This window comes from Theropithecus gelada, chromosome 2, assembly GCF_003255815.1.
Source record: "Theropithecus gelada isolate Dixy chromosome 2, Tgel_1.0, whole genome shotgun sequence".
Classification (NCBI taxonomy): Eukaryota; Metazoa; Chordata; class Mammalia; order Primates; family Cercopithecidae; genus Theropithecus; species Theropithecus gelada.
The window spans coordinates 43,027,020-43,128,231 of NC_037669.1; the positions used below are offsets into that span (position 1 = coordinate 43,027,020).

Consider the following 101,212-nt stretch of genomic DNA (forward strand, 5'->3'; position numbering starts at 1 on the left):
TTTCTAGTTTTAGCTCTTAAATTTAGGTCTTTGATCAATTTTTAACAAATTGGGAGTCCAAGTTCATTCTTTGGCATGTAGATGTCTAGTTGTCCCAGCACCATTTGTTGAAAAGATGATTCTTCCACTTTTTAAATTGTTTTGACACTCTTGTTGAAAATCAATTGACTGTAAATATGAAGATTTCTGGATTCTCAGTTCTATTGCATTGATCTATATGTCTATTTTAATGCTAGTACCTCACATCTTGATTACTATAGATTCATAGGTTTTGAAATCACAAGTTTGAGTCCTACAACTTTGTTCTTTTTCAATTTTGTTTTAGCTGTTCTAGGTCCCTTGAGTTTCCAAGTGAATATTAGAACTATCTTGCCCATTTCTGCAAAGAAGTTCAGCTGGTAGGGGCAAGAGTACATTGACATAGATTGTGTTAAATCTATAGATCAATTTGGTGAGTATTGCCATCTTAACAATGTTTAGTCTTTTGATCCATGAACATGAAATATTTGTCCATTTATTTAAATCTTCTGGCCAGGCACAATGGTTCACACCTGTAATCCCAGCACTTTGGGAGGCCAAAGCAGGTGGATCACCTGAGGTCAGGAGTTCAAGACTAGTCTAGCCAACATGGTGAAAACCCATCTTTACTGAAAAAAAATACAAAAATTAGTCAGGCGTGGTGGTGCAGGCCTGTAATCTCAGTTACTCAGGAGGCTGAGGCAGGAGAATTGCTTGAACCCAGGAGGTGGAGTTTGCAGTGAGCCAAGGTTGCACCACTGCACTGCAGCCTGGGTGACAGGGTGACTCCATCTAAAAAAAAAAAAAAAACTTGTAACATTTTTCAACAGTATTTTGTAGTTTACAGAGTATAAATTTTGCATTGCTTTTATTTTATTAGATTTACTCCTAAATATTTTATTCTTTTTGATTATATTGTAAATTGAATTTTAAAAATTTTATTTTTGGATTGTTCTTAGCTACTATATGGAAATATTATTGATTTCTGTATATTGTGCTTATATCCTGCAACCTTGCTGAACTTGGTTATTTGTTCTAGTAGTTTTTTTTAGTGGATTTCTTAGGATTTTCTATACATAAGATCATGTCATTTGCAAATAGAGATAGTTTTTCTTTTTCCATTCCAATATGGATGCCTTTTATTTCATTTTCTCACACCCTAAGTTTAAAAAAGTAACTCCTAAGTTCATTTTCGGTTTGCTTAAAACAAAGTTCAATATCAATTATATCTCAATAAAGCTGTTAGGGAAACATTTTAACTTTCCTTAAAACCATCACATATGGTATGGGGGGCGGGGAGAGCTGTTGGCCTACTTTCTTCTATGATTCTTCCAGGTGTATCTGGATGCTTAGATATAAAAATAATTAGACTCATGCTTTATAGATATTTTCCAATCCTGGCTGGGCATAGTGGATTGCCCTTGTAATCCCAACAATTTGGGAAGCTGAGGCAGGAGGATCACTTGAGACCAGAAGTTCAAGACCAGCTCAGTCAACATAGCAAGACCCTGTCTCTACAAAAAAAAAAAAAAAAAATTGAATAAACAATACATTAGCCAGGCATGGTGGTGTGTGCCTGTAGTCCCAGCTACTTTGGAGGGCAAGGCAGGAAGATCACTTGCACCAAGGAGTTCGAGGTTGCAGTGAACTAGGATCGTGCCACTGCCCTCCAGCCTGGGTGACAGGCCAGACCCTGTCACTAAAAGAATAAAAATAAAAATAGATATTTTGCAATCTTGTTCTCAGGAGCTCAATGCACAGTCAAACCCTTCTCAGGATTAAGAGGCTTTATGAACATTAAAAAAAAAAATCATATCCCTATTGGATGAGGGTGTCCTGAAACAGGAACTGGTGGAGGGTCTGTAGGTCCAGCTGCACAGAGGGGACTGCTCCTACTGTGGCGGGGGGGTGCCTTTTGGCCACAGGGATAGCGCAGCATCCAAGTCCCTGCATCCCTCCCTTGGGGTAAAAATGAGGACCGCACAGGCTGTATGGATTTATTGTGCTCTAAATGTCCAAATACCCCCAAATCTAGTTTTCCTACTACTCTTCAATCCATAGATGAGGGTCTAGGGACTGTGTTTCCAGGATGACCTTGGGACTAGGGGCTATGAGGAGATGGGAAGGCTTAGCCCCTGCACAAGGTCTGGCTGGCAAATACCCTCATGATCTCCTCTGCTACTGCAATCACCCAGCATTTTGTGAGGACCCAGGCTCTTGCGCTGCGTGGTTCAAAGGTGATCTCTTGTGGCTCAGGAGGTCTGAAAAGCAAACCAATCAGCTATGGTATGGAAAATAGTTCTTATTACCAGCGTCCTTTTATTTTCAGTAGGTTCTTATGTGACTTGTTTGTCCTTCTGCTCAGCTCTAATCAGTTCACGTTCTGTGCAAAGACACCCCCTAAATATTATTTGACTGGAAGTGACATTAACATTTTCCTGTGTCAATAAGAATGCTTCAAAAGCAGGATTTTCCATGGGTGCAAAATACTACATTGTCTGATTATATCATAATTAACCAGTTCCTCCAGAAAGAGGTTGGGATCACTTTGGGGGAATGCAAGCACTAAGTTCTTAGTGTATCTCTTTGGATAAGGCTGTGTGTCACCAGCATTGGTGACCAGCACTGCAGTTGCATCCATCTTTCTAACAAGGACAATCCACAGACAAGCCCTATCACTTAAGCATGTGGCCAGGACTGCCCAGGACATGGCCCTCAGTTCTCGTCCTTCTGTAAAATCTACAACCTTCACACTGTTTGGCCACAGAAAAAGAGAACATTTTCCTGATGGGATATGTTAGGAGAACACCATTCTAAGGAGAACAATTTACTTTTTATATCAATCCTGAAATAAATCAGTGACAAAATTCAGTCAGACTCTGGCTGTTTGTGTTTCTAGGAACCTAAGGAATTGCCAGGTGACTCCACGTGAAGCTACCCAGGTACCAGGGTCTGAATGTGTTAACACTGGACACTTAAAGTAGACAGAAGGGCAGACAGACCTGGAAAGTTCTCTGCATGTCCAGCAAATTCCCTGTGGCCTCATGGTGTTGCTTGTAAGTCTGGATAGACCCTCCGTGGTTTCTGCCCATCATTTTTGCCTGGCTCCCACCTCCGTGGACCACCTCTCCAGAGAGCTGCTCTCATAATCCTTCCAACCTGGGGACATGATTAGCACTGCCAGGGCAGGTAAGCCCCTCTCTTGGCTTTTTTTTTTTTTTTTAATTTACAGATTCCCTTTTGTCCCCATGTACATCTCCCTTACCAGTGTGTGAGATGTGTCCGTAAGTATACGAATATCCTTATGAATACGTGATGTTATTGTGTGTACTGATGCATTTCAAGTAATATGAGTAGCATTGGGCTTAAAAATGATATAAAGCAAGAGAGGGGATTTAATGGACTGATCATGATAATTTGCTATGAATTCAGGAACTCTTGAAATGATGATGATGAACTCTCCGCACTTAAGGTTAAAAAACAAAAACCTGGATCCCTTGACCTTAAGGTTAAGGTTCTCTTCTTCTTACAGCAAAGGGACATGATGAGTGCCCCATCCTGCAGCCATCAAGAAGGCTTTAAGGGCCAGATTTGTTCCAGCAGTAATAAACAATGTTATCGGTTATGAGAATCTAACATCATGTACCCTCTTCATGTAGGATGCATTGAAAATGACCAAACATAATATTCTTGCCAAAAATGCATAAGCTTAATCTAATCATAAGAAAACACCAGAGAAACCCGAATGAGGGACATTTTACAAAATAAGTTAGCAGTGCTTTTCAGAAGTATCAGAGTCATGAAAAACAAGAAAAGAGCAAAGAAATCTCACAGATTGGAAGAATCTAAGGAGACATATAACTAAATGCAACCCAAGATACTGGATTGAATACCAAAACAGAAAGAGGACATTCATGGGCAAACTAGCAAAATTATGTAAGTTTTTAGTCTTTTTGTTATAGTACCAATGTTAATTTCCAGGTTTTGATGACTGTACTGTAGTTGTGTAAGCTGTTAACAGTAGGGGAAGCCGGGTGAAGATTACACAGGAACTCTCAATGCTATTTTTGCAACTTTTCTCTAAGATTATTTCAAAATAAAAAGTTTTTTTTTTAAATCTAGGCCTGGTGCCTTTTTGGGGAGTCAATTTTTGATGACTGATTCAATGTTTAAATAGTCATTGGTCTACCTAAATTTTCTATCCCTTCTCTGAAAGTTTTAGTAATGTATATTTTTTCTCAAAAGTTTTCCATTTCAACTATGTTTTCAGAATTTGGCGTGATATTCATTTATATAATCCCCCAATAGGTTTTGAATTCTCTGCTAGGTTTATAGTTATATCATCAACCTTTTTATAACTAACTAGCTTTATTTATTTGTGGATCTCTTACTCTGTTTTCTCCTTTGGTTGGGAGCTAAAAGAGCTTTGTCCTTTTACCTTTCAAATAATCTGTTTTGGTTTTGGTAATCATCCCATTATTTACTTTCTACTTTCAGTAATTTCTGGTTTCATCTTCATTTTTTCTTCCATTATTATTAATTTATGTATTTATGTATTTATTTATTTATTTTTGAGGCGGAGTTTTGCTCTTGTTGCCCAGGCTGGAGTGCAATGGCACAATCTCGGCTCACTGCAACCTCTGCCTCCCAGGTTCAAGTGATTCTCCTGCCTCAGCTGGAGAAGCTGGGATTACAGGCATGTGCCACTGTGCACAGCTAATTTTGTATTTTTAGTAGAGACGGGTTTCTCCATGTTGGTCAGGCTGGTCTCGAACTCCTGACCTCAGGTGATCCACCCGCTTCAGCCTCCCAAAGCATTGGGATTACAGGCTTGAGCCACTGCACCCGGCCCCTTCTATTATTTTTAATTCATTCTATTACTCTTTTTCTAACTTCTTGAATTGAATGCTTTCCTCATTAATTTGCTATCTTGTGTCTAATATAGACAGTCATAAGAATGTAGCTATTTTTTCTACTTCTATTTGCATCACTTAAGTTTTAGTATGCAGTGCTTTCACTGTATAATTTTAAGGGTTCTATTTCTTCAAATCACAGATTATTTGTTAGTATGCCTTTTCCTTCCTTCCTTCCCTTTTTCTTTCCGTCCTTTCCTTTTCTTTCTCTTTCGGTCTTTCTCTCTCTCTCTGTCTCTCTCTCTCTGTCTCTCTCTCTTTCCTTCCTTCCTTCCTTCCTTCCTTCCTTCCTTCCTTCCTTCCTTCCTTCCTTCCTTCCTTTCAAGATAGGGTCTCACTATGTTGCTCAGGCTGGTCTAGAACTCCTGGGCATAAGCAACTCTCCCACCTTGGCCTCCCAAAGTGCTGTGATTACACTCATGAGCCACCGTGACTGGCCCCTTTTCATTTCTAAATGTATGGAACTTGTATTTTTTAATTATTATTCCTAATTTTATTTTATTAAAATATGAGTATTTGTCTAAACAGTATCCTTGTCATTGGCACAAGGTTCAAAATGCAACTTTAGTAAATACTGTCCATTTGCTCTTCCCCTTCCCTCCAAAAGAATTATTGGTTGCCTGAAATGAGAAAAGTGTTCCAAAATAGAATATGCATAATTGACTGAATAATCTGAGATTTCATCCTTGACTCACCCTCCCTACATCTTTCCAACAACTCTGTATACTAATGAAGAATATTAAAGCACAACTTCAGCTTGATTTGTGATTCAGTTCACCACCTTCAAACAAATTACAGCCAATAAAAGTTTTCAAATTAGCATCTCCTCCCTGGCACTTGCAGGTATCAATGACACTTGTGTGCGGATGGAGGTTATGGAGATTTGTGATTGTGCTGAAGAATGTAGGCCCAGAATCAGTACTTATTATTGCTGGTGTTAAAGTATGATGAATAATACCCTGGTTAATTTATATATTCCCACTACTTGAAACACTGAGCTAAGCTGGAATCTGAAGACAAGGTCAAGAAAGTTACTCTAAAATGCAATCTAATGAAATTTAATATGCTGGGCCGGGTGGCTCATGCCTGTAATCCCAGCACTTGGGAGGCTGAGGTGAGACCAGCCTGGTTGACATGGCAAAACCCTGTTTCTACTGAAAATACAAAAATTCAGCTGGGTGCGGTGGGTCATGCCTGTAATTCCAACACTTTGGGAGGCCAAGGTGGGTGGATCACCAGATCAGGAGATCAAGACCATCCTGGCCACCATGGTGAAACGCCATCTCTACTAAAATACAAAACAATTAGTTGGGGGTGGTGGCGCACACCTATGGTCCCAGCTACTTGAGAGGCTGAAGCCTGAGAATTGCTTGAACCTGGGAGGTGGAAGTTACAGTGACCCGAGATCCCACCACTGCACCCAAACTGGCGACAGAGCGAGATTCTGTCTCAAAAAAAAAAAAAAAAAATTACCTGGGCATGGCAGTGCATGCCTGTAATTCCAGCTACTTGGGAGGCTGAGGCAGGAGAGTTGCTTGAACCCAGGAGGCAGAGGTTGCTGTGAACCAAGATCACTCCACTGCACTCCAGCCTGGGTGACAAGGGCGAAACTCCATCTCAAAAAATAAATAAATTAATTAATTAATTTAATAGACAAGGGAGGGGAGTTTTTGCAACAGATGTATTCTATTTTGTGGTTCTGAATGTTCTTTTCTATAAGCCCGAGGTGTCAGAAGTAATGGCCCTAACTTATACAGACTTTTAAAAAAAAGTGCCAGTAGTAGTTATTCATCACTGCCTGTATTAGTCAGGGTTCACCCCACAAACGGAACCAATAGCCTGTGTGTATTTATAGAGAGATTTACTTTAAGGAATGGGCTCATGAGGTTATAGAGGCTGGTCAATCCAAAATCTGCAGCATGGGCTAGTACAGCAGTCCCCAACCTTTTTGGCACCAGGAACTGGTTTCATGGAACACAATTTTTCCGTGGATGGGGTGGCGGGGATGATTCTCATAAGGACTGTGCGACCTAGATCCCTTACATGCGCAGTTCACATGCGCGGTTCACATGCGCGCCTATGAGAATCTGATGCCACCACTGACCTAATAGGAGGCAGAGCTCAGGCAGGAATGCTCTTGCTCACCTCCTGCTGTGTGGCCCAGTTTCTGACAGGCCACGGACTGGTACCGGTCCATGGCCAGGAGGTTGGGGACCCCTGGCTAGGAAACCAGGAGAGTGGAGAGCATGGGTGCTGCAGCTCCAGTCTGAAGGCCATCTGCCAGCAGAATTCCTTTTTGCATGGGGAAGGCCAGACTTTGCTCTATTCCAGCTTTCAACTGATTGGATGAGGCCCACCCACATTATGGAGGGCAGTCTGCTTGACTCCAAGCAGATGACTAATGTTAAATGTTAATGTCACCCAAAACACCCTCACAAAACATCCCGTATAATGTTTAACCAAATATCTGGGCACCGTAGTCCAGCCATGTTTTTGTTTTATTTTGTTTTGCTTATTTATTTTATTTTCAATTTTTGTGGGTACATAGTAGGTATATATATTTTTGGGGTACATAAGATATTTTGATACAGGCGTGCAATGTGAAATAAGCACATCATGAAGAATGGGATACCCATCCCCTCAAGCATTTATCTTTTGAGTTACAAACAATTCAATTACACTCTTTATTGTAAAATATACAACTAAGTTATTACTAACCCGTTGTGCTATCAAATAGTAGGTCTTATTCATTCTTTCTATTTTTTGTACCCATTAATCATCTCCACGTTCCCCTCAGCCCCCTACTACTCTTCCCAGCCTCTGGTAACCATCCTTCGACGCTCTATATCCATGAGTTCAATCGTTTTGATTTTGAGATCCCACTGTTTTGCTTTTTTAGAGACCAGTTCTGGCTTTGTCACCCAGGGTGGAGTACAGTCGTGCAATCAGCTCACTGCAGCCTTGAACTCCTGGGCCCAAGTGATCCTCCTGCCTCTCAGCCTCCCAAGTAGCTAGATGACTATTTTTTTTTTAAGTTTTTTTGTAGAGACAGGGGTCTCCTTATGTTGCCCAGGCTGGTCTCTTCCTGGACTCCAGTGATCCTCCCATCTCAGCCTCTCAAAGTGCTGGGATTATAGGCGTAAGCCACTGTGCCCAGTGGCCCATCCACACTGATACAAAAATTGACCATCACTACTCAATGGGATAAAGGCTGTGGTGAGTTGCTGTTAGCATTTAGTCCCTAGGAGACAGAGTACCTGAGAGTAAGAGGAAGACTTTGATTCCCAGCTGTGAGGCTTCCTAGTTTTGTGACCTTGGGCAGTTTTGTTAACTTCTTGTAGCCTCAGATTCTTCTACAATAAAATAATAGGATTTTTTAATTATTATTATATTTTTAGAGACAGGGTCTCACTCTATTGCTGAGGTTGGAGTGCAGTGGCATGATCATAGCTCACTGCAGTCTTGACTTACTGGCCTCAGGTGATCCTCCCACCTCGGCCTCCTGGGTAATGGAACACAGGCACATACTACCATGCCTGGCTAATTTTTTGTGTTTTGTATTTTTTTGTAGAGATGGAGTCTCACCATCTTGCTTAAGCTGGTTTCAAACTCTTGGGCTGCCCGCCTCGGCCTCCAAGAGTCCTGGGATTACAGGAGTGAGCCACCATGCCTGAAGAGTTGTGAGATGTAAATGATATAACCCATATGCAACATCTAAGGGTCTCTCTGTAGATATTCAGTAATTGTTCCTTTCTCTCTGCTTCCTCAGGAAACAGGATTCTCCAGTTGCTGCCTCAGTCTGAACCAAACTTATGAGATGATCCAACATCCTGGGTTCTGACAACTCTGCTCACAAAGTGACATTCGGATTACTCATTACATTTTCCATGTGTGTGGGCAAAATTCTCCTTGGAAAGTAGCATCCCATTGTTCATGAATACAATGGCATTCTTATTCATAAATCAGAAATTTATGAACTTCTGGATCAGAAATCGTTGGTAAGAAAAGCAATCCACTCTTAGAAACTCAAATAAAAAGAGGGTTTGTTATCAACACTGGGGGGAATTTCGCAGAGAATTAATTATAGGAAATAGCCTGTCTTCATTGAAAACCATAAAATGAGATTTCTCTCTCTCTCTCTCTTTTTCTCTCTCTCTCTCTCCCCAGAGATATATAATTTTATTCATTTCTCTTTGGCTTCCTTTGCTGTGTTCTAAATGTCCACTCCCCTGTAATTTGGGCCACAAATGGCACTTCACCGGCTCTCCAGCCAGCTCTCCACATGACCTTGCAGCTCCATGCCCATACCATCTGACTCACTCATTCTCTGTTTCTTAGGTAAAACCCAGGAGAGAATCTAATTGGTTGCTGGCTGACTCCTTTGGTCACATGTTCCAATCCACTGTGGCTAAATGGGAATGAGTTGGCACATAATTAATAGACTGAGCCTTTCAGGAATGTGAACCAAAAACTTAAACCCAAAAGGTTCATTGGTTGTGGTGGCGAAGTAACCTGCAGCTTCGTTTCTAGTAGGGTTGCTTGGCTGGGTCAATCAATGCATATCCAGCAGCTGTGCCTGCCCTGTGCTCCTGCATCTCCAGCCCAAGGTCTGCCCTGATCTCCCAGCGAGCCTCCAGACACACACAGGTTGGTCTTGCACAGTGAGAGGAGGCAAGGCTCCCAGAGGCCTTTCTGCTGCTTTAGTTCCTCAGGATTCCTGGTTGCCATTTGGCTGGCTTCTGGGGAACCCTGACCACTCCATGATGTGGCTTCCAGCCTACTGCTGTGATGGCTGGAATGGACCAGACATCTGCTGTGGCGTGCTCTTTGTATTTCCCATCTCCCCACCTCTGTGGCTTCCCTGGCCCCTGACTCCTCACCCCTCCACAGTCCTGGGGATTTTGTCTGTACCCACATTTTCCATGCCCCCAGCCCAGTGCTTTACCCCATTTCTGGATGGACCAGCTCAGAACATTGGCTTTCTGAACTTGCAAAGCCAAGAGACAGACTTGACCTGGGCTGGATCTCTAAGACATATGAGGTGCCCCAAGGGCACCTCCCTCTGCCTTCACCATCCCGGAACTCCCAAATGGACGTGGCAGCAAAGCATCTTGGGGAACAGAGCTGCATGTGAGTGGGTAGGTCTTGATGGGAATCTTGGCTCTTACTTTTACTCGGTGTGGGAAATTGCCCAAGTTTTTTGGGGCTTAGTCCTGTAAAGTAAATAAAATAAAAGATACTGAAAACATAAGGCTGCTAGGAGAACTCAATGAGTACAAAGTAATTAGCACACAATAAACAAACAGGAGCAGTTATTTTAAAATGATTTTTGTCAGTATTAATAACAACACCTCGTAGTCCCCGGAAAATAGTGAAAGAGAAGGTATTACTGTACCACACAGCCAACTCCTCATTTCTGAGAAATAGGCTTTTCTCTCCACTCCATCTGTCCTACAAGGTCACTGCCATATGGAGGCGGTGAAGAAGTGACTGATATATTTATAGCAGTTAGGGAAACCATATTTTGGATCGGGAGAACATCCCCCACTTAAAACCCTCTCCCACAATAAAAGTTTAAAGTCCTTTCCTTGCAGCTTACCTTATTTTTTTTTCTTAAACTACAGCCAGAATGTCACATTGAGGTTTCTCTCTCTGTGCAAACACCACTGTACTAAAACATATTTCTTACTAAATTTTGGTTGCAGGAAAATTATTCCTAAGTCATTTTTCCTATGGCCAAGAAGTATACAGTAATTAAAACCTCGTTTGTAAACATGAACAAGAAATAATTTATAGCCTAGGTGCAATCATTTCACTTTTTCATGAACTTACATATTTATGTGTTTGAATAAAACCTATGAATACTAACTGGCTCTTTATTCCAGTAAATGAGACTGTGGTGAGGAGTGAATTGGAGGAAAGTGTGGGGCACATAATTGAAAAATAAGATGGAGCAATGGATTTTGGATGCATGTCTGCTAGTGAATCATTCTGTGACTCTAAGTACAATACTTCGTGCTCTGATTCCCCATCTGGAAAATTATGATAATATAACTATCTGCAAAGTATGACACGAGATTCTATTTTTTAAAAAGAGGAGAACATCAACCAGGTTTTTGGACTTTGGGATCCAAATAAGCAAACATTCAAAACAAGAGTCTAAGAAATGATAATCTTTGTTTCAGGTGAAGCCTGAAACATTTTGTCCTTAGTTAATAGAATTTGTAATATTTTAGGAAGCCACTTTAAATCGAAGGTTGTATCAAATTAATAATAGCATTCATATATTGTTTAGGCAAAGGGACAGATTAATAGGTAATTTACAAAAGATTCCACACATTTGGTCAAGAAACAATTAAAAATATCAATCTCATTAGTAACATAAAAATTGCAAGCAAGGCCGGGCATGGTGGTTCATGCTTGTAATCTCAGCACTTTGGAGGCCGAGGTGGGTGGATCACTTAAGGTCAGGAGTTTGAGACCAGCTTGGCCAATATGGTGAAACCTCGTCTCTATTAAAAATGCAAAAATTAGCCAGGCGTGAGGCGGGCACCTGTAATCCCAGCTACTTGGGAGACTGAGACAGGAGAATAGCTTGAACCTGGGAGGTGGAAGTTGCAGTGAGCCGAGATTGCGCCATTGCACTCCAGCCCAGGCAACAGAGCGAGACTCCATCTCAAAAGAAAAAAAAAAAAAGATTAAAAATAGTCCGATGATACAAGTCTAGTTTTGGTGTGAGTGTGAGGAAACAAGCACATTATTGGTGAGAGTACAAGTTAATATAGTACAGGAATTTGAGGAGAAAAAGTTTAAACCTGCATGCCCTTTGACAGAGAAATCCCACTCCAAAGAATCTGTTCTACCTAAACACACTATGTAAAGATGCACATATGACAGTGTTGGTGACAGTGCTGTTTGTAATGTCATGAAAAGGATACCTAAACATCTGCTAATAGAAAATGATTCAATAACTTGTGGTACATCCTCATTACCGTCTCCCATTATTAAAAAGAATGAAGTAAACCCACATATTCTGATGGATAGAAAGGGGGGATGCTCCGTAAAATTTTGTTACGTCATTAAAAACAAGTTATAGAACAATATGTAGAATATGATCTCATTTTTTGAAAAAGTTGTGTATGAAAAACTATTCACTAACTGAGTAAGAGAAAGACTGAAGAAAAGTTGAGGGGTGACTTTTCATTTTTTACTTTATATGCTTCCACATTATAATTTTTATGGCAAGTGTAAGTGATTTTTGTTGTTAAAATCATTTAAGGCTGGGCGCGGTGGCTCACACCTGTAATCCCAGCACTTTGGGAGGCCGAGGTGGGCGGATCATGAGGTCAGGAGTTCGAGACCAGCCTGACCAACATGGTGAAACCCCGTCTCTACTAAAAATATAAAAATTAGCCGGGCGTGGTGGCTCATGCCTATAATCCCAGCTAGTCAGGAGGCTGAAGCAGGAGAATCACTTAAACCTGGGAGGCGGAGGTTGCAGTGAGCTGAGATCACACCACTGCACTCCATCCTGGGCAACAGAGGGAGACTCGGTCTCAAAAAATAAAAAAAGAAAAAAATTGTTTAAGACAGCATGTAATTTTACATAAACAGGCTTTTGCAACTCTCATTCTCAGCCCATGTCCCACACTGCATCAGGAGAACCTGATGCAACCTTCTGGGTTTCTCTTCTTGTTTTGGGAGGTGTTTTCCTATGAACATTTCCTTCTAATTATGAAATAATTTTTTTTTTAAGACATAGTCTTACTCTATTGCCCAGACTGGAGTGCTCTCGGCTCACTGCAACCTCCGCCTCCCAGGTTCAAGTAATTCTCCCTGCCTCATCCTCCCGAATAGCTGGGATTACAGGTGCCCACCACCACACCTGGCTAATTGTGTTTTTAGTAGAGATGGAGTTTTGCCATGTTGGCCAGGCTGCTCTCGAACTCCTGACCTCAGGTAATCTGCCTGCCTTTGCCTCCCAAAGTGCTGGGATTACAGGCATGAGGCACTGAGCCTGGCCAAGAATATCTATTTATTATTGAAAGTGTGTAAAATACAGAAAAGTGAAAACAAAAACAAAAACAAAAAAACACTTATCTCACTCGGAGATAAACTGTACATATATTTTGCTGTATTGTCTTCCAGTCTTTTTTCCATATATTTGAAAAGATTAAAGATCTATAGCATTATATACTGATTTTCCACTTAGCATTTTATTATGTGCATTTTCCTATTATTACCAGTTTTTGGCAATTTTCATACTTATGAAATATACCATATTATGATGTCCTATCAGTTATTTAATATTGAACATTTTGGTGGTTTCTAACTTTTCGCTATTATAAACTATGTATGTATGTATATATGTACATAGATATTTCATTGTATCTCTGATTATTTCATCCAAATACATTTACAGAAAAAAAGGGCAGGAGTTCAAGACCAGCTTGGGCAACATGGTGAAACCCCATGTCTACTAAAAATACAAAAAGTTAGCCAAGCATGGTGGCACACGCCTGTAATGCAAGCTACTTGGGAGGCTGAGGCATGAGAATCACTTCAACTCAGGAGGTGGAGATTGCAGTGAGCAAAGATCACACCACTGCACTCTAGCCTGGGCAACAGAGCAACAGTCTGTCTAAAAAAAAAAGAAAAGAAAGAAAAGAAAAGAAGGAGAAGTGTACTATTGCCGTGAATATATACATATATATATTCTTTTGGAGACAGGGTCTCACCCTGTCACCCAGGCTGGAATGCAGTGGTGCAATAATAGCTCATTGCAGCCTTGAACTCCTGGGCTCAAGCAGTCCTCCTGCTTTGGCCTCCCACATTGCTGAGATTACAGGTGTGAGCCACTGTGCTAGCCTGACATGAGTATTTTAAAGACTCTCAATATACATTGTTAAATTAGCTACTAGAATGGCTGAATTAATTTGTACTTGTACCAGAAAAGGATTAGACAGAATGAAGCTTTGGCCATCCTACTCTGACTAATGGTTTTTTTTTATTTTTTTATTTTTATTTTTATTTTTTTTTTGAGACGGAGTCTCGCTCTGTCGCCCAGGCTGGAGTGCAGTGGTGCGATCTCGGCTCACTGCAAGCTCCACCTCTTGGGTTCCCGCCATTCTCCTGGCTCAGCCTCCCGAGTAGCTGGGACTACAGGCGCCCTCAACCGCGCCCAGCTAATTTTTTGTTTTTGTTTTTGTATTTTTAGAGACGGGATTTCACCGTGGTCTCGATCTCCTGACCTTGTGATCCGCCTGCCTCGGCCTCCCAAAGTGCTGGGATTACAGGCGTGAGCCACTGCGCCCGGCTGGTTTTATTTTTAATTTGATAAATAATGAAAGGAAACTTTGGCCTATTTCATAGGTAAAAATGAAAAGTTTTTAAACATATTTATTTGATTGTTAGTGTAGTCAAAAAATTTTAAATGTATTTTATTCATTTGTAGTTTAAAAAATAACATTTACTTCCATAGTCAAAAAGCATTGTCATAGTTAACAAAAATAATACCAATTTCTTAATATTACCTAATATCTATTTCACAGTTAAATTGCATCAGTTGTCTCAAAATGTCTTTTCTGGTTTGTTCAAAACAAAAGCCAACCCAAGACCGTGCATTGCACCTGGTTGTTATGTCTCTTGAGATTCTTTTAATTCATGGTTTCTTTCTGTTTTGTTTTGTTTTGTTTTCTCCATACACTGACTTATTGAAGTTGCCTGCAGAATATTTTATTTTTCAGGACTTTTCTAGTTGCTTGCTTGTAGTACTGTTCAACTTTGTCCTCTATTCCCTCTAATGTTTGTAAACAGGGAGCTAGCTGTGAAAATGTGACAGATTAAAGTTAAACATTTTTGGGAAAAATACATCATAGGTGATGTGGTATACCTGTTACTGGGTCACATCAGGAGACTGACCCATGACATCTTGTTGGTCAGCGATGAGGGCCACTAAGATTGACTCCTGAATTATGGTAGTGGCAACCTGCTTCCTTCATGCAGGTGGGTTTTCTCCTTTGAATTGGAGAGTAATCTCTGTGATATACTTTGGCACTATAAGAACGTCGTCCATCCATCTACTATTCACCTAATGACTTTACCACCAATACTTAATTTCTGTCTAAATCACTATTTTCATTTGGGGTCGAAAATGATTATTTTCTAATTCTGTCACTCCTTCTCTTGTATTTATTTCCCATTAGTCTTTTAGGTAGAGCTTTCCTTTCTCAACTGGAACTACTTGCTTACTCCAAAATGAAATACAACTTCCATTAATACTAGAAAGGCAGGATATTTCATTTTTCTCCTTTAATTATAATTTAAATGTTTGTTTTGCAAGTTGTTTTCTTAGGCTTATTGCCTATTTGCAATGGGAGTGTTCCTCATTTTCTTATTATATGTGGGCATTCTTTGTCTCATATAGCATATATTTCTCTCAATTTTTGGTTGGAATATTAATTTCACTCATTTTTTTATGTACAGATGTTTTATACTTGTCAATCTGGTCTATTATCTTTTTATTTGTGGTTTCTTCATTGCTTTCATGCTTACAAACTCTTCTTTCTCCCAAAGCCAAATCCATCTTTATTTTCTTATAGCTATCTTATAACTGTTTTATGGTTAATTTTTTAATGATTATAGAATTGCTTATTTTAGAAATACCAATCCAGTCTTCTTATTCCTCTGCTGAAAATCCATTGGTGTCTTCCCATTGCGTGCAGGAGAAAGTCAAACTTGGCAATTTGGCATATCAGCTCTTTGGAGCCTGGCCTTTCTTTTGGCTTCATTTCCTATCTACACTTCTAGCAATAGCAGACCACTTGCAGTTCCCTAAATAGTTAGTGCTTGTGCTTTACAACTATGGATTCTCTTCTCCATGACTTGCCACAGTCTACCTGATAAGTGATTATTCTTCCTGTAATTCTCAAATATCACCTCTTTTTGTAAAAAGTGTTCCATGTTTCTCTCTAGCTCTGTCCCTTTGGAATCCTCCCAGACCCATTTGGTCAGGTTTTATTGGCATCTGTCTCGTTTGGCTGCTGTCTTAGTCTATTTGTGCAGCTATTGCAAAATATCTGAGACTGGGTAATTTATAACAACAGAAACTTAGTTCTCACAGTTCTGGAAACTGGGAAGTCTGAGATCAAGGCACCAGCAGGTTTGGTATCTGGGAAGGGCCTGATCTCTGCTTCCAAGATGGCACCGTGTTGCTGCATCCTCTAGAGGGGACAAATGCTGTGTCTCACGTGGTGGAAGAGTGGAGGAGCACAAACCCACTCCCTCAATCCCTTTTATGAGGGCCTTCATGATTTGATTACCTCCTACAGGCCCCACCTCTTAATGCTATTACATTGGCAATTGAGTTTCAACATATGAATTTTGGAGGACACATTCAGACCATAGCCGTTGTCATTGTCTTTATACATGTTTCTCTCCCCATCCTGTGAGTGCCTTAAAGGAGGGACCATATCATATTTACCATTGTCACTGCCCAGCACAGAGAGGATGCACAATGTTTGTTGAGTATGTGAAGCATTAATTAAAACACAACGTTGACTAATAAACCGTTTATTCCATGATGGAAATGTTATTTCAGAATTTCCAAGATACAGATAAGAAACTTTTCTTTCTGTTTTTTTTTTTTTTTGTTTTAGAAATATTGCTGTCAAAGATGGTGCCAACCTGAAAGAAAAATAACATAATATAAATACGTTATTTATATTATATTTATAACCTATGTGTTATAAATTTTTAAAATCATATTTATAACCTATGTGTTAAGGACAGCGCCAGACATGCAGTGTTAGAGACAAGGAAACAATGCCACATTGGCAAAATTATTGATGCAAATGCAACGTTGAGAAATCCCTGCTTCCATCCCAGCCCCAGTCTCTCCAGCCCCTCCTGCTGGCAACTCTTTTCACCTGGTTCTGTAGCGCTCTGTCCCAAGACTCAGACATAATTCTACCCAAATACACATCTGCACCTCCCTCCCCTGGCAACTCCACCTAGAGCCTGGCAGTATAAGGGGCTCCCTCAGACTGGCTGCACAAAGGTGACTTCATAGTCTTAACCGTTTATCTCACGTTACAGTTTAAAAGCCCAGGCCTTCCGCAGAACTGGCTCACATACCAATAGAGAAATCTCAAAGTGCAAAAAAAAAAAGAAAAAAAAAAAAAAAACCATGGGATGGGGGAGTGCTAGAAATAATCGTGATTATATATTATGAAAAAGTAACGGTATAAAACAGTGCTGTGCAATAAAAGTAGAATGTGAGCTACATATGTGATTTTTTTCTGGTAGCCACCTTAAAAAAGTAAAAGGAAACAGATAGCATTGACCATAATATATTTTAAACCACATATCAAGATATTAGCATTTCAACACATACAATCAATATTTTTAAAGTTCTACATTGCTTCATTTTTAAAACTTAATTTTAACTAAAATAAAATTAAAATGATCAAAATTAATAAATTTAGTATTGATACAGTACTACTATCTAATTTACTGTCCATATTCAAATGTCATCAGTTGTCCAAATAATGTTCTTTATGGCCATTTCTTCCTCTAGTCCAGGATCTCATTCAGGATCCTACATCGCATTTAGTTGTTGTGTCTCTTTAGTCTCCTTTAATCTGGAAAATATCCTCAGCCTTTCTTTATCTTTTTAACATTGACATTTTTGAAGGGTATGGGGCAATTTGTCACAAAAAAATGTCTTTCAATTTGGGTTACTTTAATGTTTCCATGTGATTATTTTCCGGTTTTGCATTTCTGGTGGGAATCCTACAGAAACAATGTATGTCTGTGGTAGACACGGAAATTCCCTGTCTGGGTCCTCCTTCAAGGGAGGACCTGTCACCCAGCTGCAGGGAGAGTCAGGAGGTAGCCTCCAGCTGATAGCTTTCTGTATGTGCTTCACCTTTGGAGAGCTACCTTGTTTGATATCATGCCCATCTTGGGGGAATCCATATCTGGTGACTTTATGAAGCAAGGATATAAAAGCCTGACCATTCTGATCCGACATGGGACCAAAGGTATCAGACATTTATGATATATGGAGAAAAGAGTAGGTAGAAGATAATGTAGAGATGGCTATTTTTTTTTTCTTTGAGACAGAGTCTCACTCTGTTGCCCACGCTGGAGTACAGTGGCACCATCTAGGCTCACTTCAGCCTCCACCTCCCGGGTTCAATCGATTCTCCTGCCTCAGCCTCCCAAGTAGCTGGGATTACAGGCGTCCACCATGCCCAGCTAATTTTTTTTGTATTTTTATAGAGACGGGGTTTCACTATGTTGGCCAGGATGGTCTCAAACTCCTGAGCTCAGGTGATCCACCCGCCTCAGCCTCCCAAAGTGCTGGAATCACAGGTGTGAGCCACTGCACTGGCCCTAATATGTATCTTTAACTTATTATGTTCTACCTTCAAATACAGTTACACCACTTCATGTATGGTGCCAAAAACTTTGTAACAGTATATATTCATTCCCCTTTCCCTTACAATATCATTAACATATGTTTTACTTCTTAATTTGTTACAAACATTTTTATTTAACAACAATTTGTTATTTTGCTTTAAGTGGTTAATTATATACATTTTCAAAAGAGGAAAATGTTTATATTAATTCATATATTCATATTTTCTAGTGCTTTTTGTTCTTTTTGTGTGAATTTGAGGGTTTTTTTTTCTTTTCTTTTTCTTTTCTTTTCTTTTTTTTTTTTTTTTTTTGAGACAGAGTCTCATTCTGTCGCCCAGGCTGGAGTGCAGTGGTGGAAGCTCTGCTTCCTGGGTTCACGCCATTCTCCTGACTCAGCCTCCCGAGTACCTGGGGCTACAGGTGCCTGCCACCAGGCCTGGCTAATTTTTTGTATTTTTAGTAGAGACAGGGTTTCACCGTGTTAGCCAGGATGATCTCAATCTCCTGACCTCGTGACCGGCCGGCCTCAGCCTCCCAAAGTGAATTTGGGTTTCTATCTGGACTCATTTTCATTCAATCTGAAGAACTTTCTTCAACATTTGTCATAATTCAGGTATGCTAGCAACAAATTCTCTCATCTTTTGTTTACCTGAAAATATCTTAATTTCACTTCTTTTCTTTTCTTTTTTTTTTTTCCTTCTCACACAGAGTTTGCTCTGTCACCCAGGCTGGCATGTAGTGGCACAATCCTGGCACACTTCAGACTCAACCTCCCAGTCTCAAGCAATCTTTCCACCTCAGCCTCCTGAGTAGCTGGGACTACAAGCATGTGCCATAATGCTTGGCTGATTTTTTTTTTTTTTAACTTTTTGTAGAGACGAAGTTCCGCTATGTTCCCTATGCTGGTCTTGAACTCCTGGACTCAAGCAATCCTCCCATCTTGGCCTCCCAAAGTTCTGAGATTATAGGCATGAGCCACCAAGCCTGGCCGCACTTTTGTTTTTTGAAAGAATTTTTCCTAGATATGGAATTCAGAGTTGACAGAGTTTTTACGTACAGGACTTTAAACTTTTTATTTCATTATATTTTGGCTTTCTTTCTTTCTGATGTGAAGTGTGAAGTCAGTAGTACCTCTTACCTTTGTTCTATATATGCAAGGTGGCTTCAGTGTCTCTCTGGTTGTTTCTAATATTTTCTTTTGATCATTGGTTTTCAGTAGTTTGAGTGTAACAGGCCTTGGTGTAGCTTTTTTTGGTGTTTATCCTGTTTGCGGTTAGTTTCTTTCTTTCTTTCTTTGACAGCGTCTTGCTCTGTCACCCAGGCTGTAGTGCAGTGGTGTGATCTCGGCTCACTGCAACCTCCGCTTCTTGGGTTTAGGTGATTCTCCTGCCTCAGCCTCCTGAGTAGCTGGGATTACGGGCATGCGCCATTATGCCTGGCTAATTTTCGTGTATATACCCTTTTTTTTAAAGACGAAATCTCGCCCTGTCACCCAGGCTGGAGTGCAATGGCGTGATCTCGGCTCACTGCAATCTTGCCTCCCAGGTTCAAGAGATTCTTCTCTCTCAGCCTCCCGAGTAGCTGGGATTACAGGCATGCACCACCATGCCCAGCTAATTTTTAACTTTTTGGTAGAGATGAAGTTTCACCATGTTGCCCAAGCTGGTCTTGAACTCCCGGCCTCAGGTGACCCACCCACCTTGGTCTTCCAAAGTGCTGGGAATACAGGTGTGAGCCACTGTACCTGGCCTAGTTTATTTTCTTGAATCTATGGGTTTATATTTTTTTTAATCAAATTTTGGCCATTAATACTTCAAATATTTTGCATCACCTCTCCTTTCTTTCTGAGTCTCTGATTATACATGTTAGATAACTTTGTATTAACCCATAGGTCACCAAGGCTCTGTTCATTTTATTTTGAACTTTTTTTCTCTCTGCACTTTAATGTAGATAATTATTTTTCACTGTTACTTTGTTTACTGATCTTTTCTTCAGCAATGTATAATCTGCTGTTAAGCCCATGGAGCAAAATTATCATTCAGATATTGTAGCTTTCTGCTCTAGAAGTTTGATTTGGTTCTTTTTACAGTTTTCATGTCTCACATTATTTATGTTTCTTTAAGTTCTTGGCCATATTTATAATAGCTTCTTTAAAGTTCTTATCTTACCTGCCTGTAACCCCAGTGTGCTGATGCCCTCTAAAACTTAAAAAAAAAAAAAAAAAAAAAATTAAAGAAGAAAAGTCAAGTTCTTATCTGCTTTAAAAACTAATTTCAGCCAGGCACGGTGGCTCATGCCTGTAATCCCAGCACTTTGGGAGGCTGAGATGGGTGGATCACAAGGTCAGGAGATCGAGACCATCCTGGCTAACAGGTGAAACCCCGTCTCTACTAAAAATACAAAAAATTAGCTGGGCGTGTTGGCAGGTGCCTGTAGTGCCAGCTACTCCGGAGGCTGAGGCAGGAGAATGGCGTGAATCCAGGAGGCGGAGCTTGCAGTAAGCCGAGATTGTGCCACTGCACTCCAGCCTGGGTGACAGAGTGAGACTCCATCTCAAAAAACCAAACCAAACCAAACCAAACAAACAAACAAAAACTAATTTCATCATCCTGGTCATTTCTGGGTCTGTTTCTATTGATCGATTCTTCTCCCATTTATGGCTCATGTTTTAATGCTTCTTCACATGTGTAGTAATTTTTTTATTGGATCCTAGGCATTGCATATATTACATAGGTAAGTACCTGGATTTTGTTGTCTGTCTTGAAAGACTGTTAAGTTTCGTTCAAGAAAGCATTTAATTTACTTGCAGAACAGTTTTTTCAGCTTTATTCAAGTGGGTCTAGAATAGTCTTTACTATTGGGCTAATTTAGCTTTAAAGTGTGGCCTTTTTAGGGTCTCTTTACCAAATGCTGCAGGTTTTTAATAAGATTTCCCATTCTAATCAGTCAGAGCCTGAATGTTTCCAAACTCTATACAAGTTCTTGTAGCTGTTCAGCTTAAATTTCCCCAGTAATTTTATTTATCATATGGTCTACCCTTAAAGTTATACCAAAGATTCACAGGAATCCTTATGTGTATTTCTAGAGCTCTTTCTCTGGCACTCTGCCCCACAAATACCGTTTGTCTCAATCTCTATTAATTCCAATATCTGTGTCCTCAACAAACCCTGCTTGGCTTTCTTCTATCCTGTGCTTAGGTAAATACTTCCAGAAAGAAATCTGTGGATATTCTGGGGGCTCATCTGTTTTGTTTTCCTTTCTTCCAAGATCACAATTTTACTATGCCAATTGTCCAATGCCTGAAAACACTTGTTTCATAGATTTGGTCCAGTTTTCTATTACTGTAGTGGGAGATCTAGTCTAGTATCACTTATTCATTCATGGCTGGATTGCCCTTAACCTTTGGAAAAACATAAACTTTCTATTCAATAGTAAAACACATACTGAAAAATTGGATAAGTATAGTGTACAGCTTGATGAATTTTCTTTTCTTTTTTTTTTGAGACAGGGTCTCACTTCGTTGCCCAGGTGGAGTGCAGTGGCACAAACATGGCTCACTGCAATTTCAACCTCCAGGACTCAAGCAATCCACCCACCTCAGCCCCCCAAGCAGCTGGGACTACAGGTGTGCACCACCACGCCTGGCTAATTTTTGTATTTTTTTTTTTCAGAGAGGGTTTGGCCATGTTGCCCAGGCTGGTCTTGAACTCCTGAGCTCAAGCAATCTGCCTGCCTCGGCCTCCTCAGCCTCCCAAAGTGCTGTGCTGGGATTACAGGTGTGAGCCACCATATCTAGTCCAGTGAATTTTCATTAATTGAAAACAACATGTAATCAACACCTGGATCAATAAGAACATTACTAGAACTCCAGTAATCCCTTATTGCTCCTTTCTAATTATTAACACTTATAATTGTAACTAATTGGTTACCTAAGGGTAACCAATATTTTACTTCTATTACCTTATATGAGTTCTTATTTTGAACATTATGTAAATGGAGTAATATAGTAATCATTTTTTGTGTCTGACTTATTTCACTCAATTTTTGTGATTGTAAAATTCATGCATGCTTTGCATATAGTTGTAGATTATTGTCCTTCCTGTATAGTATTCTATTATGTGAATATTCTTTTTTTTTTTTTTTTTTTTGAGACGGAGTCTCGCTCTGTTGCCTAGGCTGGAGTTCAGTGGTGTGATCTTGGCTCACTGCAACCTCTGCCTCCCAGTTTAAGCAATTCTCCTACCTCAGCCTCCCAAGTAGGTGGGTTTACAGATGCCCACCACCATGCCTGGCTAATTGTTTTGTATTTTAGTTGAGACAGGGATTCACCATGTTGACTAGGCTGGTCTCGAACTCCCGACCTCAAGTGATCTGCCCCCCTCGACCTCCCACAGTGCTGGGATTACAGGCATGAGCCATCGCGCCGGATGAGAATATTCTAAAATTTATTCATTTCATGAACATTCTTATACATATGTTTTCTGGTGAATATATGAATACATTTATGTTGAGTATATATCTAGGACCTAGTCTATGTTAGTTTAGGCCTTTCTTCTGAACTTTAGACCTACATATCCAAATCTACTTGACATCTCTATTTATAGACATTTCAAATTTAACATATTCCAAGCCATTTGCTCCTCCTCCTGTGTTCTGTGAATCAGTAAATGGCTTCTTAATCCATCTAGTTACTTAAGGAGTCATCCTTAATATTCCTCTTTCTTGACCCTTCCTGGCAAACCAATCTGTTATTAAGTCCCTTGGATACCATCTCTAATTTATACATATCTTGAAATTATCTACCTCTTTCTGTCTCTAACTCCCATTATACTAGTTCAAGCCATCATTTCTGGCTTTGCCTGATGCAACTGCCTCCAAATGGCCTTCCAGCAGCCTTTCTTGCCCTCTTCCGAACTATTCTCCACAAACAGCCTGAGTGATTCTTAAATATGCTAATAGGATCCTACTTAATAGTCTTTATTAGTTGCCCATTGACCTTGGGCTGAGATGAGACAAGGGCCAGACCATGCTGGCTCTTATTGGCCACATTACAGATTTCAGGCTGTATTTTGGAAGTTTCTCCTTGCTCCCTACACTCCATCCACACTGACTTCCTTTTACTTCCTAGAGCACACGAAGTTCTTTCATGCCCCAACAACCTCACACATAATAGTTCCTTGACGGGGAACATTCTCTAAGGTTCTTTAATATGCCTGCAGCTTAAAAGGCACTTATTCAGAAGTCTCTTTCCTGACAGTGCAAAATTAATTCATCATTGCACCCACTAATTTTCCCTCCCAGTACTGATCACAATTTATAATTCTGTAACTATTTATGCTTTCATATCTTTTGCTCCAATTACGTCTTAAATTCCATCAAGTGTTATGTCCACTCCTGTAACCCCGCGTTTAACACGGTGCTTGGCACATGGTAAACAGTCAGTAAATGCCTGTTTAATAACGCATGACCGATGCGAAGTCTGGAAGGGGTCGCGGTGTCGGCATCTGGCACTTCTCTGTCATAGTTTGTTTCCTTCTTGTGTGTGGGTATAGACGGGGCCAGGTCCTCTCCTTGCTCACCCAGAGGGGGCTTTTCTCCCTGTCCCCTTTATAAGTGTCTGCTGTAGAGGCCGCGTGTGAAAGACAAAAATGCCTGCAGATACAGGGCGGCGAGCGGAGGGGATTGGCCCTATTTCTAAAGTCAACGTAGTTCTGTCATCAGAGGACTGTACTTTTCTGGCGCAGGTGCGAGAGACGCTGCCAATCTCTCCTGGAGCGGGTGGGACTAAGGCGGGTCCTGGGATCGGGCGGGTTGTTGTGTCCTTCCCGCAGAATCCGATTGGCCTGGGCTAGCCGAGGGAACGGGGGCGTGGTTTGATTCCGCGGGCGCGAGCCACGTTGGACGCGCCGCAGCCCCGCCGAAAGGCCCCTCCCAGGCCCCACAATGCACTGCGGGGTGCGTCACTCGGAGCGGCGGGTCCCGTCTCGACAGGTAGTGCCCGGCCCCTCCCAGTCCTCTTCTTCCCTTCTTAGGGGTCGTTCGAACCCCTGCCGGCCTCTCCGCTCCCTCTCCCTGCCTCCCGCGACAGCCTCGGCCTTCGCCCTCGGGACTGAAGACCTACCCGACGGGCAGGAGCCAAGTCCGTGCCTTTGGGGTGGGAGCCGGGGCCGCGGAGCTCTGGAGGGACGGGCAAGCGGGGACCCCGTCCCCTTCGACTTGAGGGTTCTCTGGGGCCACGCGGGCGGCCGTTGCGCCTCGTCTGAGCCGCCTCGGGTATTGGGCAGCCAGGGAAGGAGTGTCTAAAGGGGAGGGACAGTCGCACTTGGCTGTCAGCAGGTTGGTAGGGATTCCCTGGCGCCCAGTTGTCAGAAACACGGTGATCTGTGTAGGTGGCCCGCGGGAGCTTGAGGTGGTATTTCCTATTTCTCTTAGGCAGAATGGGACTTGAACCAGTGTCTTACTTTACGTCTTGTGGGGATGGAGTGAGCACTGAACCCAGATATTTGCCCGTGTTGGCTCACGGAAACCTCTTGAGACCCTGCCTCAAGAGTCACTTTGGGAACGATGTGGCAGAAGGGAGACCTGAGCAATTGGCTCAACAAGTGGAGGAGGCTTCCGAAAGAAAAGGACAAGCCCCAGCTGTCTTGAATCTCTCTGCCAGTGAAGACAGCTTAAGATAATTTTTCTCCTGCTGCTTAGTTTCCTGGGTCATCCACCTGGGGCAGGGGGCTAGCTTGAAAACCAGTCCCTCCTGGGCCTATTCAGCCAAGGCAAAGCCTAGCCCAGAGCAAAAATGTCAGCCACCAGACTGGAGATGTTGGGAACTTCAGTCAGGGGAACAGCCACTTTTCAAACTCTGAATCACTTTCCATGTTATTGATATTTGCTTACATGCTAAGATCGGAAGGAATCAGGCAGTGCCTTAAACGGTACCTACAATTTCTGGTATATTAAGGTTCCTTCAGTATTTGATTCTGACACCTGTGACCGTATCCTAAAGTAATGGGACATTCGGGTATTTCCTATGTTGAAAACCATCACATCTGTTTAGTGCCTTTTTGTGTGAGTGCGTGCGTGCAACTGGTTAAAATCGAAGTATATCTTATGTTGGTCTATGAAAGAGGCCCAGGTATCACAGGGGTGCCTGTGACCTTCCTTGAGTGTCTCACAGAGTTGTTAGAGTTGGGTCTGAGTTTAAATCCCTACTTTGTCACCTACTAGTTTAGGGATTAAAAAAATTCCTTAAGCTTTCTGGGCTTGAATTTCCTCAAAGGTAAAATGGAACTAATAATACCTACTTCACAGGTTTTTGGAAGGCTTAAATGAGGTAATGTGTATAAAGTGCGTGGTCCATGGAGAGTAATCAATAAATAATATAGCAAATATTTAATATAGTGCTTTTAGTATGTTACAAGGCAGTGTTTCAGGCGCTTTACATGAGCCAATGAGATAGATACTTTTGTCATCTTTAAAATAAGCCTATGAGATAGATACTGTTAGTAGCCATAATGTATAGATGTAGAAATTGAGATGTAGAAAGGCAAAGCTTGCCCAAATTTACATGTCTGCTACATGGTGGAGCCAGGATTAGAACCCAGGCAGCAAGTGAATAGCTAGTTTCTATATCCCTGGTTTCTTATCTCTTGTTGGTTTTGGTAGACTGATGAAGCATAGTAGTGTGTAGATACTAGAAACTTAGACTGAAGTACCAGCTCTGCTATATACTAGCAGTGTGACATTGAGAAAGTAAGCCTCAGTTTCCTCATCTGTAAATTGGCAGTTCTACCTACCCAACTGTGAACTATGTGGCACTATACAAGTGTTGGAATTGACACATTTGAGCATGTATTGGGGGCCCTGTCCTAGATGTGGGTAAAATCTGTTGTGAAGCCTGAAGTCTTATACATACTGTGCAGTGTAAGCACCCATAATAGGAATGTCACACACTGCTAGTGAGGTAGAGGGCATAGGCAAAATGACAGAAATTCCATCCTCTTTATCACCCAATCTATCCCCCACCCTCCCTGTGTATCACAAGTAGTATAGCTTTCTGTCCAAATTAACTACCACCCTTTCCCATTCCCACAGATCTCAGCTAGCACTTGTAATAAAATAATGTGTACCATATTGGTACTGTCACATATGCAAGATAATTTGATAAGCAAATGAATATTAAAGTTCTCCCAAAATTTTCACACACATACATATTTGAATGAAACAAGTTCTTTTAATTTAAATTAGGAGAAAAACTTAATATCTCAAAACTGATTTCACAGATATTATTACTAAAAAATAAAGGACAAGAAAAGTAAGTCAATTCAAAGACCAATATTAGGTAAATAGTACAGATGGATGAAGATAATTCTGAAAGTGGTACTTGGATGACTGAAGACTGGGAAATTATGAACTAAAACAAATATGAGTGCTTTTGCCCCCAGTATAAAATGTTTTTATCTTAAAAGTGGCATTTGTGAAAGCATTTGGTTAGAACGTATATACAAAATCCACTTATATGTTGGGCTTTATTTATTACCTTTTGAGAGATACCCTCCTGAGACATTGAGCCCATAGTCATTACCCACACAAGGTTCTGAAGAAGAGGGGTGTCTTGTTATCTTGGGTCTGAGAACTTGCTAACCATTACCATAGTAGTTTGGCATTGTGGGAATTTATTTTCCTCAGACTTTACGTAAAAGTTTACCCAGATTTACCTAGATTCTAACTTGTGCTTTTTCCTCCAACAGTTGCTGATGGGGAGAGGAAAAAATAGCCACTGTTCCGGTTCCCTATGAGTTAACTGCTGCTGTCCAAAGGCAGGTGTAATATTTTCTGTGTATTAAAGGTGAGGAGAAATGGCCCAGTGCCCTAAACATTTATCTATGACCCTGATAAGCTAAAAACTCCTAAATCTTCCCATGCAATTGTTGTAACCTCTTGCTTTCCACAGTTCCACTGATTCTTCCTTGGGATTTTCCCAACCACAACCCTCCTTAGACCTTAAAGATACTTTAACCTAGTTTAGGCCTGACATGGACAGATTTCCTTTTCTGCTAGTGCAGTCTAGATAAGATTAGTTTAAAAAACAACAAACTGTATTATGAATCCAGGGTAAAAAAAAAAAAGTAGGGGTATGTTTATTGAATTGATGGAGCGACAGCTTAGCCTAAGGTGATTGGAGTCTGTCTGAAAATTAGTTAAGCCTGACGTTGATCATTGGACATTCATCCCAGTTTGTCAGGCTTAAATTCAAGTGGTTTGGATGCTGAATCAAATTACTCTGGTAGAAAGAGGTTTAATTTTTTCCCTAAGAAAAATCTTATCTATAGATATGTAGAAACAATTCTCTGACAACCTTGTAATAATTTTGACAGGGAATGTAACTGCTGTGTTCTGCTTTTGGTTAAAGGCTAAAGTATGTATTAGGAAAATTTGAGGCTGGGTGCAGTGGCTGACACCTGTAATCCCAGCACTTTGGGAGGCCGAGGCGGGCAGATCACTTGAGGTCAGAAGTTTGAGACCAGCCTGGCCAACACAGTTAAATCCCATCTCTACTAAAAATACAAAAATTAGCCAGGCTTGGTGGGGGGCACCTGTAGTCCCAGCTACTTGGGAGGATGAGGCAGGGGAATTGCTTGAACCCAGGAGGCAGAGGTTGCAGTGAGCCATTGTACTCCAGCCTGGGTGACAGAGTGAGACCCTGTCTCAAAAAAAAAAAAAAAAAAAATGTAAGTTTGTCCAACTTTAGTTTTCCAGTTAGTGAAGTGGTGGGCAACACACCTATGTTGTTTGCTCTTTTCATCTGAATTTCTCTAATTTGGGGGTGTTTCTTGATGGTAGGACTCTTCGTTCCTACTATCTGGCAAAATTCATGGCACACAGTAGATACTCAGTGAATGTTTGTTAAACGAATGGAACTCAAAAATTGTATTCTTTTTACAGTACGTGTTTTAGAAAGTATGGATCATATATTTATTGATCTGTCCTCCAAGTCATTAAAGAATAACTTTGAAGACTACATGAAATTTGGCAACCTATTAATAAAGACTATTCCTAATATTTCTATTAGGATCCTAGAGAGGCCAGACATAAAGTAATGCAGTCTACTTTTATTTTACTTTTTGAGACAGGATCTCGCTCATCACCCAGGTTGGAGTGCAGTGACACAATCATAGCTCACCGTTGCCTCGAACTCCTGGTCTCAGGCGACCCACCTGCTTCAGCCTCCCCAAAGCAAGGACTATAGGCGTGTGCCACCATGCCCAGCTGATTTTTAAAATTTTTTTGTAGAGACAGAGTCTCACCATGTTGTCTAGGTTGGTCTTGAACTCCTGGCCTCAAGCAGTGTTGGGATTGTAGGTATAAGCCATGGCACCCAAACCAATCTACTTTTAAATACTAAAATATGGGTATTTAGAACTGTAAGTTACAACTTGCCCTCAAATTAATTCCCAGAATGGTTATTGTGTTGCAGTGTACTTCTGGAAAGACAACAGTTTTATAGTTAAATAATAAATGCTTAAGGGTATAAAGTAAGACATTTTCTTACTTTCTTACACTTAGGCTAAATGTTACAGTTTTGATTTAATAATTAAATAAAACATGGTAAAAAAAATTTAAAGAGGAGTTTATAGTATAGGTATCTTTTCAGGGATCCCAGCTTTTTCATGCTACTGCTTTTAGAAGAGAAAAAAACTGGATGAATGGAAAAAAACACCGATTGGGATATGTCACACTGGGACTTTAGTTTGGAGATTCCACTGTAATAAAAAGACTAATTTGCTTCTGGATATTTTTCTCTTTAAATGAATGGAGGGGCTGGGTGTGGTGGCTCACGCCTGTAATCCCAGTACTGTGGGAGACTGAGGTGGACAGATCACTTCAGGCCAGGAGTTTGAGACCAGCCTGGCCAACATGGCAAAACTCTGTCTCTACTAAAAATACAAAAATTAGCTGGGCGTTGTGGCGTGTGCCTGTAATCCTAGGGAGGCTGAGGCATGAGAATTGCTCAAATCTGGGAGGTGGAGGTTGCAGTGAGCTGAGATCGCACCACTGTACCCACCTGGGTGACATAGAGAGACCCTGTCTCTAAATAAAGGAGAAAAATATTAAAGGGTAATGACACAGTAACACCTAGAGATTTCTCCTTCTTCCTCATGAAAAGAGGAAAAAGGGATAGTGAACTTAATGCATTAGCTTTATTAGTTGGGTTAATTTTTATTGTCAGATCAGTGATCACCATGAATGGGAAGTCGGATTTTGACTTCACACAGCAGTGAAAATTATCAGCTCCTGATTTACAAGCTTTGTAACAGTTGGTTTTCTATGGGTTTTTTTTTTTTTAAATATGTATTACTAACTCATTTTTTCCTTTTTGGAATGAGATAATATTGACCTAGATGAAGTGGTCAGGTAAGGATTAATTTAGTCTCTAAGATACAATATTTTTAGAAAAATGCCTATGAGATTTTAATCAAATTTTTGAATTTTCACCGGTTGCCTCACCACTAGTGAGGAAGCCCTTAGTGACATTGTGCCTGACAGAGAAGAGTTATCACTTAATCTTAGATAGTGAACGTGTTTTAATTTAATGTTTTAAAAAGTATGAGCCTTAGACAATGAGCAGATTGTCAAGCCCTATCTCACAGTCAGTGGTTCAGAATTTTGAGGGCAGAGCCCAGAAATCTGCATTTTTAACTATCAACTTCTTATGCAAGCTGAAGTTTGAGAGCCACTGTATATTTTATGAAAGGTTGAGTGACTGTTGACCTGAGCTCCTTCAGACTCAGGCCTGTGAAGTCCTTTCATCTGTTTTTGTAAAGCAAGAAGAGAATCCAATAAAATAGGCCATTAAGATTTACTTCCTGGTAAAACAATTGAGAACAACATTAAAACCAATATCCTTTAGCTTTAGGATTTACTTTAAATAATTTTTTTTCGATTATAAAAGTAGTATATGTCTACTGTGAATATTGAGAACATTTAGGAAATTACAAAATAATAATTACCCATAATACCATTTCGTAGAGGTGGCCATATTCTTAATTTGGCATCTTTTTCTGCATCTATTTTTCAATCCCTTTTTCCTTCTCTTTATCTTTGCCTCTTTATCCTTATGTTTGTGTAAAACAACATTTGCAATTGTTATCCTGCTTTTTTCTCTTTAACATATAAGCATTTTACCACATTATTAAACTTTTTCCACAAACATAACTTTTAGTTGCTGTGTTATATTCTGTTATATGAATATACTATAATTTACTTAACCATCACCATGTTATAGGATATTTAGATTGCTTTCAGTTATTTGAGTGGAAGAATGTCTGTTTAAAATTTTGTCTGGATTTCTGATTATTTTTCTCAAGACAGGTATATATTTAAATTTATTGAGGTCAAAAGATATGCCTTTAAACTCCTGTTGAAATTGCCAAATCATTTTGAGAACTGTTTGTACCAGTTTTTACTTCCATCTGTACTTACAAGAATGCCAGATAGAAGTATTATTTTTTAAAAAGCTAATGTGGCTGGGTGCGGTGGCTCACGCCTGTAATCCCGGCACTGTGGCGGGCGCCGGTGGTCCCAGACACATCCTATCCTGTGGCATGGGATCCCAGGCTGAGGCAGGAGAATTGCTTGAACCCTGGATGGGGGATGTTGTAGTCAGCCAAGATGGCGCCATTGCACTCCTGCCTGAGTGACAGAGCAACATGCTGTCTCAAAAAAAGAAAAGCTAATATGTTAAGTGAAGCATAATATGTTATTTTAATTTGTTTTGTTTTGTTTTTTTCCTGAGACAGAGTCTCACTCTGTTGCCCAGGCTGAAGCTCAGTGACACGACCTCAGCTCACTGCAGCTTCTGCCTCCGAGGTTCAAGCAATTCTCCTGCCTCAGCCTCCTGAGTAGCTGGGATTACAGGTGTGCACCACCATGCCCGGCTAATTTTTGTAGTTTTAGTAGAGAAGGAGTTTCATCTTGTTGGCCAGGTTGGTCTCAAACTCCTGATCTTGTGCTCTGCCCGCCTTAGCCACCCAAAGTGCTGGGATTACAGGTGTGAGCCACTGTGCCTGGCCATTTTAATTAGTATTCTTATATTACTTGTAAGTTGAACATTTTTACATATGCTAATCAAGTTTGGCTTTAATTTTTATCTAACCCAAATTGTTCATTTTGTTTTAGGTCTTCTCTGTTGGTTGAAATGTCTATGATTTTATCTGCCTCAGTCATTCGTGTCAGAGATGGACTGCCACTTTCTGCTTCTACTGATTATGAACAAAGCACAGGAATGCAGGAGTGCAGAAAGTATTTTAAAATGCTCTCGAGGAAACTTGCTCAACTTCCTGATAGATGTACACTGAAAACTGGACATTATAACATTAAGTAAGACTTCAGTTTGCTTCATTTGACTCGCTTGCCCAGTAGTTGTCATTTTAATGAAGTTTAAGTGGTTGCAATAGAAAGGAGTGATTAGGAAAGCCTGTTCAAGTCAAGAATCATATTCTGAACTTATACTAAATAGTCATCATGTCAGCCGCAGCCTTTTTGTAGTTTCTTTGTGTTTATATCTGGCTCTAGGAAATTTTATAGTTGCACAGATCATAGATAGTCCTCTTATAAGTTCATCACTAAGTATTTATTTGCATTCTTACTTACCTAGGGGTGTAGTAGGCAAACTATAATTGGAAATAAAATTTTTTACCTAATATCTGCCCTCAAAGAACTGAAGCAGCTTACATCTAGTGGGAGGGGGTAGCACTTATCACTGTATCATATATAAATCAAGTAAAACTGGGCAAATGGGTTAGAGAGTGACTATTTATGGTGGTCAAGGGACTCTCTGAGAGGGTGACATTTGAGCAGAGACCTAAAAGATGAGAGAGGAGGTAGTTATATGAAGGATGCTGTGTATGAAGAGCAAGGCAAAGGTAGCAGCCAGTGGAGAAGCCCGTTTTTACATACCAAGAGACAGAAAGAAAACCAGTGATCTTGAAGCATTATGGACAATTAATAGAGTTGCAGAAAGTGAGGCCAGAAAGGTAGGAATGGGGCAGGTTATGTAGTAAGTTTGGAGTCTATTAGTCTGTTTAGTTTAATGCAGTAGGAAGATACTGGGTAGTTTTAAGCTGGAGAGTTACATGATTTCATTTGGCTTAGAGTAGGTCATTCTGGCTGCACTGTAAAGAATAAAGGAGAAAGTGGAAGCAGAGAGGTCAGATGGAAGACTCTTAGAGAAGTTCAGGTGGAGGTGCTGATTGTAACGAGCTAGGGTTGTAATGAATAGAAATAGATTGGGGCTATATTTTGGGATTAATACCAGCAAATCTTCCTACTGGATTGAAATGGGATGTGAGGGAAAAAGAAGAATAATCACCTGTAGTTTTTTGACCTGAGGAACTGGATGAATAATGAAGCTCAAATGAGCAAGAAAGGAGAGGATAAGTGTGTCTGATTGGTAAAAAGTAAGAGTTCTGTTTGGACATGTTAAATCTGAGATGCCCATTAGACATCCAGGGGGCACTGCTAGGTAAGCAGCTGGAGATATGAGTCTGAAGCTTAGTGAAGAGGACAAGTATAGACATTTAGATTTGGAAGTCAGCCTACAGTTTGTGATTAAAACCATGGGAATGGATGAGACCACCTTGGAAATCTTAGACGTGAAACAATTATGGAACGATTAACGTCTGAGCAGCTTGATATTGATTACACATACAGAAGGAAATAAGGTAAAAACACAGTCCATATAGGATATAGTAAACAGAGGACTTCATTGTTGAGATGAGACATGAGCCATGTCCTGAAGAATTAATAAGAGTTGGCTAAGGTAGGGAGGAGGACATTCCAGGTGTACGGAGGAGAGGCAGAATAAGCAAAGAACATGACTTAGCATGGTAGGTGTATTAACATGCTTATCCTGGGTCAGTGGATGGTGATTTAGGGATAGTTGTGAGACACGTATGATAATCACTATGGGGCCAGATCTTGGATTGCCCTGAAAGTTCAGATTGAAGGGTGTCACTTTGAGGTAATATGTTATAGGAAGCTCTGCTGCAAATTCAAGGGAAGTGACTTGATAAAAAACAGTCCTGAGACAGTGGAACTTAGGGTGAGATGGACAGTCCAAGAGGAGAGAGATAAGGCGGAGAGGCCAACTTATTATTAGGGCCTGAAATAAGAAAATAAATGTGCAAATGAAAATTAGAATGCCAAAAGAACTAGAATGATAATGAAGAGAAATAGTTTGATTGGGGATCACTTTGAAGTTAGATCACTTCAAAAGAAGTGACCAAGCTGGATAGGATGGAATACCAGAGATGAAAAGAAGGAAGAGGCAAAGATGACTGAAGCCTTGGAATTGGACAGAATGATGGTGTCATTGCCAGAAATGAGATCTTTGGAACAGACTGTTTATGAGGTGTGAGGCAGAAGAGAAAGATAATGAAGCTCCATTTTGATCATTTTTTTTAAGACACTGGGGCTTGCTCTGTTACCTAGGCTGGAGTGCAGTGGCATGATGACAGCTCACTGAGCCTCAACCTCTTGGGCTCCAGCGATCCTCCCACTTCAGCCTCTCAAGTAGCTGGGACGACAGGGGCACACCACCACACCCAGCTAATTTTATTTTTAGTGGATGAGGTCTCACCGTGTTGCCCAGGTTGACCTCAAACTCCTGGGCTCAAGTGATCCTCCTGCTTGGCTTCCCAAAGTACTGGGATTACAGACATGAGCCACTGCACCTGGCCCACTTTAATTATTTAAGTTGAGGTTTTAGGCCAGGCACAGTGGCTCACACCTGTAATCTCAGCACTTTGAGAGGCTGAGGCAGGCAGATCACTTGAGCCCAGGAGTTTGAGATCAGCATGGGCAACATGGGGAGACCCCGTCTCTACAAAAAATTTAAAAATTAGCCAAGCATAACATACTCCCAGCTACTCTGGGGACATAGGTGGTAGGATCGCTTGAGCCTAGGAGGTTGAGGCTGCAGTGAGCCGTGATCTCACCCCTATATTCCAGGGTGACAGAGCAAGACCCTGTCTCAAAAAATGTATATATAAATAAAATAAATAAATTGAGGTTTTGACAAGGTAGTTCAGTGGAGATGGGATAGAGATTTTGGAAACATTCACGTAGATGTGGTTGATATTGTGAGGGGAAAAATGCCTACTGGGTTTAGAGAGAGGCCCAGGATAGAACCTTAGAGAATGTCCACAATTTCTTGGATCACCTGGGTAATGGTAAGATAATGGTAAGATGTTATATTTAATTGGGGTTTCTGAGGGCTTAATTAGAAAATATTGTGATTATGGTGATTAAAATATATGTAAAATGATGTCTCAACCTACTTCTATTTTTTTAGAGGAAAAACTTGAAATATTTCAGTATTTTATTTAATAGGCTCTGTTAGTGCCCTGGGTCATTATTCTGAGTTTTATTTGTGAATGTATAGTGGTATAAACAAATATCAAAGTTATAGGAGATTGGCTTGAATGTATATTAATTCTGGTAGGTGTGCTGGACTTAAACACTTTTGCAATTTTTTTCTTTTGACTCTCTTTTTTTAAAATTAAAAAAATTTATTTTGACTGTTCTTAAAAGTAAAATGTAACATTTTAACATCCCTTCATTCTATTTAACTGAAAATTCTAGATTTTGTATTATGTAGTTTTATTTAGTTGTACTCCAGCTTATTCCACACAAAGGATTTGAGGCAATTTAGGAAAAAAAAAAAATTGAAGGGGCCAAGTAAGGGAGTCAGAAGAAGGAAAATAGATACAGGAGAATAATAAACTGCGGTAACATTTCCTTCTGGAGATGCAAACTAGATAGTCCATCCATTTGTTAGAGAAAGGTTGCACATATTACCGTTGAGTTTCCTTGTGGCCAAAGCAAAGGGGGATAATCCATAGGTTTTAGTGTCCATTGGATAAAAACATTGTTTTTCCTGTTACTGAGACCTGAAGTACATAAAGAGGACAGCATTTGGATAACATTCTTCTAGCAACCATAATTATGAGAGTTCAGGAGTGGGATAAATCAGCAGAAGTCTAATCTGGTCTAGTTCAAGAATACAATTCAGATAAGTCAAAAGGAAAAGATTACCTGGCTTTCAGAGCCATGCATAGAAAAATGTCTATGCGTGTTTTTTTGTACCAAACCTTCAATAAGGATTGGAAAACAGAAGTTCTAGTTCAAGTTCCTGACAAGGACCTGGATTTCATATATTTTCTATCGCTAATAAGAGATCTTGTGGTTTACTTTATGTTTATTGAGGTTTTTACCTTATATGACATTGAGCTTAGACTGAAATGCATAAAATTGAGAATTTGTGTGTTACCTGACTTAAAATTCTCACATCACAACTCTTTGTCTAACCACTATGAGTTTGCGAGATAAAACTCACAGGTCTGCCATAGCAACATCGTAGCACAGCCTGAAATTGCCACCATGCTGTCCCTCTTTTCTCCTAGCCATATTAAATGCTTCTTTCCTTCAAACCCTACTTGTTTTGAATCACCTTCTTTCTCATTACTGTTTCATGTCTCTAATGATCTCACTGCTTTCACAGATCTCCTGTAGAACTTGGTTGACTGCCTTTTTCATCACTTACTAAAGTTTCTTATTTTTAATTTTATTTCTCTATCCTCTCTATAACAGGGTTGTAATTCATTGAGGGAATTGATCTGCCATGGCTTATACTATTTTTGATTCCTCAACTCTTGGCATTGTGGTTTTCAGATTTGTATAGAAATTGAGGTACTCTTTCTTCACAGAATCTCAAAATCACTAAGTGTATAATTATGTGCCAAATGAGTTGATACCTCACATTAAATTCTGGTTGAATAGGCAAGGGAAGACCAGAGTTTGAAAGAAAAAAAAAATAGGGGAGTAACATTTAAAATTGAGATAATTAGGCCGGGTCTGGTGGCTCACACCTGTAATCCCAGCACTTTGGGAGGCCAAGGCTGGCAGATCACCTAAGGTCAGGAGTTTGAGACCGTCCTGGACAACATGGTGAAACCCTGTCTCTGCTAAAAATACAAAAAAAAAAAAGGTCGGGTGTGGTGACGGACCTCTGTGATCCAAGCTACTCAGGAGGCTGAGACAAGAGAATCACTTGAACCCAGGAGGCAGAGGCTGTGATCCGAGCTACTCAGGAGGCTGAGGCAAGAGAATTACTTGAACCCAGCTGAGATCGTGCCACTGCACTCCAGCCTGGCGACAGAGTGAGACTCTGCCTCAAAATAAATAAATAAATAAAATTTAAAAATAAAATTGAGAAGATTCCTTTAGTTTTCTCCTCCTCTGTATTGGGAAAATGATGAATTTCAAATGAGTGTAGTGGCTGGATACTTCTGCTTCGCCAGTGAAGGACGTTCTGTGGAGCGTGGCTTGTGCTTGCACAGTTCCTTGTGCGTGTCATAGTAGCTACTAAATGAGGAATGGTTGTTTTGGGAGTATGACAGCATTCAGAGTGACAGAGAAACCTTGTTGATTGGGCAGGATGGTGTGTAGTGTGGGGTATTCAGTTTTATGATTTCTTCTCACATTCTGTAGTGATATTCCAATTCTCTCTATATAAAATTTTAAGGAATTCATCTGTTTTATAAGTCGAAGGTTTTTTTCCTTAGACTGTAATGAATTTTTATTTATTTATTTATTTTTTTGAGACAGAGTCTCGCTCTGTCGCCCAGGCTGGAGTGCAGTGGCCAGATCTCAGCTCACTGCAAGCTCCACCTCCCAGGTTCACGCCATTCTCGTGCCTCAGCCTCCTGAGTAGCTGGGACTACAGGCGTCCGCCACCTCGCCTGGCTAGTTTTTTGTATTTTTTTTAGTGGAGACGGGGTTTCACTCTGCTAGCCAGGATGGTCTCGATCTCCTGACCTGGTGATCCACCCGTCTCGGCCTCCCAAAGTGCTGGGATTACAGGCTTGAGCCACCTCGCCCGGCCACTGTAATGAATTTTTAATGAATAAACTTATGTTACCACTTAAGAGGAAAAATGGCTAAAGTAAGTATGAACCATATGAAAATTAGGTTGAGTCATCTGAGATCTTTAAAACTTTGCAATTGGCTTTAGAGATTTAAAAATCATAGTTGTACATTTTGAAATCTCTTTATTTAAACAGTAAGATGCTGAAAAGACAAATACCTTTTGGGAAGCCAGTCATATCCTATTGTGAATTTTAGTGCAAGAAGTAAAATTTTTTAGTTCTTTCACTGTGAATTCATTTGAAGCCAGATAATGGCTGTGAGCCTCCTAATGTTCTTTCCTTGCCTTAGGGTTCACTTTCTCCCTATGTTGCTACCTCCAGCCAGGAATACTATTTTAGGCTTACCTGCGTTTTGGCTTTAGTGTCTAGCAGTCTTTCCCTTTCACTCTTTCGGGATATTTTCTGATTACTAGAGTAACAACTTAAGCTATAACCCAATTATTGAGTACTTGCAATTGCCAGGTACTTTACTGACATTATCATTAAGCTTTCTAACAGCTCCGTGAAGGGCTATTAAATAGCATTCTTTTCCATTGCTGGGGCAGACACACAACTCACATTAGCTTAAGGAAAAATGGGTATTTTGAAGGGTAGTGGTGGAGCTGGCCTCACAGATGTTGTCAGGAATCTTTCTCATTTCTACATTCTCTTACCTTTTGCAGATAGATACTGTCTACAGACTTGAAAACACTACACAGACAGCTCTAGGCTTACTTCAGTCCAACTGAGCAACTCCTCTCCATGTCTCAAGAACAAGACATTGTCTTTGCTTGTGTAATTGACCATTTCTAGACTAATTAAACATTGTTGTCAGAGGAGATGAGGTACTCTTATTTGGCCAAGACTGCATCACGTGTCCTTACCCCTTTGAGCTTTACCACAGGCAGACAGAATGGAGCTGAAGGTAATTCCCCAAAGGGAAAGAGGGAAGGGATGCTGGGTAGTGCTATCACTACCCTATTTTACAGATAAGGTAATTGAGACTTAGGAATGTAAAGCAGATCCTTCAACATCACAAAAATAGTAAACGATATATCTGAACCACAATCTTGGATTCAGGAATTGCATTATTATCTGGTAAAAAATGACTGCTGCTCTTTACCCTTAACCCCTTTCTTGGCAGCATGTGTTCCTAATTCTCCTAATTATTTTCACTTTTTATGGAGAGAGAAATGAACCAGGGAAGAGAATGAAGAGAAATACCACACCTCTCTTTTTTTGGTTGACAATGATGAGGGACAGAGTATATGTGAATCCTAGAATTGATGGGACAGCATTGTCTCATTGGAGGCTAGGTGTTTGAAAGGGAGAGGGTGTGGCAGGGAAATGCAGCCAACCTGTAGCTACTAAACCAGTTGGGGGAAGGAGATAACCTGGGTATTCGATTTTCCTATTTTGTCTCATTACTGGCATCACATTCCTTTTCTCCTGCTTATTATGGCAAAATGTACAGCTTTTCAGCAGCATATATGTTAAATAGGCTCTTGTGAACTGGCCTAGGAACCTAATTACTGTTATTGTACAGTTTCTGTGGGAAAATGAGATCTGGGTGCAATAAGCTTTGGGAAATATACCCAATACATAAGTTATGGATTATCTGATCAGTTATCTAAAAAAGTCGGGATCTTCATCCTCTAGAGTGTGGCTGTGTTAGGGAAGTGAGAAAGGGTGAATTGGGAGATTAACTCTGAAGAAAAGGGAATAAAGATGTCAAAGGCAATCTTTGCTTGCTCTGTGTTTTATCCAAGTCGCTCATGGTGTAGTTACCATTGGCTTCTTAAAATGATCTCAGATTCTTCTTTAGGTTACTGTTGTGAGTTACCGTCATTTGGCATATTTCATATTAATAAATATTTTCCTTTTTAATGATGTTAAAATTTGTGGCTAAAATGGGTCTTTTATTCATAGGATGATTTATTCATGATTTGGCGCTTCACCATTGGAGGGTAATTGAAAGTTAGCCATGTGAGAAAGGAGTAAGTGAGAAAATAGGAAGTTCCTGGTAAAATGCTACATGTGGTGGACACTCAGTGTTACTGAGCCTTCATTCTTATCTCCTTACTCTCCCACTAGTGGCAAAGTCTTTTGTTTTCATCTTGTTTTCTATGAGACATATTTGGTGATAATACAATTCATAAGATATACTCACTTTGTTAATGTTGAGCCTCTCTATTTAATATTTTTTTTTCATTTTTAGAGATGGGGTTTTGCTCTGTTGCCCAGGCAGGAGTGCAGTGGCACAATCAGCTCATAGCATCCTTGAACTCCTGGGCCCACGCGATCCTCCTGCCTCAGCCTCCTGAATAGCTGTGACTATGGGTGTGTGTCACCACACCTGGCTAATTTAAAACAATTTTTTGTAGAGATGGCATCTCACTTTGTTGTCTAGGCTGGTCTCGAACTCCTGGGCTCAAGTAGTCCTCCTGCCTCAGCCTCCCAAAACATTGGGATTATGGTGTGAGCCACTGCGCCTGGCCCTATTTAATATTTTAAAGTTTCAACACTTTATTTTAGAGAATAGAATTCAATGTGGAAGGCTCTATTCCAAAACATTTTTTTTTGTTTTTTTTTTGTTTTGAGATGGGGTCTTGGTCTGTCACTCAGGCTGGAGTACAGTGGCAAGATCTTGGCTCACTGCAAGCTCCACCTCCTAGGTTCAGGCCATTCTCCTGCCTCAGCCTCCTGAGTAGCTGGGACTACAGGCGCCCGCCACCACGCCCGGCTAATTTTTTGTGTGTGTGTTTTTTTTTTTTTTAGTAGAGACGGTGTTTCACCTTGTTAGCCAGGATGGTCTCGATCTGCTGACCTCATTATCACCTGCCTCGGCCTCCCAAAGTGCTGGGATTACAGGCGTGAGCCACCACAGCCAGCCCAAAACATTTTTTTATATTTGGCAAATTTAACAGGAGATTAGAGATGGTATGTCCTATTAAATAACTTTTCTGCACCCAAGAAAGCTGTTCACTGGGCAAACATGACTACAAAGGATAAGCAGAGTTTCCATGTATAGTGGTACAATTATAGCATGAAAATTACATGTTATATGTAATACAAATAATATATCAGTTCATAAATCAGTTTGCAATATTAAATCCTTTGCTATATATGTACCTTGTCATTTAGCATGCTACATTTTATGTATATATCTTGGTTTGTAAATCACTGTGATAAGCACATCCCCAGTAATTATATGGTAAGCTCCTGGCAGGCAGGGACTTTATCTTTGACATCAGAGCCTGTGAAGTAGAATGCTGGGCATGTGCTAGGTGTTCTCTCTGCTGAGAGGAAGATCTTTGCTATTACTAGTTATTTAGTTTGATGCAACAGGCCAGAATTGTCCTAATAATATCAGTGTTTAATTGGTGATATGTAAAATTTCTTTGACAGTTTGTAAATAAAATTAGATACCAGAAAAAAAGTTTAACATGTAAAACCATTTATTCATTTTGTTGGATGTAGGAATCACTTGTGGAATGGCTTGGACACATTATAGAATTAGCTTTATAGCAAAGAGATTAGAAGGGGTAAATTTCCTGTATCTGGTATTTGGACTTCTGCCAGTCTTACCTGTTAAGTTATACTTGACCCTAAAGAAGTTCCTAGTGGGTGTGCCAGGGAGGAAAACCAAACATGTAATGAAATTGGGTAAATTCCTCAGGTAAAAGAAAAGCAGTAGCAATAAAGACCAAACCCCATTGGCACCAAAGCCCGGAAATGGAATGGAGCTAGACAATATAAAGGAAATTAGAGCGAAGTAGGAAAAACCTTCGCGATTTAAAAATTGTGCCCAAGGTAGAGAAAAGAGGAGAGAATGTGTGTTTGTATGTGTGTTTGTCTGTGTGTGAGTAATGACAGTGATAAAGGGAGAGCAGACAAGTCTTTGAGACCTGCATAGCCATTCTTGAGGTACTCACTGTGAAGGTGAGTAATTCTACATGGCTCTTGAGAACATCCCTCTCTTAAGGACATGTCAAAGATTTACTGACCTGAACCCTAAATAAAGCCTTCTGGAGAACAGTAACTAGAAGACAAGTGAAGTTCTACTGTTTTCTGTCGTTTAGTTAAGTATTTATTGAGCTGCTGCTTCGTGTAGATACCACTAAGCTGTGCAATTACTGGTGCATGATATACTTAACAAATTAGTGTATAAATTAGTAAAAGAATGATGCCACCTTTGCAGTCATTTATTCACTGAGCACTTCTTGTTTACTAGACACAAAATATTCTAAGTGCTAAGAATATAATGGTGAGCTATACAGAAATCATCCCTGCTCTCATGGAGTGTGTATATTAGTGAGAGAGACATTGCAACAAAAATATATTAATATACAATTACAAATTGGGTTAGTTTGTGAAGAAAACCAACAGCTGCTATGATATACTATGTAGGAGTGGGATCAGTTTAGATTGTGTGTTCTGGGAAGGACTTTCAGTCTAAGAACTGAAGGATATGTAGGAATTAGCCAGGTCAGAATTGGAGCACTGGGGAAGACAAAATCATGAAGTTTCTCAGTTTGGGAGTGGGAGGGCTGGAAGTGGGTTGGTATTCTTGGGGATCTGAAATAAGACCAGTGGGTGGCTAGAATGTAGAGAGGGAGGAGTAGAGTTGTACACAATGAAGTGGAGTGTTTGGGAGGGCTTGCAGAAGATAACTGTAATACAGGTTCCAAAACTCTCAAGTTTCATTACTCTTAATTTAGGGAATAAAATAGAGATTGATTTGTGGCTTGGAAAAAGTGAAAAAACATTGGTGAATTTGGAATAATTGGTTAATCTATACTACCTGGAAGTTGCTATTGTATTGTGGAAAAAATGTGGGCCTTGGAATCAACTAACTTCATCCCATCTTTGCTTCTTTTTTTTTTTTTTTGAGACGGAGTCTTGCTCTGTCGCCCAGGCTGGAGTGCAGTGGCCGGATCTCAGCTCACTGCAAGCTCCGCCTCCCGGGTTCACGCCATTCTCCCGCCTCAGCCTCCCGAGTAGCTGGGACTACAGGCGCCGCCACTTCGCCCGGCTAGTTTTTTGTATTTTTTTAGTGGAGACGGGGTTTCACCGTGTTAGCCAGGATGGTCTCGATCTCCTGGCCTCGTGATCCACCCGTCTCGGCCTCCCAAAGTGCTGGGATTACAGGCTTGAGCCACCGCGCCCGGCCCCTTCTTTGCTTCTTAATGGTGTGTGACCTTGGATACTAAGCCTCTCTGAGTTTCTTTTCTTTCATTTGTGAAGTGGAGATAATAGTGCCCCTTTATTGTGAGAATGAAACTAAATATGTAAAATACTTAGCAAAGGGCCTAGCTTATACTAAGTGGTCAGTAAACTACGTGGTGCTATTACTCTTACTACTATTTCTCTTCTTTCTCCTCAAGGCAGATAGACATCTGCCAGACTATCTATAAAATATTCACTAGGTGAACCTGATGAACACAGCAAAAGCATGCACAAACTGGCATGCCTATAATGACTTTAGACTATTTTATGGGTAGTCCTCAGTGAAGTGGTGGGAGTATTTCAATCTGTCCCATGATTGTTGAAAAAGCAGAATTTTTTCCATCACAAACATAAATGGAACTGTATGTACTTTGGGAAAACTAGCTTTGCATTTCAAATAAAGCATTACAAAGCTAAATTTACTATGAAAAGCCATAATGTTATAGAACACACTATAGCCTTTTCAGAGAGAATCTTGCAACTGTAGTAAAATAAAGACTTCCTGAAAATGCTCACATGCCATGTTAAAGACATAGGGTTTCCTTTATTTTACATACAATTGTCTAGTTACATTTAGCACAAGTAAGATAAACCATTTGGGATAAACTGTCATGTAGGTGTCTGTGGCTGACTCTGTTATTAATATGGAAATACAGTAAGACTCTGACACAATACAAAAAATGGATTCTAAAACCTTCAGTCGTATTAATGAAGGATAATCAAATAACTCCTAGCTAGCCAGTTGGGAGTTCCTAGGGTGTGGAAGCCAATTACCAATTGTCTTCAGGTTATTGAGGTTATTATGGGGTATATTTGAATGCTAATGACATGTCAAATAATTTTGATAATGACAGTGAAGATTTTTTTTGGAAAGAGAAAATCATTTGAGAAAGCATATTTTGGCCTTTGATTTAGATATTAATTTGTAGAAAAAGGCAATATGCTATGGCTAAATTAATTTGACTATGATCCTTAAGAAGAGATACATTTTACTTTGTAAGCACTATATATACACATATAGAAAACTAAAACAAAAGTTTTATGAAACAATATGTATTCCAATACTTTCTGTTATATTTTACTTCAATTTCTGGAAAATGCTGTAGTTCACTAAACTAGTTTCATGACATAGTGGTTTACAACTTGCACTTTGAAAAACGTTGCCCTAAATGAGTGTGTATTAAGTGATGCTTCAGAAAGGAACAACCAGGCTACTCTAGAACCATAAGATCAGAACTATTTCACCACTAGTATATCCCATACCACTAGTAATAGATGACTAGTAGGTGCCAAGCCCATTTGGCAACCTGGGATGGTCTTTTAAAAGGGATTCGTGTGTGTGTGTGTGTGTGTGTGTGTGTGTGTGTGTGTATATATATATATGTCACATGTATATATTCACACACATATTTACTTGCTTACACACAAGCTCTCACAGGAAGGATACATAAGAAATTATTACTAACATGGATTGCCCAAGGGAAGGAGAACTAGGTATCTGGGCAAGAGTGATAAGACACTTTAAGTGCCGTATACCCTTTTATTTTTCATTCTTGTTAAATTTGAATCCTGTGAACTTATTTATTCTAAACATTAATAAATTCTGCTTCTATGTTATTCGAGAAAGAAAACAGTAAGGTGACCAGTATGGATCAGAGTTTTACAGTAAAGATTACTGTGTTGGCTGGGCGTGGTGACTTATACCTGTAATCCCACCACTTTGGGAGGCCAAGGCAGGCAGATCACTTGAGGTCAGGAGTTTGAGACCACCCTGGCCAAAATGGTGAAACCCCGTCTCTACTAAAAATACAAAAATTAGCCAGGTGTGGTTGTGTGTGCCTGTAATCCCTGCTACTCAGGAGGCTGAGACAAGAGAATCACTTGAACCCAGGAGGCAGAGGTTGCAGTGAGCTGAGATTGTGCCACTGCACTCGAGCCTGGGCAACAGAGCAAGATTCCGTCTCAAAAAAAAAAAAAATTTACTGTGTAGATTAGCAGAGTCCAGCATAGGAGTGGGGAATTACATCCTGCATGCTGTTTACTGCCCTTGATGTAGACCAGCTATATTGACAGTGCTATGCAATGATGTTTAGGCGACTCATTAAAAAGGGTTACTTTGTGTTTTGTGCTCTGCTTATTTATTATAGTGGGGTATATACTAGATTCTGGAAAGCTTTTTTTCCAATAGAATATGGTTAATTTTAATGTTTCAATGCTTTTTTTTTATTTTTAATTTCTAAATTTGTTATTTAGAAGTAATTTCAAACTTACAGAAAAGTTGTATGAGTAAGAAAAGTTCAAATAACACCTGTTCCCATAGTCACCTTTGGTCAACATTTTACCACATTTGTCTTCTCATTTTATCTACCTACCTACTTAACTATCTGATTTATTTTTTTTCCTGAACCCTTTCTTCATAACTGCTTCAAAGAGTATTTTCTAAAATTAGGGATATTATCTTACTTAGCCACAGTACACATGTCAGCCTCAATTTCTTGTTCATACCATACTTTATCTACTGTACTGCTAACTTTCCTTTTTTGTCAGTTGACCCAGGAATATGCTTTATATCATTTTTTTTATTGCTTTTTGGCACAGGATTTGGACTAGCATTAGGAATTGCATTTAGTTGTCATATCTCTTTAGCTGCTTTTTTTTGGGGGGGAGACAGAGTCTCTCTCTTGTCACCCAGGCTGGAGTGCAGTGGCGCAATCTCGGCTCTCTTCAACCTCCATCTCCTGGCTTCAAACGATTCTCCTGCCTCAGCCTCCTGAATAGCTGGGATTACAGGCATGCACCACCATACCCAGTTAATTTTTATATTTTTAGTAGAGACGGGGTTTCACCATGTTGACCAGGCTGGTCTCAAGCTCCTGACCTCAGGTGATCCGCCCACCTCGGCCTCCCAAAGTGCTGGGATTACAGGCCCCCACCGCGCCCAGCCTCTTTAGCTTCTTTTGATTGGCAATATTTCCACTTCCTTTATTTCTTTTTTACAACCCTGGAATTTTTTAAAAAATAGAATGTTGATCATTTTGGTGTTTTCTTATGATGAAATTCAAATTATGCATTCTCAGAATATTATATAGCTGATGTGTCTTTCTCAGGATATAACATCTGGAGACACAGTATCCATCTAACATTAATGATGTTAGAGAGTACTTGGTGAAGGAGTTGTCTAGCTTCTACTGTATAATATTTTCCCCTTGCAACTAAGAAACAATCCATGGAAAGACATTTTAAAACCATGCAAATATACTAATCCATAAAAATTTCCCCCTAGATTTAACATCCATGATTGTCCTTGCCTGATCCAATCTTTACCATGTTGGTTGCAAATGCTGATTTTTCCATTGCTAGCACTACCTCTGCATTTACCAGTCAACACTCAGCATTCTGTTTTAAGCCATAGCCCTCAGTTCTACTTTTGCGTTTTTATATAAACTCATAAATTCCCACCTCCCATGGTTCATAATCAATTAGTGTGTAAAGCAGAGGATTTGATTCTGGGGCATGTCATTGATGACTTCAAGAGGTCAGTGATCACCTTGAAATTGTGTGCAGTCTTCTGTGTTCTGACATCTTTCTAGGGAGAGTGTTCCTTTCATCAGAATCTTGAAAGGGTTCTGGACTCAAAAGTGGGGAACATGTTGAAGGGTTAGACTTTAAGCTGTCTGTAATACTTATAATACATTTGTATATCCATTCCCCTGCTTTTTACCCCTAGTGATAACTGAAATGTTAGAACCATATTGTATGTCCCTCTGTAGTACATTCTATTTTTTGTCATCTGTTTTTAAACCACAACTTAAAGTAGTACTGTATTTTGGTTCCTTTAAATTTTTTCCTAGAATATATAATAAATGTTAAGATCTTCATTGCCACCGTAGTAGCAATTTATGGTGTATGGAACCAGTCTTGTGAAGCAGTGAATTACCTTGATTTAATTTGAAATTTTAAAACCAATGTTTTTTACACTATAGTTTTATTAGCTCTCTGGGAGTGAGCTACATGATGTTGTGCACTGACAATTACCCAAATGTTCTCGCCTTCTCTTTCCTGGATGAGCTTCAGAAGGAGTTCATTACTACTTATAACATGATGAAGACAAATACTGCTGTCAGACCATACTGTTTCATTGAATTTGGTAAGGGCCTGATTTTTTTTTCCTTTTTATTCATCTCCATCCAATCATAAGTAATTTTAAATCTAATGTTGGGTGGAGGGGGGACTTCAGCTATCTTGCTTTTGATAGAGTAATTTGGTAAATGATCTATAAATTATGGTAACTTTTTACTTAGATGCTTATTAGAAAAAAAATTGTGTTTGAACTGTGAAGGGGATTTTGAGTATTGGTCCAAAGAATTAATGCCAGAGGATAACTTCTCAATGAGAAATTTGTAAGCCAGAGATTCAGACTTTTGTGTTTCTGTAATAATCTTTTTTAGTCTGCTTCATGTAGAATAGGGGATGGCAAACATTCGCTGGAAAGGACCAGATAGTACATATTTTAGGCTTTAAGGATCATATAGTCCCTGTCACAACTATTCAGCCCTGCCGTTGTAGCTCAAAAGCAGCCATAGGCAGTACGTAAATGAGTGCAGTTATATTCTAATAAAACTTTACAGAATAGTCAGCAGGCTAGATTTGGCCTGTGGTCAGTAGTTTGCTCAACTTCTGATGTAGAAGGAAAAAGTTGTAAATAGTAAAAATAAAATTCCACTTGGAAAATATTTAGGAAATGTCTTATATTAGTTTTATTCAATTTATTCTTTAAAACCTACATTCTAATGGTGTAAGCAATAACAAGAAAACATTTATAAAAACATGCAACTTCTAGTGTGTGTTCTTATGTAATTGCAGCTGGTAAATCTGACAGATTTAATATTTCATGAGATAGGAATCTCTATAAAAATCAAGACTTTGGGTGAGGTGTGGTAGCTCATGCCTTTTATCCCAGCACTTTGGGAGGCCGAGGCAGTAGGATCACTTAAGGCCAGGAGTTCGAGACCACCCTGGGCAACAGAGAGAGACTCTGTCTGTACAAAAAAAATAAATAAGCTGGGCATGGTGGCAGCCCCAGCTGCTTGGGAGACTGAGGCAGGAGAATCACTTGAGCACAGAAATTCAAGGTTACAGTGAGCTATGATTGGACCACTGCATCCCAGCCTAGGTGACAGAGCAAGACCCTATCTCAAAAAAAAAAAAAAAAAAAAAATCAAGACTTTGGTTTAAAGTTAAAGCTCTTTTTTGTTTTTGCAATTTCTTGAAGTGGATGTAATACACTTAGGTAGTGTTAAATCCTTAGTTTATTTAAAATTACTGATTTCTAGAGGGTAAAACTGATGACTCCATGATATATTAATCATTAAACACAAGTAATATTGGAATACTTCATGACAAATTGAACAATTTTGAATAATAAACTACCTGTAATATTTACTATCCATAAGCATCATATTCTGAAACGATTAATTGACAAGTGACTGCAAGGAAATTTATGTTTTATTTTACATAGATAACTTCATTCAGAGGACCAAGCAACGATATAATAATCCCAGGTCTCTTTCAACCAAGATAAATCTTTCTGACATGCAGACGGAAATCAAGCTGAGACCTCCTTATCAAATTTCCATGTGCGAACTGGGGTCAGCCAATGGAGTCACATCAGCATTTTCTGTTGACTGTAAAGGTGCTGGTAAGATTTCTTCTGGTGAGTTCTGGATCTCAGTTATTTTATTTTTTAAAAATCCTTGGGAAGAACTGAGAAGCTCTTAAAAATGAATTACTTCATTCTAATATTTTAAATCAAGTACATGAGAGAATATAGAAGTTCAAAGCAATCCTTTTTCAGTGATTTATAAAGTAAGCTACCAGATATGTGACTAGTCAGGAAAATACTTTCAAATAGCAACCTCAGAGGATCTCTTTGCTAGAAAAACATTTTTTTAAATTTAAAATTTTTAAAAGTTAATTTTCATGGGTACATATTTGGTGTGTAATATATTTATGGGGTACATGAGATATTTTGATACAGGCATGCAATGCGTAATAATCACATTAGGGTAAATGGGGTATTCATCACCTCAAGCATTTATTATTTCTTTGTGTTATAAACATGTCAGTTGTACTCTGTTATTTTAAAATGTACAATAAATTATAAGTTATTATTGACTGTAGTCACCCTATTGTAGTATCAAGTACTAAATCTTATTCATCTTAGCTAACTGTATTATGTACCCATTAATCATCCCCCTTTCTCCCACCCCCACTACCCTTCCCATCCTCCGGTAACCAAAATTCTACTCTCTATCTCCATGAGTTCAGTTGTTTTAAACTTTAGCTCCCACAAATGAATGAGAATATGTAAACTTTTCCTTTCTGTGCCTAGTTTATTTAACTTAATAAAATGTCCTCCAGTTCATCCATGCTGTTGCAAATGACAGGATCTCATTCTTTTTTTGTGGCTGAATAATACTCTGTTGTGTATGTGTGCCACATTTTATGCATTTGTCTAGTGATGGGCACTAAGGTTGCTTCCAAGTCTTACCTGTTGTGAATAGACTGCAGTAAACATGAGAATGCAGATGTCTCTTCGATATGCTGATTTCCTTCCTTTTGGGTACGTACCTAGTAGAGGGATTGCTGGATTATATGATAGTTCTCTTTTTAGTTTTTGAGGAACTTCAAAACTACTACTGTTTTCCATAGTGGTTGTACTGATTTACATCCCCACCAACAGTGTTCCCTTTTTTCCACATCCTCACCAGCATTCATTATTGCCTGTCTTTTGGATAAAAGCCATTTTAACTGGGGTGAAATGATGTCTCGTTGTAGTTTTGTTTTGCATTTCTCTGATGATTGGTGATGTTGAGCACCTTTTCATATACCTGTTTACCATTTGTATCTCTCATTTTAGAAATGTCTGTTCAGCTCTTTTGCCCATTTTTTAATAGGCTTATTAGATTTTTTCATATAGAGTTGTTTGAGCCCATCATATATTCTGGTTATTAATCGCTTGTCAGATGGATATAGGGATTCACATTCCCTTGTCAGTTTGCAAATATTTTCTATCATTCTGTGGGTTGTCTCTTCACTTTGTTGTTTCTTTTGCTGTGCAGAAGCTTTTTAACTCAATATAATGCAATTTGTCCACTTTTGCCTTGGAGGCCTGTGCTTGTGGAGTATTACTTAAGAGATGTCCTGGAGCGTTTCCCCAATGTTATCTTTAGTAGCTTCATAGTTTGAGGTCTGAGATTTAAGTCTAATACATTTGATTTGATCTTCATATATGACTAGGAAAACATTTAAGGTTTCTTTGTAAACATTTTTCTAGAAATGAAAAATAGGTTATTTGTACTGCCTATTTATAGGCATGTAAAGTGCTTTACATTTTGTCAAAATGGCTACATTTAAGGCCAGAGTGCTTGACTGTCACAGGTGTAAATACTTTAGTGATCATCTGCTCAAACCTTCCATCCCAAAGAAGGAATACTATCTTCAACAACTGTGAAAGGATATAAACTTTTGCTTAAAATGAACACCTCATTGTTTTATAAGGTGGCATATGACATTGTCAGACTGTATGTTTAAAAAAATTATTCCAACCTAAGCCTTTAGGGGAAAAAGAAAATCTTCCTTACGTAATTGAGCTAAAGTCGGCTTCCCTATGTCTACCAGTTTGTTTTGTGATCTCTTTCTCCCTTCCTTCAGCAGAACCAGAAAAACAGTTAAGTCAGCAACTGTGTGTCCTTTCCATCCTCTTAGTCTAGTCTACTTCATATAAATATCTCCAGTTCACCAGTGAGAACACATGAACACAGGGAGGGGAACATCACACACAGGGGCCTCTCAAGGGGTCAGGAGCAAGGGGAGGGATAGCATTAGGAGAAAAACCTAATGTAGATGATGGGTTGATGGGTGCAGCAAACCACCATGGCACATGTATACCTATGTAACAAACCTGCATGTTCTGCACATGTATTCCAGAACTTAAAGTATAATAAAAAAAGAAATAAAAATGCAAGACAATATCAACTATAGAATACGAGACAAACACATTTATCATTGTGTATTGACAAAGGGCGAAATTTTCAATTAAACTGTAACAAACATGCACCTTTTTGAATCATGAGGTCAGGAGTTCAAGACTAGCCTGGTCAAGATGGTGAAACCCTGTCTACTAAAAATACAAAAATTAGCTGGGCATGGTGGCAGGTGCCTGTAATCCCAGTTACTTGGGAGACTGAGGCAGAGAATTGCTTGAATCCAGGAGGTGGAGGTTGCAGTGAGCTGAGATCGCACCACTGTACTCCAGCCTGGGTGACAGAGCGAGACTCCATCTCAAAAAAAAAGAAAAAAAAAAAACAAACCTCCAGTTAACTTAGCCTTTTCATTTATGGCATTTCAAGTTCTCCCTATCCTAAAAGCTTCCTCTAGACATGCTTTAGTTTGTTAATATTCTTTAAATTTGGACTGAATACAACACTTCACATACAAATGTGGGAGAAGAGGGTAACAAATTTTATAAAAATAATCCAGTCAGTTAGTAAACAAGCAGATAACAATAACAAGCCCAGTTGGTCAGGGGTGGTAGGGGGAGGGTGGGCCAGTACCCAGATTGTTACAATATGTTACCTAAAATGTCCAATTTCCAATAAGTTATAAGACATGCAAAGAAACAGGAAAATGTGGCCAAGCATGGTGGCTCACACCTATAATCCCAGCAGTTTGGGAGGCCGAGGTGGGTGGATCACCTGGGGTTGAAAGTTCAAGACCAGCCTGACCAACGTGGAGAAACACGTCTCTACTGAAAAAAAAAAAAAAATTAGCCAGGGATGGTGGCACATGTCTGTAATCCCAGCTACAGGAGAGGCTGAAGCAGGAGAATTGCTTCAACCCAGGAGGCGGAGGTTGCAGTAAGCCGAGATTACACCATTGCACTCTAGCCTGGGCAATGAGAGTGAAACTCCGTCTCAAAAAAAAAAAAAAAAAAAGGAAACAGGAAAATATGACCCATACACTGTGAGCCGGGGACGGGGACAGAATGTAGGTAACAGAAACTGCCTCTGAGAGCAGTCAGGTGTCAGATTTAACAAAGACTTCAAAGTAGCCATTATAATTGTATTCAAAAACTAAAGGAAACTATTAAAGGAGTAAAGGGGGAGGTATGATAATGTTGCATCAAATAGACAATACCAATAAAGAGAAATTATTTTTTAAAAAGTGGAAATTCTGGAATTAAGTAAAATTACTAAAATGAAAAATTCATTAGAAGGGCTTAACAACAGATTTGAACTGGCAGAAGAGTTAGCAATTTGAAGATAGATAGAGATTATTTAATCCGAAAAACAGAAAAAAGAATGAAGAAAAATGAACAGAACCTCAGAAAAATAGGGGGCATGCCACCATAGGTGTGACAGGATACTGAAGAAGAAGGGAGAGAAAAAGCAGAAAAAATATTTGAGGAAATAATGGCTGAAAAGTTCCCAGATTTACTGAAGAACATTAATCTGCTCTTCCAGGAAGCTCAGTGAACTCCAAATGGGATACACACAGGAGATCCACAAATAGATGAATCATAGTAAAATGCTGAAATCCAAAGACAAGAAGAAAATCTTGAAATCAGCAAGAGAAGAAAAACTTGTCACTTAATGAGTTTACCTGTATAACAAACCCGCACACATCTATCCCTGAACCTAAAATATAAGTTAAAAGAAAACCAAAACTCATCACCTACAGTGAACCTCAATAAGATTAACAGCTGACTTCTTAGCAGAACCAATAGAGACTAGTAGGCAATGGAATGACATACAAAGTGCTGAAAGAAAAAAATAAAAACTACTAGTAACCAAGAATCTTATATCCAGCAAAGTTATCTTTTAAAATGAAGGCAAAAGAAAGGCATTTACAGATAAATGAAAGATAAGATAATTTGTTCCTAGCAGAATCACCTTATAAGAAGTAATAGAGGAAATTCTTGGCTGGGCATGGTGGCTTATGCCTGTAATCCCAGCACTTTGGGAGGCTGAGGCCGGCAGATCACAAGGTCAGGAGTTTGAGACCAGCCCTGCCAACATGGTGAAACCCCCATCTATACTAAAAATACAAAAATTAACTGGGCGTGGTGCCATACACCTGTAATCCCAGCTACTCAGGAGGCTGAGGCAGGAGAATTGCTTGAACCTGGGAGGTGGAAGTTGCAGTGAGCTGAGATTGCACCACTGTGCTCCAGTCTGGGCAACAGAGCAAGACTTCATCTCAAAAACATAAAATAAAATAATAATAATAATAATGGAAATTCTTTAGGATGAAAACAAGTGACCCTAGAAAATTATTTGAATCCATTTGAAAAAAAGCAAAGAATAAGGGTAAGGGTAATTAAGTAATTTGAAAAGACAGTAAAGGCCAGGTGTGCTGGCTCATGCCTGTAATCCTAGTACTTTGGGAGGCCAAAGTGGGGATCCCATGAGCCCAGGAGTTTGAGATTGCAGTGAGCTAGGCTGCCCTCCAGCCTGGGCAATAGAGCAAGACTCTGATGCGTAAAAATACATTAATACATTTTTCTTCTACTCTCTACTCTTAACTGATTTAAAAAGTGATCATATAAAACAGTGCATATATAATATCATTTAGGCCTATAACATATAGAAATGTAATATATTTTCCAATACAGCAAAAAGGACATGGGCGGTAGTTAAGTTGTATTGGGCTAAAGAGATTACTCCAGATGGTAATTCATATCAACAGGAACTAATGAAGAAAGCCAGAAAGATAAGATAAACATTAACAAGAGCTATAAATATATAATTACTATCCTTTGTTAGCATTTTTAGAAGACATAAAATTCTATAAAGTTATAATTTATAACAATGTATTTTGGAGTTTGTGATGTTTATTGATATGTATAACAGCAATACCACAAAAAGGAGATAAAGGGAATACAGCTATATAGGAGTAATGTTTCTGTGGCTCATTAGAATTTAGTATAATTTCTTACAGTTAAGATGTACATGGTAAGCTTAGAGCAACCACAAAGCAAATAAAAAGTAGTAAAAAATTATTGAAGTAAAATACCGTACTACTAAATATTCACTTAATGCAAATTAGAAAAAAAAAAACAGTGAAGGAAGGATAGAGCCAAAAAAAGCATCAGATGGATAAGACAAAAGGAAAAAAATGGCAGATGTAAATCTGTATCAATAATATTATATGTGACTGGATTTTAAAAGTGTTAATATATTAAATAATCCAGTCAAAAGATGGAGATTGTAAGATTGGAGTAAAAATTAAAAAGCAAGATGCAACTATATGCTGTCTTCCTTAGATTCAAATATATAAGTAGATTGAAAGTCAAAGGATAAAAAAAATACATAAAGAGCAAAAGAGAGCTGGAGTAGCAATAATAATATTAGACAAAATGGACTTTATGACATTGTTATGAGAGGTAAAGCATGACATTTTATAATGATAAAAGGATGAATCAATTAAGATAGAGCTATAAATGTATATGCATTTAACAACAGAGCCCCAAAGTACATTAAGTAAAACCTGCCAGAAGTGAATACAGAAACAGACAATTGAACAATAATAGTTGAAAACTTAAATACACAACTTTCAATAATGGATAGAACAATTAGGCAGAAAATAAGAAAATACAAAACTTGAACACCTGCACCAGCATACGCCAATGAGACATAACAGACATCTATTAGGATACTCCATTTAACAACAGAATTTATATTCTTAAGTGCATGTGAACTATTCTCCAGGATAGACCTTATGCTAATCTAAACAAAACAAAAAGAAAAACAAAACCTTCATGAATTTAAAAGGATAGAAATAGTACGAAGTATGTTCTCCAGCCACATTAGAATGAAATTAGAAGTGAAAACAGAAATTTGGGAAACTCACAAATACGTGGAAATTAGAAAGTACATTCCTAAATAGTGAACAGGTCAGAGAATAAATCAGAAGGGAAATGTGTACTTTGAGATGAATGAAAATGAAGACTCAGCATACCAAAATTTACAGGATGTAGCAAAAGCTATATTTAGAGGAAAATTTATAGCTGTAAATGCGTATGTTTAAAAAAATAGATTTGAAGACAACTCTCCACTTAAAGATAATGGACAAAGAAAAGCAAATTAAACCTAAAGCAAACAGAAGGAAGGAAATAACGATTAGAACAGAAACAAATGAAATAGAGGATAGGAAAACAGTAGAGAAAAATCAACAAAACCAAAAGTTGGTTCTTTGAAAAAACTTACAAACCCTTAGCTAGATTGACCCAGAAAATAATTACTCAAATTAGAAATGAAGGGGCCAGGCACAGTGGCTCACGCCTGCAACCCCAACGCTTTGGAAGGCTGAGGTGGATGCATCACTTGAGGCCAGGAGTTCAAGACCAGTCTGGCCAACATAGCAAAACCCCATTTCTCCTAAAAATACAAAAAATTAGCTGGGCATGGTGGCACATGCCCATAATCCCAGCTGCTCAGGAGGCTGAGGCATGAGAATTGCTTAAAACCTGGGAGGTGGAGGTTGCAGTGAGCTGAGATCACACCACTGCACTCCACCCTGGGCAATAGAGTGAGACTCTGTCTAAAAGAAAAAAGAAATGAAAAGGAGGGCATTTCTCCTGACCTTCTAGAAATAAAAAGGATTGTAAAGAAATACTGTAAACAAGTGTATCCCATTAAATTCAATAACTTTGATGAAATGGACAAATTCCTAGAAAAACACAAACTACTGGTAATGATGCAAGAAGATAATCTGAATAGATTTATAAAAGCAAAAAGATTCAATTAGTAATAAAAACTACCCACAAAGAAGACTCCAGACCCAGATACATTTACTGGTAATTTTTACCAAACAGTTAATGAAAAGTTAATAAACAATTATTTACAAATAGTTCCAAAAAAATAGTAAAGGGCCAGGTGCTGTGGCTCACACCTGTAATCCCGCCACTTTGGGAGGCCAAGGCAGGCAGATGGCTTGAGCTCAGGAGTTCAAGACCAGCCTGCGCAATGTGGTGCAACACTGTCTGTACAAAAAATACTTCCGTATTCTGTGACGCCAGTATCATCCTAATACCAAAACCAGGCAAAGTCATCACAAAGAAAGTAAAATGCAGACCAACATATCTTACGAATAGAAACACAAAAGTCCTCAACAAAATACAAGCAAACCCCATCCAGCAATGTATTTTAAAAATTAGAACAGGCACTGTGGTTCATGCCTATAATCCCAGCACTTTGGGAGACTGAGGCAGGAGGATCACTTGTGCCCAGGAGTTTGAGACTAGCCTGGATAACATAGGCAGACCCCATCTCTACAAAAAAGTTTTAAAAATTAGCCTGATGGTATGCATGTGTAGTCCCAGCAACTCAGGAGGCTGAGGTGAGAGAATCACTTGAGCCCAGGAGTTTGAGGCTACAGTGAGTGATGATGACACCACTGCACTCCAGCCTGGGTGACAGAGCAAGACCCTGTCTCTAAAAGAAAAAATTATAGTTATGTGCTACATAACAACATTTTGTTAATGATAGACTGAATATATGGTGGTGATTTCAAAAAATTATAATAGCATATTTTTACTGCACCTTTTCTATGTTGAGATACACAAATACCATTGTATTACAGTAGTCTACAGTAGTCACTACAATAACATGCTGCACAGGTTTGTAACCCAGGAGCAGTAGGCTCTACCATATAGCCTCGGTATGTATTAGGGTGTACTATCTAGGTTTGTGTAAGTACATTCTATGATGTTTGCACAGCAATATCACATAATGACACATTGTTCTGAATGTATCCCCATTGTTTAAGGATGCATGACTGTACACCCTGACCAAGTGGGATTTATCCCAGGTGTGCAAGTTTGCTTTAACATCTAAAAATCAGTTAATGTAGTATATTGATAAGAAATTAAAAAAACACGTGATTATCTCAATACATGCAGAGAAAGCATTTGACAAAATTCAACAGCCTTTCATGGCAAAAAAAAAAAAGAATAGAAGGGAACTTCCTCAACTTGATAAAGGTCACTTAGGGAAAACCCACAACTAACATTATACTTGATGGTGAAAGACAGGATGCTTTTTCCTAAGATCCAGGGAGAAGACAAAGATGTCTGCTTACACTACGTCTACTCAACATTATACTGGAAGTTCAAGCCACAGCTGGCCATTGGACAAGGACAATAAATGAAAAGGCATGTAGATTGCAAAGGAAGAAATAAAATAACTCTATTCACATATGACATAATCATTCATATAGAACATTCTAAGGAATCCACTGAAAAACTATGAGAACTAATAAATGAGTTCAGTGAGGTTGTGGGATACAAGATTAATATAAAAAACAATGGTATTCTATATACTAGCAATGAACAATCTGAAAATGAAATTAAGAAAATCCTATATACTGAAAACTATAAAACATCATTGAAAGAAATTAAACAAGACCTAAATTAATGACAAGTAGTCTCATGTTCATGGATTGAAAAACAGTATTGTTTAAACGGTTGTACTTCCCAAATTGATAGAGAGATTCAGCACATTGTCTATAAAAATCCCAGCTTTTTTTTGTAGAAATTGACAAGATGATCCTAGAATTCATATGGAAATGCAGAGGATGGAGCATAGCCAAAATAATCTTGGAAAATCTTGGAAAAGTACAAAGTTGGAGGACTCACACTTTCAAACATACTACCAACCTGCAATTGTCATGACTGTGTGGTTCTAGTTTAAGGATAGATACATAGATCAATGGAGTAGAATTGAGAGTACAGAAGTAAACACATTATGGTTATTTAATTTTCAACAGTGATGCCAAGACAATGGTGAAATAATAGTCTTTTAGACAAATGGTGCTAGGACAACTAGGTAGCCACATGCAAAAGAATGAAGTTGGACCCCTACCTCAAAAAAAATATAGATTAATTAAAATGTATCCTTAAAATTAACAACAAAACTATACAACTCTTAGGAGAAAACATACATATAAATCTTTGTATAGTCTTGTATTAGGTTTTTAAGACTTGACATCAAAATCACAATAAAAAAAAAATACACCAGGCACAGTGGCTCGCACTTGTAATCCCAGCACTTTGGGAGGCCAACGCGGGCAGATCACTTGGGCCCATGAGTTCAAGACCAGCATGGGCAACATGTTGAAACTTCGTCTCTACAAAAAATACAAAAATTATCCAGGCATAGTGGTGCTGCACGCCTGTAGTCCCAGCTACTTAGGAGGCTGAGGTCGGAGGACGGCTTGAGACTAGGAGGTGGAAGTTGCAGTGAGCTGAGATCACACCAATGCAGTCCAGCCTGGGCAACAGCCAGACCTTGTCTCAAAAAACAAAATTAAAAAATGGGCAAGGTGGACATCATCAAAACTAAAAACTTTTTTGGAGATAAGTTCTTACAATGTTGCCCAGGCTGGTCTCATGCTTGTGGGCTCAAAAGAGTCCTCCCACCTCAGCCTCTAGAGTAGTCTGGATTACAGGTGTGTACTACTTCACCCAATTCAAAATTGAAAACGTTGTTCTTCAAATAACACTATTAAGAAAGTGAAAAGGCAACCCACAGAATGGGAGAAAATACTTGTAAATCATGTGTCTGATGAGGAACTAGTATCTAAAATATGTAAGTACCTCTTACAACTAAACAATAAAAAGACATAGTCCAGTTTAAAAATGGAGAAAGGGGCCGGGCACGGTGGCTCAAGCCTGTAATCCCAGCACTTTGGGAGGCCGAGATGGGCGGATCACAAGGTCAGGAGATCGAGACCATCCTGGCTAACATAGTGAAATCCCGTCTCTACTAAAAATACAAAAAATTAGCCGGGCATGGTGGCGGGCGCCTGTAGTCCCAGCTACTCGGGAGGCTGAGGCAGGAGAATGGCATAAACCCAGGAGGTGGAGCTTGCAGTGAGCTGAGATCTGGCCACTGCACTCCAGCCTGGGCGACAGAGCGAGACTCCGTCTCAAAAAAAAAAAAAAAAAAAAATGGAGAAAGGATTGAACTAGGCATTTTTGTAAAGAATTTGTACAACTGGACAATTAACACATGAAATTGTTACGTCATAGTCATTAGGGAAATACAAAGCAAAGTTACAAGGAGATGCCACTTCATACCTATTAGGATTGCTAAAATTAAAAAGACAGTAACAAGCGTGGATGAGGATATAGAGAAATTGGAACCCCTATACTTTGCCAGTGGGGTTGTAAAATTATGCAATCACTTTGGAAAACAGTTTGGAAGTTCCTCAAAAAGTTAAAAAGAGTTACCGTATAGTCCAGCAATTCTACTCTTAGTTATACCCCAGAGAAATACATACATATGTCCTCACAAAAATGTGTGTATGAATATAGCATTATGCAAAATAATTCATGAATAGCAGCATTATTCAAAGCCAAAAAGTGTGGACACCCAACTCTCCATCAACTGATGAGTGGATAAATAAAATGTTATATATCCATATAGTGTATTATTATTCAGCCATAAAAGGGAATAAAGTACTGATATATATAAAACAACATCTATGAATCTTAAAAACATTATGCTAAATGAAAGAAGTCAATCATACAAAGGTCACATATTAATCATTCTCTTTATATGAAATGTCCAGAATAGGCAAATCCGGAGAGACAGGAAGTAGATTAATGATTGACAGGAGCTAGAGGAATGGAGGGAAATAGGCAGTGACTACTACTAATAGGTACAAGGCTTCTTTTGGGGGTGATGAAAATATGGAATTAGGTATTTACGATTGTTGTACAACTCTGTGAGTATACGAAAAACTCCTGAATTGTGTATTTTAAAAGTATGAATTTTACTGAATATGGATTATATTTCAATTTTTAAAATCACTAATAAATTCAATTATTACTTTGAAGACTTCCAGTTCTAGTAGTGATGGAGTAGGTAATTCAGATCACCAGTCCCACTGAGTACATGTAGAAAAGCTCAATGAAATGTATATATTCTATAGAATATATGTGTCTCATCTAATATAGAATTTAATCCTATATAATCTTCCTGATATCTCTGGAGATCCAACAAGATTTCTAAGAATTAGTGGGATACAGAGGAGGATGGAGGCCCAGGGAGATGAGCTCAGTGTTCAGAGCTACTTTTTCCTTTGGTGCTTTTACCCATTTTGGAGAGAGCAGTTGACAGATTACAGAACAGGGTCTGCCAAGATGGTGAACCTTATGAGCATCTCTCCAGCTTTGGTTTATGACCTCAGATTTTTTGCACCCTAGGAATATGGGTGAGCTTAGTTTTGAATCATACTGTTCTCTAAAATTGGAGTGAGGTGATTCCACTGTGCTAATTCTCCAAAGGTCCTGGCAGAAGCAATCAAATATCTTCCTTGGAAGAAGATAGTGTCATAAGCTTCAAATTATGTCTACAACAAGGTTTTGAAAATAAAATGTTTAGCAAACAATCATAGATAATTAAGCACCTTAAGAGACTACACTACATGAGCAAAGATCATCAGAAACGCCAGCGCACGCACATGCACACACACACACACACACACACACACACACACACGCACACATCTGATAGAAACAATGGAAGCCAGAAGACAGCTTAATGATAACTTTGAAAGGATGAAAGAAAATAACTGCAAATGTAGAATTCTGTGCTTTACAAAAATATCCTCAAAGAATGCAGTGGCAAGAATAGATATCCGTGTATTTTTCCTGATCCTGATATTAGCAGCGAAAACATTCAGTCTCTAGGTTTTGCTGGTCATATGGCCTCTGCTGGTATAACACATGAAAGTAGCCATAGGTGTTACATAAAAGAATGAGTGAGGCTGTGAGGCAATAAAACTTTATTTACAAAAATAGATGGTGAGCTAAATTTAGTCTGTGGGTCATAGTTTGCCAACCTGTGCTGTCTGCTAATCTCTGGCACAGAGTTGACATAACCTTGTGACAGTATGGTAAATATACTGATATCTTTATCAGATAAAAGTACAATGCTTCTGATTTTTCTCTGTTTATCTCAGGATAGAGAAAAATGTGTTACCAAATGAGTACCTACAGATCAGAAAATGAATTGTTTTGTTCTATAAGAAGACTGCATTTGGAAAAGCACATGCAGTTGAAACCTACAATAGTCTACTGTCATCCTCCAAGACACATCCATTTGGGAGACATACTGGAGAGTTAAATGGGAATATAATAGGAATTGCTACCTATATGTCTTTTAAGCCTTGGATGGTGGCACTGATCGCTGTAATTACCTTGATGATATTTGGGTTGGGGGAGCTCCAAAACTTCATTGGCTCTTCCTTCTCTAATTCCATGGGTCTGGGAGTCAGTATTGCAAAAGATATCTGTTCATTAATATACACTAAGGATTCAGGAATATAACCTAAATTAGGGGTGGGGGTCCAACCTGACTCACCAGGATGTGGACTCTATTAGAAACTCCATGTATCACCTGACTTCCGTAAGTCCCCACCCTGACCCGCAGTAACATCCTGGATCACCAAACGTTAGACACTTGGAAAATGGGGAGAGTCTGGTATTTGTTACTGTTTTAAGGAAGAGGGGCCAGGTGCAGCGGTTCATGCCTGTAATCCCAGCACTTGAGGAGGTCAGGGTGGGAGGATGGCTTGAGCTTAAGAGTTTGAGACCAGCCTGGATAACAAAGCAAGACCCTGTTTCTACAAAAAATTAAAAGATTAGCTAGGCGTGGTGGCACGTGACTGTAGTCCCAGCTACTAGAAAGGCTGAGGCAGGAGGATTGCTTGAGCCTGAGAGGTTGAGGCTGCAGTGAGCCTTGATCAAGCCACTATACTCCAGCCTGGGTGACAGAGTGAGACCTTGTCTCAAAAAAAAAAGTTTTGAAAGAAACTCACAAGTAGAACTTAACTTTAGTTTTATTTTTGAGATGGAGTCTTGCTCTGTCGCCCAGCAGGCTTGAGTGCAGTGGCGCAATCTCGGCCCGCTGCAACCTCCACCTCCCAGGTTCAAGCAATTCTTCTGCCTCAGCCTCCTGAGTAGCTGGGATTACAGGAGCATGCCACCATGCCTGGCTAATTTTTGTATTTTCAGTAGAGACAGGGTTTCACCATGTTGGCCACATCTGGTCTCTAACTCCTGACCTCATGATCTGCCAACCTTGGCCTCCCAAAGTGCTAGGATTGCAGGCGTTCACCACCGCGCCCAGCCTAGAACTTTTTTTAATATAACTTTAAATTTACTTTTAATTCAGACCAAGCCTACATAATATTTTTTATAGTCCCCAAGTTAAAATATATGTTTATGTTTTGGAACTTCTAAATAAAACTATTCAGTTTATTTTAGAATCTGGTTAATAGTTACTTGATAAACATTTTTCAGGCTTTTCCTCCCTCTGTTACAGTACCTTACTCTCAATATCTTTTTTGTATTTCTTAACTTTTTTCTCTTTCCGGTCTTTTGATCCTCTCCCCACAGTCTGGCATGAGTGTTTTTATCTTGCCATACTTATCATGTTCTGAAGTCTACAGATGTTGTTCATGGTTTTAAAATGTGAAATGAAGGGTACTGTGTTCTGCTTTTACTTCTTTTAAAACTGCTTATTATGGAAAATTTCAAAGTAAACAGAATAGTATAAATAAACAGAATGGTATGATTAACTCTCATGTACCCAACTATACCAACTATATCAACATTTTGCCATTCTTTTTTCATCTGTACTTCTACTTACTCCCCACTCATCCACTCAGTAATTTATTTCTACATTTTTTTCTTAAGGGAGATTTACATATATTAAAATGCACAAATCTTTGCTGTGTCCACCCCGTTTTAAAGTATATGTTTCATTATTACTCAGGTATGGTGAGGAAGAGATGGCTATCATAAAAAAGATAGTTTGTTATACTCACTGATCCCTAGAGAAGGGAGCACACAAGGATGTACCGATGTGGGTCAGGAGGAAAATGTGGGCAAGAACTTTTATTGTGGCTTTGGTGGTAAGGAATGGGTGAGGCAGGGTAAGGAGGTTTTAAGATTGGCTAGTTTGAATAATTTCAATGGGGCATAGGTTCTATCTCTAATTGTCTGATACCTGGCCCTGGGATGATTGGGATAGGGAAATGGCCCTAGGTATGATGAGAGCCTTGTAGAAGAGTTGGTTGGTAGCGTGAGTCTGGATTGATTGGAATGCATATGAAAGGTGGACTCAGGCGAGTTGTTTGCCATCTGTAGGAATTAGCTATCCCTGGGAGAGGCAGTTCTTCCAGGGCTAGCAAGGCCCAAGAGGTCAAAGCATCAAAAATACAGAATAAAAAGACATGATTAATAAACGCCCTTATCACAATATAGGACATTTCCATCTCCCCCATAAAGTTTCTTTGTGTCCCTTTTCAGTCAATTTCCACCATCCTCTAGACAACCACTGTTTTTATTTTTTTCCGCTGGAACTTTATTTTGTTCTAGAACTTTATATAAAAAAAGACTACATTATGTGACCATTGTGTTCAGCTTCTTTTGCACAGCAAAATGTTATACATACATGTTGCCTGTCTCAGTAATTTGTTCCTTTTTTTTCCTGAGCAGTATTCCATTGTATGAATGTACCACAATTTGTTTGTTTATTCCCTTGCTGATGGACATAAACTTCAGTTTTTATTATTGTACATAAAGCTACTATGAACATTCATCCTTTTGTTGACATGTATTTTCATTTCCCTTGAGTAAATATTAGGAGTGGAATTGATAGGTCAAAAGGTTGCCTGTTTAAGAAACTGCCAGTTTTCTGAAGTAGTTGTACCATTTTATTCCCAAAAAGCAATTTATAAGCATTTTGATTACTCCACATCTTCACCAATATTTAGTGTTGTTAGTCTTTTTACTTTTATGTTGTGCTTTAAAAAAGAAAACTTCATAAAACCCTAAATTTAGGGTTTAAACTGATAGAAACACTTCTGTCAGTTTCTCTGACACTTGTATATTTTTAATCTCTTTTATCATTTTCTAGATAATTTGTCAGTTGCCTGAAAATGCTGCTCTGTTTTGGCTAGTGCCCACAAGCCAAATAGATTTACTAATCTCTCTTTCTTACACACACACACCCACCCCTCATAATCCAACAGGTATTTATCATTTTTTTCTCTAAAGTATTATGCTAAATTTTGTGGAGGCACTTTTTAGAAATATAGTAAACACATTAACCGTACTCAGAATGGGAAAGGGAAATACAATCCAATAAGTAAAACACATAGTAGAATGTGATACATGCTCCAAAAGAGGTAAGAAGGAAGACACTTTCAGATCTTGGAGCCTTGAAGGATATGCATGATTTTTATAGATGGTGATGATAAAGAAGGGCTTCACTGATGAAAAGAATAGTGTTTTTGTGCCAGACTGTTAGTCTCATTCGGTCATACTTCAGTAATAAATTAGGCTCATTTAGATGGAACTGACCTGAAATTTCTCTCTTATCTTCCACAGACTGTTTCCCTAGGCATTTTGGGCATCTTTGAGATTTCTAAAGGTACTGTCTCTTTGAATCCTCATAGGACTATTCTGGGACTTTGCTTCATCAATTATTTTTCCTTTTTCTTGATTCTTCTATTTCATTTTCACTAAATTATTTCATTCCACCTATGTATGTATTCAAGACTGCCTCCCTCCCTCTGACATTGTAGGAGAAAAAAGAATTATTTTCTCAATCCTGTTATCTCTGTTAAGCTTTCATCCTGTTTTTCTCACCTTTAACTTCAGTAGTATTCACTTAATGCTTCCACCTCTTAACATCACCAGTTGTTCAATCTCTTGCAATCTGAATTTGGTAAGGAAAATGTGGTTCATGTATACAATGGAGTACTATTCAGCCGTAAAAAAGATGAGATCCGGTCATTTGCAACAGCATAGAGGGAACTGGAGATCTTTAAGTGAAATAAGCCAGGCACAGAAAGACAAACATTGCATGTTGTCACTTATTTGTGAGCTCTAAAAAGCCCGCAACCACTTTTCTGATTTTTTTTTTTTTTAAGGAGAATTAACTAGCATCTCCTGGTCAGTAAGTCTAATACTTTTTACTTTAAGGTCAGATTCTTGTGGCCTATCTATAGGCACTGTTAGCCATGTGTTTCTTCTTGATGGTCTCTCCTTCCTAGGTTTCTCTTGATTCTCCTGCATCTGCCTTGCCTGACTCTTCTTCCATCCCTTCTGACAGTGCTTACCAAGGATTTCCCTTGGCCTGCTTCTTTCCTTGATCCTCATTTAAACCTTTCCCTTTAGCTGCACACCTCTTCTGCTTTTCCAACTCTACTGCTATTCCATTCTTCAGTTGCTTGTTAAACATGGCCCACCATCACCTCAAATATGATGTTTAAAATGTCCCCATTTTTTATCGAACTTAAGTATCTTCCTGTGGATCTGTTGCTAAGTACCCTCATCTTTCCGATCACCTAGAGGTAAAACCTCAACATTTCTTTGAATTTTTTCCCCTTCTGTTTGCCACATCTAATTAGTTGCCAAGTCTAATAATTTTAACCTCCATGACATCTCATTTCTTTATTTTTCCCCATTTCTTTTTTTTTATTATTTAATTTTAGCTTTATTATTTAATGAACTCCCAAGCGCTCAGATTCCCATTTCTACTGTGACTATTCTGATTCAGGCCCTGATTTCAGTCAGTCTTTTGCAGTGACTCTCCCACAAACTTCCTAATGTAGAATTGTAGAAAGAGCATGGGCTCTGCAGTCAGATAGACCTAAGTGCTAATTGTGAAGATGGTCCTTCTGGCTGTCTGACTTATAGAAACTTATTTAATCTTACTTTACAGATGAGAAAGTTTAGGCACAGAAAAATTAGTCATTCCAGTTCAGTCACAGAGAAGTTAGTCATTTCTACCTCATAAATGAAGTATGCAGTTCTGAAGGGTAAATGGGACAATGTGTGGTTAGTGAGAAGGTACTCAGAAAAATATTATTTCTCCTTCCCTTACTTTTGATCTCTTTACAACCCATTAATAGATTAATATTCTTTAAGTATAACCTTCATCATATGAGACTCTTGTTCTTCAGTGGTTCCGCATTGTCTAATTTTTCATAATTCTTAGCCTAGAATTGTATACTATCTATCAATTTGTGTCCACCTCCCTTTCTGACCTTATTTCTCCCCACTTTTCACAAACATCGCTTTGAACCAAACCAAACCACTAGCAATGCCCTATAGCAGAATGGCTGAGAACATGAATTCCAGAAGCATCTAAATCCAGTTCATGTACTTACTTTGTGCCCTTGAGCAAATTATTTAATGTCCCTAAACCTTTCCTATTCTGGGGAAGGGGAGCAGGATAATTATAGTGCCTACTGCATTGGGTTGTTGGAAGGATAAAGTGAGACCAAGTATATAGTGTTGAGAGCAGTCACTGTTGGTAGTAGTAGTAGTAGTAGTAGTTGATGCTTTTGTTATTTGTTTCTCCCATTTCCATCTCCATCACATTCACGTTCTTTTCTCTGCATGGAATGCATTTCTTCTCCTTTGTACCTGACTACATTTTATCTATCTTCAAAGATCTTTCCTGGTTCTAGTCACCACCCTCCCCTTTATCTTTCAACTTCATCATTCCTTGCCTCTTTTAGCTTAGAATGCTTATTACCTTCATATGCTTATCTGTTTTATCTCTTTTATAAAAGACTAGAAGTGCCTTGAGGACGGAACATGTAATTCAATTTTTGTATCTTCTAAAGCATAGCATCTTACACAGAACCAGGCCAGAAAGTATTTACCGAATAAATATATTAATTTACTGAAACCAGTAGCCCTTTGTTTCCAAGGGATTTATTCTTACTTCTTTAGGAATTTTTGCAGAGTCTCCATAAACCATTGGTACATTTTCAGAAACATTGAATTTTGTTATCAACATGCCATCCTTGGGTTCAAGAAGACTAAAGAAAAGACATTGTAGCAGAAGGCAATAATAACAAAAGCAAAACAAAACAAAAACTGACCAGGTGACACTGCTTTGGATTCAGCAAAATTATTGTTTTTCTACACTGGCTCTCATTTGTTACTGTTACAAATACTGTACACCAAATATTATAGTACCTAGAATAGTGCCAAATTAAGCATTTTTGGATAATAGTGGATCTAAAATCTGTTTTACTGAAGTAAAAAAAAAAGCATAAATAGCTAATACATTAAAATGTGGTTAATATCTAGTTCAGTTTGTTAAAATGAGAAATTATTCTTAAGGAGTGTCACCTTCTTATATTGTGGGCAGATGAAGTATTCTCTTGATAACTTCTCAAGGTACAAGCCACAGAACCTGGGAAGTGGGTGGGGGTGGAAGTGGGGGAATCTCTAGAATTTCTTCCCCACAGTGATTTGGCACAACGCCAGCCTGTCCTTCATCAAAGATGTACTGTGTTCTTATTAAAGGAGGCTTATGCTTTTTAAAGGCTTTTATGCCTTTAAATATTTTTGGTCATTTTGAAATAATTTATAAGTGGTATACTATCATCATAAAGAGTGTTCTCAAGCTAAGAGGCAAATGTTAGAAATTTAAGAAATATTTAATTTACATATATGTATTTTTTATTTCTTAAATAGGTATTCATCAGTACACTAAAATGGTAATATTTTTCCATTGAATAATGGCTACACCTTACTTGACTTAAAAAGCTAAGGTTTTTTTAGTTATAATACAGAATATTATTTGAGGTTTTTGGTAAGGTAAACTTGTTTTATATACTTTGGGGTGTGATTTATGTAACCTGTTCAGTTGCCAGGTGGTTTTATTCTTGAGACCTATATTAAGAATTTCCTTTTTTAGTACAGGCCAGTTCTCCCTTACTCACTACTGAAAAGGGGTGGGGAGGGAGGCTGCAAAACATAATTAATGTATAGACCAATTAGATAGATTTTTAAATTGTGAAATTTTTTTTTTTTCTTTACTGATATAACACTTGGAAGCAATGTTGAATAGAGACATTTAATTTTCTATTGTCATAGTAAAATCTCAAGGAAATTGAGAGCAGACAGCTTGGGCACCAAAGAAGTTTAAGAAAATGTTATTTAAGCACTTTCTGCTGAACTTGGGGAATAAATACTTTTTTGTGATATGTGGATTCTTGTGTTTTTGTAACCGTTTAGGGAAGATGTTCTGCTGTAATGGCTGAATATAAGTTGCAGAGATTTAAGCCCGCCCTTATATTAATATTCCACCACATTAACTTAATTGTTAGGGCGTTTACACTTCAGTGATTTAAATAAAATACTCTAAATGTGATTCTTTTGTCTTCTCTTTCCCTCTGTCTCCTGTTTGAGGTCTAGATGATTATGTATTTAGTTTTGTGTTTTCATGTAGACCCTGTTGTTAATTCTATTAAGCGTAAGATGATGATGAAGGGAAGCTATTGTATAACTCTTACGCTGCTAAAGCCCTGGAAGATAAGGGAATGTATTTGTGAAAATAAAATGGTCACTTCTTCAGCTGGTGTTTTATCATTTTTACCTTCCAGTGTTATTCAGAGGACCAGGAACTTTATAGCTATAAGACTATTCTGTTTTGGAGTTCGGATTGCTGATTATATATGAGCTTTCACACATATCCAGTGATATAGCCCTAGAACCCAGATAAGGGAAAGTTTTGTTTAAAAGTAAGCTATGTTTGTACTTAAAAATGTTTCCTAAGCATTTTCAGCAAAAGTAGGATTATTCGATGAATTTCCAAGCAAAGTCACCTTTACAAATACTTGCACCTACTTGCAAATAGTAGACATATTTATGCAGTAAGTTTTTTCTAAATGATTTGCTGCCAGTTGTGAGCATTCCTTAGCACTGTCTATCCCAAATGCAAGTTACATGTCTTTGTTAAAAATGTAGAGAAAGGCCAGATGCAATGTCTCATGCCTGTAATACCAGCACTTTGGGAGGCCAAGGCCAGAGGATCACTTGAGGCTGGGAGTTGAAGACCAGCCTGGACAACATAGTGAGGCCCTGTCTCTACAAAAAGAAAGACACATGCACACGTATGTTTATTGCGGCACTATTCACAGTAGCAAAGACTTGGAATCAACCCAAATGTCCATCAGTGACAGACTGGATTAAGAAAATGTGGCACATATACACCATGGAATACTATGCAGTCATAAAAAAGGATGAGTTTGTGTCCTTTGTAGGGACATGGATGCAGCTGGAAACCATCATTCTCAGCAAACTATCACAAGAACAGAAAACCAAATACCGCATGTTCTCACTCACAGGTGGAAATTGAACAATGAGATCACTTGGACACAGGAAGGGGAACATCACACACCGGGTCCTATTGTGGGGAGGGGAGAAGGGGGAGGGATAGCATTAGGAGATATACCTAATGTAAATGACGAGTTAATGGGTGCAGCACACCAACATGGCACATGTATACATATGTAACAAACCTGCACGTTGTGCACATGTAACCTAGAACTTAAAGTATAATAATAAAAAAGAAAGAAAAAATTAGCCAGGCACGGTGGCACATGCCTGTAATCGTAGAGAGTCGGGAATCTGAGGCACGAGGGTCACTTGAGCCCTGGAGTTTGAGGCTTGTAAGGGGCTGTGATCGTGACCCTGTCTCAAAAAAAAAAAAAAAAAAAAAAAGAGAAAGGTTAATTTTTCAGGGAAATGAAGCTTTTATGTTGTCAAGCATTTTTCATTTTATAACAGTATTTAATTGTGAATATATGTTGTTAGATAATTCTATGAAGTATCTGTTTGACCCATTTAAGTTGAGCAGTGAATTTCTGTTTTACCTAAGTTCATTTGTGAAGTATTGGTGTTCATTTCTAACCATTTATTTTATTTTCCAGCTCACCAGCGACTGGAACCAGCAACTCTGTCAGGGATTGTAGGATTTATCCTTAGTCTTTTATGTGGAGCTCTGAATTTAATTCGAGGCTTTCATGCTATAGAAAGTCTCCTGCAGGTACTGTGCTATTTTTGCAATTTCAGGTGACTGCGCCTGTTCATTCTACTTGTTACATAATTGATTTGAATTGGATTGGGTATTAGTATAATTTACAGTGCAAGCTCAAAATCTGTGTTTTTTTTTTTTATAGCTGCTTTAGCCTCCTTTGTTCTAAAAGCACTGGTTGGCTTCTTTGATTCCATCATCACATGTTTGTTTATCATCTGCTCTTTAGGAGGCACTATAGGCACTCTGGGGACCCCAAGATGTGTGTGACATAGGCCTTGCAGTCTCATAACTGAAAGTTGAACTGGGGAGGCAAGGAAGTAATTGCCAAATACACAGAGTTGGGAAGGGGGAGAGGTCAGTATAATCAGGATTGGAGAAGGAAGGTTTTGTGGAGGAGAGTTGAGCGGGCCCTGGAAAGATCTGACCAGACAGACAGCAGTGGAAGAATGAAGAGGGCACACGTGGGCTGTGTTTGTTCCACTTCTGTATATTCCCTACTTAGTTCATCTGCTCCTTTTTCTTTTTTTGTTAGTGGCTTCTTAAAACTTGAACTTCCTGGAAAACCACAAATTTATTCAGATATTTCTAGCTATTTCATTTTCAAGTGGAGTTCTTTTCAGAAACTATAGCTATCAGAATATGCTAATTTTTTCTCTTACACTTTTTGTAAACTTTTTGAAATTTTCTTCAAGGTTAGCACATTTGACACTGCACAGCTTTCCTTTCCTGTATTTCTATTCACTTTCTCTGAAGAACTCTTGACACTCCCACATTATAAATCAGTCCTCTTTCGTTGGTCAGCATTAAGTACAGAATACCATTTGTAAAAATCCACTCAGCATACTTTATATTCTGTTTTTAAATTGCTGTTACTTTGGGGAACCCTCAGAGGGTATCTTTCTGCATCTATTTAGCCATGTAAAGCCAACAGCAGATGACATCACAGGTTCCAGCAGCAGAGCTGTAAAGGATATGTTATGACTTCCTAATTCCTCTTCCAAACACCCTTTGCCTGCAGGTTAAAGCTCCTCTCCCCTTTTAGGCACAGAACAGCCAACTGCCTTCCCTTGGCCTATTTCTTATCCACATGCCAGATCAGATTTATTCCAGCAGAAGGAGTTCGGTTTTCAGCTGTTTAGATTACCTAACAAAAAGAGGAAAGAAAGACAATTTGGAGATTGCTGATAGAAAAAGCTTATAAATAAGATACTTTTTTTCTTTCTTTTTTCTTTTTTTTTGTACTCAACATAGTAGAAATAACAGTAGTATAGGGGTGTGAAGAGTTGTTGGTGAAGCAGGCTTGGGCTTGGATAGAGAAAATATTGACCACCGCAGAGCCTCACTATCTTTGACTTATAAAATAGTATACAAGTTATGGAACCTGGGGCTTAGACTGCATTACCTTTAAGTTAAAATTCAGACAAGGCTATTGTATTTCACAAAACCAGTTTAAGGGAACAATAATTTATTTCAGCCACTCAGATCTTATATCCCTCCTCTTCCTGGGCTGATTTCTTTTTTTCTCCTCTGATTTAAAACTTAAAAACTGAGGAAAGTAGTATAAATTACAGCTTTTTGCTTTTGAGATACTGCAACGGGCTAAAGCCTACCTTGTTTCTTAATTGTTCCTTGTCTTCCCTCTGATCAGTAATGTCTCTGGCTCATTGCAATTGATAGAGTTTTAGGTTTCGGAAGAACAATAATCTGATTAATTACCACTTAAGTGTAACTGACTGACAGCTCTGAGATTTCTCAGCCTATTATACATTTTTAAAAGACGACTTTACAGACCATGAATATAGATAGAAAATCCTCAACAAAATACTATCAAATTGTATCCAACAATGTGCAAAAATAACACCACAACCAAGTAGAATTTATCCCAGGTATGCAGGGCTAGTCACTATTAGAAGCCAATTAATCCATCACATCAACAGGCTAAAGAAGAAAAATCACATGATCATATCAGTAGGTACAGAAAAAGCATTTGACAAAATCCAAACCCCATACATCATAAAATCTTGGAGCAAACTAGGAATAGAGGGAAACATCCTCAATTTGGTAAACAGCATCTATTGAAAGAACCTACAGCTAACGTCATCTTTAATGGTGAGAAACTGATGCTTCCCCCTAAGACTAGGAACAGGGCAAGGATGTCCCTACTTACCACTCTGTCCAACGTCATACTGGAAGTTCTAGTTGATGCAATAAGATGAGAATAGGAAATAAAAGATACACAGATTAGGAAGGGAAAAATAAAGCTGTCTTTGTTCACAGATGACGTGACTATGTATAATATTGTTGATTCTTTTTCTATGTAGAATATGCCCCAAATCAACAACAATAGCAAAAGCCTGGAATTAATAAGTAATTATAGCAAGACTGCAGGATATGAAGTTAATAGACAAAACTCAATTGCTTTCCTATATACCTACAAAGAATTAAAATTTGAAATTAAAAATACAATACCATGTATAGTGACACCAAACAAAAAGAGACACTTCAGAATAAATCTAACAATGTATGTACAAGATCTTTATGAGGAAAATGGTAACACTCTGATCAAATAAAGAAGATCTAAATAAATGGAGAGATGTTCCATGTTTATAAACAGGGAGACTCAATATTGTTTAGGTGTCGTTTCTTCCCAACTTGGTCTGTAGATTCAGTACAATCCCAGTCAAAATTTCAACAAGTTATTTTATGGATATTAACAGTGATTCTAAAGTTCATGTGGAAAAGCAAGCACCTGGTGTATAGGGAAAAACAGACTGTTTGCTTCTGTACTCTCACGATTCTCAATACTTCCAGAACGTCATTTTTGACACGAGATGTGTGGGAGGTTTTCTCACTTCAACAAATTCCCCAGCACCAGCTAGATGTCCCTTAATTCACATCACTTTTAACACTATCTGCCTGGAGTTAACCCAGACATCACTGGTAAAGAGTTCAGTCCCACGAGAATGCTCCCACCTCAGATGCTAGTTGCAAGTTCAGGTTGTCACCAATTGGAAGTTCCCACAACCCCCTCCTTGGATTCAATAATCTACTAGAGTGGTTCACAGAACTCAGGGAAATATGGTTACTGATTTATTATGAAGGAAATTACAAAGAATAAAGGTGAATAGCCATAAAGAGGTACATAGGGGAAGGTCTGAAAGAGTCCTGAGCACAGGAACTTCTATCCTCATGGAGTTGGGGCTTGTCACCTTCCTGGCACATGGCACCCACCCAGAAGTTCTGTGAACACCATCTTTTAGGGATTTTTATGGAGGGTTCTTCATGTGGCATGATTGATTATTAATTCAATCTCTAGTTTCTCTCCCCTCCCCGGAGGGTGGGGGTAGGACTTAAAGTTATTAGCTTCTAATCATGGTTTGGTCTTTGTGGTAACCAGCCCCCATCTAGGATCCCACCAAATATTACCTGATTAGAATAAAAGATGCTCTTATTACCTGGGAAACTCCAAGGGATTTAGGAGTTCTGTGTCAGATGCTGTTTTATATATATATATATGAATGAATGAATGAATGAAGATGGAGTCTCGTCCTGTTGCCCAGGCTGGAGGGCAATGGCACGATCTCGGCTCACTGCAGCCTCTGCCTCCCAGGTTCAAGCGATTCTCCTGCCTCAGCCTCCTGAGTAACTGGGATTACAGATGTGCAGCACCACACCCAGCTGATTTTGTATTTTTAGTAGAGATGGGGTGTCACCATGTTGGTCAGGCTGGTCTCGAACTCCTGACCTCCAGTGATCCACCCGCCTTGACCTCCCAAAGTGCTGGAATTACAGGTGTGAGCCACCTTGTCCAGCCTCACATGCTCTTATCACTCAAGAAATTACAAAGGACCCTGTGTCAAAACCAGGGTCAATGACCAAATGGAACAAAACAAAAAAGATCAGATATGGAAACAAGAGTCTCCTAGCATCTTTATTTACAAGGGTTTTAGGAGCTCTTTGTCAGAAATCAGGGGCAGAGGAGAGAAGAAAAATATGTGGAACTCTCTGCTTAATTTTCTGTAGACCTAAAACTGCTCTTAAAAAGTCTATTTTAAAAATCCATCATTAAAACATAGACTTTCTCCAAAATAAGAAGTTGGAGGGGCCGGGCGCGGTTGCTCACACCTATAATCCCAGCACTTTGGGAGGCTGAGGCAGGTGGATCACGAGGTCAAGAGATTTAGACCATCCTGCCCAACATGGTGAAACCCCATCTCTACTAAAAATACAAAAATTAGCTGGGTCTGGTGGCGTGCGCCTATAGTCCCAGCTGTTTGGGAGGCTGAGGCAGGAGAATTGCTTGAACATGGAAGGCAAAGTTACAGTGAGCTGAGATCACGCCACTGCACTCAGCCTGACGACAAAGTGAGACTCTGTCTCAATAAAAAAGAAAAAAAGAAGAAGAAATTGGAGGAAAACTGGAAAGGGAGAAATGTTCTCACTCTGGGCTTTGATATTCTTTAGTTAGGTGTTGCTTCACTTGGCAGTTACAGTAGAACCTGTTGTGCCCAGCCCATTCTTAGGAAGCAGTAGATTGGGCCTTCTCTTCCTGTGGAGGGACTGAGCCTTCCCCTGCACACAGGCCAGGTGAGGATATTAGAGTCCCCGCCATAATGGAGCCTGAAATCAGGAATTCATGTTTCAAGGTTACATGTACAAATTTATGCCCTCTCAGAACAATGGCCATTTTGAGAAAGCCAGTGAGAGACAGCCATACCAGGTCCTCTGGCCTAGCACCCACCAGTCCCTGCCAGCTCAGCCCAAGTCTCCTCACCTAGGATAGCTTGGTGGAACAACAATATATTTTAATTTGCATAAAGAAACTCTAGAAAGATAAGAGACTAATGAACATGTTGGGAACTGGACAGATGGAAAATTGGTGGGAATGAAACTTTTACTGGTATATATTTATATGTATCTTTTATATATTTTAATTTTTGAATCATGAATATTTCACTCACATTTTAAATAATATTTATTAGCACCTGTTATGTAAGCAGAAAAAAAAGGCAACTTTTGTTAACTTAATTAGTAGATTTTTAAGCAACAAACATTTCAAGCAAAGTAAAGGTAAATATGTTTGTGGGGGAGCCTGAACATTTTGCAGAGCATTGCAACTTCTTCCTGCCCCATGTTAGATTTCAGTTTCCCTAGAAACTTAAAGAGATTTTTGTTGTTGTTGTTGTTTATTTAAAACAGTTCGTCACAACTATGGTGGTGGAGTGTGAAAGAAGCATAGGGTATAAATTATGAATGGGGAAAAGGTTAGAGTGGTCTTTATTAGTAGATCATTTATAATTTGGGAACTCTGTGTATAGGCTTGTATGTTTCTGATGGTGGATACAGAATCTTTTCTTTTGTCTTAGACTAAATTACTCCAACATTTCTTACTTAGCTGATTCAGGGAACAGTGAATTGGTTCATATGGGATTCTTAGCTATCTGGAAAATGAGGGCATTGGTACCCGCCTCTGTGTTCCCTTAGCATTTAAAGTTTGTTCAGCCATAACCCACCTGAAGTCTTCCACGTACGCTCATTTAGTAGTTGAGGTTCCTGAGAGTGATTCTCAGAGGAGCAAGGAAACAACAGAATACAAAGTTGGGGATAATGTAGTCCACAAGTAGTTTGTCACTCATGGGTAGTTTTAAAAGATTTTCCAGCAAATTCTGATCCTCTCACCTAAATGAAAATCAGTACCTTGCAAATCCACTTGACCAAAAGTAGAAACTCCCATTGTTCCAGTTATTGAAGACTTTATATCTGCATTGAGTATGATGTTGTGGTAAGTGACGGGTGCTTGGAAATATTTTTCCTTTCCTTTTCCCACTGTGAAGATAAATGAAGGAGCACTATATTAGTGTTAGAATTATCTGCCTTGTAAAGATTCTGTGTCCTAAAAGATGGAATGGATGATAAGTGAACAAAAGGAGAAAATGAAATGTCAGAATGTAAATGGATACAATGATAAACTTAAGAGCTTTGAACCAGATAGGTTCAGGAGTGCAAACTAGAGTAATTTTCCAAGTACATCCTTAGCCCGACTTAACCTGAAAGAAAATACATACAAAATTGGGAACCAGAGGTCTCTTACTTTTAATTTTCCCTTATTGAAGTCTGTTTTATCATTGTTCACAACTTATATTGGATAAAAGATCCTTTTTATCTTCACTAAAGCCATTAGTCTTAAGACATACTCTTAGCCTTCTTTCTGGTTGATCATTACATTTTCATTAGGAATAATCTCAAATGTCACTCTAGATAATTTTTGGTTAGTAAAGGTAGAACTTTCTGAGGTGGTCTGCTCTGAAGACTTGAGTGTAAATCCCAGGACACAGGACTTAAAGTTTTATCTATTTTGAAGTTACCTACAGTGGTGTTACTCATATCACAGTGGTGTTAGGAGAGGGGGAAGGTCAGTACCCCAGATTGAGTGGGCTTACTGCTTCTCTGATACTTGATTTAAGAGCAAAGGACTTATTTGGGAATTATAATTTTAGATCTGACTGAAAATATGTCATGTATTTCCTGAGTGTGAGTAATATATAGACATTAAAGCTTACTTTTTTAAAGCCATGAATTCTAAACACTCTTTTCGAATGCTAGAAATGGCTGCTACATTTATCTCTAGTATCTTGAGGCTCATTTAAATTTGAGGACCCACATGAATCAGCATTCTTATATATTATTAATGGTGTTTGAAGATTCAGCACAAGTTTGTTTCTTCCAGATTATTAACTGCCTCATAGGGTGATAGCAAGGGATTTATTCAAATATGTAGCACTGAAGTTCTTCTTAGTATCTAAGTTTAGACTGGGGAGGCTTAGGATGGGTATAGTTTTTTTAAGTTCATAAGTTTATTTTGGTGTCCACAGTAATATATAAATTAGAGTATTTTCACTTCCTAACTTTGCTGAGTTTAGAGATGGTAATAAGTTTCTTGTGAATTGATACCTTATGAAGGCATAAACTTGGCTTATATTACATGTATTTCTTTAAGGATCAACCTTGAAATGATTACATTAATTAGGCTAATACCAAACTGAAAGTAATTTGCATATGGCACATTAGAAAACAAATGGAATCTTCTGATATCTCAGTAGAAATTCTGGCCTGGAAGTTAAAATACCTGGGTCCCATCTGCCAGTAACTAACTTTGTGACCCTACATGGGTTATTTTACCTTCTTGTATCTCATCTTGCAATTCTGCAAAATGAAGGTTTTAGACTACATAAGCCCAGGGACCATTTCTTAGGTCTTAGGACAGGCAGTCTAAGATTTCTCTGATTCTAAAATTGTTTGTAAAAGCTTCTACAAAGCAGAAGTCATCAACTTGCTTTTATTTCTTATCTTCTTTCCTATAGACTTGTTAATACCTTTTAAAGAAATTATGTCCCTGCTGGCCAGGCACGGTGGCTCATGCTTGTAATCCCAGCACTTTGGGAGGCCAAGGCAGGTGGATCGCGAGGTCAGGAGTTCGAGACCAGCCTGGCCAATATGGTGAAACCCCATCTCTACTAAAAATATAAAAATGAACTGGGCGCGGTGGCAGGGGCCTGTAATCCCAGTTACTTGGGAGGCTGAGCCAGGAGAATTGCTTGAACCCGGGAGGCGGAGGTTGTAGTGAGCCGAAGCTCACGCCATTGCACTCCAGCCTGGGCGACAGAGCAAGACTCCATCTCAAAAAAAAAAAGAAAAGAAATTATGTCCCTGCTAATACTTAACAGAACTTTTTCATTTATTTAGTGACATATCTATGCTAAGATGTGGTGTCTACTTTCATTCAAAAGAAATAAAAGTATTTTTTCTGATTATATGCTAATTCATTGTTAAAGAATTAGGGGATCATACGAGACAGTGCCGTGAAATAGAAGATAATAAAGATTAAATAACATTAAAAAATGGAGAAAGAAAATAAAAAAGTTATAAATAAATAAAAATAACATAAAAAAGAATTGGGTGAAATGTATAAAGAATAAAATAAAAATTATCTCCAAATTTTCATATAGGCACATATATCCATTATGTCCTTTTTTTCACTTAAAAAGTAAATGTTCCCTAATTATTATAAACATTTTAATAGTATCCTCCTAATACATTGTGTGGCTACTATATGAGGCTTTTGTTTACCTTCATCCTCATCTTTTTCTTAAAGAGACAGGGTCTCGCTATGTTGGCCAGGTTGGTCTTAAACTCCTGGCCTCAAACAGTTCTCCCATCTTGGCCTCCCAAAGTGCTAAGATTATAGTATGAGCCACTGCCCCTGGCCCCATCCTTATCTTTAAAAGAAAATTTACTTTATTTCTTTTCAGAGCAATACATTGGTACTCTAGTATCCCCTAAAGGTGAATAGTGACATTCATAAAGATTTGTATTGAAACTCCTTACCTCTGCCCTCTTCTTCCCCTCCTCTGCCTTTCTCCCTGTCTCTGTTTCCCCAGCACTGTCCACCCCCACTTTTGTCCCTGCTGCTGTCCTCTGCCCACCTTCCAACCTCTGGCTATTCCTTCACCTACATTTCATCTGCGCTTCCCTACTGGCTCGTTTCCCTCAGCCCTGCTGTTCTTTAAAAAAACAAAAAAATAACAAAACCAAAAAAGCCTCTTTACATATGCTCTCTTCTAATTTTTTGAGAGAGTAGAATATGTTTGTTGTCTTGTTCCTTTGCCCTCTATTTCTTAGTCTACTATGATGTCTTTTCTACTCCTGTAATTCTCTTAGATATCCACCATTAAGCTCACCAGTGTCCTTTCAGTTGCCAAATACAGCAGCTACTCTTTAGAGTCGAGTCTTATGTACCCTCTCTGCCTCATCTGTCATTATGTTCTTCCTTTTAAACATTTCCTTGTTTAATTTCAAAAAATAAATTTTATTTCAGGAAACATAGACACAAATCACTGTTAATAGTTTAATGTATTTACATTTTTCTTCTTGACAAATCTCTTATCCATTCATTTTTGTGAAACCGTTTTCTCCCATTTTGTTTTGTTTTGTTTCCTTGTTTCTCTTCCTATTCCTCAGTTTATTTGATAGACTTTCTTCCTCCACCTGTCCTTTATATAGTGGCATTCTCCAGTATTCTGTCCTTGGCTTTGTATTCTTCCAACTCCATGCCTTCTTCTTGGTTACTTTCATAATGGCCTTTTTGAAAAAATACACATATATATACATAAACACACACACATATGCAGTAAAATATGCGCTTGAAAAATTTCAAAGCCTATAAGAGTTGATATTTTTACAGAAAAGTAATTCTCTCCCAATTTTCTTCCTCAGAGTCATCCTTCTAGGGAGATTATGTGCATATGCTAGTATATAGGTATTTATATATTTACTTATGCAATTCTTTAAAAAATTTTTATAGAAATGATAACATACTCAATACTAATTTGCATCTTTTTAAGTCTAAAAATATGTAGGAGATTATTTCACATCAGTACACAGAGACCTATTTTATTCTTTTTAGTGGCTGCATGACTGTGTATTAAATATTTGTGTTTTCCTTTCCCTGCACCACATAACATCTTATTTTGAAATAATTCAAACTTACAGAAAAGTTTAAAGAACAGTAGAATTAACATCCACCCCATATACCTACCTACCATTTTCCTTCTTTCTTTCTTTCTTTTTTTTTTTTTACTGAGTCATTTGAAAGTTAACATTGTAGGTATCATCTCAGTTTATTGCAAAATTGAATTCAATATGTATGTCTTAAGGGCTAAGATATTCTTTTACGTAATCATAATCCTCTTCATCACACCAAAGAAATTTAACATTGGTATAGTATTACCTAATAGAAAATCTGTATTCAAATTTCCACAGTGGCCCCCAGAGTGTTCTATATAGTGTTTTGTTCCTCTCTCTCATCTAGGAGCTAATCAAGAATTGAGATTTTTACTTGGTTGTCATAGGCCTTTTGTTTAACTAACTACTATTAAAATAGAAGACTGCCAAGTTAGATCTCTGGATCAAACTCTTTCCTGAAGCAGACTGAAATATCTGCTAAATATAATTATTTGGATGTCCCACTAGCAACTCCAGAATAGCATGTCCACAGTGAGCTCAATATTTTCTGCTCTTGAGTTACTTTTCTTCCTATATGCCCAACTTAGTGCATGGTATCATTCAAGCGTTGCCTAAACCAGAAGCCTCTGAGTTATCTTAATCTCCTCCCTCTTTGACACAGTACATGTTAATTCCTTTGCCTTTGATTCTCTTCCTACCTTGTCTACCTGGTTCAGCCTTTAAGACCAGCCTTTAAGACCCAGACTTTAAGCTTTACTCCCTTTAGGAAGCCTTCCCTGGCCTTTCTTTTTTCTCTGTGCAGAATTAGATGTGTCTCCATTGGGCTCCCTTAGTATCCTCTACACACACCTGTGCCATCAGTTATTACTTTGGGTGGTAATTATTGATTTACGTATCTGCCTTCTTAATTAGAGTGACCTCCTTATGTTGATGTGGACTTAACTCTCTTCTTTTTCTTTTTTTTTTTTTTTTTTTTGAGACAGAGTCTCGCTCTGTCACCCAGGCTGGAGTGCAGTGGCGCAACCTTGGCTCACTGCAAGCTCCATCTCCCGGGTTCACGTCATTCTCCTGCCTCAGCCTCCTGAGTAGCTGGGACTACAGGCACCCGCCACCATGCTCAGCTAATTTTTTTGTATTTTTAGTAGAGATGGGTTTTCACCGTGTTAGCCAGGATGGTCTCCATCTCTTGACCTTGTGATCCGCCTGCCTCAGCCTCCCAAAGTGCTGGAATTACAGGCATGAGCCACTGTGCTGGCCGGACTTAACTCTTTTCTGTACTAGGGATAGTAACAAAGTACCTGGCTTGTAAATGCTTAATAAATATTTATTAAATGGAAGAATAGGCTAATAGGCAGTCTTCTCTTTATCAATTAAAGATTTTTCAAATGACGCAGACAGTAACCCCAGGGAGAGAGGAGTTAGTGAATGTTTCTGAGTATTTACTATGTACCAGTTACTTTTCTTTGTATTTGCAAATGTTATTTCACTTAATCTCTACAACTTTTAGCTTTCAAAAGAAGAAATTAAAGTTAAGTAACTGCCCCAGATTGTAAGTAAAGATTCGAACCCAAGTCTGACTGACTGTAAAAATATGCTTCTAAGTGTTTTAAAGGCATTTAAGGCTAGACGCGGTGGCTCACGCCTGTAATCCCAACATTTTCGGGGGCCAAGGCAGGCAGATCACTTGAGGTCAGGAGTTCAAGACCAGCCTGGTCAACATGGTGAAACCCCGCACTCTACTAAAAAATACAAAAATTGGCCAGGCATGGTGGCGGATGCCTGTAATCCCAGATACTTGGGAGGCTGAAGCAGGAGAATTGCATGAACATGGGAAGCAGAGGTTGCAGTGAGCCGAGATCGTGCCACTGCACTCCAGCCTGGGTGATAGAACAAGACTCTGTCTCAAAATAAACAAAGGCTGGGCGTGGTGGCTGACACCTGTAATCTCAGGTCGAGATTGGGAGGCCGAGGCGGGCAGATCACAAGGTCAGGAGATCGAGACCATCCTGGCTAACACAGTGAAACCCCATCTCTACTAAAAATACAAAAAAAGCTTAGCCAAGCATGGTGGCACGCCCCTGTAATCCCAATTACTTGGGAGTCTGAGGCAGGAGAATCACTTGAAGCTGGGAGGCGGAGGTTGCAGTGAGCCAAGATCGCACCGCTGCACTCCAGCCTGGGTGACAGCAATACTCCATCTCATAAATTAAAAAAAAAAAAAAAAAAAAAAGAAGGAAAAGAGAAAGAGAAAAAGGGTGATTAAGAGAGTTAGAAAGTCGAAATTTAGAGAAAAAAATACAGTATCCAATTGTAGGACAGTAAATTATAGTATATCCCCACAATTAAAGGTTATATAATCATTACAAATTGTGTGGTTGAGGAATATTTACTGTCTTGGGAAAGTGTTTATGATGTAATGTGAAGTACTAAAAAGTAGTATATGAAAGTATCAATCTGTTTTTTAGAAGTGTATCTACATACACAGAAAAGACTGGAAGGAAATACATGAAAAGGTTAGAAGTAATTTTCCCAGAGTTGTAGCATTTATAGGTTATATTAATTTCTTTTTTGTATAGGCTGTATTTTCCAGATTCTTTACAATGAACATGAACTTTTATAATCAGAAAAAAGGTCATTTAAAAACTAAAGGACTAAAGAAAAAATAATCAAGCAGAACTTATTTAAGGTTTTAGAATTATTACACTGGAAAGGTTTCATGTTGACCTTCCTTGTCTCTAGGGTGCAACAGGCCTGAGCATCCCAGACAGATGAGTGGTTCCTATTTTAAGATCTTCTCACTAGGATAAGCCAGCTGTCCTCTGCCTGACAGTCTGTTCTGTTGCCCAATAACCAGTGCAAAAGGAATTTTCCCTTTATACTATTTTATGAAGAAATGATAATGAGATACTCTTCTGTGTCTTGTAGAAATTTTCATCGTATAAAGAGATTTTTCTCTCTCTAATATAAGTAAAGGGCCAAATTAATGCTCCTGCCTGGAAGAGAAAAAAAATGTAATGCTCCTGTCTGGACTTTATGTTTTACTGTATAAAAACATTGAAAGAAGTTGATAATGTAGATATTTAAGAAGAACCAGAAAGGAATAGGAAAGCATGAGTTGTTACCTGTCTCCATTAGTTTTCTTTGCAGAGACATTCTATGCATGAGGTATCTGTTTTTCCTCTGGGTGGCTGTTTTTCTAGCATAGCATGCAAGACTGATTAGTCTTAATTTTTCTTATTGGGATTTAGCACACTCTAGTGGATAGTAGCTTTTCAGTTTTCACAGTTTTTTAGAAAATCGTATCAAATTACTTTATTGGACAATTCGGTGATATACTTACTAGTAGTAAAGTTTGTCAGTATTTGAGTCAAGTAATGACCCTAGTGAGCCAGAGTAACTTTGTCAGCCACTGGGGCATTGTACATTTGTACGTGATTTTTTTAGTAGTAGGATGAGAGGCTTTTAACAGTATGTCAGAACTTTTCCCCAGTGGTTTTCCTCTTTTGAGTGGAATGAAATTGATGGGGGTGGCCAAAATGTAGAGGAACACTTGTACCTCTACCTCACACTCTTTAGGCCTTAGAATGTGCTTTATGTTTTCATTTTAGGACTCTTGAGAATTTTTATATACCAGTGTGTGACAATTTTGACTGTGTGTAAACATTGTTATAGCCTATCTTGATGGATTGTTTCTGGAAATGGGCTCCCACCAGAAACAAAAATAATCTTTTATTTTGCTTTTGCAGAGTGATGGTGATGATTTTAATTACATCATTGCATTTTTCCTTGGAACAGCAGCCTGCCTTTACCAGGTAGGTTTTCTTCCATTTTAAAGAAACACTTTCCATTATTGTTTATTTCAGGTATCAATTCTAACAATTGATTGTGCATTTTAAATAAATTATTAAAACTCTGAGTTCTTTGCTTCTCTTTTAATTTGAGCCTCTTTTAACTTTGTGACCTACATCTCCATTTTGAGTGGACATAGATCCCAGTGAACCTGATGTTAACCTTTTTCCTGTGCTGAGGCTTCAGTGGTGGTATGTCATCTGCCTGTGGTAGTAAAGACCACTCCTAGGCTGGGTGTGGTGACTCATGCCTGTAATCCCAGTACTTTGGGAGGCCGAGCTGGGCAGATCACTTGAGGTCAGGAGTTCAAGGCCAGCTGGCCAACACGGTAAAACCTTGCCTCTACTCCTCTACTAAAAATACAAAAATTAGCCAGGCGTGGTCATGCATGCCTGTAGTCCCAGCTACTTGGGAGGCTGAGACAGGAGAATTGCTTGAACCCAGGAGGCGGAGGTTGCAGTGAGCCGAGATCACGCCACTGCACTCCAGTCTGGGCAACAGAGCAAGGCTACATCTCAAAAAAAAAAATGAAGAAAAAAAAAAAGACTACCAGATTTTCTGGTGTTTGATCATTCAGCTTCCAGGTTCTGCTTATACTCTAGGCTGAGGATTTTGTATTTGGGGGGAAGTTTTTGAATAGAGAGTGGCACAGCAAAAGCAGGATTTTCTGATTCAATTTAGCAGTAATGAATAGAATGGACTATAAGAGCAGAGAGACTGGAAGCAAGGAAATGGTTTGAAATTATTACTACAGGTAGAAAGTAATGCAAGCTAACATATCGTAATGGCAGTGAGGATAGAAAAAAATAGACATTGAGAAGGAAGACTCACTGGGACTTGAAGACTATGAAACTTAAGGAGGGAAGAGATTTTGCACCTGGGTGACATGGAGACTGATAGTCAAATTTCCAAGGCCAGAGGAGGCACACATTTGTAGGAAAGGAAGTTACCGGTTACCCAAATGCAAGAATGTCTTTGTTAAAACATGTTACAGCAAGCAAGGCATTTTGACCTAACTTTTTTTTATAAGTGACACATTTTTGTAGCTTGAATAAAAAAAAAATTAAGAGTCAGAACTGCAAATATAAGACTACCTAAAGTTCAGTGGACGTCTTTGGGGACATATTTTGAATATATGTATTTGACTTTTACATAAAGACATTAGACATTTTAGTTCCAGTGGCCCCATTTTTTAAAACTGCTTGATTTTTTTTTTTTTTAAACGGAGTCTGGAGTGCAGTGGCGCAATCTCGGCTCACTGCAAGCTCCGCCTCCGGGGTTCACACCATTCTCCTGCCTCACCCTCCCGAGTAGCCAGGACTACAGGCACCTGCCACCATACCCAGCTAGTTTTTTTGATTTTTAGTAGAGATGGGATTTCACCCTGTTAGCCAGGATAGTCTCGATATCCTGACCTCATGATCCGCCCTCCTTGGCCTCCCAAAGTGCTAGGATTACAGGCATGAGCCACCGCGCCCAGCCAAAAAATTGCTTGATTTTCTTAACCATTTATATTATCTTCAGAAATTTTCTGTCAAATCTGACATTTAATAATGATGAATGACATTTCATGCAGGAAATGTGAAAACTTACATTTGTTAATGTCACATAGTCTTTAATTTTATGAAATATTGTATATATTTTTTTCTTTTCTTTTTTTTTTTCTGAGACAGAGTCTTGCTCTGTCACCCAGGCTGGAGTGCAGTGGTGCAATCTCGGCTCACTGCAAGCTCCGCCTCCCGGGTTCAGGCCATTCTCCTGCCTCAGCCTCCCAAGTAGCTGGGACTACAGGCGCCCGTCACCATGCCCAGCTATTTTTTTTTTTTTTTTTTTTTTTGTATTTTTAGTAGAGATGGGGTTTCACAGTGTTAGCCAGGATGGTCTCAATCTCCTGACCTCGAGATCCACCCGCCTTGGCCTCCCAAAGTGCTGGGATTACAGGCGTGAGCCACCGTGCCTGGCCTCTTGTATTTTCTATTTTAATTTCTATCGTGTCACAAAAGGGATAATATCTCTTTTCTTTTTTTTTTTTTTTGAGACAGAGTCTTGCTGTGTCGCCCAGGCTGGAGTGCAGTGGGGCAATCTTGGCTCACTGCAAGCTCCGCCTCCTGGGTTCACACCATTCTCCTGCCTTAGCCTCGCGAGCAGCTGGGACTACAGGCGCCCGCCACCACGCCCGGCTAATTTTTTATATTTTTAGTAGAGATGGAGTTTCACCATATTAGCCAGGATGGTCTCGGTCTCCTGACCTCATGATTTGCCCGCCTCCGCCTCCCAAAAAGTGCTGGGATTACAGGCGTGAGCCACTGCTCCCGGCTAATATCTCATTTTTTAAAGTGAGAAAACTGAGGCAGTTTCAGTACTGTTCTGAGATCACATAGTCAGAAAGCAGTAGAGTCAGGACTTAACTCTGGGTCTCTGATTTTGAGTATTGTGTTCTGTCTACTATATCATGCTGTCTCTAGGTACTATATCATGCTGTCTCTAGGCAAAATTCCTAATTCGTGTAATTTTTATAATGTAATAAACTCAGTTTTATAACTATACACATGATCTCATTTGATTTTTATCTAAAACTGTGAGGTATTAGCTTTAATATAATTTTATAAATTATATTAAAATTTATAAATTTATAAATCATTCTTGTAAAATATAAGTTTTGGTTGCTTTGTCTTAAGTAATTGTAAATGCTTAGTAATAATGGCAGAACGTATTGAGCTCTTATTTTGTGTTAAGCCTTTTATATTCATTGTACCATTAAATCCTCACAAAAAGGAGGATATACCATTATATCCTCCTCACTGAGGTATAGACCGTTCTTATAGCTTATTAGTGACTTGAACCCAGATCTCTGTGACTTCAGAGCACTTGACTACCAGGCTGTAGATATGCACACCTCTGTTACATTTGCCAGAACAGCCTCAGGTAGTTTTGAGAGTTGCCTCATGGTAGAGTGGTGTCACTCAGGTGTTCTTTTACTTGAGAGAATTAAATAAATTCATGTTTTAAAGAAGAGAAGAAGAAAACTAATTTCCTTCACATTGAAAGGTATGAAACTTCCTGCTTTCTAAATATGATGAGCAGGGTGATAATAATGCTGTTTTTCCCCCCACAGTAAAACTTAAGTAATTATGTTTTACCATATAACATGCTCTGTCTCCAGTTGTCAGGATATTTTTAAATCCTCTTTAGATCAGATCTGAAAAGCCATTACTACATTGTTTGTCACCTTTTTCATCAGGATGCAGGTGCTTATGGAAGCCCAAAGCTCAGCCCGATAGGATTAATCTTGATATGGAACATTTCAAATAGAGCAAAGGATCAGTGAAGAAACTAGAGACTATTCCTGTTCCTTCAGTGTTTTACTTTGAAAACTTGAAACTTTGAAAAGTTGAAAAACCAGTATACTTAGAGTCATCAATTGTTAACATCTTGCAACACCTTCTTTATCTCACTCCCTCTTTATATGTGTGTGCGCATGGCGTGTATAAACAGACCATCCCCGACTGGAACTTTTTTAACTTTATAATGATGCAAAAGTGATATGCATTCAGTAGAAGCTATGTTTCAGGTACTCACTTGACCATGCTGGTTTTCAGCACACTATTCAATAAATTATAGGAGACAATGAACATATTTTAATAAAACAGGCTTTGTATTAGATGATTTTGCCCAACTGTAGGCCAAAGTTTTGAGTGTGTTTAAGGTAGGCTAGGCTAAGCTATGATGTTTGGTAGGTTAATTGTATTAAATACATTTTTAACTTAGGATATTTTCAGCTTATAATGACTATATCAGGATGTGACCCTATCATAAGCCAAGGAGCTTCTGTTGTTATTTGTAAAGTAAGTTTCAGACATATGTGTATGGGTAAAGTTTTTCTAATTAAACTTTTTATTTTGGGATAATTGCAGATTTACATGGCGTTGCAAGAGAGATCTTATGTACTCTTTACCTGGTTTCCCCCAATGTTATCATCTTGCAAAACTATGTAAAACAGTATCACAACCAGAGTATTGGTACTGATATAGTCAAAATACAGAACATTCCTCTCCCCACAGGGATCCCTCATGGAAGCCATATCCACTTCCTTAATCTAACCCCTCCTTAATCTCTGGCAATTACTAACAAGTTCTCCATTTCTAGAATTTTCTCATTTTAAGGACATTATATAAATGAAATTATATAGTATATAACTGGCATAGTTCAGAATGCTATAAGAAAATACGATAGATTGGGTGGCTTAAACAACAGACGTTTCTTTCTCATGGTTCTGGAATCTGGGAAGTCCAAGTTCCAGATAACTGGCAGATCACGTTCTTGCTGAGGGCCCTTTTCCTGGCTTGCAGAAGGCTGCCTTCTTAGTATATCCTCACACAGAGAAAGTGCTGAAATCTCTTCCTCCTCTTACATGGTCATTGATTCCATTATGGGGACTCCGCCCTCATGACTTTGTCTAAACCTAATTACCTCCCAAAGGCCCCAGCTCCTAATACCATCACATTAGGGATTAAGGGCTTCAACATTTGAATTTAGAGAGGACACAAACATTTAGTCCGTAACAGTAACCTTTTGTGGTATGCATTTTGTTGTTGTTGTTTGTTTGTTTGTTTGTTTGGGGGACGGAGTCTTGCTCTGTCACCCAAGCTGGAGTGCAGTGGCCAAATCTTGGCTCACTGCAACCTCCGCCTCCTGGGTTCAAGCAGTTCTCCTGCCTCAGCATCCTGAGTAGCTGGGATTACAGGCATGTGCCACCATGCTTGGCTAATTTTTGTATTTTTAGTAGCGATGGAGTTTCACCATGTTGGTCAGGCTGGTCTTGAACTTCTGACCTCGTGATCCGCCCACCTCAGCCTCCCAAAGTGCTGGGATTACAGACATGAGCCAGATAGGCATTTTTTTCACTCAGCATAATTCTCTGGAGATTGAGCCAAGTTGTTGCATAATCAATTATTCGTTGCTTTTTATTGCTGAGTAGTATTCCATGATATGTATCAATGATTTGTTCCTTTTTTTTTTTTTTAAAGACAGGGTCTTGCTCTGTCACCTAGGCTAGAGTGCAGTAGTGCAGTCATAGCCTCACTGCAGCTTTGAACTGGGCTCAAACTCCTGAGTAGATAGGACTATAGGTGTGTGTCACCACACCCAGCTAATTCTCTAATTTATTTTTGTAGAGATGGGGTCTTGCTATGTTGCCCAGGCTGGTCTTGGACTCCTGGCCTTAAACAATGCTCCCACCTCGGCCCCTACAAAGCTCTAGGGTTACAGGTGTGAGCCACAACATCCAGCTTCATTTACTTATTGAAGGATATCTGAGTTGTTTTAAAATATTGGCTATTATAAAACTGCTATAAACATTTATGTGGAGGTTTTTGTGCAGACATAAGTCTTCACTTCTTTGGGATAAATGCCTAGGAGTACAATTGCCAGGTTATGTGGTAGTTTTATTAAGAAACTGAAAAACTGTTTTCCAGAGTAGCTGTACCATTTTACATTCCCTCCAGCAATGTGTGAGTGATCTAGTTTCTCTGCATCCTCACCAACATTTGGTATTGTCACTATTTTTTATTTTAGCCACTCTTGTGTGGTGATAGCTCATTGTGGTTTTAACTTGCATTGTTTAACATCATTAGCTAATGATGCTAAACATTGTTTCATGTGTTTTTCATTTGTATATTATCTTCAGTGAAATGTCTACATCTTTTTATTTTTTATTTATTTTTTTTTTTTTTTAAGACAGAGTCTCGCTCTGTCACCCAGGCTGAAGTGCAATGGCATGCTCTCAGCTCACTGCAACCTCTGCCTCCCGGGTTTAAGCGATTCTTCTGCCTTAGCCTCCTGAGTAGCTAGGATTATAGGCACCCGCCATCATGCCCAGCTAATTTTTTGTTTTTTGTTTTTTGTTTTTTTGTTTTGTAGAGATGGGGTTTCACCATGTTCACCAGGCTGGTCTTGAACTCCTAACCTCAGGTGATCCACCCACCTCGGCCTCCCAAAGTGCTAGGATTATAGGCGTGAGCCACCGTGCCCGGCCTTGCTTGTTTTCTAATTGGATTCTTTGTTTTTTCACTGTTTTTCTTAGAGTTTTTCATACAATTGACCCTTTATATTTGTGGGTTCTGCATTCGTGGATTAAACCAACCATGAATTGAAAATACTTGGAAAAATATTGCATCCATACTAAACATGTACAGACTTTTATTTTTTGTCATTCCCTAAAGAATATAGTATAATAGCATTTACATTGTATTAGGTATTATAAGTAATCTAGAGATTATTTAAAGTATACAATAGGATGTGGATAAGAGTTAAATGCAAATATTGTGCCATTTTATGTCAGAGACTTGAACATCCACAAATGTTGATATCTGAGGGAGGTCCTGAAACCTATGGATACTGGGGACAGCTATATATTCTAGATATTAATCATTTGTCAGAAAGGAAGTGTGTAGATATCCTTTCCCAGTCTATGTTTTAAAAAAAATAGTTTCAGATCAGTCTGTATCTTGTCTTTTCATCCTCTTAACAGGGTTCTTCACAGAACAAAGTTTTTAATTTTGATAAAGTTCAGTTGATCAGTTTTTCCTTTTATTGGTCATGCTTGTGGTGGTCAAGTCTAAGAGCTCTTTGCCTAACCTAAGTTTCTCTACTATGTTTTTTCTAGACCTTTTATTACAGTTTTATATTTTACATTTGTGATCCATTTTGAGTTAATTTTTGTATGAGATGTGAGACTTAGATAGCTTAAATCAAGGTTCCTTTGTCTATATTGTTCCAGCACCATCTATGGCAAAGGCAATTTTTTTTTCCTCCATTAAATTGCTTTTACACCTTCGTAAAAAATCAGCTGGACATACTTGTGTGAGATTATTTCCGGGTTCTGTATTTTGTTGCATTGATTTTTTTGTCTATCCTTCCACCAGTACGACAACATAGTGTTGATTACTGTAGCAGTATAATAGGTCATAAATTTTCTTAGTAGTTATAGAACTATTCAAATTATGTTTCATGTTGAGTGAATTTATGGTAGTTTGTGGTTTTTGAGGAAATGGTCCATGTTATCTAAGTTATCAAACTTATATGTTTACAGTTGGTTGTAGTATTCTCTTATTGGCCTTTTGATGTCTGCAGGGTCTGTAGTGATATCCCCTGTTTCATTCCTGATCATGGTAATTTGCATGTTCTGTCTTTTTCTTTGTCAGTCTTACTTGTTAATTTTATTGATCTTTTCAAGAGCCAGATCTTTGTTTCTTTGTTTTTTCCTGCTGTTTTTCTGGTTTCAATTTTATTGATTGCTGCTTTTATCTTTACTATTTTCTTCCATATGCATGCTTTGCATTTATTTTGTTCTTTTTCTAGGTTCTTGAAGTAGGCGCTTACATGATTGGTTTGAGAATTTTCTTTTTTATAATGTATGCACTAACTCCTAAAGATTTCCATCTTAGCACTTCTTTAGCTGTATTCCATAAATTTGGTATGTTTTATTTTCATTTTCTCTTAATAATTTTTAAAATTTCCTTAAGACTTCCTCTTTGACCTGTGGATTATTTAGAATTGCATCGTTTCTCTTCTAAATGTTTGAAGATTTTCTTGTTATCTTACCATTACTGATTTCTAGTTTGATTCCATTGTGATCAGAGAACACACATTGTGTGATTTCACTTCTTTTAAATTTGTTGAGGTTTCTTTTATGGCCCCAAAGTATGGTCTGTCTTGTTATATGTTCCATAGCCACTTCAACAGAATGTGTATTCTGCTGTTATTGGGTGAGTGTGTTCTGTAAATGTTTAGATCGTGTTGCTTGGTATTTTCAAGTTCTATATTCTTGCTGATTTTCTGTCTAGTGTTATACCAGTTGGCTAGAAAAGAGTATTGGATTATAGATTTTTCCATTTTGTATTTCAGTTCTATTGCTTCATGTATTTTGTAGCTATGTTGTTTTGTTCGTACACATTTAGGATTGCTGTGTCTTCTTGGTGGATGGGCCCATTTATCATTATATATGTTCCTCTCTGTCCCCATTTATTTTCTTTGCTTTGAAATATTTTGATATTTATCTGGTATCAATATAGACACTTTTGCTTTCTTTTGATTACTGTTTGTATGATATATCCTTTTCCATCCTTTACTTTTAACTTTCCTATGTTATTTAAAGAGAGTTTCTGACAGACAGCATAGAGTTGATTCATGTTTTTTAATCCACCCTGCCAATCTCTGTCTTTTCATTGCTGTACTTAAGTCATTTATAGTTAATGTAATTATGGATATGTTAGGGCTTATTTTTTGTTTTGTTTTTTTCATTTTTCTTTTTTTTTTTCTTTATTTTCCTGTGGGTTACTTTAACATTTTAAAAGAATTCCATTTCAGTTTATCTGTGGTATTTTTTAGTGTATCTATTTGTGTAGCTTTTTAAATGATTGCTGTAGGCATCACGTAATACATACTTAACTCTTTATGGTCTTCTGGTGTCGACATTTTACTAGTTCAAGACACCTTATCTCCCTAGATGTGTTTTTGCTCTCCCCTATTTATAATTGGCTCAGATATTTCCTCCACATATATTTAGAACCACATCAGCCAGTGTTATAATGATTTTTGTTTTAACCATCAAACATAATTTGGAAAACTCAAGAGGAAAATGAAAGCCTATTGTATTTACCCATATTTTTGCATACCATGTCCTTTTTTCTTTCCCCACATTTCAAGATTCCATCTTATTGTTTTCTTTCTATTTAGAGAGCTTCCTCTAACCATTCTTTTATGGTAGATCTGCTAGCAACAAATTATCTTAATCTTTCATCTGATAAATGTTTTTATTTTCCTTTTATTCCTAAAGGATATTTTTGTTGAATACAGAATTCTGAATTTGGCAGCATTTTTTTCTTTCAGCCCTTGAGAAATGTTCTACTTTTTTTCTGGCCTCTGTGGTTTCTGATGAGAATCCCACTGTCTTGTTACTGATGAGAAATGAATTATCTTATTACTGTCAAGTGAAGATGGATGTCCAGAGTCCCACGTGTTCTCCACTGATACCACAGTAAGAGGGTAGAGGAGGGATTCATTGCCATCTAGTGAGAACGAAAGTCCTGGCTTCTACCTGCCGTCTCTGAAGCCACGCTGAAGGGTTAGAACATCTGCTTACGATGTTCTAGGCTCTCAACATTTGATGGTGTGGGTATGGGTGGGTCACAGGTTTTTTTGTGTGATGTTTGGCTAGAGTATAATAGTTACTGTTTAAAAGTTTTCTGTCTTGCTAAGGTGCTGCTTTCCTGGTCTTTTACCAGAGAGAGCAAGATCTTACTGAGTTACTGAGGGGTTTTTTTTGTTGTTGGTTGGTTGTTTTGATATGCATGCATTGGCGTTTCTAGTTGCCGGCTTCTTCAGCTCCAAGTCTGGGATATATAAAGCAAAAAAGAAAACTCAGAGAACCTACCACTGTGTCATTCTTGGATCTCAAGATCCTTTATTTGTCTGCTTTTCCTCCACAGTTCAGTCTTCTTATGCTTGTTTTACATATAATGTCCAGTGTTTTTATTTATACTTAGTGGGAGAAATAGGGAAAAGTGTGTCTGCTCCATCTTCCCAGAAACAGAAGTCCCTGAGCAGTTGTTTTTAAAGTAAGATACAGACATGATATTTTTTACCTTAAAATACTTCATGATGTATCTTCTGAGAACACAGACATCTTTCTACATAGCCAGGACTTCATATCACGTCTAAAAATTTAACGTTGATACAATGTTATCTAATATAGGATTCCTATTCAGATTATTTCAGTTGTCTCCAAAATGTTTTCTGTGGTTATATTTCCCCGATCCAGGATTATGCATTTCATTTGATTGTCGTGTAGTTTTTGGTCTGTGATACAGTCTCCCAGCCTTTTTGTTGTTGTTCTGTTTTATTTTGGTTTTGTCTTTCATAACACTGACTTTTTTAAGGGTTCAGGCAAGTACCATATAGAATGACCCACAATCTGGATTAGTCTCTGTTCCTCGTGATTAGATTAAGGTGAAATATTCTGGCAACAGTGCTATATGGGTTGAATATCTCTTGTTGCTTCAGTCAGGAAACGTGATAAGTTTAATCATTTGGTTAAGATGGTGTCTACCAGATCCCCATTGCAAAGATATCTTTTTCTTCTTTGTAATAAGTATTATGTGGGGTAGAGACCCATTATTTTAAAAAGCCCTGGAAAACCATGAATTAAATATATATATATATATTTTTTTTTTTTTTAATTACTGGAAAAGCTAGCTCATTTTTACAGTAGCATTCCAAGCAATAAGTATAGATAAAAACTGGAAATATAAAATCACCATTAAGCGAACACCACAGTAATCATTGTTGCAGGCAAGAATCATTAATGGATACTAAAATTAATGGGCAAAAGTATGATAAGATATTCACATAATCTCAACTCCCTGCCCCAAAGACAATAATTGCAAAGAGAATAGATACCACCTTATTAAGTGATCTAATTTAACATGTAGTAACATGTATTGCATATCACCTCTGTGGTATTCTTGCCAAAATTGTATAACCTCATTTCAATCTTGACAAAACATCAGACACACCCAAGTTGAGGGGCATTCCTACAACATAACTGATTACTACTCTTCAGGACTGTCAAGGACATGAAACTTTTTTTTGTTTAAAAAAGATGGAGGAGCTGTTACAGATTGGAATAGACATGACAACTAATGCGATACAGAATCCCAGATTAGATTCTGGACCAGAAATCTAGTGGGACAGTTGGCAAAATCTGAATAAAGTCTGTAGATTAGCTAAGAGTATTGAATCAATGTTCATCTCCTGGTTTGATGAGGATACTATGATTGCATGATGATTACATGATTACATGATGATTATACTATGATTAAATAAGAGGATAACTGGGAACAGGGTGAAGAGTATACAGGAACTATTTTTGCATCTATAAGTCTAAAATTATTTCAAAAGAAAAAGCTATTTTTTTCTATTTCTTCAATCTTATATGATGAAAATCACTGATAAATACTTCCAATTCATTTTGCTTGGATAGCAGTCTTCTTCTTAAGTAAACAGTCCAAATTTATATAAGAACTAAACATATTTAACAGAACATTTCCACATTCTTTCTGCATTGTAACAGACACTGGAATGTCCTTCCCATTCTGAAGCCTGGATACAGTTCCCCAGAGAGACCTGGGCCTCTCTCCTTAGACTTTGTGATTCCTACACTTACCAGGTTGTGAGTTTTAGACATCTTCTAGAAAACAGTTTATTCACTCAACACATTGAGCACTTACTGTGTCCCAGGCACTGTTCTGGGCACTGGAGATAAATGAGGAAATAACAGTAAAAAATCTCACCCCTCATGAAACATAGATTCTATTGAAAGCCTATGGATGACAAACAAAATAAGCACATTTCTCAAGTATGTTTATAGTATGTTGTGGAGAAAAATAAAGCAGTAAAGGGTGAATGTGAGGATAAGCAGGGGCGGTGAGGGGGAGTACTTTCTTTACTGTTTCATCTAAAATAGCACCCACTATCATTCTTATCATTCTCTATCCCTTTTTCCTGCTATCTCTTTTTCAAGACATAACTATTTGATATTACGTATTTAAAATACATCTATAATTTTTCTCCATTAAAATTTAATATCTATATGAGCAAGGACTTTGTTTTACTCACAACTGAAGAACAATGCCTGACTTGTAGCAGGCCCTCAGTAAATATTTGTTGAGTGAATTCTCCCTCAAATGTTCAGTCAGATGCTGTACCTAGCATAGTTCCTTGTGTTCACTGGGGGACTAGTAAAATGTTGTGGATTTCATTAATACTCAGACTCAGGTTATATAAGAGTCCATTTTGTAGAATAGCTTGTATGCACTTTTTGTATTTTCCTGGGTGAGAATGGAACCCCTGCAGACCCTGGGAATGCTTCTTAGTTGCCTGTCACCATGGGGAATTTGCCCAGCCTGTTTACAAGGGAATCATTCCATTGCACTTCCATTTAAAATATGATACAAAATGCTTTTCTTCTGAAAAATGAAAAACGTAAGAGGAAAAGTCTATGTCCCTTTCAAACTGTGGAACTTTCATAGCTGAATGTCTTAGATATATGCTACATTATCTTATCCCTAGATAAAAAAATAACCTTATCCATTCTTGTATTTTACTCTCTGGCCTGTTACAATTTTATATTAGAAATACCTGTTTCTTTTCCTGTAACACTAATCATCTTTCATTTTTATATTTTGAACAGTGTTATTTACTTGTCTACTACACCGGCTGGAGGAATGTCAAATCTTTTTTGACTTTTGGCTTAATATGTCTATGCAACATGTATCTCTATGAACTGCGCAACCTCTGGCAGCTTTTCTTTCATGTGACTGTGGGAGCATTTGTTACACTACAGATCTGGCTAAGGCAAGCCCAGGGCAAGGCTCCCGATTATGATGTCTGACACCATCCTTCAGATCTATTGCCTTGGCTTCAGGGGGAAAAGGAGGGAACATATCATAACTGCCACTGTGATGAAGAAGCTGTTCCCCACAAAGGAGAAGCTCTGCTTTCTTTCTCTCGAACTTTCCTTTTTTAAAATCAGCATGGCGTGCCTGTGAGCATGGAAGACCTTCTAGGAAAAGTCCTCTCAGAAGAATGCTGGCCATGAAATTATCATTCAGAGGAGAAGATTTCTCTCTTCAAGGCCGTAACAGTGGAAGAACAGTCGTATGCCATTGGAAGACTTGGCCAGCCGTCCTGAATCCTTCCTGAAGAGTTCAGAAAATAGATGTGGTATTGCTCTGAGGACCAGGCAGGAGGAACTCTACAATCTGAGTTTGCCTTTGTGAGGCATTAGTATAGACCAAATAAAAAGCTGCAGAAATTGGAAAGTTTATGTTTTAAATAAATGACTGTGATAAATATCAGATTTTACATTGTTGCAATGTGCAAATATTTTCTTTGCTTTGAAATATTTTGATATTTATCTGGTATCAATATAGACATCAGATTTGCACATTTATGGTACTAAGAGTTTATAAAGTCCAAGATGGTGTGAAATTGGTTCTTTTTACTTTTATATTTTTGCTTGAATCTTAACTCTGGAAATCACCTGATGTAGAAGAAGGCTGTGATGAGCTCGTCTCTGGAACATCACAAGTATTGAAAATACAGTAATGGATGTTTCCTTTCTAATCCATGTTTATTGTTTCTTTTGAAATCACGTCTAAAAACTATGACTCATTAGACTATAGCCGTTGTTTCCCAAACTTCAGTCTCTTGAGTACTACTTGTATTATTTTCTTAATATTTATCTTTTATATTTTAAAGTTTTTTTAAAAAACGAATCCTGCTCCAAGTGGAAAACCAGTATCAGTTTGCCGTAAATAAAAGGTAACCACAAAATAAATAAGACGAACACAAAAAATGTTTTTCAGTTCTAGCTAGAAACTAATGCCTAGAAAGGCTCCGAATCTTAGGCTCGCGCTTTGTGGCAGTGAGGGAGATGTTACCAGCACCAGCATGAGGCACTGTCTCTGGAATAGTCAGAGGATGAAAGGAAACTGTAAAGGGAATGACGTTCTCATTGTGATTCAGCATTATTCTGTGTTGTGCACCACTTAAAGACATCTTGTTTGCCACCAGTGGCATGGGTCCTGCACTATGGAAATGCTTGACTGTACTAAGAATCAGAAGGTAGCTTTCCTAGCAACTCATTATTTTATGGCTTTGAGGAATTAAGCCCCTAGTATCTGAGATAACTTACTTGCTTTTTGATAACGTTTTAAAGATTGTTTAAGCAGTTATGAATTAATAATATAGGAAGCACAGTGTGATTCCATTAGCAAAATCTGTAACTCTCATGGTTTTGGAAGTCATCTTCATGAGTGATTTTCCTTTGTTTTTTAAAGAAAATATTTCAAACAAGGAATTCAAAGGATGCTGAAATTGGGTATCATCCAGAAAAACAGATCCCATTACATTGTAATTGTTGTTACTGGGCATATTGATTAATTAGAAGAAATAGTCCAGAGGGCAAAGTTAGTGAACTGTCTTGTTTGCGTGAACCAGTATTTGTGGATATGTCTAGAACTGTAAAATCTTGCTTAACTAGAATGTTAGTCTGCACCCTCCTTTTAGGAGAGTGCGGTAAAAAGACGGTAAGCTTATGATATCAGGGTTTCATGTAAAACAGGAAACTATAGTTTGCTCCAGTTTTCTGCTCTAACAAAAGTATACATATTCTGAGAGATACCCCAAGGCATCACAATATCCTGAATCATCAGAACACCATTGAATTGTGTTGGGCATTTTGTAGCCAGGAAAGTGAAGTGGTTCAATTTAGAAAGGTTGTCAAGCCAGGCACGGTGGCTCGCGCCTGTAATCCCAGCACATCGGGAGGCTGAGGCAGGCAGATCACTTGAGACTGGGAGTTTGAGAACTAGCCTGGCCAACATGGTGAAACCTCATCTCTACTAAAAATACAAAAAGCTGGGCACGGTGGCGCGTCCCTTTAGTCCCAGCTACTCGGGAGGCTGAGGCAGGAGAATCGCTTGAACCCAGGAGGTAGAGGTTGCAGTGAGCCAAGATCATGCCACTGCACTCCAGCCTGGCCAACAGAGCAAGACTCTGTCTCCAAAAAGAAAAAAAAAAAAAAAAAAAAGATTTTCTAAACTATTGGTTAAAACAGAGTTTTCTTGTAAATAGGGAAGTTGGAGCATTCTGGTTAATTGAGATTTGGCTCTGTATTGACACAGCTCGCACTGGTTTGGTTCAGGAGCTACCTCCTTGTCATTGAATTGACCAGTTACAATGTTTGGTATTCAGATACTTTCAGCAAGAACACTTGAAAACTCCTCACCAACTATTTTTAAAGGTTTACTTTGTTTTTGTTTTTATTTTTTCACTGGCTATTTTGAATAAGAGGATGTTTACATCTTAATGTAAAAAAATGAAAAGTATAAATGTTTTATGTATAGAAATGTTTCATTATTTGGTGCCTATATCTCCGTGTTTATATCATTTCCCTACCTGTATCATGTTGCCAAAAAAAGAACTGAATTTAGAAAAAGAAATTGGTGTAAAGAAGTCCTGGCCAGGCACGGTGGCTCATGCCTGTAATCCCAGCACTTTGGGAGCTCGAGGTGGGTGGATCATGAGGTTAGGAGTTCGAGACCAGCCTGGCCAACATAGTGAAACCCCTTCTCTTCTAAAAATACCAAAAAAATAAGCTAGGCGTGGTGGCGGGCACCTGTAGTACCAGCTACTTGGGAGGCTGAGGCAGGAGAATCGCTTGAATCCGGGAGGCAGAGGTTGCAGTGAGCCAAGATCGCGCCATTGCACTCCAGCCTGGGTGACAGAGTGAGACTGTCTCAAAAAAAAGTCCTTAGGCTCTTTAGAAAGAATCACATTAGGCCTTCATGGTGTATGATCTTATGTTTTATATTGCACTTTTACTTCTAAGAACAAGCCTGAGTTTACCTCCTCATAGTGAGTTTTGTAGCATAGGAGCTACAGTAGTAGCTGCCCTCATTCTAAGGAGGAGGACACAGAGGTGATGAGATGGTAATGACTTACCCAGTTCACATAGCTAAGCACACACAACCCTGATCTAGTGCAGGGCTCTTTGCACTAGCATGGAACTAATGAAGGTGACCAGTGTTATATTCAGGCAATATGACTGTTCTTGGTAAAGCCAAGGAATTGAGGGGTTCTGAAATTGGTGAGTACAGGCCTGCTGCTGGGATATTTTATCCTAAGAGGTGCATTTTAATTTAGATAATTCCTCAATACTGCTTTTTGATTAAGGTATACCATGAGAGCAAAGATACCCTCTTTTATATACTCAAAATAATTGCAATATTTGCTTGCTTTTTTTTTTGGTCTGTATTTGAAATGTATTTACATTAATACCTGGCCTCTTTCCCAAAAGCACTTGAAGCAGCATACCAAGAAAAGACATATGCAACCATGTTAATGAAATATGAACAGAAAGGGAAGAAAAACAAATGAAAATTGAAAGGAGGGTTTACATACATTATTGTATGTAAAATTTGACTCTGGAACTTTCCGGAACCAAGGCTAAGGGAAGGGAAAGAAGTTATGCACTGCCCTATCAGTAGGTCAGAAGCATACCGGTTCCTTAGGGGGAGCCTTTCCTGATGCCTTCCAGTAAAGGTGTTCTCACTGGGGTCCTGTGAAGTGCTAAAATGAACAGAATTCTCGATTTTCACACATGTACATGTTATGATTGTGCCTTGGATCCTTGTGCCAACTTTCAAAGGCTTCCATTTCAGGGTTTGGGGGATTTGTGTAGGTGTGGTTAATAAAGGATTTTGTTTTCATAAGAATCCTAAGCTGAAAACAAGTATTAAGCTTGAAAATCATTTGAGACAAATGCCTTAAGACATGGAGAACCTTTACCCAATTTTGTAATTAGCACATTTATATTGCAGTAAATGTGGTCTTCACAGTGGAATCTAGTGTGGAGAGATGGATGGCTCCATTTCTGTTAGGCTGCGTGTGGAACCCCATTAGACTCCTACTTTGTAAGGGGTCCACAGAGACCAGAAGTTTGTCATAAGGGACCTAACCTCCGTGGCTCCTGAGGTTAGCTGCTCCCCTAAAAGACAATTGCTTGGCCTTTATTTCAAAAGGTTTACTAAGTGACCTAAGGCCATACTCTGAGCTGTTGGGTTTCCAAGAAACTCAACAAAGTGTGTGTGTGTGTGTACACCTTCCTTGTTACTATTTTAACAGACTTTTGGCTCACTGTAAGAGTTAGAACTTCTGTGGAGTGTGTGGTAAAAGAACACATACATTCAAGAGCAGCCACCACTCAAAACCACGTTGAACACTTAGCCTTACCACAGGTTATAGGTCACTCTTTAGGGCCACATTCTTTGTCTATGTTCAAGGCTTTATAGTATTTTTCTGCCTTATTATCACTAAGGAACCAAAGTCTTTCTCCCTAAAAATGTTGTGGTACAATAAGATCTGACTTTAGGGTTAAATTGACTTTAGCAATATCCTCACTAAAAGTTAACAAAAGAAACCCGGCTCCAGGGGTTATGACTGAGTTTGTGCGAAAGGGCTGAGTCCGCTGAGAATGTACTCTGAGCATTACTGGTAAGGTTGGAGGTGTCTGATCATTAGTGTTCTGGGGCTGCTGTTGAATGTTGGCAGATTGCAGCCTCCTGTTTAAGCATCGAGCTTTTCAAAGAGAAAAACTGGCTGCCACTCTTGCAATGTCTCTTTCTTGAGTGGCCAAGTTTTCTAGGTTATTTAGCAGATGAAATCAAAAGAAACGTGGAAACACTGTGGTTGGAAGCCACATGGCGCGCATCCTTCTGCTTGTTAACGGTGAGTGGTGTTGATGCGTGGGCATTCAGGTTTCTTCTGCGTTGGCAATGCTGATGTGTAATCAGTTGTCTCAGCACAATTGGGGGTTTTAGGAAACAGTGAGAGATCAGCCTTAGTTCTCAGAGTTTTTGAAATCAATATCCTAGCCTTACGAATCGTTCCTTGTGTTTCCTTGGCAACAAACAGTATTTTCAGCCCAAACCCACCCACAGTTTACATTCACCCCTTTCTCCTGCATCTCACAGCGCAGCTATACAAGCATCACCCAACAGAAAGCACATTCAGGCGCCATCTGACAACAGGAAGCAGGACTCAGGCATTCCACTCCCCATTTGCTCCTGGTGTCCCCTCCCCAGCTCTGCCTTGCTTGCTTACCTTCTTTGTGCCAGCACTTTTCTTTGAGGTTGGGTTGCAAAGGATCTTACCTAAAGATGAACAAACTATTTCTCCCTTGCACTTTGAATTCCTCCAGTGCCTAGGACTAATGAGAATGCTTATTAGCTCATTTTTTGGGCCAGTGCTGGCTTCTCCGTAGTTAATCCTTATGGCAGCATGAGGTGAAGCGGGGGGCGCTATATCATTTTCATTTGAGGAAACCAAGACTTAGGAACCTGTCTTTGTATGGTATGACACTTAGTGGTGGATGTGAAGTTCAAATTTGGAGTTTGGGTTTAAGTCGCTTAAAAGTTGGTGCTCATTTTCCTATGCCACAGTGCATCTCAGAAAGAAACTTCTTAGGGAATGTGTGTGTTACGACAGCTGGGTTCTTACTGTTTTAGCAGCAGTGTGAACAGATGAAGCAGACATGAAGGGGGAAATGGCAATGTATGCTGTGTGACAGGCACTATGGTAAGCATGTCATCTTCACTGAAAGCATTTATGAAGGTTTTCTCTTTTGAAAATGAGCCATCTGGGCCATGAAGAAGTTAAGTGACTTGACCACAATCACAACCTAACCCAAGTGGTAGCATCAGGATTTCAGTCCGGATCTGACTCAGAACTCAGATGAGTTCTTAAC

The 101,212-nt window shown here is 38.7% G+C and overlaps 1 protein-coding gene across 2 annotated transcripts; it reads left to right on the forward strand.

Annotated features, from left to right (window-relative positions):
• Positions 1–24,290: 24,290 nt before the first annotated feature.
• On the forward strand, positions 24,291–97,810 carry SEC22A (SEC22 homolog A, vesicle trafficking protein). 2 transcript variants are annotated; one of them, XM_025376003.1, is made up of 8 exons: positions 24,291–24,347; positions 27,101–27,198; positions 31,530–31,730; positions 46,531–46,694; positions 48,066–48,260; positions 69,365–69,480; positions 82,740–82,805; positions 95,093–97,810. In XM_025376003.1, the coding sequence occupies exons 3-8, from the start codon at positions 31,549–31,551 to the stop codon at positions 95,291–95,293; spliced, it is 924 nt and encodes a 307-aa protein (XP_025231788.1). In that variant the 5' UTR covers positions 24,291–24,347; positions 27,101–27,198; positions 31,530–31,548; the 3' UTR covers positions 95,294–97,810. The 2 variants fall into 2 exon arrangements, with proteins under 2 accessions (XP_025231788.1, XP_025231787.1); XM_025376002.1 differs by lacking the exon at positions 27,101–27,198 and having other exon boundaries at positions 24,295–24,347.
• The last annotated feature ends 3,402 nt before the right edge of the window (positions 97,811–101,212 follow it).

Excerpts from the sequence above, each read along its gene's own strand:
- SEC22A (XM_025376003.1), top strand. The coding sequence starts at position 31,549 with ATGTCTATGATTTTATCTGCCTCAGTCATTCGTGTCAGAGATGGACTG. Across the intron at positions 69,481-82,739 it reads CTATAGAAAGTCTCCTGCAG|AGTGATGGTGATGATTTTAA; the intron begins GTACTGTGCTAT and ends TTGCTTTTGCAG. Across the intron at positions 82,806-95,092 it reads CAGCAGCCTGCCTTTACCAG|TGTTATTTACTTGTCTACTA; the intron begins GTAGGTTTTCTT and ends TATTTTGAACAG.